Source organism: Alnus glutinosa, chromosome 8 (genome assembly GCF_958979055.1).
Source record: "Alnus glutinosa chromosome 8, dhAlnGlut1.1, whole genome shotgun sequence".
In the NCBI taxonomy this organism is placed as follows: domain Eukaryota; kingdom Viridiplantae; phylum Streptophyta; class Magnoliopsida; order Fagales; family Betulaceae; genus Alnus; species Alnus glutinosa.
The window spans coordinates 8754350-8898528 of NC_084893.1; the positions used below are offsets into that span (position 1 = coordinate 8754350).

At 35.9% G+C, this 144179-nt stretch overlaps 9 protein-coding genes and 8 pseudogenes across 10 annotated transcripts; 7 read left to right on the forward strand and 10 right to left on the reverse strand.

Annotated features, from left to right (window-relative positions):
- Nucleotides 1-19324: 19324 nt before the first annotated feature.
- On the reverse strand, nucleotides 19325-20893 carry LOC133876392 (presenilin-like protein At2g29900). Its single transcript, XM_062314661.1, has one exon. The coding sequence runs from the start codon at nucleotides 20739-20741 to the stop codon at nucleotides 19398-19400; it is 1344 nt and encodes a 447-aa protein (XP_062170645.1). The 5' UTR covers nucleotides 20742-20893; the 3' UTR covers nucleotides 19325-19397.
- A 5613-nt stretch (nucleotides 20894-26506) lies between these two features.
- Nucleotides 26507-29812, forward strand: LOC133875764 (glycine-rich RNA-binding protein 2, mitochondrial-like). Its single transcript, XM_062314000.1, has 5 exons — nucleotides 26507-26647; nucleotides 27871-28024; nucleotides 28111-28179; nucleotides 28606-28712; nucleotides 29128-29812. Exons 2-5 carry the CDS (start codon nucleotides 27880-27882, stop codon nucleotides 29689-29691), a joined length of 885 nt encoding a protein of 294 aa, XP_062169984.1. The 5' UTR covers nucleotides 26507-26647; nucleotides 27871-27879; the 3' UTR covers nucleotides 29692-29812.
- Nucleotides 29813-31178: 1366 nt separating this feature from the next.
- On the reverse strand, nucleotides 31179-39086 carry LOC133875605 (uncharacterized). The gene is made up of 4 exons (XM_062313785.1): nucleotides 38991-39086; nucleotides 37201-38911; nucleotides 33063-33490; nucleotides 31179-31999 (listed from the first exon to the last, which is right to left on the reverse strand). The coding sequence occupies exons 2-4, from the start codon at nucleotides 38099-38101 to the stop codon at nucleotides 31241-31243; spliced, it is 2088 nt and encodes a 695-aa protein (XP_062169769.1). The 5' UTR covers nucleotides 38102-38911; nucleotides 38991-39086; the 3' UTR covers nucleotides 31179-31240.
- A 12276-nt stretch (nucleotides 39087-51362) lies between these two features.
- On the reverse strand, nucleotides 51363-54182 carry LOC133876084 (uncharacterized). Its single transcript, XM_062314377.1, has 4 exons — nucleotides 54126-54182; nucleotides 53871-53935; nucleotides 52487-53574; nucleotides 51363-52297 (listed from the first exon to the last, which is right to left on the reverse strand). Exons 1-4 carry the CDS (start codon nucleotides 54180-54182, stop codon nucleotides 51363-51365), a joined length of 2145 nt encoding a protein of 714 aa, XP_062170361.1.
- Nucleotides 54183-66779: 12597 nt separating this feature from the next.
- On the forward strand, nucleotides 66780-68347 carry LOC133876085 (uncharacterized serine-rich protein C215.13-like). Its single transcript, XM_062314378.1, has 2 exons — nucleotides 66780-67272; nucleotides 67575-68347. Exons 1-2 carry the CDS (start codon nucleotides 66780-66782, stop codon nucleotides 68345-68347), a joined length of 1266 nt encoding a protein of 421 aa, XP_062170362.1.
- A 3849-nt stretch (nucleotides 68348-72196) lies between these two features.
- LOC133875465 (replication protein A 70 kDa DNA-binding subunit B) lies at nucleotides 72197-75828 on the forward strand. The gene is made up of 12 exons (XM_062313611.1): nucleotides 72197-72437; nucleotides 72734-72880; nucleotides 72964-73182; nucleotides 73293-73470; nucleotides 73567-73837; nucleotides 73919-74021; nucleotides 74099-74223; nucleotides 74312-74390; nucleotides 74480-74624; nucleotides 74899-75059; nucleotides 75140-75260; nucleotides 75366-75828. Exons 1-12 carry the CDS (start codon nucleotides 72301-72303, stop codon nucleotides 75564-75566), a joined length of 1887 nt encoding a protein of 628 aa, XP_062169595.1. The 5' UTR covers nucleotides 72197-72300; the 3' UTR covers nucleotides 75567-75828.
- Nucleotides 75829-77661: 1833 nt separating this feature from the next.
- LOC133874485 (glycerophosphodiester phosphodiesterase GDPD6) lies at nucleotides 77662-85280 on the reverse strand. 2 transcript variants are annotated; one of them, XM_062312311.1, is made up of 8 exons: nucleotides 85088-85280; nucleotides 83979-84157; nucleotides 83336-83519; nucleotides 83013-83087; nucleotides 81773-81882; nucleotides 81013-81231; nucleotides 79776-79931; nucleotides 77662-78067 (listed from the first exon to the last, which is right to left on the reverse strand). In XM_062312311.1, the coding sequence occupies exons 1-8, from the start codon at nucleotides 85101-85103 to the stop codon at nucleotides 77822-77824; spliced, it is 1185 nt and encodes a 394-aa protein (XP_062168295.1). In that variant the 5' UTR covers nucleotides 85104-85280; the 3' UTR covers nucleotides 77662-77821. The 2 variants fall into 2 exon arrangements, with proteins under 2 accessions (XP_062168295.1, XP_062168294.1); XM_062312310.1 differs by lacking the exon at nucleotides 85088-85280 and adding an exon at nucleotides 84681-84773.
- Nucleotides 85281-93974: 8694 nt separating this feature from the next.
- Nucleotides 93975-99795, reverse strand: LOC133874565 (ninja-family protein 6-like). Its single transcript, XM_062312414.1, has 3 exons — nucleotides 99240-99795; nucleotides 98402-99009; nucleotides 93975-94530 (listed from the first exon to the last, which is right to left on the reverse strand). The coding sequence occupies exons 2-3, from the start codon at nucleotides 98967-98969 to the stop codon at nucleotides 94118-94120; spliced, it is 981 nt and encodes a 326-aa protein (XP_062168398.1). The 5' UTR covers nucleotides 98970-99009; nucleotides 99240-99795; the 3' UTR covers nucleotides 93975-94117.
- An 11317-nt stretch (nucleotides 99796-111112) lies between these two features.
- LOC133876086 (glucan endo-1,3-beta-glucosidase 11-like) lies at nucleotides 111113-112192 on the reverse strand (annotated as a pseudogene).
- A 13-nt stretch (nucleotides 112193-112205) lies between these two features.
- On the forward strand, nucleotides 112206-113525 carry LOC133876088 (glucan endo-1,3-beta-glucosidase 14-like; annotated as a pseudogene).
- A 239-nt stretch (nucleotides 113526-113764) lies between these two features.
- Nucleotides 113765-114710, reverse strand: LOC133876089 (glucan endo-1,3-beta-glucosidase 11-like; annotated as a pseudogene).
- Nucleotides 114711-114723: 13 nt separating this feature from the next.
- On the forward strand, nucleotides 114724-115709 carry LOC133876090 (glucan endo-1,3-beta-glucosidase 11-like; annotated as a pseudogene).
- Nucleotides 115710-115852: 143 nt separating this feature from the next.
- On the reverse strand, nucleotides 115853-116800 carry LOC133876091 (glucan endo-1,3-beta-glucosidase 11-like; annotated as a pseudogene).
- A 13-nt stretch (nucleotides 116801-116813) lies between these two features.
- On the forward strand, nucleotides 116814-117655 carry LOC133876092 (glucan endo-1,3-beta-glucosidase 11-like; annotated as a pseudogene).
- A 236-nt stretch (nucleotides 117656-117891) lies between these two features.
- Nucleotides 117892-118722, reverse strand: LOC133876093 (glucan endo-1,3-beta-glucosidase 14-like; annotated as a pseudogene).
- Nucleotides 118723-118735: 13 nt separating this feature from the next.
- LOC133876094 (glucan endo-1,3-beta-glucosidase 11-like) lies at nucleotides 118736-120604 on the forward strand (annotated as a pseudogene).
- Nucleotides 120605-128741: 8137 nt separating this feature from the next.
- LOC133875545 (mitochondrial import receptor subunit TOM5 homolog) lies at nucleotides 128742-131539 on the reverse strand. The gene is made up of 2 exons (XM_062313713.1): nucleotides 131349-131539; nucleotides 128742-129053 (listed from the first exon to the last, which is right to left on the reverse strand). Exons 1-2 carry the CDS (start codon nucleotides 131433-131435, stop codon nucleotides 128976-128978), a joined length of 165 nt encoding a protein of 54 aa, XP_062169697.1. The 5' UTR covers nucleotides 131436-131539; the 3' UTR covers nucleotides 128742-128975.
- Between the last annotated feature and the right edge of the window lie 12640 nt (nucleotides 131540-144179).

The following is a 144179-nucleotide window of genomic DNA, read 5'->3' on the forward strand; positions in this document are numbered from 1 at the left end:
GTATTCTCAGATCACGTAACGTGTTCGCATCCACTGTTCCAAAAAACAATTTTCCGTGACCAACAAATCAGCCGCCAAACTACTATCCACACCCTCCAATTGACCGCCAGTCCGACTGCATCGTCGTCGACAACGAGGATAGTGTGGCAAACTATTGGCCAAGTCGGGAACTTCTCCCTCCGAAATCGATGTACTCGTCGTCAACGTCTCCATGTCTCCATGCTCTCATCGGTTCCTTCTTGTGAGAGAGAGACAGACAGACAAAGAGAAGAGAGAGTGACTCAGCTCCAACAGGCCCAACTCGCAGCATTACACGGAACCGACTCGGCTCCCTTCGAGCCCCTAATATCGCACCTGATGTCCTCGTCCAACGAGCTTCACTCCCAAGGCTAATCCATCTTCAACCTCTGCAAGCAGGCCGAACCCAACTCGCTGTCCCTGAAGCTCGTCCACCTTCTCTAGTCCTCTCCCCACGCATCCCTTACGTCGGCCAAAACACAGTGAAGATGAACATCAAAGAAGGAAAGGAAAAAAAGCTATTCACCAACCATGTTCATGAACTAAGTGGGTTATATTCTGTTATACTCTGTTTATGGAAGTTAAAACATAGGAATTGAAAGTATCAGATCGAAGGCACATGCCACGTTCATTGCAGAGGAAATTGGTAGACCATTTAGTTATAATAATTTGTACATGGTCAGTTTATCAACATATACATAAAACAAGTTCCAAAACCATGACCTTAAAGAGCTTTGGAACGATATGGAGTCCCTTAACTTTTTCTTTTTCGGCTGCGTTCATTGTGAAAGGTTTGTTGTTGCACTTTTTCTAACATGTACGTCCAATGCCAATGGCATTAAAATATCACTATCCGGAAAAAAGATGAGCCACAACTTGCTGATGAGCTACTATTGAAATGTGAGAAACATTTGGTTGATAAGAATGTTGTGATGGTGAAACCGGAAACCAGTTTTTGAGGACATGTCGCAGTTGGGCTTTAATCTCCACAGCAGCCACAGAAGATGAAGAAAAAGAGAAACCTGTGGGACTAGAGAATATAGATGTGACTGTGGTTTTGTTTTTTGTTTCTCAGTAGGTTTTGTTTTGTGGTACGTTGTTCTTAGACCTGAGTGGCATGCCCTACATGGAATATATATATATATATATATTTATAGACGACGCAGTGGTAGCTTGCATGAAAGTGGAGACTATTTATACAAAGTTCCATCGAAACAGAGAGAGCACAAGCTCTGAAAAACACCAAAACAACAAACCAACAACTAAACACGAATTTGTCATTCTGTAAAGCTGCCTTTAGCCCGGATGTCAAATGATCATAACTTAAATCCTTATCACAAGTACTGAACCGTGAGCAGGCCATTGTCAAAGTAGTGAATCCCTTCGAAATCCCATTCCACTTTTGGGATAGGGCCAATACTGTCAACGACTTTCTCAATCCCAGCGGAGTCGACGAGCACGTTGGAGGAGTGGCTAGAGACCCACACCAAACTCTCCCTGACATCGTCCATGGCGTCTCGGAGGTGCACCGGCCACCACACTGCGTGGATTCTTCGAGCACTTCGTTCGTTTTTCAATCTTAAATCGTTTTCCTTGTTTTTTGGTTGTTGTTTGAAATTGAAAATGGCGTTTGTGGCCTTGGAGAGAAGTGAATATATATATATATATATATATATATATATATATATATATATATATATATATATATATATATATATATATATATATATATATATATATATATATATATATATATATATATATATATATATATAGCGTTCTTGACATGAAGACACTGCATTAATTTGTCGGAACTGATGCTCTGTTTTTTCAGCAAAAGCTGTTCTCCATAAATTTGTCAAAATCGTTGAAATCTATCCTTCCAGGAACCAAGTCCCGTGGTGCTCTGGCGACAGGAGGGTCCCGACCTAGACTGTGAGATCATGGAGATGACGAGTGGCTCGGTCCCGTATTGGAAGAAGGTGTTGAGAAAGGAGAGGAGCGCGCCCGCACGAGAGTAGGCCCAGGAACCAAGTCCGGAAGGTCCGCATGGGGAGGCTTGGGTCGTCGTAGCTGGACACCGTTGGACGGACCTCCTTACTTGGTGACTCGTCGTCGCTACTTTTGGCGGTGGGCTCGGTTTCTAGGGCGGCCATGGCTAGTGTTCGCTTGAGAGAAGTTTTTCTGTTTGAGTTGATAAAGTGAAGAGACAATGAGAGAATGACGTCGTTTTTATTTAGCAGATGAGCAAAACGGTAGTGTGGCTTAAGTAAGTCACGTGTATATCACTTGATTGCGATTCCGTCTGGTTTTAACGCTTAAACCAGACATAATACCCTAAAGCAAGGGTTTAGGATAATTGAATACCCGGGTTCGATAGTTTTTAAAGTTTAGTATCCTTCCGTAAAAACGCGTGGTAATTCAGTACCCTTTTGTGAAGTTTTCCCTTTTATTAATTCAGCCCTCCCAAGCATTTTTGAAGAGTTGAGGTTATATGCAACTAAGGAACTATGCGTTGTATGAAATAAACATATGTAAAAGATGTTTGGAAGATCATCCTAGATGCCTTTTCTAGATGAATTTGATTACACAAATTAAGTGGTAACATGCTTATACAAAGCCAAATGTCATATCAAATTCAGCATCTACAATTAACATCAAAGCTTGTTTCCCTCAACGGATAGAGAAAAAGTATTGATTGCAGTAATTAAGGCATGCATTAACAAGTCCTGAATTTTCCTTTCATCTCTCACAAAATTGATTGCCAAAATAAAAATGATTTCATTTCCTCCTCTCTTTCTACCATCCTTCCACTTTTGAAAATCATCATTGGATACGTGGGATTCTTGTGGGTCTCATAGATCTAATGTTAATTTAAAAAGAAACCACTTTTTAGCACTCTAAGAACACAAGTAGCAGATACTCTATAGGTTGTTCACTTCCCCAAATATAGGAAAAATTTGAAAAAAGTCACAAAAAATCACCCACATCAATTTTCCTATATTTCACCTAAACCCTTGGGTAACTACGTTCATTGGGTAGCACTGTAGCTACCCAGTGAATTATATAATGATAAAAATGACAAAAAGTAGGAAAGTAAGAAAAAGAATAAAGTAAGAATAAAGAAAGAGTATTTAAATGATATAGGGAAATATAAGGGAATCTATTGTGAAATTTTTTTTATAAGAAAGCAAAAAGTAATGTTGTTTCCTAAATTTAGGAAAAATGGTTGGGTATCTATTTGTAAAAAAAAAAAAAAAAAAAAAAAAAAAAAAAAAAAAAAAAAAACACCAGTAGTAGTCACCCTAAAGCTTCTCTAAACCATTGGGTAGCACTGTAGCTACCCAATCATTTATTATAAGAGCATCTCTAGTGAGCTCTCCATTTCAAAATTTTCACCAAAATTTGGTAAAAAACTCAAAAAAGTTCACTTCAACAAACTCTCTATAATTTTTCTATTTTGGCTCTTGTCAGAATTTCACTCCAAATTTGGCTCACAAATTTTATGAGCTATTGAATATTTAATCATTTCTCTCTCCTTTCACTTTTCTTCTCTCCTCATTTGTTAGGAGTGGTTGCTTAAAACCAATAAAAAAATTACTATCTAGTTAAAATAGAGAAATATTTGAAGAGTACGTTTGATATATGAAGTTTGTTAAAAAGAAAATCAATAAAAAAAAAAAAAAAAAAAAAAAAAAAAAAAAAAAAACCAATAACATCAACACACATATTCGAGAACTGATCGAGAATTGAAGGAGAGTTGAGAGCATGAGGTCTGTTTGGTTCGAATATAATTCAATATTTGAACCGGGTTTTTATTCGAAAACCCGACACCCGCAACCATGCTGAATAAAACCCGAATGCTTTTTTGAAAATAGTTTGAATTTCAAGGTGAAATGATGATCAGCGGCGTGAATTTTGTGTTTGGTGGCATTTATTGCTACTCTCAAACCGGCTGCATTTGTTTAAACATGGTGGGACCCGCGGTTTCAGACACACTATCATGTAACACTTGGGTGTATTTCGTTATAACGTTCAGTGTTAGTATGAGCTTGTAAGGACCGTTGACTAAATAAAGATGTAAATAGAATAAATCTTGTCCATCAGATGCATTTGTACATATCCGCGTGCACCAAATAACTCCAGCATTGTAACGTAATTCGACCTTCTTTTCTGTTTATTTTTTTAAAAAAAATTCAAGCTTTTGTCTTGTTCAATAAATATGCTCAGACTCGTCAGACGAAATGAGTGCATTGGAATTCAGCTGGGTGTAAAACATTTACACCGTTTTTCCAAATTTTTGTGATTAACAGCCGCTGGATTATTAGATCAGTAGAGTTCCAATCATTTCGACCGTCCATTCAGTTTTATAAGGTGCGAGTGACCACACCCAATAATTGCCCGTTATCAGAGGCGTCTCTTTGCCTTTTTATCTGACCGATGCATCCTAATGGGGGCAGTTGGGGTTATTTTCTCAAGGTGTATAATTGCTTACAGGGTAGTTATGGTTTTAATTATATCAACCGTTAGATTTGTATATTGTAGCTTAGTAATCATCTGAACCGTTCAACCGTTGTCTTCTTCGTCCGAGTGCCACAGCATATAATTCTCCATTTGCTCAGTAAATTCAATTTGAATAAGAAAAGTGGAATTGTGTGGTGTGCGTATCAAGTTTAATTTGAGTGTCCAAGTATCAACCACCCGATGAAAGGGGCTTCTCATCCAACAGTTAAAAAAAGGAAAATAACAATTTTAAGACCGAGCCTATCATTAATTGCTTGCACCGGATTATATGACCTGTATCTTGCATGGTCGACGCGTGTCTCTTAATATTAACTCCAATTTTAATCTTGAATTTGTGTTCAATAGCCATGTGGCTTCACTGTTCCCCTCACGAATCATAGCATGGCACGTGTACTATAATAAGAGGAATATGTAATCATGTGTAATCGGTCTCAGTGTATGTTGATTTATCAGAACAATCTTATATCATTGGATTTGTGTTTAATATCCATAGCCGCACATCGCGTTCCACGTGCCCATTCATACAGTGTATTCGGCATCACACCGAATGAACTCCCACCTATGTGTTCCCCAAAACCGCACCCTTCTCTCATTTTCTTGCTCCTGCCGAACAAAAAACCTGAGAGACCATCGTGTTACTATTGCCTGAAAAGCAGCGTGTCAGGAAGCTTTTTAGGCTTCCATCACCTCCTTCCACCCGTTGCAGCAACATTCACCGACGTTTGTATCAGAATGGGGTCTTTCACCCATCAGAGAGGTAGGTGATTTTTTGTGTTATTTGCTTTTAATCTATTTATTAGACTTGAACCTAACAATTTTTGGGCTTTGTGTTGTAAGTGACAACCTTGTACAGTGGACGAAAACTGGCTATAAGTTCGTGCATCAGAAGGTAGAACCTCAATGTCTTCAGAGAAGCCTTCTTCTTCGGATGAGTATTCTTCCTCAACTGGTTCCAACACCCAACGATACTCAGCTCCTCCAATGAAGATAGTCCACGTGGTCGGTCCAAGAACACGGTCTTGGAGGGTTAGTTTCAATTTCATACTTTGTTGTTGTTGATTATTGTTTCATTTTTTATTTGTAATTTGCACAAGAACTTTGTATTTCGGGGACTGTTAAGGGGATTTATTATGGTGTTATTATTTTTTGTATATTCTGTTATTATTGTTACAATGTTGTTCCTGTTTGTTGGTTTGGATTTTTTAGATCATTTCTCATACAAGTCGAGTTCCTGCATAATTTGTAGATCTGTTATTATTCTTTGAATTGATGTTCTAATTTTGGTAGATCTGTGTGTTTTTTTGGTTTTTTTTCTTTTAAGTAAAATTATTTTTTTCAATCACCTAATGGATTGGCATGAAAACTGATCTGTTATAACTAATTTTTTTAATGGTCATCCTTTTTTTTTAACCAAAAAATATCTCATACTAGTAGAATTCTAGCTTGATTTTTTGTTCACCAAATCATTTCCGTGGAGGTGATTTTTGTTTAAGTGTGTTCTTCTCAGTCACATCCATCCGTGTGTGTTTACGTAATAATTGTCAAAGTTTTTTTTTTATTTTTTTCGCGACTTCATAATATCAAATAGTTTTTCTGAATGAATTTTTTAAAAAAGTGCATGTTTTTATGTTAGGGCTTAGGACAACAACAATATGCCAAATTACAATAGACTTGGTGCCAATTTCACAATCCGTCGCCTTTTTTTAACTTAAAACAAAGGTTCATGAAAAGCATGTGTAGACTAGTACAAAATAGATTAACCCAAAAAATTAAAGCAAATTAATTAGAACTTTGTCAAAAACACATTTTTAGTACACAACACTCCAATCTTTGAAAATAAAATCACAAAACACTCTGATATATTTTTTTATTTTTACTTAATCAAATCGCATGCAATACATCTAACAACTTAAAACAAGTTCAACTCGGTTTTATTTACTTAAAACAAATTTTATCAAACCATTACTAGAAACTAATTTAATTACTTACAAAACACTACAAAAAAAAAAAAAAAAAAAAAAAAAAAAAAAGAAAGAAAGCATAAGATGATCTATTGATCAATATAGAAAAGTAACTTTTGTTTTACTGTCCACAACAATAGATGTTGTTCATATGCTTCCTCTTTTTTTTTCTTTTTTTTCTTTTTTTTTTTTGGCAATACACAAAAAAAAAAAAAAAAAAAAAAAAAAAAAAAAAAACTTAAAAACGGGCACAATAATACCTAACCACAAACTAATCAAAACATTATCAAAAACAAATTTCTAAACAAGACACTCATATTTGTAACAAATTTTTGAAAACAAAATTTCTCTTTGAAACACTCTTAACTTTATAACAAAACTGGCACAAATTAAAAAAAACTAACCATAAACTAATCAAAACATTATGAAAAACAATTTTATGTAAAAGACACTCATATTTTTAAAAAATTTATACTAAAAAAAATTTGTCTTTGAAACACTCTTAACTATGAAACAAAACCGGCACAAATTATTTCAACTAACTACAAACTAATCAAAACATTATTAAAAACAAATTTATTTACAAGGGGTGATAAAATGATTTTTATTTTTTATTTTTTATTTTTTATTTTTAACTTTGTGGTAGATTTAACATGCTCATAGCACAAATTGAATGTTGTCTTAAATTCATGCTACATTTTGTACAGCCATATTCGACGAGAAGCAAGAAGCAGTGTCTTCTTGACGCGTTAAAAACCTCTCATACTCCAAAGGTATTCCTTACAACCTGTTTCTCAATATATGCTGTAAAAATAATGCATGTTTATAACTTTTTCACCATATGCATATTGGAATCTTAGCTATAATTAATTTAATTTTAAATTAGGCAGCATTACAAATTACTTGCTACTTCTAGAGTTAAGTGTAATCCTATAGTCGAATTTTGTTAAAACATTTGACTAGCAGTCGTAATAAACAAAAATATGCATAAGTACAAAATGTATTAAGGAAAAGTACAATGTAGCCCTCCATACTTTAGATTTTCTCAATATTGGCACCAAAACGGAAAAGTACACTAATCCCCCTCAAATTTCAATTCTATAGTCAATGTCTCTCGTAAATACTAATTGTGTCTATAAAAAAAACTTACTTTCATACAATGCAACGTTGTCATTTGGGGGGATATAGAAAATGAGGTGGTAATGTGAGGGGCTATGTAAAAATATGTCAACTTCATGTTCTTTTGGTTGGGTATTTTTCCTTACGTCATTCCTATACGAAATTAATGGCCCTACTTTTCCACTCCATACTAGAGAAAACGAGGCGCCATGCCAAAAGGAAAGGGAATTGAATGGAATCCTGAGGAAGATGACTTGTGGCTCGAACTTCTTTTAGAACGTGTGCATAACGGGACCATTGTCAAAGGGACTATGAACCAAAAAACATGGGTGGAGCTGACCAATAAAATGAATGTGAGGGCCACTAGGGTTTTTAATCCTAGCCAGCTATCATCGAAGTACACAAGGTTTTGAAAAGACCACAAAGACTTCTCAGGTCTGTTAAATCATGAAACCGGCTTCGGGTGGGATCCTATATTAAACATCGTCAATGGGACCCCGACGCAATGGGAGCGTGCCAAGATGGTATGCTTTATCCCAAATGACCTCAGTGTGATCAATCTTTTATATAAATCATGGAAAACAACAAATGTAAACTGAGTACCTTTTTCGGGTTCTCGTAGGTGGATGAGAGAATCACACGCTTCAAGTTAAGGGGGTGCCGTAACTATGAGCAACTAGGGATCCTTTTCGATCGGTCCACTACAACTGGCATTCTCCACCAATCCTCTGCACAATCCCTGCCTGACACCTATGAGGAAGAACATCTCATGCATCGTCTGCAGACGGAAGGCATACACGTGCACAATGGTGGGGCGGGTCGTACAGGTCGAGCAGAAGGTTATCCGTCACTGGATTTGTTGACCTCGGATGTCCTCATGACAATGAGGCCGGTGGACCTTCATCTGGTGGACGTAGGCGCAGGGGGAAAGAGCTAATGGTGGAGGATACATGGGGTGACCTGGCGCGGGATATTGGACTGGGCGTCACATTGGGATCTACACGAAAAGGATCCTCAGGTAAAAAATCGTCCAAGCAAACAAAAAGCGCGATGGTGGCTTTGAAGCAAGCTTTGTACGACGAGTTAAAGGAGATGGAGAAGGCAAGGAAAGACGTCTTGCTTCGGTGGAGTCAATCGGATATGAGTTCCACACAACAGCACAGCACCGCCAAATCCGCACTCCCGATAGATCGGGCTCTCTGCTGGACGAGTTGCAGCAGGGGCGGAGGGAGGGAGGGTCGAGAGGGGTCAAATGCCCCCCCTCACCTTCCAAAAATTTCCCCTACTCTTGAATTTTTATTTTCGAAAGTCCTAGTTGCCCACCCTCAAAAACTCATCAAGGGGAAAATATTTTTCAAGAGGATCGAGTTTCATGAGTCACACCACATTTTGCCATTTTTTCACTAGTTTCTTAACCTAAAACCAGTCCCCACTCACCAGCCATAGGTTGAAGATGACGAGGTTGAAGACGAGTAGGCATTTTTTTTTTCTTTTGATAAAAACACACCGTTTTGTTTTTAACAAAACGTTCGTTTCGTTTAAACCTTCACGGCTTCACTCAAAAGAGAAAAAAGAAAAAAGAAGAGGAGTGGGGGAGGACACGTCTAAAGTAAGAGTACTTTTAATAGATAAGAAGATGAGAGTTGTCTAAGTTGTCTTTTAAGTCTGACAACATCAACACAACACGGTAAATCAATTCTGCCTTGGGAGTAACATGAGTGGAACGATATGGATATTTTAGAGACAAAGAATGGAGGAGATGATAAGCTCACCAAGCTAGCCATTACTGAAATTGTAGCCCAATTTAGCATCCCCACAAACTTTCCAAACTTTAACCAAATTTTATTTAAAAAATTTATTTTTGTTATTTTAACTATTACTTTTAATAAACTTTCTACACTAAACTCTCCAAATATTTCTATATTTTAACTAAAATATTAATTTTTTATTGGTTTTAATCAACCACTCATAAGGAAAAGTGAAGTGAAATTCTAAAAAATGATGATTAAAAAAAAAAATTGAATAACTCATGGAATTTGTAAGCCAAATTTGGGTTGGAATTCTTACAAGAGACAAAAAAGAGACAAAATAGAGAAATGATAGAGAGTTTGCTAAAATGAGTTTTTTTTTTTTTTTTTTTTTTGAGATATTTACCAAAATTTAATGAAAACTTTAAAATAAAGAGCTTGTTGGGGATGCTCCTTGAACAAACTAAATTGCACATATTTGATTGAGGGTGAGTGACAACTTGGGCGGATCAGATCGTGTTGACTGCAAGCCCAATGTTAAGTGATAATTAAATTTTGTTGAATTATTTATTTATTGCTTGAGTTATATTTTTTTTTATTGACTTTAGTTTTTTTTTTTTTTATCAAAACGAAAAAAAAAATTCTCGACCCCCCTCAACTAAAATCCTAGCTCCGCCACTGAGTTGCAGCATGAGGTTAGTGATGAAGTTTACATAGCTGCAACAGTTGCCCTGATGGATGAACAACTTCAAGCCGCGTGGATCTGCATGACAAGAGAACGCAGATTGATCTGGCTAAAGAAGCAGAAGCCCCTGGACTGACATGCAGGATAAGATTGCAATATGTTATTATATTTTTACTTAACTTTGAGGGTAATTTATGTTTGTTTTGTATTTTAGGTATTAGGTATGAGACAATTATATTGGGATGCAATGTGTTATCCTATTTTCACTTAACTATGAGGACCAGTTATGTTAGTTTAATGTACTTTCAGTATTAGCTATTGCAATGTGGTATGATTGGTGATATGTGTTTTACTATGTGTATATGTGATAATAATTGAATTGAATGTGTGTTTGCTGGTATTATTCATCAAATTATTTGAAGCTATATTAAACTCAAATGTGTCCGTTGGTAGGATGGATGGATCTAACATCCCTTTCGACTCCATGGATGAGGATAGCGAACAGGAGTTTGATGACGAAATAAAGTTGATATTGGCTGTGCTAGACATATCAGATGACGATGAAAACACCAAAATGATGGCACACAACTTGCCATTATGAGGGGCCATGTATATAACGTGCATGCTAAACGGTAACCCAACGCCGTGTAAGGAAATGTTCCGTATGGAGCCACCTCAGTTTATAACGTTGTGTACTAAGTTGATGGAGCGCCAACTCATGAGGAGTACAAGGTACCTTGATGTTAAGGAAAGTGTGGCTATATTTCTTATGATTATTGGCCACAGCCATAGGCAGCGAGTTGCGTCAGATCGCTTTCAACATTCCACTGAGACAATAAACCGTCATTTCAAGACGGTGCTTGGTGCAATGGGCCGTCTAGCGAAGATTTACATTAGAGTTCGACACAGGACTAGGGTGCACTCACATGTAAGTGGTGATCCTATATATCATCCTTGGTTCAAGGTGAGTTCATGTTCTTCTGTAACACAACAGTGTTATATTAATGCCACATTTCGAATACTATACACAATGCCCCGGTTTTAGGATTTATTAATTTTGTTATTTCTATATTTTTATAGGATTGTATTGGTGCGATCGATGGGACACACATAAAGGCGGAAGTCTCGGTCGAGCACCAACGCCTCTTTCGTGGTCGGAAAAATGAGTGCACACAACGTTATGGCAATATGTAATTTCGATATGTTATTCATGTTCGTGTACGTTGGCTGGGAGGGAACAACCAATGATGGTCGCATATTTAAGGATGCTATTACAGGTGACAACGGTCTTGAGTGGCCCACAGATGGTTTGTACCTTGTAGTCAAAATGCCTTTAATTTATATCGGACATTTTCTTGTGTCCTTTTCTATACTGATATTTTCACTGTTTTATTTATGAAGGGCACTATTACGTGGCTGATTGCGCGTACCCATGAACGTGGGGTTTTTTGCCTCCATATAAAAGGGAGAGGTACCATCTCAACGCTTATCGCAACAGGCCTTTGCCACATGGGTACAGGGAACTGTTTAACTTCAGGCACTCATCGCTGCGAATGATCATCGAGAACTGCTTCGCCAGATTGAAGAGGAGATGGCGTATATTAAATGGTATCCCTAGGTACTTATTGGTGCGTCAACCTAGTATTATAATGGCCTGCTGCACGCTACACAACTTCATCGGGGTACACAATCCGAATGATGAAATCTTCAACGGCATTGATGCAGCAGAACCAGAAATGGACGTCAATCAGACAGAGATAAGTGAGTAGCCAGATGAATATGACAACAACGATGAGGCAGGCCCATCAAATTCAGGACATTATGACTTCTCCCAAGCAGCTTCCGTTGAAATTGTCAAATTTAGAGAAGGCATTGCACAAGCAATGTGGGAAACCCGTCATGGACACTACAATGCGAAAAATTAAAAAAATTGCAATTATATTGTACAAGTAGTGTATTTTGTTTTGGATATGCATTACATATGGTTGTGGTTTTACGCATGTGTTTGGTTAATTTCGAATTAAATATACTCTTATGTCAGATTTTGTACCCGTATTAATTTTGTTTTACAAGTTTGTTTTTATTTTTTTTAACGCATTACCAAGTAGACATGGACGTCGAGGTGAACTGTACATGTGGTGCTGGACCCATGAGACTCCTTGTTTCAAGATTAGAAAGGACCTACATGAGGCGTTTTTACAAGTGTCCCCTAGGCAAGGTATGAACTCGTAAAAAAACGCAGGCCTCAAATTGAACCAGCATTTATATGTTAATGATTTTATGTTTAAGTGTATGTAGCAGTGGCAGTCTCATCCCATTTTCATGTATTATTGTAGAATCATCCCGGAGGTTTCTACTAGGAAGATGAGTTGATGCAAAATTTTGCAAAACCGGTACACAAGGACCCCGCTGTGCACATACATGCGCAAGGCAACACATCGGGCATGCCGTGGATTCTCGGGGGCATTATGCGATGCTGTAGTATTACATGGATTTGCGTCCTGTGTTTGTTAGGGTTACTGTTTTTGTTGGTTCTCATCTTTGCCTAAAGTGGTTTCGTTTGTAATGCGGGTGGTTTATCATATCATATATTTTGTTGTCACTGGTATCAGTTTATTGTATAATATATGTCAGATATTCCTAGTGATCGCTACTTGAACCATTTTTATTTTCAGTACTGCTCATAAACGGTAATGGAGCTATGCATTTGACTGGATGCCAACTTTCCTTCATAATTTACCTATCTGTTTCTTTTTCATTTCCATAGATTTTTTGTTTGCTTTTAGTTTTTTTATTTTATGTTAGATATATCTTGCTCAAATTAATTTGTGGTAAATGAATATGTCGATAATTACGGTTTATAATTTTGAATTAAAGCAAATAATGAATTTAATTATAACGAGAATGAAATGGGCATTTTTCACAAGAAATGAGAAAAAAATAATTTTTATTAAACTCGGAAAAATATTCGTTACTAAATAAAATTAACTGAAATTAATCATAAAATTAAAAAAAAAAAAAAAAAAAAACGTGTTTATCTTAGATTTAATAAAGCAAAATAAATTAAAATCATTAGTCCAGAAAATTTAATACTCAATTTTTAATTAGTATACAATGAATATTTCAATCATTTTCAAGATTAAAGGAAAATTACAATTTAGTCCCTCAAATTACTACCCGTATTGTGTCTAGCCCCACAAACTGATAACACTCCGACTCCAGTCCCTCAAAGGCTCAAACTACTAAAACCTTTGAAAAAATGCCACAATTGGCGAGATATGTCCATATTACTCATGCCACGTGTCATTATAAAATTTTAATTTTTTTTTTTAAAAAAACTAAAAACCAAAAGCAAATAAATAAAATTATATATATATAAAAAGGCCAATGGGGTGGCCTGCAAGCCACCCCTAGAGGTGGCCCGCGCCACCTCTGGTGGTGGCTCACATTCACCCCAAGGGTTGGGGGGTGGCTCGCAGGCTACCCCTCGACCCCCTGGGGGTGGCTTTCGAGCCACCCCGTGTGGATTTAAGGGTAGCCCGAAAGCCTTAGGGGTGGCTTTCGGGCAACCCCTGGGGCCGAGGGTGGCCGCGCAGCTACCGCTAGTGGCCTGGGGGTGGCTTTCGGACCACCCCAAATGGATTTCGGAGTGGCCGAAAGCCACCCCTACTGGGTCAAGGGGTGGCTCGCAGGCCACCCCTCTCCCCAACGGGTGGCTGCCCAAAACACTTTATTTTCTCTTTTTTAAATAAATAAATAAAAATAAAATTTTAGTTTTTTTTATTTTTTTATTTTTTATTTTTGTTATTTTTTTATTATTAGTTTTATTATTTTTTTATCATACCAATCATTATGTACAACTTTTCATACAATCCAATCATTTCCTACTATTAAAAAACCTTTTTTTTTTCAATTTCTAAAAATTAACACTTATTTTCATAATACCAATTATTATACACAACTTTTCATACAATCCAATCATTTCCTATCACATTTTACCATTATAAAATATTTTTTTCAATCTCAAAAATTCAACACTCAAACACATATTCGAAAAGAATCTGAATTATATTCAACATCCAAACACATTTTTATTGTCTTGAAATTCGCAATCAAATTCAAAATATTATTCATATTCGAAATATTCAATACTCAAACGGACCAAAAAATAGAAAAAGAAAAATGATGAACCAAATAACACCAACCAACACCCGCAAACAGATTCCAATCCAGACATGGAGAAAACAAAAACACAGAGATAATTAGATCCCTAAATTTAGAGTTTTTGATTCCTGGAGGCGGAAAAGAAACCTCGTCAAACTGAATGTGGAAAAGCAGGTAGCAAATTCAACAAGACCCCAAAACCATGACCAAAAGGCTTCAAAAATCTCAAGAAGTAAAGAACACCGTACGTTTTCTTTGTTCCCTAAAGCTTGAATTCCCATTTCTAAAGCCTGGACCATTTCTTTAAAGACAGAAATTAATGGTGGTTGGTGGAAATGAAGGAGACGATAGTTAATAACAACTTTTATTTATTATAAACTTGAATGTCAATGCTTATTTTAATAAAATAGAGAGAAATTTACATAATCGGATAGAAAATACCTTTTAAAACCCATATTTAAACTAGCAAAAATGAATTTTAGTTATCTAGAATAGATTAAAATTTACATAAACCATTGGGAGTGTTCTTACGTCCAAGAAGGATGGATAGTTGAGAATGAAGAGCCAGTGGCCCATTATCTTGTATTAAAGGCCCAATTGTTGTAACAAAATTTTCATTCATAAAATTTTAAGGGATAAATATTGCACTGTTAGTCCCTGTGGTTGGCCATAATTATTTTTCACTCCCTGTGGTTCAAAAAGTTCATGAGAAGTCATCGTGATAAACAATAATTACGAATCACTCCCTGGACCAATTTTCCATCCACTAGGTTAACAAATTCCTTTAGTCAGTCACATCACACCCAAAAAGAAACTGACACGTGTCCATTACAATAAAAAAATTTAAAAAAAAAAAAATCTAATAAAAATATAAATATTTGTTTTTTTAAAAAAAATAATAATAAAAAAAAATACAAAGGGATGGCGCGCGGCCACCCCTAGTGGCTGGGGGTGGCCGAAAGGATTTTAGGGGTGGTTGGGGGTGGCCACGCACCACCCCCAAGTGCTGGGGCAGCCGCCCCTTTATATTTTTTTATTTTTTTTTAAACTGATATTTTTATTTTTTTTATTTTTATTTTTATAAAATTTTATATTTTATATTTTTTTTATTGTAATGAATACGTGTCAGCTTCCTATTAGATGTGACGTGTTTGACTAGTGAAATTTGTTAACTTTTGGATGGAAAATGTGTTTAAGGACTGATTTGTAATTATTGTTTACCACAAGAACCTTCCATGAATTTTTTGAACCACAGGAAGTGAAAAATAATTATGACCAACTCCAAAGACCAACGGTGCAATTATCCCAAATTTTAATGCAATTTATCATACTTTGCCTCAACATAGAATTATGTTAGTTTCTTAAGCAATTTACGTGGGCTTTCTAAGTCCTATAAACTAAGCAATTTTTTAGAGTGGGCTTAAGGAAGAAATAGGGTTATCAATGAGGCTGTTTAATCCCAATTCCTTGATATCAGGCTATGGACTTGTTAAAATTCGTGAGGAACATGTTCTAAATAGTAGGAAATATTATAGAGGCCCAAATCCTTGTGCACCATCTGTTGGAGTCTTTGAAGGTTCAAGGGGAGTTTCTAATGGATCTAACACACATCCATTGAAGGCCACATTACCAGTCTACAGAGTGCAATGAGAGATAGTGGGCTATGTTATTTGTGACTCTAAATGGAACCCAAGCCATAGGTGTAAGAGTTCAAAATTGTTTCTGGTGGAAGGAGTATAGCTCATTTTAGAAGAAGAGAATGATAAGAATTTAGAAGAAATAAGCGAGGAAGAATTACAAAGGGTAAGAAATAGATCAAACAAATTACCCGGACCTCTCAAGGGGCCGCACAAAACGGTTACAGAAGCTAAAGAGGTACAAATTAAGACAAGACTATCTGTACGACTGTACCCCCACTTGAGAACAAAAACAACTACCAGAAAGAAGCTGAAGCGATAAAAACACTATTAGAGTTTGAATTTGAGACTGCAGAAAAGAGAAGCACAAACACAAATTTAAATACAAGTCTCCCTTAAAAGGAAACAATAAACCAAGTAACATAAAATAACATAAACAAATAAACAGCAAAAACACCCAAAACACAGCAACAACCGGGACTGGCAAAGCGGAGGAGAGCACCTGCGCGTGATGTCCACGTGCCGGCACAAGAGCTTAGTTACTCTTACAAAACGAAGAAAAGGTGAGGGTTAAACTATCTAATGGAGAGCAAGTGGTGAGTGTAGAAAAAATGTTAAAGGGGTGAGGGTGAGTGTGCAAAGGTTTCATTCAATACTGATGTGTATGCGTTAGTTTTGGCGAGGTGTGATACGGTGTACGTTGGGAATTCAATGGCCGGTGACACTTGGTTCCATATAACGGAATTTCAGTGAACTGGCCATGGAATTTATCCATTCAAAATTTCAAATAGAGCTGTCATTTTACAGGGCTTAACATCCCTTAAAATGAAGAAGAGGACTTTTCCTATAGTCACCCGAGAGGATATAAAAATGTAGTTTTGCAATTGTTAGAAACTTCTTCTGTCAATACAGAAGTTGAAGAAATGGCTAACCTTCTGAAAGACTTTTTTGAGGAGCCAAAGGGATTACCCCGAAGTAGGACTCATGATCATGCAATTGTGCTTAAATCAGGTGCTCAGCCAGTATGTTTGAAGCCTTATAGATATCCATATTTTCAAGAAGAGATTGAAAAGATTGTCCGAAAGTTGCTGGATTCAAGGGTCATTAAACCTAGCCAAAAACCCACTTTTCTCTCCCGTTTTACTTCTCAGGAATGCTGATGAGAGTTGGAGAATGTGTTGATTACAAGGCTTTGAACAATGGAACTCTAAAAGACAAATTCCTTACTCTAGTGATAGATGAACTATTGGATGAGTTGCACGAGTCTAAGATTTTCTCTAAGCTGGATTAGAGGTTGGGGTACGATCAAATCGGAGTGAAGCTTGAAAATGTGCCTAAGACTGCTTTTAGAACTCATGTAGGGCACTACGAGTTTTTGATAATGCCATTTGAGCTTACCAATCCTCCATCAACTTTTCAGAGTCTGATGAATATATTTAGACCCTACCTGAGGAAGTTAATCATAGCTTTCTTCAATGATATTTTGGTGTATAGTGGAAGCTTAAAGGACTATCTATTTCTTAGCCTTAGCAGAATATCATCGAAGTGTCAATTTGAATGTGCAGAAATTGATTGTTTGGGGCATATAATTTCAGTTGTGGGTGTAAAGGTAGATCCTGCAAAAGAAATAATAGAGTGGCCTTTCCCAAAGTCCCTTAAATCCCTAAGAGGGTTTCTAGGTCTTACAGGGTAATACATTAAATTTGTAAGAGGATATGGCACTATAGCAGCACCATTGTAATAGGATATGGTACTATAGCAGCACCATCAGATTTATCTAATCTTTACCTCGGGATGAATTAGTGTCCAGAAGATAGTCTGTGACGCTGTGACACAAATAAACAGGTAAAAAAAGAGATCTATAAGACTAGAAATGCATTAAAACATGTGTTTTGTCAGTTCATTATGCATTTGACCATTAACATGGATGATTAAAATTGGATGCGCCCATTTACCAAAACAAATAGTTCAATCTAGCACAGAAATATGCAAGAGAAGGAATGCCTCACTTGGTGCTGGCAAAATTAGACTTTTATTCCCCAGTTTATCAGAGGAATATCAAAACACATGGTGAATTAACTTCTCTACATTTTATGTGATGATGATACAAGCTGTAACTGCTTCCTCTCAGTTCTATCATTATCAAGTCAAATGTTTTTTTTTATCTGGCTTTAATTGTTTACAATGTCTTTAAACTACACACACATACTTGTTTTCCCTTAAAACTGTTCCAATTCTAGCCAAAGTATATTTAGGGGTGTATTCCTTCAGAAAGTCATGCATAATTAAGGATGTAAGCTTATCGTCTCATTAGATGGGAAGCTAGTTCAAGCCAGACAATATTATGTCCTTCACAAATATTATATCCATACCATACAGGCCAGTCATTAAAAATTTCAAGAAGTTTCTCAGATATCAAGTTTTCGTGGGTAATGAATAAATCAATGCCACTGGTACCGCATGGTTATAGCTTAAGATTTGGAGATAAAATATTAAACATACAAAGAGAAAGCTCAAAATGGGAAGCCAAATAGTCTTCATAGCCATTTACTGCAGGTACTGAGCATCTATATTTTCACCAAGTACAATGAAACAATGTGTAGATTGTGCTCAAAAGTGGTAAGACAAAGAGGAGAACAATACCTTTAATTCAATAAAGCCAGATTGGAGAACCAATATTGAATGTAGAAATATAACAAAATCATTGTGGCAGCACATCTGATTTATACAATCACTGAGAAAAAGGACGCCCTAAAGTAAATCCTTAACACCAGTCGTATCAGGCCCAATTACCAGCAAATAAGGAAGACAGAGAAAAGCTTCCAAGTAACTGAAACCTCATACAAAAACAGATTTTGTGTCCCTCAAATAAACAGTCTTCTGCTAAAAAATTTATATCTGCTTTAGTGTCTAGGTTGCTCCATCTCCCAATTTTTCCATAATAAAAACTCTCCATCCTTGGATCAAGCCGACTTCCTTCTATCCTTTTTTCTGAAACTCATGAAATTTCATAAAAATTAAAAAAAAAAATGCTTACAAGAAAACATCATGACAGTGAAGGCAGAAGTTGAGATTATCATATGTTTCAAACACTTTCCCTTTGGTCAACATAGTGACCAAATCAACCTCCAAATTCATGTTTCGCACCAACCAGGGATTCTTTTCCCCCCGTCCTTCTGTCTCCCAAATCTGTGTCCCATATTCTCTTATTTAACCAGAAACCATTTCATCCATTTTCCCCCATATTTGTAGTCAATCTTATTTTCAGTTCTTTGCTAATGGAACCCATGATCTTAAAAGTTCCAAATCAGAGCGTCAAATTGTCGAATCCCAGGCTCAAGAAAATAAATTTTGTGAGGAAATCACATACCATCAATTTCAAAAACCAACTTTACCAAATTAATAGATAAATAGATATTGAGGAATCAATTGGGGAGACCACAGTCAAGTTGAAACAATGAACACAACTTTCATACAACAGACTTTCTCATGCTATTTATTGTATGACCAAGTATCAAACTTGGACAACATGATTTATATTTCAGAACATCAAGAGGTTCAAAGAACATTGTACAACAAAAACTTCGAGTAGGAACCGTGTCAAGAGATAAAACAACACACCTAACGCTATTGACACAGGAAGAGCTGGCAAAGCTTTCCGATATAGTGCCAAGAGCACCAAAGTGACACCGAGACCCGCTATTATAGCAAGATAACATGCATACACTGTCATAAAATCATACATGGCAGCCCTACCAACCAACACACTGTAGAAGATGAAATCCCCAAGCCCCAGCTTGATTGCACCAGAAGACCCTAACCCAATTCCCTCTAGCATCAAACTTTCACTTGACACAGCATCTTCTTGTTGCTGCGGCTGAATAATCATCCTACGATCAATTAATGGCACAGATAGCTCCGCGTCCCTTTCTGGAACCCGCCCCTCTTCAGCTCCAACCAAAGAAGCATCATTGTAGCCACTAACTAAGGTATTAGAATCTGAATTTGAATCCAGAACAGCATTGGAGTTTGAAAGGGTGTTAGACCCTGAATCCACATTGTCAACAAAAACATAATTCGTGTTTGAATTGCTGTTAGACCCATCATTTAAATCCTCACCCCTCCTATCTCTCCATACCTTCCTCTGAGCTACACCATCCATTGGACCTGAATCATTATAAGTCACCGGCCGAGCCTCATAAACCAGTGCCGGGATATCTTCATCCCTTGATATCGCAAGCTCTACCAAGAGCCTTAACGGGCCAACTGGCAACAACACCGCGGCAAGATCATACAATGCCAATGCAACCAATAGCACCCAAGTAGTCCATTCAGGCAATAGAGTAAACCAGTAAGCAACCAACATCCCAATAACAATCAAGTAGCCTTGTGTCACAATAATTGCCATTTTTGACATGAAAACAGCCAAAACACCCACAGCAGCAAAATTAAACAAAACCACCATAAATGTAATACAATCAATAGGAATACTAAAATCTTCAATCAGAAACAAAGCAATTTCACCACCCATGAATCCCAAAACAACAAAAGCAGAAAAACCCATGTAGAGTTTCAAGAACTTGGTGCATCTGAGGTAGAATAGGAGCACCAAAACAAAGGTTACAACCGTGACAACAGCCACAAACACAAGGGAGTTCAAAAGGGCACCTAAGAATTTGTCCCAGGAGGAGTCTGTACTGGTCTCAGCATATGCTATGGTGGCTATGGAACTGACTGATGCTGAAGAAGAAGACGAAGAACTTGAATTGAGGACAGAGACCAAAAGGACCACCATAAACATGCAGATTGAGACTGGAGTTATGATTCTGACAATCTCTTCTCCCAGAGACTCAAGAATGCTTCTGGGTCTTTGGTTTTGGGCCATTGGGTGATCGAAACTGAATCAATTTTAGTTCTTGGGGATGTTTTGGCTCGTGGGTGTTTCAGATTTGTTAGGGATATGAAGGGGTAGGGTTTGAAAAAAATTTGCAGGGCCTGGTTCTTTTGACCGATATGTGGTACGGTCGTGACTCATGAGTCGTGATGATGGGGAAGGCTTTTTACGTAATAAACCCCTTTTAATTTTATTTTTTTAAAAATAAAAACCCCTTTTATCACTTTTTCCTTTTTTTTTTTATTTTATATTTTCTATCGCACGTTCTTGAGTAAGAGTAATGCTTAAAGCCACACATTTGTCCCACCTCCATCCACTCCACTAATAAGGCAATGTCTATATGGAGTAATGCTATAAGTCCTTTTTGTGTTCCTCCAAAAATGAGACTTTTAAAATTATCATCGAACTTGTAATTAATCACTATTAAATTTTAATCAAATTGTAATTTTAAAAGTCATATCATTTTTTGAAGAATACAAGAGGAACTTCTGAAATTACTCATCAATCTGCCCTTTTTTTAAAAAAATTGCGGTTAATCAATGATTAGTTAGCATTGTCAGGTCAACAGAATGAGATGTAAGGCTAGAAAGCACATTTATCCCACTACTATCATACTCTGATGATGTGTCAATGACAATCAACTCTTAAATTAGCCATTGTTTTTTTAAAAAAAAAATTAAAGACTGACTGGCACTGCTACGTCTGGAGAATGAAATTATTGTGGAATAAAAGTATGGTATATAGCATTACTCTATTTTGAGTAATCATATATACTACAACATCATCTCACCCCATCCCATTAGGCTGAAATGCAACACCCCACTTAAATATATGGTAATTATTTTAAATAATCATCGATTTAGAACTACGAAACGTTTTAATAAATTTAAAATATTAATATATATATGTTCTGCGACCAACGATCTATCAATCCCAGAATAATCAATCGATGCAAGTGGCAAATAATGATCGATCGATGCCCACCTACATGCTTTTGAACAATTTTTCTAGCTCATGATATGAATGGTGGTCCTATTTAAGGACCTAGGATAAAACTTAGGTCCCATTTCACCTATTTTTCAAAAACCCAACCTTATAGAGAAAGAGAAAGGGGCCCACATTAGAGGTCTTTCTCCTAAGGGCTTGGAGAAGCTCCCGCCTTTAAGTAAAAAGGTTTAACCCAACTCTTACTACTTAGTTTTTATGCATGTTTATACTATGATTTTTGTACTTCTGATGATTAGTTATTTTCACTTCACATAAGTTAAAGTTGATATTTTTGTAAAAGAAATGTTTGATTCTTGCATAAAAAGTATGGACTTTAAAGATAGATTTCATTTTTTTGTCAAAACATTATCAAAGTGCCCCATCTTTCAACACTTTTAAACAAATTTTCATTGTTGATTGACAGTGGATTATGATTATGAGAATAAAGCTATGACCTTTAATGTTTTTTAAGTAACGTATGAGGACGTGCTTGATTTAAAATGTATATGCATAATGTATGATCTTTATTAGGATCTTTGAGGCCATTAGGAGTTGTGGTTAAACTTGAGTTTAAAGTTTGGTATGTGTTAGGGAGAGAATACACCAAGGGAGTCTAAAAATAGCAAGTAATATACATATTAGGACACTACTTCCTTTCTTCTTTTTTCTTTTTGTTTTGAAACAAATAGCATGTGCTATCATATATTACTCAAAGAAAGCCCTAAGGCAAGGACAAAACAAGAGGTATAAGACCCCTACACCTTAAGCCAGATAAATCTGACTTGAACAACAACCAAAGCAATACATAACCATTACAGAGACAACGCTGAGCCACTATTTACATTTAAGCACAATCAACAAATAAAAGAGGTCAGATCTACCACCTAAGCCAACAAATAGTCCAGTAACATTTAAGCGTCACAGAGGTAGACTATGAAAAAACAAAAAAAAACAACCCAAAATAGAAGCCAAAAAAGGGACTGGCATCAGGAAGCGCCGTCGCCGTTGACAGAGCGTGTAGTGTAGAAGACATGCCACCACTGGTGACCTCCTTTGCAGCAGAAATCCGCTGAAAGACCCCAGAACCATCGAAGAACTACCAGACGCGTCTTGGAAGATAAGCCGTGACCCACAAGCGCCGGTCTAGGGAGTGACCTCCTTGTCCACGCGTCGAGCATGAAGAACCAGCAAGGCCAAGGCTGGAGGCTGCTAGACTGGAAGAAATCGATGACCTCCGTGGAGAGGTGCGTGTCTTGGAAAAATCAACCTAAGTGAGCAGATCTGACTACAAAGAAAAAAACCAAAACAAAGAAAAACCAGGTCAGAAACTCCATCGGAGACACACTGGAAAATTGCTCCCCAACCCAAATCCCGTGAAGTCTCCTGCCTAGGAACATCAACCACCACCGAATCTAACCCGGGGGAACAAAAAACCTCCCCTACCCTAGAAGAGCGAGGAGGGAAACACCACCGAGGGAGGGAGGCGTGAAACCTCCTCCCCCGCCCCCTCTCCCCCTAACACCCAACCGCTAGTTTCTACTTTTTCTCTCTATGGTTCTTTCTAAATTTGTCTTTTATGATAAGCTTAAAGAAACTGTATTAAGACACTACTTCTAACCCAAAAGCTAAAACTAATGGGTTTAGGTCCACCAAGGTATATTAACTACTATATTTCTTTATACTTTACTGATGTGGGACACAAATCTCACAAGTACACTCATAACAAATCTCTTTCACTTGTGAGTCTCTTCCACATTGACCCAACTCCCCCTCGTGTATGAGTTATTTACACAAGAGTGTTATGTGCACACAAAAGTGACCCCATCCCACTATTAAGTTTTTAAATTAAATAAAAAATAATATTTTATGATGATGTTGTGAAAATGCTGACGTGACACTAACGAAGGTTGCAAAAATAGACGGAAAAATCACGGAAGGACCTGTTTCAAACTTGCAAAAAAGTTAAGCACCGAATACTAATTTTCAAAAAGTGAGGAATCGAATTTAAATGGCGCTCCAACTTAGAGATTTATTAGGCATTTACCCTTAACAAAAAATGTCAATATACCCCTTAAGGCCATAAAAAGATAAAAATGACTAGGGTTGGCAATTTTTGACACAACCCGCAAACCCAACACAAACACGACACGAAAAAATAGGTTTTGGGTTTATCATAATCGGGTCAACCCGATTATAACCCGGTTAAAATCGTGTCTGGTGTGTTGACCCGCCAGACACGATTAGACCCGATTATATTTAAAAAAAAAAAAAAAAAGAAAAAAAAAAAAGGAGAGAAGAAAGTAGAACTAGAATGAAGAATCTAGACACAGAGAAAGTAAGAATTGAGAATTGAGAAACCCCAATTGCCAATTCAGTGAATTCACTCGAAAGAATCAAAGAAACGAATCCTAGCCCGCTAGCCGCACCGGCCCACCGCCCGCACTCCACAATCTGCACGCCCACACTTCTCGAGTTCTCGTCTTCTCTTCCAGACTTTCAGTGTTTCACCATTCGGTCCCTTGACGCCCTTCCAGTCCAATCTTTCTCAGTGACTCAGTCTCTTTCACACTTCGTCTTCACGCAGTCTCTCTCTCTCTCTCCTCCGGCCAGTGGTCGCGGACCCGTGAACATGAATTCCCTCTAAGACTCTTGTAAGTTTTATATATTATTTTGCTTTTGTTCTTGGATGTGTTTCTTTCCAGATTTGGGCCTGACATTGTGTTTACTGAGTTGGGATTTGATGGAACAATGTATATCTGTTGATTGGTTTGATTTGAAATGGTGGGATTTGCTTATTTTGTTGGATTTCTTTGGTTTTCTCCTCTGGGTTTCGCAACTTTCGCCCGTTTTGTTTATCTCGCCAACAAGATCAAAACCTCAAGGCTCAAACAGTCAAACAACATTGATAATTTGATATGCAGTTCAAAGCAACAAAGCCTCAAACTGTCAAACAGCATTCAAAAAATCATTTCAAAAAAGTCGGGTCGTGTCAGATTAACGAGTTACCCGATTACTAACTGTGTTTAACGAGTTGTGTTCGGGTCACGGGTGCTGACCCGATTAATAATCGGGTTGGGTTCGTGTCAGACCCGTTTAGACAATCGGGTCAGTTGGGTTGACACGAACCCGACCCGTAAACCCAAATTGCCAAGCCTAAAAATGACTAAAAATGTTTTTTAATAAGACTAAAATATCCTTATAAATTTGGGGAAACAAAAAAAACTAAAAGTTGCAAAAATAAAACAAAATAAAATAAAAAACCAAGGCCATGAAATTTTTTTATGAAGGATATTTTTGTCCAATGAAGACTTTGACATTTTTTGGTAGTTTGGAAGGACATTGACAATGTGGTGGTAGTTGAAGGGAGTATGTGTATGAGTAATGATAAGGACTATCTTTTTATCCTCATAAAGTTGATGTGTCTTTTAAAATTATAATTGCATAAAAAAAAAATAAGGGATAATTACATTTTCCCCCATGAACTACCAACTTTTGCGCAAAGCCCCCACAAACTACCAATTCGACCAAAATAGAGCATTCAACTACCAAAGACAACCATTTTTTCCCATTCCGTCAGTTAGAGGGGTTAAAAGAAACGGTCAACGAGTCATGTGACCATCATGTGCCGTTTTACATGGGGGCATGTTGGAAGATGGTGGTAGTTCATAGGGGAAAAGATGAAGAAAATGAGGGTAAAATAGCATGTGACGGTCACGTAACCCGTTGACCATTAACCCCTCTGACTGACGGAAGGGGGGAAAAGGGTTGTCTTTGGCAGTTGAATGCTCTATTTTGGTTGAGTTGATAGTTTGTAGGGGCTTTGTGCAAAAGTTGGTAGTTCATGGGGTGAAAAGGTAATTACCCCAAAAAATAATGATCCATCCCAAAGTCAATGATAATTTTGAAAGCCACATCAACTTTGAGAGGATAAAAAGAGAACAAAAAAAATGATTTATAGCATTACTCATATGTGTATTTCTGTTTTTTTTTTTTTTTTTAAACAATAGTAATGAAGCCTATGTAACACGTGGTATTTGCTGATTGGCTTGACATGACACGTTATTAAAATATTGAACCAACTTCGTTTATCAGATGTCTACAAATATCTATGGTAGTTTTTTAAACTAAGGTGCCTGATTGATTTTGGTTAAACCATAAGTACTAAAAGAAAGTAAGAGAAAATTTCACTGAACTCCATGAATTTTTATCACTTCTGCAATATCCCCCTCAAAGTTTTTTTTTAAAAAAATAAAAAATAAATAAAAGAATTTCAATTTAGTGTATCCAACTTTCAATTTTTTGGAATCTCACCCATCTGTTAAGATTTTCTGTTAAAGCATGCATAACGGGAGACGTAGAAATTACCAAAATATAATTGTATTTTTTTTAAAAAAAAATATTAATTGTAATTTAAGGATAATTTTGTAATTTTACAAAGTTTATAGGAGTATAAGAGTCATTTCACTATTTGACCGTCTAATTTAACCCCAAACTCTAATGGAATGTGTTAGATTGCAAAAAAATTAAAAATTTAATATATTAAATTAAGAGTTTTTAAACTTTAAAAAGATTATAAAAGAGATAAAAATTCAAAGGGGTTAAATGAAATTTCCTCAAAAAGTAATCAAACATTTTAAAAAAGCAACAATTCCAGAAGGTCATCACAGTCATTCCGCTTTTTCTTCAACTGTCACAAACACAAAAAATACTACCCAATGAACACCTCACACGTTCATGCCGCACCGCATAACAAAAAATCCCCATCGACGGCTCCCACCCTCCCACTCCAAATCGCACGGCCCAGATTTCTCCCGCCTGTCATTATAAGTTTATAACCGTCCCTCATTTCCATTTCGTAAAACCCCCATTGAATCTGCTTAGGGTTTAAGTCTCTCACCGAAGCAGAGAAGGTACGCTTCAAATCACCTGAGCTCCCCCTCGATTCTGCTTCCGATGTTTACGTTTTCTTTGTTTCCACTTGTTTTTGCTTTCGTTCCCTGTTTCTATCGCTACTGATTTCCTGTACTTTTGTGTTGTACGCTTGTCTAGGGTTTGATTTTGGGCACTACTAGTCGATAAAGAATGTTTACCTCTTATTTGTGTGTATTTCTATTGAAGGTTTCTTGGTTATTCGTATATATGCATGTATAGTTTGTATGTATTTTCTATTCGGCTGTGTTGGTTGGTCGGAAAGCAGAGGAGAGAAAGTCTCCAAAATTTTGAATCTGGTGGGTTTTTTAGTGTTTTGGGTCATCAGAAGTGGAAGTATTTAATCCCCGACTGAGCTAAATGGCTGTGTAAGGAACAGATATGTTGGTTTTTTGTTTTTGTTTTTTATTTATATAAATTTAGATAAAGCATATTTCCTTAATGGAAATGAATTTCTTTTTTGGAGGTTAATGTGTCTATTGTTTAACTCTTTTGAGGGTCCAACGTATGGGATTTTAGTTGCTCGGAGATTATGGCGTGTGTACTAGTTGTTTAGTTTGATTAAGGCTACTGTATCAAATTCAAAATTATTGTCTATATCATCTGGGTATGCATGCAAGTACGAACAAGCATCTGGTTGTTGTTGTTGATGTTATATTTCTGCTTTTTGTTCTTTTATGTTTGCATTTCGAAAGTTTGTGTATATTGATGCTGGTGCGTACTTCAATTCTGATTGCCACTCTAACAAGAGCCTATTTCTTGTTTTTATTGACTCTTTCATCAAGTGCATTTTCTAGATGGTTAAAAATCACTTGGGAGCTAGCACAGTCTATTTTTGTTTGTCGGAACCACTCAATTGTCTTCATCATCTTGATGCTTATTTGTGTAAGGCTTAAATTGAAGTCAAAATCTTTTTACCATCGCTTAATGCAGTCATTGATTTATTCTGTGTTTTTAAGCTGAATTTTTTAGTTTTTGTTGGCTTTTTTTAATAATTTTTTTCTTCTTACAATTGGAAGTAGTGTCTTTGTTATATGGTTAATGCTATCATCTTGATAACATGTGTAATCTGACCGTCTATTTTGTGAATCTCATGTTTTGTGATGAGGTATAGATTGAGAATGGCATTTTGTGATTTCTGTCTTAATTCTTGGTTTTCACAATATAATTTTATTCAGCTTCATTTTCCTGCCTTCTTTTGTAGGTTATTGCAATGGCTTTTTTTAGTAAAGTTGGGAATATTCTTAGACAGACTGCGTGCAAGCAGATCAGCTCCGAATTTGGTCCTTCAAAACTGTCTCTCTTTCAAGCTATACGATGCATGACGTCCGGGCAAAGTTCTAAAGTCTTTGTAGGAGGTGCAACCCAATTTCATTTATGAATTGCAATTATGATGTCTTTTCTTGATTCTTTGTTCTAAGATTTTTCATGTTGTAAATTCCAGGTCTTTCATTTGGCACGGATGAGCAAGGTCTGAGGGAAGCTTTTTCCAAGTATGGTGACGTCATTGAAGGTATATAGTTAGATTTATTACATATTTTAAGTTCCTGCCAAAGTAAGTTTTGAGGCATTTCTGGTTTTCATCTCTGTAAATAGTGTGTTAAAGCAATTGCTCAAGTTCCACTTCCTTTTGCTGTAGTGACATGGGTTGTGTGCATGACTTAAATGCATGTTTTGAACTCTACAAAGAATGACTATAGTAACTGAAGTATCTTTTGGGTGGTTGTTTTAATGATATGTGCTTCATATTGGCTTTGGCAAGTGTTTTTCCTTTTTTCTTGTACTCCTGCATTTGTTTGGTTTGGGCAAGTGGTGGCAGTGTCTTCTCCATTTCCCCTCTTGAAATTCCTCATTATTTTATAAATTCAGTCCGTTGTTATATTGGTATAAAAGCCTCAGAACGGGCAATACATGCTGATGAACCGGGTGTTTTTTGTAGCAAGAGTCATTATGGATCGTGAAACTGGCAGATCCAGAGGATTTGGCTTTATTACATACACTTCTAGTGAGGAAGCTTCCAGTGCTATCCAGGCCTTGGATGGACAGGTAATGTTACTGATTTGGCGCTCTTCATTTATGAGTCTCTTTTCAATGACATGTGCAGGACAAAGTTGGGTTATTTGGTATGGGCATGATCTTTTCCATTCTACATTTTTCAAAATTACACCATGACAACCCTTGTCGTTGCCAATACCAAACAGCTATTTTTGGTATAAATGTACCAGTGACGTATCAAAAAAAAAAAATTGGTATAAATTTTCAAGTGACTTTGTTGTCTGGAGTATGATATTAATGTACATGGTATATAATAATGATGATGCCGTTGACAGACTCACCTTTTCTCATTCCAAGTATTTACAAATGGGTTTTCTGAATTGGTTTAACCTCTTTAAATCTATGGATCATTCCTTGTAATTTTTAGTTGACTTTTTCCCTTTCCTTGTAATATCTTTCCTCCTAGGATCTCCATGGTCGTCGAGTACGGGTGAATTATGCTACTGAAAGGGCTCGGCCTAGCTTTGGTGGTGGTGGCTATGGCGCTTATGGCGGTGGAGGAGGCTATGGTAACAATGCTTATGGTGGTGGCGGCGGCGGCGGTGGATATGGCTCGGGTGGTTATGGGTCTGGTGGGAATTATCAAGGTGGTGGCGGTGGTGGTGGTGATAGCTATACCAGTAACTATGGTGCTGACAGCTATGGAAGTACTGGCACTGGTGGTGGTGGTGGCTATAACAAGGGTGGTAATTATGCAGGTGGAAACACTTATGATGTTGGGAACAGTGGAGACTTTGGCAGTAGTGGTGGAAATTACGGTGTTGCTGGTGGTGACGGTGGTAGTGATAACCATTTTGGCTCTGGTAACTTTGCCAGTGGAGGATATGGTGCAAGTGCTGGACAGGGGTTTGGTAGCAATGAGAGCAGCAGCATAGGTGGTGCAGCTGGAGATTTAAGCCAGGATGAACCATTAGAGGGAAACCTAAGGGATGACGATGATGATACTGGTGATTTTGCCAAAAGGGCCTGAGAAAAGCCTACGAACTTGCTTTTTGTCCAGTGTTCTTTGTTATAGTCTTTTAGACCCCTGAACGACTTATTTTATTCTTGTTGGATTTGGCTATGAGAACTTGGATTTGATGCACTCTCAACTCTGTGTTTTCCTAACGATAAACAAAAGAAGATTCAAACATGGGAACTGCAAAAAAGGTTATGCACCGTAAAAGAGAGTTATGCATAATTATAATAATATTAACATTATTATTACCATTATTGATAATCCTTGTTGTTTATTTATTTTTTACTTCCTTTAGAAAACGATGCTACTGTTTTTGTGATAGCTAGCTATTATGATGAAAGACGTTCATTATCAAGTGACTATCGTAGACCTTTTGGTTTATCATTATTATTATTTTTCTGTTTTAGGTATTTGCCAATTTAAATTAAACGGTTAGGGGGGGGGCAGAAAACAGTTAAATCATTGTTGAGAATGGAGAATCTTTTGAGACAAAGAGCAAGTTGCTGCTGGCGGGTCTAGTGAAGGTCCAAATCCTTTTTCCTATTGGGACTATGTTACCCTTTTCTTTTCTCTGCTTTTCTTTCTTTCTTTCTTTTTTCCCCGAGCAAGATAATGATAGTACTAAGAGAAAATAAAACTATAAAAAGAGTGGGAAGGGGACCTAACAAACACTCCAATACAGTCATAACAGTGTAAGAAATAAAAACAAATAAAAAAAAACTAAATGGGAAATGGATCCAAAATGATTTGACCTTAATAGTTTCTTGACCAAAAGGCCAAGGAGAGGGTCGTTTTGATGGTGGTATGTGAAGCAGTTCGATGGTTGGACCGTTGAGAATTGTCTGCTGCATGAGATTTACAGTAGGAAAGTGTGCACTAATGAAGTCGTTGAAATCACCTTTACCTCGACCTTGAATAAAAGAGCATGCTTTGTGTCTGCTCCAGACAAAAGAGAAAACCACTCCAGATTTTATTGAGGAAGGAGGTGAGAATGGGCTTTCGGAAAATTTGGACATCGCAGGATAGGGTGGCGCCTGGGCCTTAAGTGGTGGAATGACTGGTTGGCGGGCGGCTCCTGGTAGATTGGAGGCAGGGCGACCAGAGGAGGGGTGCATACGTGTCAGAGATGGATTAGCAGCGTTAGATCTAGCTTCTAACTTTAAAAAAAACTATTGGAAAAGAGGAAAGGGAGAGAAGAAATGGCAGGAAAGGAGAGGGGAGGGGGAGAAAGGCTCCCTGCCTTCCCCCTCCCGAAGGGTTCACCGTGGAGGTTATTTGAGAAAGAGAGAAGTTGGGACTGTGATACCTACAATGGTACAGTCAGCACTTCCTAAATCATAACCAGAGCTTGCCCAACAGGAAATGCCACAAGAATTAAATGAGAAGCCATCGTAACCGTTAATACATTCATCACGGGATGATGATAAGAGGAGGCAAAAATAAAATATGGAACAAAACATCTAAAAAGAATCACAGGGATACTTTGCTCTAGTAATGAATGAATAAATATTCTTTTGTATTGCTCTATATACTGCAAAACTATTTTGTTTCATTTCAATGCTCATTTTTCATCCATAGACAAGAACATCCTTTGCGCATTTAGAACTACATGTGAACCTTTCTTGGTTTTTTCCACAATCTGCTTGATCAATTGGTTCTCAATTTCATCATCCCAATCGCTGCTTTCATCTTCACTTACACCATCATTCAATCCCTGAAACTCTGATGTGTACCCTCCACATCTTCTCGTCCTCGTTTTACTTGAAAATAATTCCATATCCATTGTAAGATTTGACATGGAACCACCATTTTCACCCATGAAAACAGGTCCATCTGATAGATTGAAGCCCTCTTGATGCTTACTTTCATGGACCCTTGATGCTAAATCCTGCTCTTCTGAATCATCTATCTTAGTTAACTCTTTGTCAGCGTCTAGAGTTTCCCCCGACAGATTAAACGGGAATTGGGCCGTAGGATTGCATTCTTTAGCAGTTGAACTTTCTGGGGTGCAAGAATATGCCCGTTCACTGCTTGAGAACTCCTTCCAAGAATTCTTGTGCCCCGACTCCATGTGGTTTAACTTTCTCTGGCTGTTTTGAAGGGCTGTCTCAAGATCCTGCACGCGTTCTTCTAGTCTAGATCGAATAACCTCGTGCAGACGCAAGCTCAGCTCTCGTGGTGAAACAGCATAGTTGGCAGAATGAGTGGTGGAGGTGTCCCTAGAATCTGGATCTGAATTAGGTTTTCCAACAGCTCGGTCATGGGTCATGTCTGCTCTCAACTCACCCTGAGCAAAATCTGCTACAAAGTCTGGGTCAAGCTGCAAACATTTGAGCTCCATCAACACTTGTAGACAACCAATTCCACAAGATTGCCTAAAAAAATATGCAATATATAGAGAAATAAGGGGAGAATAATATATCTGGGGCTCTAATATCAAATACTTTCTGGATTTGTTTCCATTCTTTGAAGTAAATGATATATAAGTGGGACCACATGCTAAACCTAGTTGCTTCTTCCACGAGGAAAATATATTGTTGAAAGGCTGGAACAAGAGTAACCAACACTAATCTGGCCACAAGCACTAATTCTGTGTTACCATGTCAATGGACTGCATTGTGAATACCAGAATAAGCCAATAACAGATTACCTGACTGAATGATGACTATAATGACTAAACAAGAGAGCAGATTTTAGAACATTGTGAGATTACTTATCTCCTCTTTATTAAAGGGGAGCTCTATGGTTGAACCCATGCAAAAGAAGGGATTTTAGGAGAGGGACCCTACCCTACCCTCTAAAACTATAAAATGGAAGATGAATCTTCAACAGATTTTGTGGTGTCAAATTAGGGACGATGTAGTGACTTTATATTGTAGGTCACTAACACTTCAAAGTATAAAAATATTTAAATAAATAAAATTTAAAGTAATTGCTTGAATTCCAAAATAGGAAACCATCTAAGTACAATGGACAAGTTGTAACCCATATTTTAGCATTCCAGAAATCTGACCCCTCAACAAATCTGCTAGACATTTTCCAGAAAACTAGAAATTCCTAGATGCCCTAACAATTAGTGTATCGATCAAAAGATTTAAATTGAATATGGTAATTTAAACTCGAAAGATGGAAAGTAGAATATTTCATCAACATGATCGCACATTTACTTCATACGCAGTGTCTTTGGCATTTGTCTTTACTGAATTAGTTAAATTCTGTTCACATCGTATAAATACAGTGAAAGGAATTCTTTTAAACAAAGAAAAACGAGCAAATGATACAGCTAAACACCCAGTCCAACACAAATGTTACAGAACCATTGAACTGTGAAGCTAAATTATCAACCTGTCACAAAGAATTCAAAGATAAAGAGACAGGCTTACCTCAACAAGACCAGACAATCTTCTGTCCAAACTAGATGCATTTATGTTTAGCTCCAACCTCTCAAGTTCCGCTTCAAGCTCTGCTTCAATTTTACTCATAGGTTCTGGACTCTCCTCTGCCTTCAGATCATATAATACTTTACCATCATTTTTTGTTGAACCATCCATATGCAGTTCAGGGGAAAATACAGTTGGAGCCCTGTCATAGGAGTTATTACATGTAACCTGTGATTCATAGTTTTCATTAGCTAGCTCCTTCACTGTCATTGAATCTTTCATATCTAGTTCCTCTTGAAGATCTTGAACCAAGTTCTCAGTCTGCTTCACTAACTCCTTCAGCTTGTCTACTTCTCTTTTATTTGTTATGAAAGAAGATATTATGCCAATAGAAATCCCAAGACAGAATAGAATCATACCATCTGGTGACCCTGATGAGTGGAGAAGTGTTAGGGCAATGACATGAATTCTGTATTTTTTGAATTCTGTTACCATCACAGAAACACTAAAACGGTCATAAATAAAAGGAGCATTGGGCAATCAAGAATTGCCACAGCCAGCAACCCAATTCACTGGAAGGTCAATATAATTATTGTCTAGCATAGAGAGTTCCATCAGATATTTTATTGGGACCTTTGTACGTAAAGGCTATATGTTTTTAAAAGGAAGTATTACCACGAGCTTGATCCCATCAGAGCATGGGATTTGTGCAACCACATGCAGATGAAATCTATCACTCTCTATTATTAGTCAAAAGTCCGTAAAACCCAGTTGCAAATAGAGCAAGGACATCATATCTGCGCACACAGAAGATTCTCTAAATTCTACAACTGAGCATTTTTAATGGAAGGTTGATGCAGGACAGATTGCTGTCACCACATCTGTTGGCCAATCTAAGATTTGAACACTGATTGGGATTGTTTGGTGGTGGCTTGTGGTGGAAAGGGTTAGGAATGATTGGGGTTTTAGTTAAATAGGAATTTGGGAAAAGAGTTAAAAGGAGTTCAGAAATTTAAATCCAAGATTCTAAAAGAGGGATCAAACTAAAACAATCAGAGAGAAGAAGAAGAAAAGAACAAATTCCTTTTTTTGGATAAGCAAGAAGAAAAGAACAAATTCCTAGGCGATCACATCTTCAAGAAGCTTTTAAAAGCTGCAAGAAAATCCCTCTATCAGTCTGTGAATGAAGTGACAGATTACAAGGTTTTATACAGGCTGCTGAACAGGAACTAAGCTGCAAGAAAATCTCTCTATCAATCTGTGAATAGGTAGGTGGGCACTATTCTACTGCAGAACCTAAGAGAGAGTGCCTACATCTGGATTTTTTACTTAAAAAAACCAAATAAACTTATTCACTTTCTTGCTTACAGTCTTCTCTTCACAGCTATATATATACACCCCAAGAAATCACAGAATTAAAACATGGGGGGGGGGGGTTTCAATTTAAAAGTTGTGAATGCATTGATTGGATGGTTCCAATATCAGTTTTTAGCATGATTTGTGGTGTGGGGACATGGCTCTTAAAGTAGCTTTTCCAGCTTTATTTGGTATTATCGGTGTAAAGGACACCGCTGTTGTAGATAATTTAGAGTTTTTGGGCGATTCTAACCAGTGGACTTGAGCTTCACTAGGGAGGCTCACAATTGGGAGGTGGATGATTTGTTTCTTTCTTCCAAGTGTTGCACTCAGTCAAAGTGAGCAAATGCAACGAAGATAAGTTGTGATGGGTCTCCTCCAAAAAAGGTTTGTTCAAGGTCAAGTCCTTCTTTGAATCCTTAGCTTGCTCTGGCAGTAGTCGATTTCTCTGGAAAAGTGTTTGGCACACTCAAGCACCCTCAAGGGCTGCCTTCTTGTGTGGTCCGCGGCTCTTGGCAATATCCTTACCCTGGACAACCTTAGGAAGCAGTATGTTATCGTGATAAACAGATGCTATATGTGTAAGAAGACTGGGAAGTCTGTGGATTATCTCCTTCTTCACTGCGATGTGGCTTCTGCTTTGTGGAGTTCTCTCTTCAATCGTTTTGGGATGTCTTGGATTATGCCCAGACGGGTTATCGATTTGCTTGCTTGTTGGTAGTCCTCTAGAAGGCCAAGGAATGCTGTGGTTTGGAAAATTGCGCGTATTTGCCCCTTTTGGTGCTTATGGAGAGAAAGAAACAAGAGGAGCTTTGAGGATTTGAAAAGTACCTTGGAAGAAATTCTATCATCGTTCTACCTTACTTTGTACTTTTGGACTACAGCTTATGTCCACCCTTTGTCTTTTACTTTTGTTGACTTTCTCGCTCGCTTTTCTCTTTCTAATTAAGTGTTTCTTTGTATACTCCCAGTGTATCAAGGGGCGCCTTATGCTTTTTTAATAAGATTGGTTTCTTACATATCAAAATAAAAAAAATTATGCGTTCATTTTCAGAAGTTATGATAAAATAACCTCAAATACCTAGATAAAGAGACAAAGAATCCTAAGGGCTAAAGTCCTAATCTACTGATCTTGATAAATTTTAATTACTGGGGCTTCTTCAGGACTCTCAACCTTGGCTTTGCCAGAGCCAATAAGAGCTCCAGCAAAGCAGAGAGTTGAGGTCAAAGTCAAGGTGTCTGCGGTTGTTTGTGGGGGTGGTTGCTTCATCCTCTGTGAAGGTTGCTTCAAGTTCTATGCACCTTAATAGTGAACAATGCTTATGTTCCAGCCATTTGAGGAAAACTTGTGGCAACTTCTGCACCTGTGTGTTAGCCTTTAGGGAAAAATCATAGAGAGAGAGAGAGAGAGAGAGAGAGAGAGAGAGAGAGAGAGTCTGATATGGAACAAGATTCAGGCAATTGCATAACCTAAAGAACAATACCTGTGAACAGTGCCTGAGTTCTGCCAATTAGGAAACCAGTGAACAAGGAAACTACTAAACCAAAGTGAAAGAGACCCATAGCTAAAAATAAAACTCATGGGCTACCGCTACAGCCCATACCATTAAAAGAATACAACCAGTAAAATACTTAAAAAAAAAAAAAAAAAAAAAGAAGAATAAAACTGAACAGATGTCATACAAACTTTAGGACTTAAATTGAGATTCCAAGACTAGGGGTGAGCACTGACCCTAGTGGTCAGCTTTTGGCGGTTTCCAACAACTAAACCGACAGCATTGGCCCCTAGAAACCACCACAAAGCGAACCGACCAGTGTACGACAACTCAACTGATGTCAATCGGGTTGGGTTTTGGTTTTGGCTCGGTCTGTTCTATCCCATCATGTTTCTGTTGGTTTCCTAGTTAGGACTTTGGTGTGAGCAGCGCTGATTTGGAGGTTGGGGCTGTGAAGGGCCATGAATGCGAGTTAAGCAGTGGAGAGAGGCAGAGGTAAGGGTGAACACCGATATTGCTGGTCAGTTTTCGGCAGTGAGAGATTACGAGATAGGCAAGACAGTTGTGAAGCTCTAACCCTAAAATCTAAGAGACTATTGTACGACTGTCATTTGGGTCGGTATTGTTGAGTCACCAACACCCAAAAATGACGACTGACCTGACGGTCATCGGTAGCTCATCTACATAACTGAACGGCCTAACAGAACCATCACATACAAGCTGACCGAGTAGGCCTCGCACACACTTTGGGCTAAATTTCATGGTCACTTGAATGTCCAAATATATCCTTTCTTGATCATTTTGTTGTTGCCCCAAAGGGAAAAGGACAAAGTGCTATTGGTCTATTAAGCTTGAACAGTCCTCCTCCTGGAAATAGAGAGACTAGTACATAATGAGAAAATTCACATCTTTCAAAACGTATTTGACATTTTAGGGAATGATGAAAAAGTTACATTTCTTTTTTTTTTTTTTTCCCTCATTTTCAAAGGCTTGCCATCTGATGAAGAACATGTGAAGACCGTGGTTTTGTGATAGTGAATTTGTTCCCTTTTTTCATATGATAAGATAAAGTACCTCCACTTTTTCCTTTGTTCTCAAGGCAAATGAAAAGTGGGGGAGGGGGGAGTTCTGACTGGGGACCTGAATGCTACACAAATCTAGATATTTTTTTAGGCCAGAGAAAAAACTTTGCATTAAAAGAAGCAACGGAAGTGAAGATTTCTTTACTCTGTCAATGAAATAGCATCTAGTGCATAAGCTATAAAGAAAAATTAAAATGAGAACCATACCATCTTGTGAATGGACGTGTTTTCCACCGACCATTTTAATGGAGCTGCTCAATCTTCCACTCGGCACCTTTCCCGTCTTTTTCATCTTCATTGGGAAGTCTAAAGACCTAATTTTTGGTAGTGGAGTTACGCCATGCACATTTTCATTCCTTTCCAAATAGGCTTCTTTATGCACCTTATCTTCCTCAAATCCAATTTGTGCACTGAAAGAATGACCATTTGCTCTGCTGAGTATTTGGCTTCGATCAGTGACAAATAACTGCCTCATAGCTGGTGTGGATGGTGATGGAGGTGGACTAAATACATATCTTTTCATTTCAGCATGTTCTTTGTATAGTTGAGTCATAAGACAACTTTCAAGGGAACTTAGGGGTTCAAGAGAATGCCTATGTGAACGTTTAGTTCTAAGAGAGCTTCTATTCCTTGAAGAACCACGAAAAGAACCCATTCCAGGAGAAAGGCCAGGCAATGAATTACCACAATTATCACTAACATCACCACTTAGCCTATTTCCAGCCTCGTGCTCTACATCATCATTTGTTGAGCATCCTGGTGGTAAGCTGGATACAGAAAGTACATTGCAATCTTCATATTTCTCAAAGCATGCTGACTTTTCAACATCAAACCCACTAGTGGAAGTCACTTCTGCTGAAGCACCATCTATTTGGTACAAATCCGAAAGTCTCCCATCAGAAACCCATTTCCTATCTGCAGAAACCTCATCGTCTAGTTTCTTTCTCCGTGCCAATCTGTGGAAGGGACGACCTGGGGATTCAGGTTTCCCGCAATTAGAGTCCCCAGAGGAAAACGCAGGTAAGCTATTCCTATCCCTAGAAATATTTTGCCAATACTTAGCTAAACATCCAGCACCGGCAGCAACTGCAACCATCCACAAATCCATTTCCTCTTTCCCTTCCACAGAGACTACACTAACCAAATTCCACAATAGAAATTTTCCTCTCTGTTTTAATTCTCAGCAATGAAAGCCCAAAGTCAACAATTTCCATGAATACAAATCCAGAATCCTAAATCTAAGTATCAAAAACCCTCTTAACTCTGCAGGTGCAAAAGTTGGTTACAGATTGAAAACATAAAACCCCTTCCGCAGCAATAAAAGCCACCAACTCGATTCAAGGAAAAGTACTGTCTCAGTTTTCAGCTCCAAATTCTAAAGATGCCATTAACTAGAATTCTCGAAACAGGAAACCACGCCTAGAGCTGAGAATGAACCCAAAAAAAGAAATCCAGCGTTTTCTAGTAATAATCAACTGCAGGAAAAAATATCTTAAATAAACCCAGAACGTAGAAGTAATCAAGAACAATGACCACGTTAAAAACAACAACAAACGGAAGGACCCTTCTGTGAACAGATATCAGAATTCCAAGCAAGACCTTCTTCAATTTCAGAAACCATCAAAAACCTTGTCAGAAAAACAACTCCCTAATAGGCCCATTTGTGAGCGTAAGCCAAGAATCTAAACAGGAGCAACCTACGTAGTACTTGCAAACCCATCAAATAACAAACCCCATTTCCTGAGAGAACTCCTTCATATACATAAAACAGCAACAATCCCCCCAAAAAAGTAAGAGGCATTAAAAATCCAAGCTATACCCATTTGAACAGCCTCTATGCTGCGAAACCCATCAATGAAATGAACCCATTTCGCCAAAATACCAGAACACCAGAGTCCCACAGAACGAAGCCGATGAGCTGTGTAAAAAGGAACAACTAACAAGGATGTGAAAATGGCTCAGTACTTTGATTCTGACGTTCGAATTAAAAAGCTTACTTTTTAAGAATCTGAGTTGTGTGAAGCAAAATCTAATACCACCAACTTTCGAGGACGACGTTGTTGAATCCTGCTGGCTGGATTCTCGGAAGAATAAGGCCCGTTGCCCCGTTATCTCCACACAGACACCACCTACACGTTTATAAAAATTGGAAAACGAGGGTTTTTGACTTATTGTAATTAGAGCGAGAAATAATAATAATAATAATAATAATAATAATTTTTTTTTAACTTTATTTAAGAGGACCGAATTATTGCCTTATTTGACTTAAGGGTATTAAACTTAAAAAATGACTCAAATTATGACGTCTCAATAACAGGTATTCCGTTAGGATTTGTTGTTAAATCTTACAAAAATTCTTAAAATACCCCTTTGTTTATTTTTTTTTTAAAAAAAATATAAAAATTTTCAAAGATTCAGGCATGGATATTTTTGTAAATTCCGTTAAATTCTTACTAATACCTAAATCCTAACAAATTTTTTTCTTTTTTTTTTTCTAAAAAAATGAGGGTATTTTGAGAATATTCGCAAGATTTAATAGCAAATCCTAACAGAGTATCTATTATTGGGACGTTTTGAAAATTGAATATTCTAACTTGAGACGTTTTGAAGTTCAGTACCCTTAAGTCAAAAAAGGCAATAGTTTGGTAACCTTAAGTAAAGTTATCTCTTTTTTTTAAAAAAAAATAAAATAAAATTATTTGACTTTAATTTTCTATGTCAATTTTATAAGGTACGTTCTTTCTCAAAATAAATAAAATCTTTAAAAATACTTGACTTTAATTTGAACAAAATAGAAAAATAACCCAATAAATTTCAAATTGAATAGGAATAATAGATTATGAAGAAATAAGTTGGAGACGGATCTCTTAAACAAATGAAGTCCAATGATTAATAAATATAAAGTCAGTGGTCATTACTCTTTTAAAGACGTAAATATATTTTTTCTCATTTTAACTAAATTCTAATTAAATAAAGTGAGAAATATAGTTATTTTCATAAAACCTCTGGAATGGTGAGTGTTTTTTTTTTTTCTCGTTGAAATTTTACTTGTAATTGTTTGTTTATTAATAAGAAAATTTTGGGATAATTACATAATATACTTTAGAGTTTGGCCTTAATTTCAAATTCATCTCTGAAATTTCATTTCTTCCAAATTTTTTCGAAATATTTGTCTTTAATATTTTTACAGGTTAATCATAGTCGTTAGGGTTAAATACATTTTTGTTTCACGTGATTTAACAATTTTATTTTTTCTAACCTAGGTTTTATTTTGTATCATATATAGTACTTGGCTTATGATTAAAAATAGATATGGTACTTCCGTCTAAATTTCGTCTATAACTGATAGAAATTCACGCCAATACCCTTCAAAAATAAGTGTCACTATAGCTCTTTAAAAATAAAGTAAAAATTAGAAAATTAGAAAAATAAAAATATTTTTTTTTCTTAAAAAAAAAGAAAAAAAAAAAAAGAGCTTTTCGAAACCATCCTAGGCCAAACGTGATTGGGTTTGGCCATCCCATTTTTCTATTAGGGGGTGGCCCCATTAGGGGTGGTTCGGCCACCCCAGACCGGCTATGAACGTGGCCCTTTTTTCAATTTTTTTTTTTTAAATATTTTTAATGTTTTAGTCTTCTAATTATTTTTTTAATTAGCCATAGTGACTCGTATAATTTTTAAAAGATATTGACGGGAACTTCCGTCAATTTAAGGATAGAGGTACCATATTCGCTTTTAGTTATAAGCAAGGTATTATCTAAGTCATGGAATAACCATCCAACAATTTAATATCCACCTAATTAAAAGGTGAATCAACGCATTTAAATCTAGAACTGCAAGACTAAGTTTTAGGGATTGAACATGCGTGGAGTTGTTTTCTGGATTAGGATTTTTCAAATTTGAGAGAATTTGGATAAGTGATTATTAGATATCACTTATGGGTGCGTTTGGGATTGCGATTTCGTATAGAAAAAGTGCGATTTTAAACCAAATCGCAGAAAATGAACCGTTTGGAAACTGCGTTTTTAAAAAATTGCGATTTGAAAACGCAGAAAATTGCTTATTCAAATCGCAGACAATATGGTGCTTTTTTGAAAACGCAATATTTTAAAAGGCTAAGCTGGAATTTTAAAGGCTTAACTGTAATTTTGCCAAACGCTTAACTGCGTTTTTAAAAATCACTTTTTTAAATCACACATTTTAAAATCGCTATTTTTAAATCGCACTTTTTAAAATTGCAAACTTAAACGGACCCTGAAACTCACTTTATCAAACAAAAATTAAGATGTCCAACTAATTATCTGATCAGATGAATCTTATAAATTTTCTCTCTTAAATTCGAACGAATAACTTAAAAAGATTTTGATCCGACTTGAACCGGGTCTTTTACCATGGCCTTTTGGGTTGCTTTTCGGACAGTATACCTCCTAGAGAAAATCGCCCCTCAACAAAAACAAAAAAACAACAATGTCTCTGTTTCCTGAGATTATGAGATAATCTGTTTTACCAACCAACCTACCTACTCTCACCCAACTCTCCATAACACGTGGCATTTTCGTTAGACAGTTATATTTGAAATGTTTTTTCTTTTTTTTTTTTTACATTTATTATGAGATTTTTTTTTTTTTTTTTTTATTTAATTTTTCTAAGAATTCGAACCGAGGTCTCCTACTTAAAGGTAGTATTTTTGAACAATTTATTTGCGCTTCTAGCAAACTTTAGGGTCGGCTCAATAGGTAGGTGAGTGAGGCATCTGTCTAAGGCCCCAATTTTAAAACGCTATTTTTCTTGCCTACGATTTGAAAACATATATTTTTCTATCTTTTTAAATCACTATTTTTTATTAAATGTATTCCAAAACTAAACATTTTCTGTGATTTTATTTAAAAACATACTTTTGGGATGCAAATTTGTAAAGTCAAACGGATTCTTATTTTTATATATGATAACATATTTGTTAACGGGTCTTAAAATATATTTTAATTTAGGAAAAATGTGTAAAAGAAAATAAAAATAAAATATATATTGTAGTGCATGGTTCTTCTTCTATCTCCATACTGTTGTAATGTTCATAAAAGCATGTGATACAATAATTCGCTTTGAGAGAATGAGATGTGATGTTAATTGTAAAGCAGAGTTGGGTGGGAGAGGAGTTGTTAGGAATTTAAGGTGATAAAGAAGAAGAAATTAGGAAATTATTATGTGTGAATGAACAAATATCTGAAACAAAAAATAACTTTGAGGCACGATGAATTAGGACAGCGATAAATTTTCTACACTATTAACGTCGATGACCAAAAGGACACAGACGGGTCGCACAACTGAAGCCCTAGGGTGGAAACGGGATAAAATATTTTTTTATAGAGAAGCGGGGAAAGTGACACAAATGATCTAGATGATGAGAAATTCTCTCTTTCAAGCTAATTGAGACGTAGTCTGACCCAACTCTACTAAGAACACCAGTAACATCCAAGTTGGTAGTATGAAAATAATTTCAAACGCTTTCCCGAGAACACTAGCAACACCAAACTGGTGGTATGAAAATTTTTAACCCCAAAAGATTGTGAGATGAAGGGTTTTGTGGGTACTTTTGAGCCCTACCTTATTCATAAAATAAAAAGAAACAAAACCTAAGCTCATATATTTTGGGAAATTTGGTGGAAGAAGGACAAATGAAAGAGACTTGGACCCAACTGCACTCTTCAATGTAGACCAAATGATGCATGTGAATGGTGGAGCAACTACGCAATGTAGTGAAAGCACTGAAAGGGCCATTAAAAACTAAAAAGTGTAGTCAATTAATAAGAATAATAATAAATGAAAACAACAGTTTCGTAATAAAGAAACTAATATCATCAGCCTTCTCTAATTTATAAGCCACTGATTCTCTCAATGTCTTATTTTTTATTTTTTTTCTCGCTGCTATGAATCTATGGGTCATACCTAGAAGCTACAATACTTAGGGTTTGTTTGAGTTTACGATTTTAAAAAGTGCGATTTGAAATATTAATTTTTAAAAAACGTAGTTAAGCGTTTGGCAAAATCGCAGATTAGCTTTTAAACTTATGCATTTAAAAAAAAACACAATTTTGCTTGCGATTTTTGCTTATTCAAATCGCAAATTTTTAAAACGCATATTCTAAAAGATTCGTTTTCTGTAATTTGGTTTGAAATTACATTTTTTATTTACGAAATCGCAATCTCAAACACACCCTGAAACTCTCAACGGGGTAATTTTTTTTTGGATCATATGCACAGGTATTTGTGTTTAATAGGATAAGACTTTCTAATAAAATGGTATTAATAAAACAACATGTGCTTCTCATATGCTTAAAGAACACATGTCAGTCTTATAGTTAAGATTTCTTTTTATTTTTATTTTTTTTCCTTTTCCTATTCCTATTCCGGGATTTTGATTAGTTAATAAAAAAACTTAGTGAAACAAACAATTTAACAATCTAAACACAAAATGTTGAAATTTTTTGTTTTTCTTCACAAAACAAAAAATCAATAGACAATTCTGAAAAAATATAGACTCCTAATTTAACGTGTGTGTGAGCAATTGTGCAACAAAATATTAAATGCAGAATTTAAAAAAAAAAAAAATTGTTAATGAAGTGAAAACTCTTATCAAGAGAAAAACCACTATGGGATAGCCAAACTCAGGATATCCACTATTCAGAAGACAAAGCTAATTACAAACCACTCGTACTCACATACCTTTTATGTAGTAGTCATACTTTTAACTTTGACACATACCTATACGTGAACGCTTCCCAATCAGGTCTCCTACTTGAATGGGTATTCAATGGACTCCTTTAGCTTAGAGCTCCTCTCTAAGTTAAACTTCAATGATTGATCAAATCACACAAAAACAACCCTAAGAGAGCTAGCAAATCTAATAATCTCTACTTAAACACCCTCTCTTAGTACAATGAAATTCACTACCAAATTTTGTAAATAATACAAGTCTAAAGACCTCTATTTATAGGCTTTAGAAGACCTAATACAATACTGATTCAGAGTTCTGTAGGCAGTGTCTGGACTTAGACAAAGAGCGTCCAGACGGCAAGCAGCAATTGACTTCCATAACGCGTTTCTTCATTAAACTTCAGTCTCCGAATCCTGACGATGTTGCCACAACGTCCAGACGGTTGCAAACTGTCTTCACCAACTGTGTCTACTGAGCTGTTCAGAATCTTCTCAAACACTGATGGGCGTCCGGACGTTTCTCTGGGCCGTCTGGACAACAACTAGGGAACCGACTTTTGTTGAGTTGTAAACTGCGCAAAATCTTTCTAGAATCCAGAAATTACCTTCTTGATGCTCGTGATACTAATACTTGTCATATTAAGGCCATTTCCATATTGAATAAATAATCTCTGAATATTCTGAAGACTCTGAATAATTATGGCGTCCCTGTTTCAGTAGTACACTAATATGGAAGTGATTTTGTCAACGAAATGTAGCCAATAAAACTAATAAACTCCCCCTTTGGCCATTTGGGGACAAAAATCACTTGACCGGTTTAAAAATACAATCCCCGTCTAAAAAATAAAAATACTCCACATTTTTGTCTAAAAAAGACAAAGGGTAAACATAGTATTAAAAACTACAGTTATACAGTACTAAAATCCAAAACAACAAGGATAATAGTAAAGTGTCTCAACTGAAGCTCAAATAACCATAGGAGGAAAGAAAATCCTCAAGGCATCAAGTCAAGTTAAACTGGTCCTTTACCATAAAGATACAGAGAATGTTCCGCATATTGATCTGAATTTGAGCCACTTTAGCTTCTAGCTCCTGAAGCTGAGTATGCAAAGACTAAACACCTTCAGTCACTTGATTCTACAACGCCTGAAACTGATCATCCACATATTGAAATCCTCTAATCAATTGGTCTGCAAGAGGAGTGAGAAGATTCACCACTGAACCTCTAACTGGTGCAGATTTGAAGAATGATGTTACAGAAGGCTTTGCATGAGCTGGGGGAATAAGCTCATCTAAATCCTGAGACATTTGGAATTTGAGCATATGACTTCAACAACAGTTTGTTTTCCAAAGGATCCATCTGTCAGATATTGTGCTGGAAACCGCTGAATGACATATTCCTGAAAAAATTTTAAACAGAAATATTTCCAAACATACCACCACAAAGAAAGATTAGATCATGTTAGTTCCAAAACAATTGTAGTATCATGACAGCTGTCAATTGGATGCCAAAAAAATACAAAAACAAATATAGCAATCCAAATGGCACAGATATATCAATATCAACCCAACACATAGATAGAATAAGATTTTCATGCACAATATCTCAACAAAATATTTCAGTCAATAAATATTCCATTATTCTAAAAAGTATAACAACTTAAAAGAACAAAGGAAATCAAAGAGAATACAATGGAATGAGAAGAGATGTGCAGAGCATGTCAAAATCTCGGGAGAAATCCGCGAGAAAACGCACACAACATGATATGATAAATCAAGAAAAAAAAATGTAGTAGTGTGCGGCTGGCCGAGAAAGTAATGGGCTTGCATCTGGACGTGTTACTCACTTGGCCAGACGGCACACTGCCAGATCAACAATCGACAGAGCCGCGCACGTCCGGACCAAAGAACAGGTTCGTCAAGACGTTTCACACTAGAAGCTAAAAACAGAGAAAAATTTGCAAAAAAATGATTTTCCCTAAAGTTAGCTTTCAGAACACGCATATATATATATATAACTAATAAGACAGTCAAATAGCAATTAAAAAATATGAAAATATATAATTAAAAGTTAAGTATTCAATAAGCACAAATTTTCCTGTAGATAGAAATTTTAAATACATGACTTAAGTTATACTATGCATGTGTGTGTGAAAGCTTTCTCAATAAAGTATGATGCTTGCTAATATGATTTAAAACAACTGAATTTTCTAAACAAGAGATAAATATTCAATGTTAGATTAGTCAAAAGTCAAATCTTATCTTACTAAGGCGCAGTCACCCTCATCTTATACACTCCCCCTAAGAAGCAGCATTTTTTTTTCTTTCACTTAATCCAGTAGTGACCGTCTGTTTCCGCAATGAATTGGTCACTGACTATTTCTATAATGACAAGTTCAATAATATATTTTAAGCACATTCAGCAATGGATCTTTTGAATCCAGATTTTCTGATTTTTTAATGCAGATAAATGATTTTCCCTAAAGTTAGCTTTCAGAACACGCATATATATATATATATATATATATATATATATATATATATATATATATAACTAATAAGACAGTCAAATAACAATTAAAAAATATGAAAATATATAATTAGAAGTTAAGTATTCAATAAGCACAAATTTTTCTGCAGATAGAAATTTTAAATATATGACTTAACTTATACTATGCATGTGTGTGTGAAAGCTTTCTCAATAAAGTATGATGTTTGCTAATATGATTTAAAACAACTGAATTTTCTAAACAAGAGAGAAATATTCAATGTTAGATTAGTCAAAAGTCAAATCTTATCTTACTAAGGCGCAGTCACCCTCATTTGATATACTCCCCCTAAGAAGCAGCATTTTTATTTTTTTTTCACTTAATCCAGTAGTGACCATCTGTTTCCGCAATGAATTGGTCACTGACTGTTTCTATAATAACAAGTTCAATAATATATTTTAAGCACATTCAGCAGTGGATCTTTTGAATCCAGATTTTCTAATTTTTTAATGCTTTACCTATTGCTTGTGCTGCAATCTAGAGAGAATGCCAAAATTTATAGGTTCTAGGTTCAACTAGCGAGTTGGTCAATTTGACCAGCTTACCAAAAAAAAAAAAAAAAAAAATCTCTCACATCATAATTTTTAGAAGCTAAAAATCAGATGGTAAAAAAATGTACCTTAGGGAGCTTTAGATAGTGAACAATTTTTTTATCACATGAGAAAAACAATTATCTAGCATTAAGATGCAACAGGAAAACTTAGCAGATATTAGACATAAACTCTCAATTATATATAAGCATATTCAATCAATGTACAATGAACTGAGATATCAAACAAAAATACATACAATTTCTGAAAAGCTATCAAAATGAAAAATAATAATAATAATAATAAAATTGGGGAGAAGATGCAGAATTTTATTTTATTTACTTATTTATGTTGAAAAAAAAAAGGACAGAAAAACAACAAAGACATGCTATGAGAAAAATAAACAATATCTAGTCCTAGCATGTGAGGTACGAGCAAACCTGGCCTCAGGGAGAGAGGTTCGGGATTACCAAGATAGAAAAGCAATGATGTGCTTTCTCTGTCATCCTTATAAAATATTTGCAGAAATTTTCTCATGACAACAAGAGAAAATCTGGGGATAGAAAATATGATTCCTCAAACGGAATGCAAGGCATGAATAAGATATGACATGATAAATAATGCAATGCAAATATACCTCACATGCATTAGGATTTAGGAACCAAAATCCTAGGCATGGTGTAACTTCACATTTACTAGGTGAATCCACTCCCCTTCAAGAGGTGAATTGGTCTCATTATTCCAGACCCATACCTGCTCGACCCGTTGAGGTGGTTTGCGGGTCTTGTCCATGTTGTCAATTCTTCATAGCATACCTTACATCAGGCTCAGCAACCCCTCATAGCCATGGTTGCTATTAGGTTTCTGCCGCTTTTTCTTGAAATGCCTTGATTTGCTCTTCTTTGGTTTGCCACTTTGATTGGCAGGAACAAACTTCTGTTATCTCCGTTGATGCCGTGGAGCTTGACGTGCCATCGGAGGTAGAGTACTTGATGTAGCTTTTGTTGGCAGCTCCCTTTGAACCTTCGACTTCTGAGCCTGAGGCTATGGACATTTGGGTCGGATATGATCGGCGATGCCGTAGTGATGACAGGTGGACAGGCTTCTTTTGTTTGAATGCTTATTGGCAGTCTCTGCAAAATTAAGGTTAGCATTCTTACAAATAACATTGTCATTACCTTGTATATGTCTCCTATGTGGAGGGACATATTTAAATGAGGAAGGTTTTTCAATTTTACCTTTCCTCGGAGCATCCTACTTAGTCTAAGATCTGTGGGTTTTTAACAGAAAATAATTTGGTCTAATGTGACCAGCCTTCCCACAATTATGACAAGTAGGAACAAACTTACCATGAGCTTGTGTTCCTGAATCTTTGAACTTAGGCTTCACACAATTATTTAAGCAAGAATTTTCAGAGCTATCTAAACAAGCTATATCTACTATCACAAACTTAATAACAAGAGAATTTATTTCAGAATCAAAAGCACCAAAATCATCAACAATTATGCATGGCTTGTTATAATTATCTATATGAATACAAAGCATGCTTTTTAAATTATCACTAGAGAATTTGTTCAAGAGATCTTCAGATTCTTTTAATTTATTCTCAAATGTATCAATAGTGTTAAACAACGTGGTATTCTCAGATTTCAAATAGTCAATCAAAACATGTGATTCAGACAATTGAATGATTAAATACTCTTTTTCTTGCTTAACCTTTTTGAGCTCTTTATTGAAATTTTTAGAATTTTTACTCAATTTAAGAAAATCTCAGAAAGCTCATTATCAGAATTCTCTTCATATAGCTGAGAAGAATTCATAATAAAAGGAGTTAACAAAAATATGGATCATACTCAGGAAATTAATCCAAACACAAGTGTACCTGCTCTGATGCCAATTGAAAAAATGTAGACTCCTAATTTAACGTGTGTTTGTGTGATCAATTGTGCAACAAAATATTAAATGTGGAATTTAAAAGAGACAAATATTTTGTTGACGAAGTAGAAACTCTTATAAAGAGAAAAACCACTCTGGGGCAGCAAACTCAGGAAATCTACTATTTAGAAAACAAAACTAGTTACAAAGAACTCGTACTCACATACCTGTTATACAGTAGTCATACATTTAACTCTAACACGTACCTATACGTGAACGCTTCCCAACCAGGTCTCCTACTTGAAGGGGTCTTCAATGGACTCCTTTAGCTTATGGCTTCTCCTTAAGCTAGACTTCAATGGTTGATCAAATCACAAGAACCACCATAAGAGAGCTAGCAAATCTAACAATCTCTGCTTAAATACCATCTCTTAGTACACTGGAATTCACTGCCGAATTATGCAAATAATATAAGCCTAGAGACCTCTATTTATAAGCTTTAGAAGACCTAATACAATATTGATTAGGAGTTCTTTGGGCGACGTCCGGACTTAGAAAGAGAGCGTCCGGACGGCAAGCAGCAACCGACTTTCATAATGTGTTTCTTCATTAAACTACAGTCTCCGCATCTGGACGATGTTGCCCTAGTGTCCGGATGGTTGCAAGTTGTCTTCACCAACCATGTCTGCTGAGCTGTTCAAAATCTTCTCGAACACTAATAGGCGTTCGGACGTTTCTCTGGGCCATCCGGACGGCAACTAGGGAACCGACTTTTGTTGAGTTGTAAACTATGCAGAATCTTCATGGAATTCAGAAATTACCTTATTGATGCTTGTGACACTGACTTGTCATATTAAGGCCATTTCCATATTGAAAAAATAATCTCTGAATATTCTGAAGACTCTAAATAATTACGGTGTCTTTGTTTCAGTAGTACACTAATATGACAATGATTTTGTCAACATAATGTAGCTAATAAAACTAACAAATTCAATCACAAAACACTAAAAAAAAAAAGAACTTTTATCTCATATTAGAACACTTTTTTAAATAAAAAAACCAAAAAATACTCTCCAAAACATATTAACAAAGGTTTAAAATTGGTATTTTACCCAATAAACATCCAAAAAGACTTTCAAGAGATAATGAGTCTACTTTGGCTATGACAAAGGTGATAATTAAGAGAGTTATGTTCATAACTTAATTCAATTAGAGTCAGTGAGAAGTAGGGGTATTGGCGTACTGCTAGGGGCGGAGCCACCTTAAAGGGTGGGGGAATCTTCGTCAACCCAAATTTCTTAAAAAGCCTCTAAAATATATGTTTTTACGAGTATTTTCATTGCAATATTTTTTTTTTCACACGCCAATTTTTTTTAAAAAAAAAAAGTTTTTTCTTCCCATTCCCTCAAGCTCTAGTTCTGCTCCTGTTGGTAATTTGTGCTCGTGTGTTAGGTTTGGGTCATATCAAGACATGTGTATAAGACAATATATGTCAACTCTAAACCAACTCATTTAATTAAATTGGTCAGACCCTTCGACCCTAACCTGCTAATTTCATGTTGGGTTCGCAGGTCGTGTAAAAAATTTTCAGCCCTAAACATCGTGTCAGGTTTGGGTTGTGTCGAGTTAAGTGTACTATATGATAAAATGTCTCACATCATCAAGAGATAAATGACTTGAGGACTTTATAAGCCATTGTGTCTCCTCCTCTCTCAATGCATCTTTTGAGAATGAGTAAGGCCCATGAACTTTTACATGGTATCAGAGCAGGTTTTTTGGACGATGATGAGCCTTTCCCTCTCGATGTTGAACACGTGTTTGGCTAAAAGTTGCCATACGTGAGGGGGCGTGTTAAAGTGTCTCACATCGCCCCTCAATTTTTCTTTTTCCCTCCTAATTTTTTTTTTTTTTTTTTTAAAAAAAAAAATGGTTAAATACCTTATTGGTATATGAATTTTCAGTGTTTTTAAATTTAGTACCTCAGTTTTGTTTTGTATCATAGGTGGTACCTGAATTAGGGGTAAAAACTCCTTTGGTACCTCTGTTAGATTTTTCGTCCAAATTTTAATGGCTCGCCACGTATCAACCGCTGAAGTTGACTAGTGGCACTATATAAAAATAAAAAATAAAAAATAAAAAAATCCTTAAAAAATAATTAAAATTTTAAAAATTTTAAAAAAAAATTTTTAAAAAAAAGAAAGAAAGAGAGAAAGAAGAGCCACCGGCCATCCCCATTTTGGCCAAAGGGGTGGTTCGGCCATCCCCATGGGCAAACCCTCAATTTTTTTTTTTAGGGCTTTGGCCATTGGGGGTAGGGGTGGTTCGGGCACCCCTTAACCAGGCCGGCCGAACCATCCCCGTAGCCCATGGGGGTGGTTCGGCCAACCCCAAGGGCCGAAACCAAGGACGGAGCCAGAAAGTATTTTGAGCAGGGGCCAAGGCATTTTTGAACCAAAAAAAAAAAATTGTTAAACAAAAGTAATTATAGGAAATAAGGGTTTCATAATACATCAAATTTCATCCAAAACACCAATTAAAATGGAACCCGCCGTTTTTTTGAATTCCGAAAATCATCTATGATTGAATCTATGCTAATTGTAGCAGCAACTTCTCTTTCGATATACACCATTAAAGAATCCGTTAGAAACTCATCTTCAATTTTGTTGCGAAGCCTAGTTTTGACAATGTTCATAGCTGAAAATGCTCATTCTGTAGTTGCGGTAGAAACAGGAAGAGTAAGCACAAGTACAATAACTCGAAAAACAAGTTGGTAGATAGCTGATTTTCCGGTACTAACCAACCATTGGCACAATTCAGAAATATTTGACAGTGCTTGGAAACTCGAATGTTGAACTACATTATGCTTATAATGGTTAAGTTCTATTTCCAACTGTTCCTTTTCAAGATCAGTAAAATCTTGCGGATAAAACTTGTTTACTAACTGACAAATATCATCAATTCTAAAAGATTCACGTGCGGCTCGAGGATCAAGAGCTGAGCCGAGAATAAGCAACTCCACTGCATGCTCACTAAATCGGCGATTTAATTCTTGCAATTGAGAATCTATAGAGGCACAAAAAATATCCACTCGATAATGTTGCTCAATTGTAAAGTCGGCTTGTTGATGGCGAGCTCGACCTCGCCTCTCAACATAACGGGCATTCATATCTGGGACATCTATATTGCGTTTCTCGCAAAATGACTTTACATTGGTAAGTAAATCATCCCATTTATCATCTCTATATTGTTGGATATATGCTTTAGTTGATGAAACAAGATTCATAGCACTTAAAATGTCTTGAGATTTTGATTGCAATTCTTGACATAGATGATTAGTAATCTGCATCGTTTCTTTCATGAGATGCAATATGAAGACAAATTCAAATGAAGTCATTACCTGATAAACTGAATCTGCTTCTGCTCGTTGGGAAGAAGTAGTTCCCACATCAATGATTTTAAGAATAACTTCACAAGCTGGACTAAAAATTTTGATCAAGCTAGAAACTGATCTCAAGTGAGAACTCCAACGAGTATCTCCAGCCCGTTGTAAAGTACTAATTTGATTAAGTCCCCTTCCACTCTCAATCTCATTAATTTCCATCAGGTAAGCAATTTCAGCAGTTTGAGAAATCTGCAATTCTTCAAATTGATTGCATGAGGCACAAACAATATTGACAATAGAATTCAAATTAGTGAAAAATTGATGAACAAGAATAACTTCTTTTGATGCCGCCACTAATGCCAATTGCAAACGATGTGCGAAACAATGAATATAGTAGGCATATGGACAATCATTTGAAATCAAAGCTTGCAACCCATTCCACTCACCTCGCATGTTACTTGCACCGTCATATCCTTGCCCTCGAATATTTTCAATGGCTAACTTATGTTGAGACAATACAAAATATATACCCTTTTGTAGGGTTGGTGCCGCGGTATTAGCGACATGAACAAGCCCAAAAAAAGGTTCCCGCACAAAACCATCTTTGTCGACAAATCTTAAAACTATAGTCATTTGCTCTTTCATTGACTCATCACGAGCTTCATCAACCATTATGCAAAACTTTGCATTACCAATTTCTTTGCGAATTGTCTCTTTCACTTTGGTTGAAAAAATATGTAAAATTTCTTTCTGTATCATTGGTGATGTATAAGAGGCATTTTTTGGAGCTTTAGCTATTACTTCAGCAATCTGTTCATTATATGAAACCATTAAATTCAATATTTCAAGAAAATTTCCACGATTCGTTGAATCCACACTTTCATCCCGACCTCTAAAAGCAACACCTTGAAATGCAAGCATTCGAACAACATCAATTGAGGCTTTTAACTGCAATCGATTGTTTGCAATTTGTTCAGAAGTGAAATTTTCAAACACATTTTGGATGTGTTGAGACTGGTTCTTCAAGTCTTCGTATGACCTCTCAGCAATTCTGTGAAATGAATTAGGATCTTTTCCTATATGATTGAGAAAAGCACAATTTTTTCCATCTCTAACTTTCTTCCAACTCTTGAATCCATCTATAGTGAATACACGTTGCGTAGGATGCCCAGATGGCTTATTAAAGAGAAAGCATGGTAGACAAAATGCTGCATCTTTTTCGCGCGAATATTCAAGCCATGAAGGAAATAGATTGTACCACGAAGGTTGAAAGCTACGAAGATGATTTTTATCTCCAGATTTTGGGTAATGTGGGAGGATTATTTGGTACGGACTAGCTTTAATGTAAGCTCGTCGAATTTCATCCCGTTGATTAACATTATACTCCCATATCTGACGACGCAATCCAGGATCAAACTCTAATGAACTAATATCAAATTCATTTACATCAACTCTTCGAGATTTTTTAGAAGAATTTTCAGAAACTATGATATCAGAAGTTGGCGATGATGCATCACTAACATTGGCATTTGAACTTTGTGCATTTTTTCTTTTGAAAAAGTCAAGTATTGTATTTGGCTTTCCCATCATCTACAAATAAATTTACATGGTTATATTGGAGTCTTTAGAAAAGCAAGAAAAAATATTTGTAAGTTAGCAATTAACAAATTCACATAAAAAACAATAGAATATAATAGCTTCCACATGTCAAATTATCCGATTAATTGTTTAGACTTATAAACTATAATAACTACTATTCTCAATATTTAATAACCATAATATCCAAATTACAATACCACTTATATTAAGAATTGAGCTTTGAAAACTAACCTCAAAAAGCGTGACTTGCGTCGAGTGATTTTGCACCGCTTCTGTGTTGCGATATAAATGATGTACTGTGTCATAAAAATCAAATTAAATCAACAATTTCCAAAATTAAAATTTTATAATATTGTAAAGTAAAAACTGAAAAAAATAATAAAAAAAATCGTCAACAAGAGATTCAATAATCACTGAACAAACCATTTAAGCTATTTAATAATTCTCACCCTTACCCAATTTTTCTTTTTTAATTAACCCATTAACTCTACTTAAACTACTCTTCCGATCCACAACTTCTAAGCTATCATTCACAAATATCATGATTCAATAAGACAAAGCTCACTTTTTTTAAAGGGTTAAAATTTTCTCAAATTTTAAATACCACTTTAAACATTATAATAATTTATCAATAATACAAATAATCATTCTCAATTTTTTCAACTTCTCCCGTTTCCGGAGGAAAAGTTGGTGGTTTTGAACTTTAAGTTTTTCTCAATTTTAAACTAAGTCTTTTATTTAGAAGAGGCTAGAGAAGAAGACAAATTTCTTCTTAAACAGTGCAAAACCGAGAAAAGAAAAGAAGAATTTGTCTTCCTTTTTGTTTTTGACTTCTTGTCTTTTATTTGGACTTTTCTTGGTTTCTACATTCTACGAGTTGGCCAGGCGAGTTAAAAACTTATTTAATTTTTTCTTCAATTTGTCTGACTTCTTGTCTTCTTCTCTAGCCCCTTCTAAGTTCTTCCCTTCTTGGCTTCTCTTTTCTCTAGACTTTCAAATTCTTCCAAACAGTGAGTCTTCCGACTCTTCCTCTTCCCGTTTTCAGTTCTCCCCAATTCATGTTTCAGTTTTCTTCTTCTTTCTTAAGTTCTTCACCATATGACCGGAAAAATTGAAGAAAAAATTAGGGATTTGAGAACTTACAGTGATATTGCGCTGGCTACGTTACAGAAGAAGCACAAATCGGTTGTTTTCCCAGACTCTACCCATTGATGGGCAATAGATCTATTCTCCCACCTGGTGCTGTGCTTGGCCGTGGAGTTTGATTTAGCGTGCAGTGAGTTTAGGATTTGGAGGAGAGTACTGAGTAGTGGAGAAGGTATTCTTGTTTTAGTGTTTTTTTTTTTATTATTAAATATTAAAAATTCTTGATTCAGTTGTTTGGCTAGAAAATTGCTTGACGGTGGCATTTGATGTTTATAGCAAATCTGTAGATTGAAGAGGGCCTTTTTTTTTTTTTCTTTTTTTTTTTAGGGTTATTTGGTTAGGCAAAATATTTAATTGGGTAAGGGCCAACATCATTTGAGAAGGGGCCAATGGGCTAGAATTGTTTTTTTTTTTTTTTTTTTTCATCCTTATAAATTTTTTTTTTCAAGAAATTGGGGGGGGGGGGGCATGGCCCCTGCCGGCCCCCCCCTCCTCCGTCTCTGGCCGAAACCCATATATATAGTTTGCCAACCACCCCATGGCCCCCCTTGGCCACCATGGGGGTGGCTTTTTTTTAAAAAAAAATTATTGTTTTATTATTTTTAATTATTTTTTAAACATTTTTTTTTTATGTAGTGCCACATGTGAACCTCAGCGGTTGATACGTATCGAGCCATTAAAATTTGGACGGAAAATCTAACAAATGAATTTTTACCCCTAATTTAGGTATCACCTATGATACAAAATAAAACTGAGGTACTAAATTTAAAAACACTTAAAACTCAAGTACCAATGGGGTATTTAATAATAATAATAATAAAAGGTTTTATCTTCCCATTCCCTCAAGCTCTAGCTCTACTCCCGTTGGCAATTTATACTCGTGTGTTGGGTTTGGGTCATATCAAGACATGTGTATAAGACTATATATGTCAAATCTAAACCAACTCATTTAATTAAGACCCCTCAACACTAACCTGCTAATTTCATGTTGGGTTCGCAAGTCGTGTAAAAAATTTTCAGCCCTAGATATCGTGTTAGGTTCGGGTTTTGTCGAGTTAAGTGTACTATATGATAAAGTGTCTCACATCGCCAAGAGATACATGACCTCGGGACTTTATAAGACATGGTGTTCCATCCTCTTTCAAGGTGTCTTTTGAGAATGAGTAAGATCCATAAACTTTTACACTATATATGTCAACCCTAACCCTAACCCGAACCATCAACCGTAACCCACTAATTTATTGTTGGTTTCGTGAGTCATATAAAAAATTGTCAATACTAGTGAGAAGTTGGTTGATAACAGCTAGAGTGTTACCCAATTTTTAATATAAGGGTATAATTGAAATTTTACAGTCCAATAAGGGGTATAATCGACTGTTTAAGTCATGCGTATTACACCAAACTCATTTTTCGTCTAATAGAAAATCCTAAACGAGAGAGAACAAAGTGAAATGAATAGCATGTATTGTTTTTTTAGATGAATGATTAATTCTATTGAAGAAAACCATTGAACCAAAAAGATAAGATCAATCTTATGCAATAGGATTACAACACATTTTTAAGTTGATTATTTCCTTGGTATACACGGCTTTTCTCTAACTAGCTCTATCAGTTGTTATCAATGGCTCTAGCTTCTTTATCTTTATCAGATGGATGCATGATAACTTGATCAGATGGAATTCTTTTCCTCATCACTTTGCTCTTCTAACCGAGTCCTATCAAGATAATGTGAGCCAACAGAAATGAAGTTATTGCAAGTGACTACAAGTTTAGGCCAAAGTAGCTAGATATGACCGCATGCATGTATCCCATTACACAACAAAACTTGTAGTCAGGGGCGAAACCACCCTCTTAGCTTTGGGCCAAGTTCTGAGGGAAGAAATTTATAATAAAATTGATGGAGGGAATAAGAGACATAAAGATTTATGGTTTGGTCTATGATGTATGTCTACAGGACACTACCAAAAAAAAGGGAATTATCGACGGTTTTTTTATAGACGGTTTCAAAAACTGTCTATAAAAAAAAAATTGTGGACGTTTTTTGGTTAAACCGTCGGGAAAAAAAAAACGGACGGTTTAGTAAAACCGTCCTTAGAAACAGGGACGGTTTTATTAAAACCGTTCGTAATTATAAAATTACAGACGGTTTCAAAAAACCGTCTGTAAAAATATATTGACGGTTTTGATAAAACCGTCCGGAATTAGGAATTCCGAACGGTTTTTTTAAAACCGTCTATACTATTTATAGACGGTTTTATCAAAACCGTCGAAACCCTAGATCTAAAATTAGAAAAAACCAAATTAACCCGCGTGATATCATCTTGCTAGGACAGTACGCGCGTCTCTCTCTCTCTCAGAGTCTCTCCAGAAAATTCAGCAAATCCGGCACTCTCTCTCTCTCAGAGTCTCTCACACCCGGCCGCCGGCCCTCTTCCTCCCCCCTTCTCCGGTGCTATCTGTCACTCAGTCCGGCGCTCTCTCCCTACGCCGGCTCTCTTTCGAGCTCGCTCACTAGCTCGGCTAGCTTGTAGTCGATCCATCCGGCCCCTCTCTCTGGAAGTCGATCCCGGCCAGCCTAGCTTCCTCTTCTTCTTCGGCGACGCCCCCAAACGTCTCAGCTAGCCCGGGAGCCAAACCTAGCCGCCGGCCCTCTTCCGCCCGGTTTAAAGGTATTTTTTCAATTTTTTGCTCAGTTTTTGCAATTTTTATTTTTAACCTTTTAAATTTGTAATTCGGTTCACCATTAGTCTTTAATGTTGTTGTTAGTGCGAATATATGTAATAAAATTTTATAAAACTGGATGAAAGCCAAAACAAAGGCAAATAGGGGGAAAATCTGATGAAAATTCTAAGAGGCTAAGAAAATTTGTTAAGCATGAACCGTACACTGAGAAGGCATAGGAATTTGGAGGGATTTCGATGCCCAAAACACAACCATGCATGTGTTGATCAATACAAGAATATATATACATATAGTGCAAAAGCTGGCTGAAAATTAGGTATTGTTTCAGGTGGGATGGACCAGCTAAACCTAGTTCTTCTGGTGTTTAAAAAAATAAAAAGAAGAAAAAAGGATACAATTAAATTAGCATTTCCCACACCTTGCATGTGAGCTAAATAATGGGACTTATTTCATTTATGGTGTTCAAACTTTGAAGTCCAAAACACCTGCCACAACCCAAAAGTTCATTTATCATTAAAGAGGTAAAAGTCATGAAAAAATGTTCATTAAAAAGTGGCATTTATCCGTTTATGTTTTTTTTAATAAATCACTTACCATTAAAAAAAAAAGAAAAAGAAAGAAAAACCCACAGAATTATGTAGTGCAATGCTTCATGTCCAAAAACATCTGATCTGCTAATGATTGTCACTTGAAACAATGACCTCATCACAAACTAGTCCATTTTTCACATGGCTAAAAAGCAGAGACAGACAAGAACTTCAGCTGGTCTTATTTCCACCATGCAATCTTCAAGCCTGAATGAACTCAATTGGGCCATGTAGATGAGGAAACTCCACCAAACAATATTGTGCAAATCCAACATAAAACCCAAGAGATTCTCCCTAACGTGAGAGTTGCAGAAACAGAATAAACATGCAGACGTGACAAGTGCCCACATTAAAGAAGTAAAAGATTTGAATGTATCTAACAAAAAATAAACACATCTGGATATAGCATGTAGAAAAACAGAGACACTCATATACTCATACACATGTAACACATCCACTAAACCCAGCAACTTGATGAGGTTCCAATTGACTGAATACTAACATACAAATGTATATATACATACAGAAGAATTGTAGAAGTATAACATGAGAGTGGATTAGACCCATTTCAAAAAACAAAAAAGAAAAAAAAAAGTAAAAGATTAGACCTTAAATTTGTGTTTAATTTTAAAATTGAAGTCTCTAATATATAGACACATGAAAGCAAACATGTATTAACTTTCCATAAAATACCTAGATTGTTTACATCATTAAACAACCTTAGTCCCACTGGACAACTTTTTGGCTACCAAGTTGACTGTTATGAGTATGATATATGTGTTTGGAGTTACCCGGCTTTCCCAAACGTACATATTTAATAATCACACCTTAATACGTTTATTCTAATTAACTATATGGGTTAGACTGGAATCAATTAAACGTTTACTCATATATAATTTCTCATTCCACAACGAATATGAAGGCTATTAAATGGTTTGTCCCTTTCCCTTCCTATTATTAAATTCACAACTCCAATCCCTTTGAAACGTCACCCTCCCCACTTCAATTTTTTGCTTTATTGCATTCAATTTAAAGATGTACAAATGATGTTATATTATTTAAATTTGTGTACATTATATCACCTTTTTTTAAAAAAAAAAAAAAAATTAAATCATGTATAGACCGGACATGATCATATTTATATTAAATTTGTAAAATTTAATCTGAATTATGAAATACAACTTCTCAATTTAATATCTTTACTTTAAGATATACACAACATTGAGGTGTTAATTTTCTTTTTTGTTATTTATTATAAAAGAGTAATTTTTCTTTTGAGGTGTTAAAATTGCATTGGTCGAGAACAGAGAACCCCACACACATTGTTTCACCCAATACCTGCATTACACGGAAATATCTTTTTATTTTTTTATTATTTTATTGCCTTTTGAACCTCCTCATGTTTTGCCTTTGGCTTGTTTATTAAATTCTAGAACAGAGTGACTGGAAAGGTGAGTGGTGTGTAGAAGTAAAAGATGGAGCAATTGAATGAATAGCTTCTTGTTTGGAGCTCGTTTGGGGTTTGAATTTTGAACTAGGGTTTTTACATATTCATCACATATTTTTAAGGCATGGACAAATAATATATTAGAGCATAGCCAATTCTCTAGGAAAGTTTTACTATAGAGTTAACAAAAATAATCTTTAATTACTATATAAGCCGAATAAGAATGCTTGCGAAATGAGTAATTTTTATTAACTTGTTATCTCCCAACAAAAAAAGTTAATATATGCATGTACGTATTATTAAAACAATAGAGTTCTTTGCATGTAGGACAAGTTAAGAGGTAAGAACATTGAGAAGCACATCCCCTATAAGGCCAAATACTTAGGTACTCTTGAGTTATCTTAACCTGAAATATTTGGATTATTTTGTGATGTAGTTAGAAAGATGGACAAGAGTTGGATGAAGTTGCCGCGAAGTTCGCGAGAGTATATTCCCGGGGTTATAACGTTTGTGAAATTTGCACGTGAACATTCGAATAGAAAATGGGTCATTGTGTGTCCCTGTAAGAAGTGTTTGTTGGGCAAATCATGGTCCAGTGAAGTTGTATTTGCCCATTTAACGTCAGGCGCCGGGATTATTGAGGGTTACACTGAGTGGATAATGCATGGGGAATCACTTGTCCCTTCCATTGATAACGAGACAACATATGAAGCTCCCAGGACGGTTCAAGTGGATAGCATTCCACTACATGGGGGGTCCAGTAGGATGCAAGACATGCTTAATGACGTTTTTGCGATGCACGATGTTTGTGTAGAAGTCGGTGGGTCTCAAGTGGAAGCCGAAGTCGAAACCGAATCTGTGGATGCTGAAATTGAAGACTCTAACATGGGAGCAAATAAGTTTGAAGAATTGCTAAAGGATGCCGATACACCACTCCATGAAAATACCAAACATAGCAAATTGGCAGCTATTGTGCGTTTATATAGCATTAAGTGTATGGGCGGTTGGAGCAATACATCATTCTCCATGTTGCTCGAATTCATCAATGAGCTGATGCATCCAAATGCAAGTTTGCCTAAAGACACATACAAGGCGAAAAAGTACTTGAAGGATTTGGGCCTTGAGTATGAGAAGATATCGGCTTGTCGCAAAGGTTGTATGTTGTTTTGGAGGAAAAATGAAAAGTTGGACAAATGTACATTCTGCAATGAGTCCAGGTGGAGGATGACTTTACTAATGAAGATGGGTCGACAAAAAGTTTGAAAAAAAAAGCCGGTCAAAGTGTTGCGTTGGTTTCCTCTAATACCAAGGCTGCAGAGGCTGTTTATGTCACATCATACATCGCCACATATGAAGTGGCACGCTCAAGGCCGTACAAAAGACGGTGTGTTGAGGCATCCGGCCGATGAAGAAGCATGGAAGGCATTCGATTCACGTTACCAAGTATTCACATCAGACCCGCGAAATGTGAGGCTAGGTTTAGTGTCAGATGGCTTCAATCCTTTTGGGAACATGTCCTCTAGTCACAGTACTTGGCCGGTAATGTTAGTACCCTACAATTTGCCTCCTTGGATGTGCATGAAGCAACCGTATTTTATGTTAAGCTTGATTATCCCTGGTCCGAGTGCACTAGGACAGAATATAGATGTGTATCTAGCGCCCCTTATAAGTGAGTTGAAAAAACTATGGGAAGTAGGGGTAAAAACTTTTGATGTAATATCGAAAAAATATTTCACAATGCGTTCGGCCTTGATGTGGACGATAAATGATTTTCCGGCATATGGTGATTTGTCAGGTTGGAGTACACATGGCCGGAAACCATGTCCTTGTTGTAGGCATGAAACACAGTCAACGTGGCTAACTTATGGTAAAAAATTCTGCTTTATGGGACATAGGCGATGGTTGCCTCCGGATCATCCATGGAGAAGAAACAAGAGACGATTCAACGGTGCGCAGGAACTGGGTGGTCCCCCCGAAGTGCCAGATGGCGATGAGATCATGAGACAATTAGACAGTGTTGTGAATCGGGCAAATACATGAGCCACCGGTTGTAGGGTCAGACGATACAACACAAGACCTTAACGAGACACAAGATGGTGTAGATCCTCAGCAATGTGTAGGCCCTGATATGGATTTTGGATCATTAGCACAATCAAGGCCTGAGACTTCATATCATAGCAGTACTTCTCAGGTGCCGCGTATGTTACGGGGTGGAAAAGTTCACACAATAGGTATGGATTATTTTATGTTTGATGATAGTCAATTACTTTGCTAATCTTCTACTAATTTAGTAACAATCAAGTGTAACGTAATCCATTCTATGAGATGCAGATGAGCAGGGTAGAAGGAATGTTAGGACTGTTGGTAGTCCTAAGGAAATATGGCACATACCTAATGGGGAAAGGATAGTGATCCAATTCAATGCCTCATACCAACCAACCGGCCCGAGTAGCGATAAATTTAGAAGAATCTGTGGGAAGATCGTAAGAAATGGTCATTTTATTCAGTTGCATGGTAACTGGAGGAAGTTACCACCAGAAGGGAAGGAAGAGATGTGGCTCGCCCTAACGGTATGAAAAAAATTATATATGGAACTCTAACCTATGCATACCAAAACAATATTTATGTCATCATCAACCATATTTATTACAATTCAAAATTAGAAAATGTATTTTTATAGTTTTGTAGTCTTACATTTCCAATTAAGTTATACCCTCTCATTTGTGTTTAGAAAAAATTCTATATGGAGCCTGTTCACGTCATTGCGAACATAAAAAGGCTAACGTTGATGGACCTTGCAACAAAAAGAAGGCAGTTCAGGCACGAGGTCAAGAAAAGTATGAATTTGCAAGAAACAGATACCGTAGAATCTGTGGTCAGTAGGGCGGTGACAGCGCAAATTTTTGATTTAGAAGACTTGGAAATGCAAGTTGATAGGTGGTTGTCTTCGGCTGATAAGGTATTTTTATATATTGCCTTATTTATTTTGTTAAGAATTCACATATTAACATTACAATTTTTATAGGCGAATTCATTGAAGGCCAAGATGAGTCGTAGCTGCAATGCATTTCTTCACACTCTGGGATCGAAGAGCGTTGCACAGGTTGCACGAGAAATGGTAAAAACAAATTTAAAACGCTCACGGCTTGTAAACACTATAGTAAGATAATAAGGTTATAATTGAGTATGTTAATGATATTGCAGGAGGAAGACACAGGTGAAACCCCGAACCGAGACGATATGTTCATTGCCTCGCATACCAAGAAAGATGGGAACCCTGTGAATGCAACGGCTGGGGAAGCTATGGTAAGTACGTGATAAATACGTATACATTATTCTCCGGTTGAATGTTTTTTTCTTTATATATATATATATTTTAACCTTTTGTCCACTTGAGAAAAGATTGAAAATGTTTTTATCTATATGTTTTGTGCAGGCGAAGATAAGGGCAATTATCGAACATCAGTCGCCTTCAGAACGCTCAAGTTCACAGGGGTCGGTATATTGGTTGCACAACGATGCGTGCGCACAAGTGCTAGGACGGGAACATGCCGGACGTGTACGCAGGTTGGGGCTAGGGCCGACTCCCAGTAAATCCACCTCTTATTCCTTCGAACAAGGATCAATATCTAGTGCGCCTACTCCCAGGGAAATAGAGATGGCTGCTGAGGGGAACGCTTGAAGAATTTGTGCGAAGAGCAAAACACCAAATATGCAGCGCAACAGGAAGAGTTGGAAAGTGTCAAACGTATGGTAGCCATGATTATGGTGGGAAAAGTACCGTCAACGGAAAACAATCAAGAAGGTGATGTCTAATTGTCATTGCCAGATTTAGGTATCAAATTTTTTTGGGTTTTAATTAGGTATTTGGACTTGAATTTTGTTGTCGTTGTAATTGAATTTAATGTATGATATGTAAGTAGACTATTGTGAAAATTTGAATTTGGATTTGGATGTTGGATTGGATATGGATATGGATATGGATGATGTTGGATTTTGGTTTTGGATGATGTTGGATGTTGGATTTAGATTTGGAAATGAATTTGGATTTAGATGTTACAGGATTTTGTATTAAGAAATTTTCTATTAAATAAAATTTTATTTTATTTTTTCAGATAATTTCCAGACGGTTTGGGCCCAAACCGTCTACAATAAATTACAGACGGTTTGGGCTCAAACCATCTAGAACCATTTGCGGACGGTTTTGGTCCAAACCGTCTAGAAATGGTTCTCGACGATTTGGACAAAACTGCCTGCAATTCCGGACGGTTTTGCCCAAACCGTCGCTAACCATAATTAGCAACGCATTTTCGTGGACGGTTTTAAACCGTCCAAAAAAAACCATCTGGAATTGATTGCAGACGGTTTTTCTGCATTTCTGGACGGTTTTAAACCGTCTAGAATTTGCGTTTTTTTTGTAGTGGGATAAAGCCGTAAGGCTATATTTTACTTTTATTCATTTGATGATGTTACAAAACAAAAGACTTCTATTTATATAAGAATTAATTGGGGTGGGAGTAATGCTATAAGGAGGACATGAGTCCTCCCAAAATTGATGTGGTAGGCTTTTGAAATCACATTAGATGTGTGATGGATTATTACTGGATTTTGATCCAATTGTGATTTTAAAAGTTATATTAATTTTAGAAGAACTCAAAGAAAACATAGGTCATCCTTATAACACTACTCTCGAAGTACTAGATACGTATGGTAATCAAATCAATCATATTTGATTACCACTAAATCTAATTACAATCAATAATCAAATCTTTGAAATTAAATTCCATAATATAATTCAACACCGGCCCTCCAATTTTTTTTAAAAAAAAATCACCAAAAAATTTTAAAAAAATCTTAAATTTTAGGTATTTAATTTTATGAAATAGACCCTCCAAATATTTATCCCCCAATTTAATTTTTTTTAGTTGGGAAAATTACATTTTAGCCCCCCAAATTACCATTTGTTTTACAACTAGTCCCACAAACCGTCAATACTTCGACTTCGGCCCCCCAAACTACTAAAACCTTTAAAAAATGCATCATTTGACAAAATATCCCTATATTACCCCTGCCATGTATCATTTTTCAATTAAAAAATAAAATAAAAATTAAAAACTAAAAAAACCAAATTTTTTATTTTTATTTTTATAAAAAGAAAAGAGGGTGTTTGGGGGTGGTTGCCACCGAGGAGGAGGGTGGCTCGCAGGCTACCTTGGCCCCTAGGGGTGGTCGCGCACCTCCCCCCGACTCCCTAGAGGTGGCTTTCGGTCCACCCCGAAATCCATTTGGGGTGGCCATAAAGCCACCCTTGGCCATTTGGGGTAGCTGCGCTGCCACACCTGGCCCCTGGGGGTGGTTGCACGCCACCCCTGACCCCCTTAAGAGTGGCTTTTGGGCTACCCTGAAATTCATTTGGGTGGAGTGGCCCAAAAGCCAGCCCCGGGCCACTGGGGGTAGCAACATGGCCACACCCCGCCCCTGGGAGGTGCAAGGGTGGCCTGGAAGCCACCCTTGACTCCTGTGGCGACTTGCAGGCCACCCCATTTTTCTTATTTTTTTATTAAAAATAAAAAATAAAATTGATGTTTTAGTTTACTTTTTCTTTTTACGTTATTTTTTAATTGAAAAATGACACGTGGCAGAAGTCATATGAGGATATTTCACCAAATGGGGTCTTTTTCAAAGGTTTTGGTAGTTTGGGAGCTAGAGTTGGAGTGTTGGCAGTTTATAGGGCTAGTTGCAAAACGAGTAATAATTTAGAGAGCTAAATTATAATTTTTCCTTTTTAGTTTATCTCCCCAATTTTTTAAAATTTTAGTTCCGCCCCCGCATGGGGCCCAATACTATTATTATTAGGCTTCAGCTTCTTGACTAAACTCTTGTGTATGCCAGGAGAAAAGCCTACACATAAAAAACTAGAAATGGTAGATATAATGAATTTAATTCAAACTAAACGCAAAATATAAATGGGTCATGCATGGTTGGGATATGAAGTAACTAAATTTGACATCTTTGCACCTCCATCGCCTGAGATTGAAAAGTTAGTTGGGTGCATGAATGCGCGCGCCGCTGAAAAAGAGAGAATCATACGCCTAAAACCATGCAAGGCCTTCCATTCCTCTCTCTCTCTCTCTCTCTCTCTCTCTCGTCTTTCGTCTCCCTCCATTTTCCCAATATCTCTCTCTCTCTCTCTCTCTATCTCTCTCTGTTATCTGCCAATTTCACTTTCTTAATTTTCATCGCTGACCCTTCATAGATTGACGTAAAGGTACTGCTGGTTGTGGGGCCATTTGGGCTATTTGGTTTCGTTGGCTGGAACCATTAGTCTCTTTGGAACTTTGAGGATGCCTGGTGTTTAATTCCAGTAACTTTTCCGACATTAAAACCCATGTATGGCACTCTTTGATTCCCAAAATCTTTTGTTTCTATGATATGTTAATTGGCTATTAATCTTTCATTAACATATCTATTTTGATGCCTGATATGCATGCCTAGTTTTTGTTAATTTTATTGGTTTACTCATCAATTAATTAGAATATATATTTCTTAATGGCTATAGGACTGATTTTGTTGCTGATTTACATATATTAATGAAGCATCATTTTTTTAATGCTTTGTTTTCATTCAATCTGTACATATATAGCTCATAGTTTGTTTATAGCAATGCAAACAAAACTGAAATTTTCCGTGAACACGAATTACCACCCCCGGCTCAAAAGCAAAGGTATATATAGCACATGAAAATGTCCACATATTGCATAACATGAACCAATTTGTGAGGAAAGTGAGGAGAATTCCACCATGATCGATGAATGCAAATGAGCTCTCCGTTTGTTTATCATGCACTTATGTTTGTTATCTGTATTTGTCCATGTGGGTTATAATCATATCTATTATCTAACCACCTCTTGTTGATCCATTTTCTTCTTTAATTGACTGGGGAGAATTTCTCTCTGACTTCAAACTCTATTTATTGACTGGTACTCAAGTTTGCTTATTGAAAGTTTTATTTCTTATTTCCCACTATTTTTCAGTTGCTATATATACTAATCTGCACGAATTGTAATTGTGAACTTGTGTGTTTCATCCCCCGTTTTTCCTCTTATTCTGACAGCATATATAAGGTCCGATAATGTTAGATGGTTGAGTACCTTTGGAGCCGGAATGAAATCAGACACTTTCTACCATGCATGGAATCTGGACACCAAGGTGAACTAGTAGAGTTTTGAGGTTGAGGACACATCATCAGCATCATCATCCTCTGCTTCTGAACCTTCAATGGTGGAACCCTTCCAATTGGATGCAAATGCAGCATCTGCTGGAACTTCTAGCACTCAAAAACCCAACCAGAACAATGAGATAGGACGTTTGGAGCAAGAATCAAAAGGAACATTATTGGCCATGGAACCTACACATGGAAGCAAAATCAATAGTAATACAATGGCAGATTCTGTTACCATCCTTGGTGAGGCTGATCTTTCCATTCCAACAAAAAGCTTAAGTCGCTCATCATCATCCTCTTCATCTGAATCTTCGTCTCAAGATTCCTTCTATTTGGGTGTCAATGCACATCAGGCAACATTAGCTACAGAACCTGGACATGGCCGCAAAACTGATCATACTGATTTAATGGCATATTCTGCTACTAATCTTGGTGAACCAGATCTTTCTCACCCAAGAAAAAAGCTAGGCCACTCATCCTTATCATCATCATCGTTTGCATCTGAATCTTCGCCCCAAGATACCTTCGAGTTGGGTATAGATTTTTCCAGTAAGTTCTCAGCAAGTACCGTTAAATCACCACTTATTCCAAAAAAAGGATATGAAATATTTAATCATTTAATTTATTTTTTAACACTCTCCAATATGTGTGAGTTCAAATTCTTTCTTAATTAGTGAAGTCCAACACGAACGTGAAATATTTAATTGAAATGAGAGGTAAATTGACTAAGATAAGGTTCGAACTCAGGACTTTTACTCTGAAATCATGTTAAATCACCACTTATCGAAAAAACTTAAGCTAATCATAAGAAAGAGTTCATTTAATAATTTGATTTCTATTCTAATTAACAGGTGGTACTAGCATCTTCAAACTTGACAAGAATAGTGAGATAGCTCCTTTGGAGCCTGATCTCTCTATGAACAAAAAGTTAGAGCCCTTGTTACCCTCGACATCATCTGCAGAGCCCTTAGAAACGAGTGCAAGTGCAACCAACAAGTCTCCTACAGGCAGTACAGGCCCTCAGTTAGCTTCAGATTACAGCAAGGAGGATATTCCAGTCAGCTCCATGCCCAAGAATAAACAATCTGGCTATAGCAATGAATTCATGAGCTTAACAGAGAAGTCAGCAACACAATTTCCTCCAGTACAGGTGATGGATAGAAGTGGTGATTCTGCTTCCGCTCCGTATAGGATTCCATCTTATGTCTTTGCTAGAACTAAATCTACAGCTCCAATGGAATGGAGTCTCAATTCAAATGAATCGTTGTTCAGCATTCACATGGGGAACATGAGCTTCACCAGAGAACAACTCTACTGGATGAGTAAATCTGGTGAGCTGGATAAGTCTGTTGGTGATGTAACCATATCTGCTGCTCCTCCGTTGATAGACTTGTCAAGTAACCAGCCACCTCCAACCAACAAATCAACTGACGCCGGCCAAAAAATGGCTACTTTGGATGACGGGTCTGAAGTAACTGAAGGAACAGCTGCAGCAACAATGAGGGAGGTTATAAAGGAGAATGAAGAAGATCGTGGTAAAGAAAGTCCATCTATTCATGAGGGACCATCTCATTCAGCTAGCATTTCAAATGGGAGTACAAAGTCTTTTGCTTTTCCAATGTAAGCTTCCTCCCTCTCAATTCTCGAGACTTATTTCAGATTGCGCTGAACAATACAGTTTCTGTATATATAAAAAAAAACCCGGAAGAGTTTTTTTCTCCAAAACGCAATTTTGAGTCTTTTTAGAGTAACTAAACGGACTATTTTGCTTGATACAAAGCAGTTTTTAAGTTCTTTAACGCAATCTCAAATAGATAATCAATCTAAACTAGCATAAGAGAAAAAGTGTACGTGTGCATCTAACAGTACTTAATTTACATGGATGCTTAATTTGCTTAACTACTTGACATGCATGTAACTCTTAATCATTTCTAAGCCTTTTTGGGTCTTTAAGATTGTGAAATCATCTGGCATATATATTGAGAAAATTTTTCTTGTTGCATGAAGACTGACAGGGGATGTGGATCGTAAAAGTGGCTCTCTGAAGGTGGGATCGGGGAGGCAAAAGAAACAGTCAAAATCCCAACTTTCGCGGCCTCTGTCTCATCTACAGACCCCTAAAGAATCACCAAATGAAGCTCGAACGCCTACTAGAGCAGCCTCATATTTGGCCCACAGCAGATGGCTATCTTGCTTCTCTTGTTGCCCATTCTGTTCTTTAGGACATTGATCAGCCATTTAAACCTTTTGCCTTATACAAAATCTCGTCAGCAATGATCATTCTGACAAAAGACTTGTATATTTGTAGCTTTCCAATTTCTTTGTTCCCAGTTGATTAGTTTACATTGCATGAACGATCTCCATCTTTAACGGGGTTTCAGATTCTTAAAGTGTCATTAAATGATTAAATTTACCTCTTGTTTCTCTTACTATAGTTAAGCAAAAATATCACATATATAGGATTAATTAGATTAGACTATATATATATATATATATATATATAGGGAAAAATATACATAACTCTCTCGAACTATTACCTCATTGTCAATGCCCTCCCCAAACTACCAATTGTGTCAATGTCCCTCAAATGACAAAAATATCCTTCATAAAATTATTAAAATAAAATAAACTAAAAAAATTATTAAAAAAATATAAAATAACAAAAATTTATACCAAAAAAATAAAAAAAAAATTAAAAACTGTTTTTTCTTTTTCTTTTTTGGTTTGTTTATTATTGTTATTTTTTTAAAAGTAATTTTCATTTATTTTTTCGTTTTTTTTAAAAATGTTCTTTTTCTTTTAAAAATTGTTTTTATAATTTTAAGTTATTTTTGCATTTGCTTTTTTAAAAAAAAGAAAAAAAAACATTCTTTTTCGTTCTTTTATTTTATTTTTTTGTTTTTTATTTAATTATTTAATTTGTTTTTTAAAAAAATATATTTTTTTATTTTTAATTTTTTAGTTTTAGTTTTTAATTTTTTTTTAATTTATAAGGACATTTTTGTCTTATTCAAAAAAATTTAGGGTCATTTTTGTCTTTTGTTGGTCTTAGGGGGGCATTAACATTTTTTGGTAGTTTGAGAGGGAACATTGACACAATTGGTAGTTTGTGAGATACATTGACAATAAGATGGTAGTTTGAGGGGGTTATGTGGCCGGGATGATTGGAAGCTTCTTGCGTACTAAGATTTGTTGAAGAATGAGATCTTTCATTCATGGACCAACATGCATGCATGTATCATAATGTCATTAATTGGTTGATTAAAATTGTATTTAGAATATATATTTCAATCATCTTAGAGGCTTTTCTTCTTAATTTTCTTTCATATATGTGTGAGCGTCTCTAAACCTGAATTTAATAGCCTTGTGCACGTATCAACAATACTGTTTGTGTGGCAGCGATTTTGAAAATGATAGAAATTTTTCACAAATTGGTTTGTAAGAAATTTCTTACAATCCACGTATAAGAGTGATATGTCTCATTTAAACATGTGAGAAACACATGATTTTTTTATTAATGTTATTAAAAAAGTATGTGAGAAGCATATACTATTAAAACAACACGTGTTTCTTACATGCGAAGGGATACATGTCAATCTTATATGTGGGTTGTATAAAATTTCCTACAAACCGATTTTTAAGAAATTTCTGTCCTTTTGAAACTACTTCTTCCATCATTTTTTTTTTTAAAACAAAAAAGGGGAAACTTCAACTTTTGCGATTGTACTATTAGTTTTTTAAAAATTTAAAATTTAATGTTAAATCAGACCGTATGAGAGTGAAATGTTCCTTATATTTAATTTTGTAAAACTAATAAAAATACAAAATTGCCATTAATTTAAAATTAAAAATAAAAAACAAAAAAAAAAGTACAAAAAAAAAACATTTTTTAAAAAATTTATATTAAAATATGAGTATTTTGAGGATTTTCAAATCCTAACATAGGACTACGTTGCAAACTTTTAAAACATGTGACCAGATACTGTAACTTTTAAAGATTGAATGTACGATTGTAAAAATGATAAAACTTTAAGGAGTAAGTAAAATTTAGAAAGAAAAAAAGAACTTTGCTCATAATCATTATCAAACAATTCAAAATAATAAACATTTTTTAAAATAAATGTAACCTCGTCAAAAAACACTTTTCACATACATTGAAACACTTTTTCAAATCAAAACTAAAAAATACTTCTGAAAATCATTATTACACACATATTAATAGCCTTGGCCCTTGTGTGTCACCAATATATGGTCTCGTTCGGTAATGGTTTTGAAAACACTTTCTTTTAAAAAAATAAATAAAATAAATAAATAAATTCAAAACAAAATAAACGATTGAGATATAAGTAGTAAAGTTTGATAGCCATTTATAGTGAAGAAAATGTAGAAAGGGCTGGTGAAAGTCTGGTGCTGGAGGTGATTCTTCATCCACACACAAATCAAATATGACAAAGACATCAATTAGCGGAACAAAAGGCCATTTGTTTTCAAATCTATAATCACGAAAGTAATAAGGCAAACAGTAATATCCGCTCCATCCCTAGCACTCCTACTCATGATGATGACAAATTGCCAATGGTAATCAAGAACAAAGCCGATCACGGTCTAAGTTCCATTTGTTTCGGCATAAAATTTAAGTAATTATTTTTTATTATTTGCTTGTAATCCTGAAAATGGTTTGAAAAACATTTTATGGCCTTTTGTCTTGTACCGAAAATTACCAAATAATATTTTTTATATTTTCGTATAATATGAGGAGTTGCAAAAAAGAGATAACAAAGAGAAGATGTGAAGAAAGAGCATACGAGAATAAAAGGCATTCGGGGGTAGGATTTAGATTCAATCCGTTCATATTACTGGCAATTTGGGTGGACAATTATGAGGGGCCTAGTTACTCGAGCGGGTGTTGGGACAGACTAAGACCTACTCAGGCAGGTAGGCCTCATAAGAGACATTCTTACAATTGCTTGTTCGGGGAGTGAGAGAGCGGCATAAATTGATTTTTACGCAGATGAGAAACATAAATTATTTTACGCTGGACAGAGTTTTCCTTCATACTGGGTTGAAGAAAACTACTTAACTTTTTTCAACCCAATTTAGATGAAATGTTTTACGCTTAGTAAAAGTTATTTTCCACCGTACCAAACACTAAAAAATAAAAATAAAATCTTTTTCAAATTATTGCATCCCTAAAAAGAGGCATACATACATGTTCCCACTTCCCACCATGACCTTCAATTCTTGTTTCTAAAATTACGCAACCTGACCCTGAGAATAAGTAGCCAACTGGGCCGGGAGCTGACGTGGAGGGCCCGTGAAGAAAAAAGGATAAAAGTGGAAATTTGACACCATTTTCCATCGACAAAAACAATAGGCGGGCAGCCCACAAAATCCAAAATCCCAAAACTTGCCGCGTAAATCAAAATCGCGGGACTAAAAAAAACAAGGAAAAGGAATTCAAAGTCATTTCGCGCCGAAAATCACATCTACAAAACTCTCTCCGCCTGCAGTCTCCCTCTATTGTTCTTCATTTCCCCAAATCAGCCAGAGAGTCTTTTGGAGAGAGAGAGAGAGAGAATGGCGAAGTCGGTGAGCGCAGATGCGATATCGACCATACTAGCGAACCCGTCGCCGGAATCTTCCGCGGACGTCCCGGAGATCGTCGTCCAAGTCGTCGATCTCAAGGCCACAGGCACCGGCGGTAGCCGTATTATGTGCGATTCTTTCCCTTCACCCTAATTACCATGTACATAGATGCGCATTATTTGACTTTGGGCTTCCTATTGAAGCTTTGTTTTTATTTTTATTTTCTTTTTATTATTTGCGATACGGCGATCTGGATCCGTTGGCTGCGAGATTTGGCTGCTCAGAAAGTGTTATTTCAATATTAGATTTTAGATCTGGCTATTTACTTGTATCATCGTCGTCGTCATCGTCATCATCATTTACATTCAGGCATATCTACATGCATCTGAGTGCTGTTTTTATTTTTGCCATAATCTGCTCCCAGGTTTTCAGCTAGTGATGGAAAGAGGAAGCTAAGAGCGATTCTCCCAGCAAGTATGAGTTCTGAGGTGATGTCAGGAAAGATTCAGAACCTGGGTCTCATTCGCATTCTTGATTATACTCTCAATGACATTCCTAACAAGCCTGACAAGTAAGCATCCGTTCCAACACTGCTACAACAATAACAATATTCATTGTCTTTTGGGTCTCAAAATTTGTGTTTTGCTGTTTCAGATATCTAATCGTCACAAATTGTGAGGTGGTTTCTCCCCCGCTTGAATCTGAGATCGTTTCCGAGGTAAAGAGTGAGGAAACTGGCATTTTTTTGAAACCAAAGCAAGAAAGTGAGATCAAGAGCGAGGTAAAAAGTGAAGCACCTGGCATTGTTTTGAGGCCAAAGCAGGAGATGGTTGCAAAATCGGCTGCTCAGATCGTACATGAACAGCGTGAAAAGTGAGTTCTTACCCATTGTCACACTGTGAATGTAATTTTGCAATGAAGAATCTAAGATAGGACTTCATGGGTTATGTGATTTCATGTTCTTTCTTATTTTTGAAATTCAGTATGGCCCCAGCTGCACGGATGTCCATGACGCGAAGGGTTTTTCCTCTGGTTTCCTTGAACCCTTATCAAGGCAGTTGGACCATAAAGGTTCGTGTCACAAGCAAAGGAAACATGCGTACCTATAAGAACGCTAGAGGAGAAGGCTGTGTCTTCAATATAGAGTTGACAGATGAAGATGTAAGCCATCTCTATTTAAAATGTTATATTGGATGTAAATTGTTCTCAGAATCTCAGTTGTCAGGTAAATATAGTAGTTTGGTTCCTTTTTTTCAGGGCACACAAATACAAGCGACGATGTTCAATGAAGCTGCAAAGAAATTCTATGACAGATTTCAACTGGGGAAGGTTTATTACATTTCAAAGGGAAGTCTGAAACTTGCTAACAAGCAGTTTAAGACAGTGAAAAATGACTATGAAATGACCTTGAACGAGAATTCTGAGGTAGAAGAGGCCCGCAACGAAGAGACCTTTGTTCCTGAAACAAAATTTGATTTTGTCCAGATTGATGAGTTGGGTCCTTATGTCAACGCGAAGGAGCTTGTGGGTAAGAGAACTCACTTTTAGAATGTTTGTCAATAATCTTTTTCTTCCTCGTATGCTGAATTTTTGTGCCTATGAATTTCAGACGTCATTGGAGTAGTTCAAAATGTGTCTCCTACAATGAGCATACGGAGGAAGAGCGATAATGAGAATATCCCAAAGCGTGATATTACCATTGCTGATGAGACGTGAGTTTCTACTTTACGCTGGATACTATATTCATACGCTTATACTTTATTTTGAAAATATTGTATCCGAATTGCAGGAAAAAGACAGTTGTGGTCTCCTTGTGGAATGAGCTGGCAACCAACATAGGGCAGGAGCTTTTGGATACTGCAAACCAATCTCCTATAGTTGCAATTAAATCTCTTAGAGTTGGGGACTTTCAAGGTAACAGAAAGGAACATAGGTTCCCATTTGAAATGTGCTCTTTTTATGCTGTTCCCATGTGTAATGTACTCCTTGTATGCTGTTTTAGGTGTATCTTTGTCAACAATAGGCAGAAGCACAGTAATTGTAAATCCTGATATACCTGAGGCAAAGAAGTTGAGATCCTGGTATATAACTGCCAGAAGGCTATTGCCCCCCCTCTTCTGGCCTTGTGAGTTGTGACCATGTTTTCTCACTCTGATGTTTTTGTAAACAGGTATGATTCCGAGGGTAAAGAAAGTTCAATGGCTTCTGTCAGTGCTGGTATGAGCCCATCAACGAAGAGTGGTTCAAGATCAATGTACTCTGACCGAATTTCTCTTTCTCACGTAACCAGTAACCCATCCTTGGGCGAGGACAAGGTATTCTGTCATGAACTCTTCATTATAAAATGGGTTTCCTTTTTGTTAAGTCTTTTTTTTTTTTTTCATATGCATTGGAGTGATTATAATGGATTTCTGAAAGGCATTCTCTTCAGCTATGGAACTTATGCAGTTGGTTTTAAAGTTCCCATATAGTTCCAGTTGTAAAACTAACAATTTGAATATGTTTAGTACAGGATTTGAAAGATTGATTTCAACAAATTGGCACTAGACATTCAATTTTAACATGGACCTTGTGTTTTTTTTTGGGCAGCCTGTATTTTTCAGCATTAGAGGATATATCAGCTTCATCAAGCCTGATCAGACAATGTGGTACCGTGCTTGCAAAACTTGCAACAAAAAAGTGACAGAGGCTTTGGGGGCTGGGTATTGGTGTGAAGGGTGCCAGAAAAATGAAGAAGAGTGCAATTTAAGGTGAGAATTGGGAATTTGATGCAAGCTAGAATCAACATGCAAGTGGAGGCGTCCTAATTTTTATTTCTTTTTTCTTTTAGGTATATAATGGTAGTCAAAGTTTCTGATGCAAGCGGTGAAGCGTATTTATCTGCCTTTAATGAGGATGCAGAGAAAATTGTTGGGTGCTCTGCTGATGAGCTCGAGAAGCTGAAATCACAGGTAAACTACCGATAAAATTGATATGACATGTTAAACCTAACATGAAAACAAAGTAAAATATTTGGAAACTAGTTTCTAATTCTTTCACCATTTTGAAATTTCCAGGTTGGAGAAGAGAATTCCTTCCAAACAAAACTGAAAGAAGCTACTTGGAATTCTCATCTTTTCCGGATTAGCGTTGCTCAGAATGAGTACAATCATGAGAAAAGGCAAAGGATCACAGTCAGGGCTGTTGCTCCGGTTGATTTTGCTGCCGAGTCAAGATTTTTGCTGGAAGAGATATCAAAGATGAGAGTTTCTAAATAGGGTGGTTTGGTCTAGTTACTATTTCTATGATGTTTGTCTAGGCAACATTCCTTAACATCAGTTTCCTTGCTTGGATGCTGATAAGACAAACCTTTTTGCTGGCAACTGTTGGATGCCACACCATTGCTTGTAATATATGTCTTTTCAGGTGATTAATAGAGATTGTTTAGTTGTATTCTGAGGGTGCGCTTGCAGTATTTCTTTTAGACTATTACTAAGTTCCTATATAATGCAGTCTTCATTTATACAGGAGTTTTGACAACTAATATAGTATAGTCAACCTATGCATTGAAGCTTGGTGATGGTAGTAATCCACTTCAGACTTTCAGTAGTCTTTTACCAAGGAACAGTTTTGCTTTGAATGGACATAAATGACTTGAGATCAAGGTCTTACAAAGCATTTTTTATTTGCGCTTTCAGACTATCAAGTGGGATAGTTACATATGTCAAATGAGATCTGTTTGGTGTCATTTTTTTGCTCGAACCATACAATTGGTTTTATAGATTCAATGGTAGATTTTTACATCTCTTGTAATGAATTGCATATGGTAGATTCAATAGTGTATTTTCCCCAATTCATATGGTCCCAGTTTGTGAAATGATTATTAATTATGAGAAATACAAAATGAAAGCAAGTCTTGTAGTTGCATATCATTTAGCAATACCACTTTTATGGTTAGCCTTGATGGTTTTATAAATTGCTGATTTGCAATTAGCGATGGTAAATACTGAATTCCAAGAAGTGGGCGATGCATCATTAATGGGCAGTAAGATTAGAACCTAGGCATTGCCCCCCGTTCAAATGGTTGCCTTACAAATATGCTATCATGACTTTGATAACTATGTAGTCTATGTATGTGCTTTTGGTGAGAAATGCTAGGGGCTTGTTTGACAACCTAAATAGAGGCAAAAGGTAATGGGAAAAACCCGCCAACGGCCACCGCACCGCCTTCGACCACCTACCACCCATAGAATAATTTTAAATTTGAAAATCAGAATAAATATTTTTTTGAAATTTAAGCCGGTTGGCAATTGGTAAAATTGGGCTTTTCGTCAGTTACTGACTCGACTCGACTCGATAAAGGCAAAATGACGTTTTGATTAGGAGCCAAACGACACCGTTTAAGGAAAGACACACACACACACACACACACATATATATATACACTTTTTTCTCAAAACACCACTTCAGACACTTTCAATCTTCAGTCTTTACACTTCACCACCTCATGGCGCTGTCTTTCGAACTCTAGCCTAGGATCACTTCCTCCCCGCCCCACACTGTGACGCCTAATTGCGGAGCTGCTCACAACCCACGCCCATCCACCTATCTTTCTCTCTCATTCTCGTGTTTCGAAGTCCTGATGTTCACTGTGTTCAACTCGTCCAAACTCTCGAGGTAAGATGTGGAAATCGGCATTTTGTTTGCTTTGTTTTCATAGGATTGTTGTTCGGTTGTATTTGTTCGGTTGGTTTTCATAATTGTTCGGTTGTTTTTCGCAGTTCGATTTGTTGTTCAGTTGTTCCGATCTGGTGGAGTACTGCAAGTGAAGTTGCTTGACTCTGAGTTTTCCTATTTACCCGACCAATAATTATCGATTTATCCGAGTTTTCCAATTTATCCAAGAATTTCAAAAAAAAGTTTTCATGGAATAAAGTTGGGTAATTAACTGACTTTATCGACAATTCCGGTCGGTAGTCGGAAATGGTGTTTTTGCACCGACTTACCCGACGCCCACCCCTAAATAGGCAAATGGTTCAAAATAGTCAAATTTGACTATAATGAGCCATTTTTTTGTCTCCAATAGAATAGGCAAAATTGAATTTTTTTTTTTTTTTTTTTTTTTTTTTTTTTTTTTTTTTTTTTTTTCTTTTTCTTTTAGTGTGAATAGTAAATGGGCTATTCTGTCTATTCACTATTTACACTACAAAGAGTTTTTTTTTTTTTTTCTCACTTTCCTTCTTTCTTTTTCTCTCACTCCCTATTTCTTTCACACTTTTTTCCACACAAAATAATATTTAAATACAAGTATAGAGTAGAATAAAGAATGTGTTGAAGAGAATATGAAAAAAAAACAGTAGCTAAAATATAAAGTTATACTTTTTCGATAGTTACTTTGGCTATTATTGCTGAATATGCTAAGAAAAACAATTGAAAAATTACCTCCAGTGGGCAAGTTTCAATGATGTTATTGTACATAGAACGTGCATAGAAACAGGATGATAATATATAATGGTGCATACAACTTGCTCTCTCATACCTTTTCATAGGATTTTATCATTGCTGCAATTTTGTGCAATAGTTTAGATGCCCGGCTATCACTATCATTTGAAGAAAGAGAAGAGGTAAATTCCTGGTAATTATGGAGGCTGCCTGTGAAGTCTGTAAAGAGTGCATCAACTCCTATCTTGTTAATCCAGTAATCATATTCCTCATAAGGGTCTTGATTAAAGTTCAAGTGTAAGAACTGGTTCTCATTTCGGTAAGTGTATGGGTGCACCTGCATGATCACCATGACAAATTTGCAGTTCAACTCAAGCATTGGTGAAAAATTATGTAACTTTAGTCAACATTTCCCGGCCAAACGAACTGAAAGAAGAAAATGAAATAAAAGAATACATTTGCAAACAATTATAGGATGCATACCAATGCTGCAATACAGAATGAGAAACTATAATGTCATGTCTCTTAAGGAAATAATTAGAGAGATTTTCTATGAAATGCTTCCAGTTTTTACCACATTTTCTTAGAGAAGAACATTGACGCGTTAATTTAGACTGCAGAGTAACAAGAACTCACTGGCCATACAAACAAAACCATAAGTAAGATACCCAATCAATTACACAACCCAAACAGTGAATTATAGTGACCAACAACTTAAGTTACCTTTCAAACTAATCATTTGAGAAGTCAATTTAACTCAGAAAATTTTGTGTCCATTCCTAAAATAGCGTCAGAACTTCTCTGTCAACAGTCTGATGCAACATAGTTGTTGCAAAAACTTTGCTAATGATATAGTTATAATTGTAATCGAGCCGAGTATTGAACTTTCAAAGTCAATTCGTTTAATTTTGTTTCGAACACGGGTCGAATTTGAGCTTATCACCGAGCTAGACAATTTGTTCAATGTTCAAGCTCGGTTCATTTTATTTTCGAACGAACTCGAGCTTATTCACGAGCTACTCAATTAACGTATTCATTCCTTATACAAAATAAATATTGTGATTTTTTTTTTCCAAATTCATAATAATCATTAGTTAATTAATTATTGTTAAAATTTTATCATTTGAGTTAATTAGAATTAACTCAAATCTTAAACAATCCAATCTCGAGTCTATAAACATATTTCACACGCGCACACACACACACACAAGCTATATTTATTACATTAGGAAGATAATTCCTTTTGTCTTTTTAAATACTTAAGATGTTCACATTACAAAGTTAAATAATACTATAAAAATAATAAAAATGTAGTTCTATGAGTTTATACAAGTTTATACAAGTCGAGCTGAATTTATACGAGTTTGACTTGTTTAATAAATGAGCCTAAATTTCTGTTCACCTTTGATTTGTTTAATAAACAAACCGAACTCAATTCAATTTTATATGAGTCGAGCTCAAGTTGTTTATGAATAGCTCGGTTCATTTACAGCTCTAAATATAGTGTTCCATTAATCCTATATTTTTCTCTTTAATGAAAAGGATCCATATGTACAGCCCCTATAGCTACACCTTTTTCATTTTTGCTATTCCCTTTGATTGGGCCAGTGATGTGAATGGCATCTGTGACCCCATTCTTCGCTCTGAATCAAATGCTTGCACTGCTGTGCAACAACAGCTTTGGCCCTAAGTTCAGTGATCAGAGTGAAAACTATTTAGGTATATTACTTATTTTGTCCTTTTATTTGTAATTACACTGTTGAGTGCCACGGACTAGTCCAAAGAGAAGACATCTTCCTTTTTATATTGTTTGAGCGTTACTCAACATCCTGACAGTGATTTGAGACTTTTAGCTTTGTTTCTTGGCTATACCGTTCACTTTGATCAAAGTGGGGAGATTTTCAGAGGGAAAAGAAAGCTGGAAAGAGTGGTAAACAAATCAATGCAACATTAAAGAAAAATGACTCTTAATTGTGATGGCCTTGGATCATATATGACTATATTACCACAATCAAAGAGACAAGCATTTGATAGAAGAAGTGTACCTGTAGGTTATGGGAGTGTGCTCGGGCAACAAGATCAGTAGGTGTTTGCAAATAATTATCCTTAACAGGAACAACCGTATCCTTCCAAGGTCCAATGCCCACCACATACTTCTTAATGTAGTCAAAGTAACTATCTGAAGTAATTTCCCAATATGACTGCACATCATCAATTTCATTTTATTGCCTTAGGAATCTAAATATTGGAAGGTTCAGAAAGGAAAAAAGAATCATCTTACGTAAACCAGGCACTGTAGAGGGTAAACAAGTTTGATAGATATTTAATAACCATTTATCCCAAAAGCTTAAATTGATTGGAAATAGTGAATTTAATTATTTCGTGAATATCCAAATATTCTCCTTCACGTGTGGGTTCGAATTCTTTTTCAATAAGTGAAGCCCAACACGTAAAACATTTAACTTAAATCGAAGACAAATTATTGTGTCAGACTTCGAAATTAGGATTCTTGCTCTAATATCATGTTAAATAACCAGTTGTCTCAAAATGTTAAAGCTGATAGAAAATGATAAATTTAATTATTTAATTAATATTCAAATAATAGGAACAATTTAGAAAACAGGATATGAAATGCCAGGTAAATTCTAGAACTGGAAGGCCATGGTTCTTGACCACCCAAAGAGTTATGAAAATGTCAAATATCTTCTAACTATGGACTCATTACAACACTTTCAGTTTTAGGAGGGCAAAGGAGAATTTACGAGCATATAACAAAAGGTAAATAAATTCTTCTATAGAAGATACGGTTGTTTTAGATATTCTTTTTTTTTTGACAAAGGATAAAATTTTTACTAAACGAACTTGTTTTTCAGCTACAGTTTAACAGGAACAGGAGTTTCAGCAATGATTTTAAGTCAAACAGAAAGGTAAAGGGGGTAGGTGGATTCTGCTAAAAACTTTTGAAACTCATTTTGAGCAGAAAGTTCCTTTCAAGCTGGGGAATTCATTTACTGGTTGTTGTTTTTACATGTGATAAAAGCCTGATATCAATTACTGCACTGAGATTACTTTCGTTGGCTCTTCGTAAGTCTTATGATCTAGACATGTAGACAGTCTACGACATTTTATTATTTGCTCACTCTTGGAGAGGACCTAAATAAAAATGCAATGTTTCAAGATCATTAACTCACCTAGTCCACTTTAAGAGCACACATGCATAGAAGTCAACAAAGAAGCTTAGTAGGCCATGCATAGAGAGGTTATACCAGGGAGAACACAAACCTGATTAGTGTCTTGAGTTAGAGCAGTAACTTCATCAATTAATAAGATCTTAGGCAAATCTGTCAGATTTGATGCATATATAAGTGAAGTTGGAGCAAATGACTGGATAAATACAGGTTGTGCCAACCACTCTTTTGACAAATATGAACCCTTGTATCCATACTTCTTAAGTGTCTCCACAAACTTATCCTCAAATCTCTGACCACCTGGCCATTTCACCTGTTCATGGTATCAATTGATATGTTAGGGGAAGTAGAATTGTTGTCTAAAAGAATGCATTAGCAATAATAACCAGCTTCTTAACCATGCCGGTCATCTTTTAGCCACAACAGACTAATTTCTCAACATGAACTGGTAAACCACACCCCTTGCCATCAAGTTTTCTTATGGAAAACATGAAAACAAGAAGTAATGTATTTTTTCATGGTTTTCTTTTTTCAAATAATACAAGCCTCGTCCTTTAAGCTTCCAACAATGTTACTGCTCTCCCAAATCAGAGTTGTTTGCCTTCTTTAGTTCAGATTTATCATAAGTTATTCTAACACTACAACCCCAATGGAGATCAGCATACAGTTGGAAACATAAAGAATGGTCTCTAATTTTGACCCAATATTTCATTAAACAGAAAATAATAGCCATTCTATCCAAGCTGAATCATTTCCTTTTTTGGTGAGATTGGGGAGGAGGGAGGACTCTAATCTCAATAAGTTCAAACGCAACCAACTTTTCTTGTGCCAGACTTTTAGGGAGAAATACTCACATACTGATTGATAAATACTGGATTCTTAATCTCTGGATATATTCCAACAACTCTGGTAGCATCCAGTGCAATTGAAATGTACTCTTCAAAAGTAATAATAGTAAACTTTCCTAAGGAGAAGACCAGATAGAGAATATAGTTAATTACTTTTATACATAGCACAAGTGAAAGGCAAAAAAATTCCTTTACAATGAAAAGAAAAGAACTGAATTACAATACCTTAAAATTCCTAACATGTATCGCATATCATACACACAGGTTCTATACAATGATCTAGGCAACTATGACTAAGGTGCTAGCTATTCATGTTTATCTAAAATAATGGATTGTGTCTCCACGTAGGGCAGCACAAATATTAGAGTTTCAGAAGGGCGGGCAGATATAAACAAAAGGTTTTAAAATAGAATACAAGACAATTGTTCAACTGTGACTGCAACGAATCAAGTTCAACTCCACCAAATGTTTCAGAGAATGAGCCAGTGGACTCAATTCAACACTGATGGAGTAAAAACTATGTTTTGATGGGGAATTCTTCTGCTTCAATAAATTGTGACAGTTAACGTGCCAAAACTTCCAGGTTACTGAATTATTTACAACTGGAAATTATTTTTTATTACTAAAACGGCAACAATTAGGAAACTTGTGATGAATAGATACATTGAACACAAAAACCTAATGACAGCTGATTGGGTAGCCCCTCTTGCTCTACATCTTTCTGTAGAGACAAGATCCTGATCAACATGCCTTTCCCACAACCTTGAGCTACATACTATTGGCCTCCTTGTCCTTGTAATACCACGTACTTGAACCAAATAATAGTATACATTTAGTTTGGTGGTAAAAAGATATATTTGGAAATTAAGACAAATAAAAACAGCACTCTGAATATAATTAATTTTGAAAATTTTAAATGTAAAATAGATATTTAATAGTACTTTGTGCAAACCAAAGGTTGTGAATCAACAAATAGTAGTTAAAACAAAAGAAAAAAGAGAACCCCAAAGACCAACGTTCAAATCTAATCAATTGGAAAAGATGATAATAATGGAAACGTAATCTACTTTTTCACTGAGATTAGCAAAGGTGTTCTCGACTGAGTGAATTGAGCAAACTATGAACAAAAATGACATGGAGCAGTAAATAATTTGTACATGGTCTACTGAATTAGAGGGGGGGGGGGGGGGGGGGGGGGTGATTTTAATCAGCTCAAGAACACTTGTCCCCGCAAAGAGAAACTAACCATTATATTGTTGATCTCGAAATGGGTACCTCTGCCTCACCCTCAACAACTGTAGTTCTTTTAGTGTGAAATCAACTGCACATAATTAAAATTATTTCAATGTTTTTGGACTTAAACTAATCCTTGTAACAGAAAAAACTGACAAAGGTGAAAACAGCATTAAAGACAATAATGGTACTTGTACAGACACACATGCATAGAGTGCAAGTTTAATTTTTTTGGGTACTAATGCACTAAGCTTAACCTTGTAGCTAGCCAGACAATATGATCAATCTTCAGAATACTACAAAAAACGGAAGGTGAAAGCTAAATGGCTTCCATACCAGTAAAAAAGCCAGTGGTGTTGACCCCTTGGACTTCATAGGTCCTTTTACGATTGGCAAATTCCTTGTGTTTATTAATATCAGTGGTAGCATCGAGTGTTACATCATGGAAGCATATAAGAACACCATCTTTTGAAGATAGGATATCTGTTTCAATGAAGTCTGCACCCTCTTCAATAGCTCTCTGCAAGATAAAGTCATTTTATGGTACATATTATCTGAGGACAGAGAAGAGGCTCATCATATTAATTGAAAAATAGATTGCAATGCCCATAATTTTATATCCAATCGTGGCAGCTCATAATTATGCATGTTATACCAATACACTGTAAGAAAAGTAAACATGGTATGTACATATTACACGCGTGCACGCACGCACACATATAGAGCTAAAGAATCTATATCGCCTACACCCCACAATACATTTTATGTATATGTTCAGGTCTAATTGGTGGATTGATTTACTAGCTTGAGTAACCAACCAATATGAATAAGATATATTAAAAAAAAAATGAAATTGGCATTCTTCAGCTCAGTGATTTTATTGTGCCATTCAGTATGAACTGAGCAATCTCAGATAAAGACATATGAGTAGGATAGTTGAAAGACTAAAAATTTGCCAGGCGGGCATGCCCATGATTACCATGTATGCAGGAGCAGTTTCCTCAGGAATTTCTCCATTTGAACCTCGATGAGCTAAGTTATATGGACGAGAAGTTTGTAAAGGCTTTCTACTGCCCTCAGCTACTTTACTAGGGAGTGGATAGAAGGGCCTTGCAGCACACCCAACGCTGAGGAACAGAATTACCAAAGGGGCAATGCCTGCCAAGTGGAGAATACCAAAACTAAACTGTAAAATATGTCTATCCAAGAATCAGATGGCAGTGAATCAGTAATGATACAATCTGCATAAAAAGTTGCATATTTCAACATGCATTAAAAACATTATATTCCTTTGTCACAATTATCAGAGTTTAAAAATTTACGCCATATATGTTATATAGAAACTTGATCTGATAATATTAACCATCAAATAGCAACACATTAATTGCAAATAGTAAAGGAACCAAATATAGTATGCATAGGGTCAGTTTTCTATAGTCAGACAAGATTTGATATGGGCTATGCCTCAAATGTTCATCAATAGAGTAAATGAGACAGCTATCCAAGACTGCAAAGATAGTATTAAACTCTTGGGGTATTCTTTTACCATATATGAATTATTTGAACATCATTGCACATCTTGGAATAATTTTCTTGATAGAAAATTGAAAATAGAAAGAGCGAGAAAAGTCATGCAGAGCAACTATATATATGTTGACAACTGAACATTAAGTCAGCGTACCTTTTCCATGGTAGTCATGACAAGGATTCATCAGAATTCAGTCATGAAAAGATATCCTAGAATGAAAAAAAAAATGGGGGTGGGGCTTGATGATCAGAGGGTGGAGGTCTGAGAATTAATCCAGGACAAAAATCTACCAAGCACAGTGACATGGCTCACTTCCATTGGCCCCATTAAAAAAAAGAAGCAAATTCTAAATCATATGCAACAACCTTTGTCCAAAAATAGTTCAACTGAGTGTCAAATATCTGTAACCAAAATGGCATCAAAACCAACAGAAGAAGAAAATCCAATTGCTAAACAAGAACAAAAACATCAAATCATGGAAAAACCGAAAAACCCAGTAACCATTCATAGAGTTGTCATCATCGGCAAGAACATGGAAGAAAAAAGAAAGACACACTTACACGGTGAGAAAGCCATGGCATTTACACCGCCTCTCTCTCTCTCTCTCTCTCTCTCTCTCTCTTCTGCTTTGTTCTTGGACAACCTCTGTTCTTTCTCGGTTGTTTTGAAAAAATGTAAAAGGCGTAAGTATCACGTGTAGCCGGGAGCTTCTACATTTTGGTGGCTCGGAGGAATCCGTGCCGTGGATCTACCCGTACTCCAAGAATATCCTTTATAACTTTTAAGGATGCGCTCCAATAAGTATATGCCCCGTTTGAAAATCCTCATCTTTTGCTTAGATTTTTTTTTTTAATAATTAAAATATATGATTAATGTGATATAAAATTGAAATAATTTATATAAAAAAGTAAAAAAAAAATTTGTATTGTAATGAATTTTTTATTTAAAAAGTAATAAAAAATGTTGATGTGATATAAATAATAAAAAAAGTTAAAAATATTTTGAAGTTCATTATTTTTTTTTATTTTTTTTTAGAGAAATAAAAATAAGGAAATGAGAATTTAAACGGACAGAGGAGGTGGGTTTGAAAATTAAGGCCTTGTTTGATAAATACATGTACAGAACAGAACAGAACAAAGTAGTGGATTGTTAATTTTGAAATTAGTAAAAAGTGATGATGTGATATAAAATAAAAAGAATTTGTATAAAAAAGTGAAAAAATTTTGTATTGTAGTGAATTTTTTTATTTGAATAATAATAAAAAATTATTGATGTGATATAAAAAGTGAAAAAAGTGAGAATGTTTTGATGTTAATTGGTGATGAAAAATATAAAAAAAAAAATTAAAAAAAAAATGCATGAACAGTACTGTCCTGTTCTGTATTCAATCAAATAAGGCCTAAGAGGCCGCACGCACTGCTGACCGAGGATTTCTGGTGATTGGAGGCATGGAGGGTCACGATTGGTTTGTGAGAAATGACGATTGGTTGGCGTTGGTTGGATATTTAGAGCTGGGACCTTTTTGATTGGTGATAGGGTGAGGTCAAGGTCATGTGAGCTGGTGGGGGTGACAACGGGACTAGGTCCAATTCGTTGACTAGGAAGTCTTTCATTTTGTCACGTCATATACGATAGTGACGTGGATAGATCTTGCTGGCTTAATCCCCACCAAACGATATTAGTCAACTACCACAATATATACATAGGAGAATGCTAAAAATATTATTAATGTACTACTTCAATATACATTAGGGTGAGACGTACTGTGCACTAATAGTATTTTTAACATTTTCTATATACACATATGGGGATTAGGCTTAGGTGATGTAGTTTTTTCAATGGTGAAGATCTAACTCTTCTTTTTTTTTTTTTCTTTTTTTTTTTTTAATCTTTTATCTTTTATATAAAACACTTAAAACTATATATTGATCATTAAAAAAATTACAGCACCTATGCTGTAATTTTTCTTACAGCACCTAAGCCAAATCCCATATATGGGAGGTAGGGGTGGGCAAATTATCCGTCTACCGAATCGAACTGAACCGCCATCGACCGCCTACCGATTTTACCGACTAATTTCAGTTTGGTAGTCGGTATAAAATTTTATTCAGAAAGCCGGATCGGCAAACGAACCGAACCGAACCGCCTTTTAAGCGGTAACCGAACCGCCTTCTATTCCGACCGATTAACCGAACCGACATAAAACGAAACAACGTCGTTTTAGTAAGAACGAAACGTTTGATCGTTTTTTTTTTTTTTTTTTTTTTTTTTCTTAAAAAAAATCAAAATGACGTCGTTTAATTACCCATTTTAACCGAATGTTAACCGACCGCCTATTAACTGCTTTACCAACTTAACCGATCGCCTATTAACCGCTTAATCGACCGCCTATTAACCGCTTAACCGACTTAATTGAAATAAATTCACCGACTGCATTCAGATAAAAGTCAGTTAACCGACCGAATTAACCGACTTAACCGCCTACCGAACCGACGTCCACCCCTACTATTAACCAATTAACCGACCGCCTATTAACCGCTTAACTGACTTAACTGAAATAAATTCACCAACTACATTCCGACAAAAATTGGTTAACCGACCGAATTAACCGACTTAACAACCTACCGAACCGACGCCCACCCCTAATGGGAGGTGATTATTGTACAACCCCTTTTATACAACTTCCACACAACAAAGACACATTGGTGAGACTCATGCATGTGGGTCACACTGATGTGTCTTGATTGTGTGGAAGTTGTGCAAAAAGGGTTGTGAAAGAATTATTTTTCATACATATATAGAAAAATGATATTTGTACAACTTTAACAACTTTTTTCAAACTAACAATTAGATCTGTTTTCCTACATATAAGTCATATATATCCAATTGATGTGTTTGTTGCACAACTCAAATGCATAACTCTTATAAAACCCAAGACACATTGGTGGGACCCATGCATATGGATCCCACCATGCATGGGTCACATCAATGTGTTTTGGGTTGTGTAAGAGTTGTGCATTTGGGTTATATAAAAATCATTTTCCTATATCCAATGGTTGATTTTAAAAAAAATTGTTGGAGTTGTATAGAAGTCTCACATGTATGGATTTCAAATATTCAAATATCATTTTATATATATATATTCAAATTCTTGTATTAAAAGTGTGTAGAAATGATTCTTGTATTAAAAGTGTGTACAAATATCATTTTACCTCGTTTGACAATCTTTCCCCATATTTGAGGTGATTTTTTTTTTTTTAAATGGTAGTAAGAAGTGATGATGTGATATAAAATAGAAATAATTTGTATAGAAAAGTGAAAAAACTTTTGTATTGTAGTGAGTTTTTTTTTATTTGAATAATAATAAAAAATTATTTATGTGATAAATTAACGCATATCCAGTCACTAATGATAAGCCTTAGGTTCTAGACTTATAATAGGATTAAACTCTTGTTTGTAAACGCATGCTAAGATGATAATATCCCGCATGCGATATTGGTTAGTTTATCTTAGTTTATACTTATCTTAGTTTGGTTTATCTTAGTTTATACCTAGAGATAGAGTTGTATCTAAACTATACGTTTGTTTCTTCTTCTTCTATATAAATAAACGCATGCTCACATTGATGAGCACCTCAAAATTTACAGCAATCTCTATATTCTTTCATTGTTCTATTATGATATAAAAAGTGAAAAAAAATAAAATAAAATTAGAATGTTTTGAAGTTGATGTTTTTTTTTTGGAAAAGTGAAAATAAAGGAAAGGGAAGGGGATTGTCAAACGGGGCTGTCAAGGACATAAATTTTTGTTCAGAATGAACTGGAGGAATTTGTCTAATTTAATATATAAAACTGTTATATATCCCTTAACATATAAGAAATACATAATTTTTTAATTAGTAGAGAAGAATTACATAATTTTTTCTCTTTAAGTTTAATTACACTCTTAAATTAAGGGGATCATCATTTGAATTGGATGGGCCACAAGAAAGACCCATGTTGGTGCACGGCCATGTTATAATGCCCTCACCAAATACAATGCGATAATTCTCGTGATCTATGTGGCGCTACTGTTATTACTTTAAATTAACGCAACAAAAATTACCTTGTATTTAAAAATAAAATAAAAAAAATCACAAACTTATTTCATAAATTATAAAATAGGACACTAAAGCTCTAACATAACATAACTTCATTTATATATGATTTTCATGTACGTTACATTGAATACTTAAACTATTGTTATTCTATACATGTACAAAAGGTGCCACAAAATGGCTAAGCCTTAAACCTAGTTGAATTTTCACAAAAGTTCAGCTTGCTTCAAAAGCTAGAACCCTTCTTAAATCTCAAGGGTAGTAGTTTAGATGACCGTAAAGCTCCTCCTTACCTGCATAAGCTATATTTGTAAAATTAAGCAATTTTATGGGTGAAAATGGCAAGTCAATGACTCACTAAGCAAATACCTTCAACCAATATTGTGTATGTGACATGAGGCCTATTTACTTTAAAATTTCTCTCCCTTTTTGTTTATCAAATCATATATATATATATATAAGCTGAGTTATTATTTAGAATGACAAAGAATGGCGACACGTGGCATAAACCCATACTTTTTCGGGACTAAACCGGTCTTCTAAATAAAATTGAATTGGTCTATTTAATATATGTTAATACGTTTACTTAAAAATCCACATATAAAATCAAGAGTTATATATATTAATACGGTATTTAAAAACCCATATATAGAATCAAGAGTTATATGTGTTATATAAAATCTCATATATAGGAAAACAAAAACCCTCATATATATATATATATATAAACCCATATATACGTGACAATAAACGCACGTCTCTCTCTCTCTCTCTCTCTCTCTCTCCATTAACGACTTAAAATATAGAAGCGTTTCATATTTTGTGTGTATATATATATAAAGGAAAATGATGGATTTACAACATTTTTTGAGGGTCCCTGACCTAACCTACAAATTAACAGCCAGTGTACACAATCAGTACGGCAATTTAGCCATAGGCACAGGTTAGAAGATCCCTCAAATAGTATTTTTGTTTTTCCAAATCTTCGTGGAAACGCTTTAGCAAAGATGGCTAGAGGTAAGCTTAAATCTTATCTTTTATTTTCCGTTGCGCATGTCAATTTAGCATAATATAATTATTTGTGCTAACATGTGTTAGAACACATAACATATTATGCCAAATTAACATGCGCAATGGAAAACAAAAGACAAGGATCTAGGCTTACCTCTAACTATCTTTGCTCAAACGATTCCACGAAGATTTGAAGAACAAAAAATATTATTTGAGGGATCTATTAACCTATGCCTATGGCTGAATTGCCGTACTAATGGTATACATAGACTGTTAATTTATAGGCTAGGTTAGGGACCCTCAAATATGGTAAACACTGTATTGTTCCTCCCAACAAGGAAACAACAATTAATTTGATTTCAAAATCAATTTAATGATTCCATTACGGTAATTTAATTAATTCAAATTACTATAATCGTAATACCGTATATTATATTTATTTATTAAATATAATAAATACTCTATATGTAGCATATAGGCCATATACAGAGATAGTATCTTACATTATATATAAAAGCAGAATTCTAACTTAGAATTAGCATAGAATTGTGACACATGGCATGAACCATTATTTTTAAACATTGAATTGGTCTCTTAAGTAAAAAAACAGTGAATTTTAAACGTTGAACCGATTTTGTCATGATTTTAATAAATTTATTGTGCTTAAATGAAAAATCATGGATGTGAATCTTCATAAGACCAAAATAAAGACTTTTTTGCATTATAACATTAAGTGGTGATAATTTTTTTTAAAAAAATCTAAAATTAAAATGTTTTCTTATCATCGCGTGCGCGGGCGCACACACACACACACGCACATATATATATATAAGCCGAGTTCCAACTTAGAGTTGGCCTAAAATTATGACACGTAGTGTGAACCCATCAGGTTTTTTTTTTGTTTCTTCAAATGTTCAAAATTATATAAGATTGAAATATAATAGGTATCATATCGACGATATAACAAATGGAAAATGCTATTTGCACTTCAGGTGCACAATAGGGGCACAACACCCCCATGTGAGGGGGTGTTGTGCCCCTGTTGTGCACTTGAAGTGCAAATAACATGCCCCATAACAAATTCATGCTAATTTTCTATTTTATGTTTTGGTAATTAAAATCATGGTTTTCTTCTTGTTATTTTTCTTCATACTCATTTTCATTCTAAACTACACCTATGGGAACAAGGATTTTAACATGTTTTAATTTAGAGAAATGTTTCTTACACACACTTTGTACACAAAATCCTACGTGGTACACACTAAAAAACAATTAAAATTAAAAATAAGGGTCTTATTTTTTTATTTAATTTGAATGTTTTATGGTTTTTTTTTTTCTTTTTCTTTTCTTTTCTTTTATATGATATACACGATTTTCACTTATTTTTTGGAAGTATTATTTTGCTTTTGAAAGCAAAAAAATGCAAAATTTTATTTGATTATTGTGCACAAAAGGAATAGAAATCCTTTATAAACACCAAAGAGTTAATTAAGCATTAAACTTGATGTGAGATGATTTAATTGATTGCATTAAATGTTGAGTGAAAGATTTTGTTTTATTTTGTATTCATTAAAAAAATGTTTATTTTGCTCTATTTTCTTTTTAATGTTCAGAATTATATGGATGTTATTTTTATTGGAGCATAATAGGTATCACACTAATAATATCAGAGATTCCTAGTATTAATCCTACTATTAATGTTTTGATAATCAGAATCCAGGTTTTTCTCTTGCTACTTTTTGCTCTTTACACTTCTTTCCATTTTAAACTACACATCTGGGAATATTTTAAATGTTTTAATTTATATGGATTAAAACTAAAATTATAGTTATTTTGATAGTAAAATTTTATGTGATTTATATATGAGTAATGTTTCTTGCACAACTCTAACTACTCTTTTTTTTTTCTTTTTTTATAATTATAATTTTTATTTTTTATAATTTTTTTTTGATCAACCATTAGATTTATTTTCCTACATGTGGGTTATAAATATTCAATGATTAATCTTAAAAAAAAAAAGTTGTTAGAGTTGTGCAAGAAACATTACTCTTTATATATTCATGCAACGTTCTATGTGCAATGAAGATTTTTTTTAAGTTTTAAAATTAAATTATAATTAATAATCTCGTGCATTGTACGGGTTATGAGCTAGTATATATAAAAACTGAGTTCTTTCTTAGAATCACGCACATTGCGCGGGTTATGAACTAGTTCATTTAAAATACAAGTTGGTTTTCGAAATCAAAATAAACTTTTCTTTCATAATGGGTGTAAGGCTTTTAGCAAACTATCGCGACAATGCTCATTTACCAAATGTTAGTGTAAAACTTATTTTTGAATGTCAAAATGAGAGAGATTTTTCTTTCATGGTAGATATTAAAATTGGAAATTCTTAGCATTTTATTTTCCAAAATCATATCATAGCATATATATTTGATTCATTTGATTAACATATAATAATGAGAAAAATTATCGAAATCAAATATGCTCATGATTCGTAATCATTATCTAAAACATATTATTTGCTTTACTAGTTTAATTATAGTTTTGTTAAGCGTACTCCCTACTTAATATTGGGTCGTTTGGTGTTCTCTCTCACCTAACACCAGGTCGTCAAGCGTACTCCTCCACTTAACACTAGGTCATTAAGCGTACTAGCTCTCCCACTTAACACTAATTCGTTAGGCGTATTCCCTCACTTAATATTGTGCTGTCAACCGTACTCCCCCCACTTGACTCCGAGTCATTAAAATTTTCATTTCTCATAAAACTTTTATTCTTTAAAAACTAGTCTTTTCATTTCATTTCTATTACTTATTTTTATTTGAAAACCTTTTCTTTTAAATTCATTTTGTTGTAAACCATGTAAATCACGGTGAAATATACATGTGTACACATATAAAACACTTGAATTGGAGGGCTTATAATCACAAGTAAAACTATGCATATACATGGTAAAAACAAGCAGTTCATGATAAATACTTTGCATGTAGAATATATTTCAACAATGTCAGTAAGGAGTTTCACTTACTACTTGTGCTTAGTCCTTCACTCACGTCCAATTTGTATTGCATGTTTGTCTAGATTATGTTACGTTCATTAGTTATATTCTTTCTCTTATGGGAACCCTAAAACTTCTCCTGGTTTCTGTGATGAACTTAGTCCAAGTTGACCGAGGTGCCTTGAAAATGTTTTCTAACCTTCAAAAGCACTACAAAAATCTTAATTTTCAATGGTTTCACACATCAGCCCATCAAACCCAACGTCCTTAGCATTCTATAACAACCAAAACAACACAACAGTACATCTCAACGAAACCATAATATCACTCAAACAAATCCCAAACAGTACCTCTCAAATGATAAATCGGATACCCTTTAAGCTATATTTTCAAAGCAACATACAAGAGAAAGTTGAGTTTTACATTCGGATTAAGGCACTATTCAAATCCTTCTTCTTCTTCTTCTTCTTCTTCTTCTCTCTCTCTATTCACACAAACAGTTTCTAAGCCTTTCTGGACAAGCAAGAGAAAAAACGTAAGCTTTTCTCTCAACATTTTGGATTTAAATAGGCTCAGGAATTCGGTGTAACCCGATCGAGCTCGGTCGATTGAGCCTAATACTCGGTTGACCAAGAATGACTCAAAAGAATTTAATGCATGTTCCGTTTCCACTCAATTGATTGAGTTAAGGTATTTCTGAATTTGTTTTTGTACGCTTTGTTATTGATTTACAATCCAATTTTATAGGCAATGGAATTGAGGTTAGGGGGATTTTACGGTTCATGTAAATATGGAGAAATGGTAAGATTGCTGCAAATGCTATGCTATTTCCTCGTGAGAAATTTTGTGAGCCGTTAGCGATGAGTGAGTTTCCATTCAGCAAAATCCATATCTCCATTCAGCAAGCCAAAACCTTCAAATCATGGTGCTTGGCTGGACACATCTTCCCCCAAGTATTGGAAATGGTTTTGCCTTTGGCTAATGTCAAGCAGGAAGTAAGAAGTGTACAGCCTCGAGTAAAGTGTACCCCGGTTTGGTTTCATTCTCCTGAGGGGTTTGATTTCCATAAGCCATAAGCTTTCATAATTTAGGAAATGAGTCTAAACATGTCCTTAGGCTCGTTGGAAAGTGCTCTCATCATTACTTCATGGACATCATCATTTCCCCATTTGGTTAAGATGGTCTACTTCAGCATTATTAGAATTGTTCATCTATGAATATACATGTTGACTACATCAGCAAAACATAAAAATCAGCTGTGATGCCTTTTTAACCTATAACCTTAATGAAGGGTTATCAAAAGGAAGGAATTTAGGTGGAGCAGGCTCATTTTCATATGGAACTCAAAAAGTTTCCTTTTAACCCAAACTAAGAAGACAAAGGAGAAGTAAAAGAGTAAAAGTTTCTTACTCAGATTCAGGTTGCTCATTTGCTAACATTTCAGAAGGGGTGACACAAGCCACCGCCATCTACCTAAAAGGACTAATAGATGGGGCAGACGTTTATGTGCTTCATCGGGTTTTCGACGTCCTTGCCACCGGCATGCTTGACAAATTCTGCTGGAGAGAGAAAGCTGCCATGGCAAACACATACTATACTCACTTGACCTTTCATGTACTTGTACAAAACCCCTTCAATTCTCTTCCCATTGGGGCCGTCTCCAGTGGTAGTCACACTAGGCATCTGTTTCATCACATCCATCCCATTGTGTTGAAAGCAGCTGTTAGAAACTTTAATCTTCTTGGGAGGTTTCTCTAGCTTAGTCTCAGAAAGTATGTCTGATTTTGCATTTGCTGTTGCTCCACGGATGACCACAGGCTTAATGTCCTTTGGATTTGGATTAGGAAATGACTGGGAACTGGTAGCACCCTTCTCTGCAGCCACACCTCCCAGTCCTTCACAGAATTCATGCAATTCGAATTAAAAAATTTGAGGAATAAAACAGAAAAGAGAATATGAAATTTGAAGATACAGTTCAAACAAGTCAGAATTTCATCAAGTCTTCGACAGCTTCTTAGAAATTATTGTATGCTGGAACTTCTTGCTTGGAGGGTTTACAGCATACTAAAGCAACCATTTTCAGCAACAGAATTTTCCACAATATGTTATTCTAATAGAACTTTTTTCATAATGAAGTTGAATGGCTGTAGTTTACTGGGTATGCTCATTCTGAAGTAAGCTAGTTTTTTCATTAAGTCATAAATTTGCTGCTACAACCTTACCATAGTCATAATCTGACATGCGTGTTAGGTACATTAAACAGAGACAAAGGTAGTTATTTATTCAATCATTAAAAGTTAGACATAGAGATATATCATGGAATGCTTATGCCTTATGGTTCAACTTAATCGTAACGTTTGACATGGGAACAAGGGTAGTCTGAAGTACCTGGTCTTTGGGGGGAAAAAACACCAACTAATCTAGATGGATACTTCTATGAAGAAGAAATATGGAAATTCTATCAGAAGAGCCTACAGATTAAATAAGCTAATATTTATAATTCAGTTAATGCAGTTTTAGATGAGAACTCTGTTGGGCTATTATAGACAATATTTTCAAACTAGGAAAGTACTTGAAAATTTCATAAGATATAGCAATATATAAAGCTAAGGAATGCTCTGTAACACCTCCCTACAATTTTGTTATAACTGAAAAATCAACTAGGGAAAAATGGAAAACGTGACCTATGTGCCTGCGGGGCTGGGGGAAGACCATTGCAGAAATATCTTCAACAAAAGCTGTCCTATACTAAAAGCCTACACTTGGTTGCCATCCATCTCTAATGATTTATTTTAACAAATTTGCACCAAGTATTTACCACAATCATAATTACTTGTAATTTGTCTTAACATAGTGGTTAGGAGTACCTGAACTGATCCTGCAGTTCCATTAACAAGAATAAATGATTATGATAAGTCTACGCTATCACAATCTTTTCCACAGTAAGGCAGGTCATAAGACATTAACAAATGTTGGTAGATAGGACTCTCTTGAGTCATTAGATATATATAGTTTCAAAGATTATATTCCTCGTTCTTTCACACATAAATTCTGTCCACCAGGAATGGAAAGCATCCTCTAAACAGGAAAAAACATGAATGAGGTATACAATGAGTACATTGTAGTTAAAAAGTTGTATCCTTTAAATGATAATTTTCATTTCAATTCAGTAGACAGTATAACTGAATGTTTACGTAAACAAATTTGAAAGGAGAGAGAAACATCATCTAAATATATTCAATTAATTTGGACGTCAGCAATAAAAAAATAACACTGAAAGGATAATAATAATATAATTAAAATTGACTTAGAGCATGCGTACTGTAACGATTTAGGAAAAAACACTAGTCAAATCTGCGTTATCACCCCAAAAGGACTAGTCAATTTGGAGCTTCCCTAGAATCTCTTATAAAGCTTAGTTTTACCTAGTAACTAGGCAATATGAGACTTAGTACTCATAATCATCTTTATAAACCACCCACTCTATGTGTGTTACTCCTTATTATTTTCCTCATATGAGACCGGGGTGTTACAAACTCCTGGCGTCCTCGTCAGGACCACATTATGCAGTGCTCCAATACCACATGGCTTGGCGTTACTAGATAGCTCTGATGCCATTTGTAACCACTCATAGAAAAACGCTAGTCACATCTATGCTATCACCTCAAAATGACTGGTCAATTTGGAGCTTCCTTAAAATCCTTTATAAAGCCAAGTTTCACTTAGTAACTAAGTAATATGGGATTTAGAACTCATGACTATCTTTATAAACCACCCACTCTATGTGTGCTACTCCTTATCTTTCCCATATGAGACTGGGGTGTTATACTTACTGCACTAAAAATGGCACTCAAACCCTGTTCTCACATAAGTATATACATCTTGAAGTATACCCTCACTCTACTACCAACAACAATTAGTACCTAAAGGGATGTTATACACACGGCACAAGCACTTGTACATGTCAGTGCACAGGACAGAACAAATATCATAATTATTTTCCTCATCTCTCCGTCTTCTTTTGGTAACAATTCTCAAAATGATGGTAGTACTACCACCACAAAAAGGGATAGACTGCAACTTAAATAAAAAGGAAAGGCAAACTTTCTCTGTGGATGATCATTTCACTTTAAATGACTTACTGATTTTGTTACAAAATAGCCTAGTGATTTCAAGCTCCTAGAAATCTAAGATAGGATCTGACAAGTGAAAAATGAAAACAATGTGTGCAAGTGAACGATTATGAGAAGAGGCAAGCTTCTAAAGATTAATGAACATCTAAAATCAAATCCACAGGGGTTTCACTTGCAGATTACATGTTAAGAAGTAGGTGTGAAGATGGCAACGAAGATGAAGAATACATGCTTGATTTAACAAAGGAAGTGTGATAAGCAACCAAGCTTCTCAACTTATTAGAACAACTTCTTATGTTAGCTTAAATCAATCATAATGGCAAAGGATTGATCATTTGTATGAGTGGAAGGAAAACTACAAACAATGCAGAGTACCATGGAATGAAGTTGATCATGCATAACAAAGATGGAAATAATTATACTTTCCATCATGCTCTCAAATATTGTTATGTTTGAAGAGTTCCATGAAATCCAATTTCAAGCACATACACTTGCACCAAAATGAATTTACTCCGGTACATCTTTATGTCTCAATTTCTGTTAAGCCATTACTGGAATCAAAATTGGACACTATCTTATATATGCAGACAACATATACAAACTCTGCAATTTATTTGGGTGAAGTTCAGTATTGGGGGCTTTTGATTGGACTATGAAGATAAACTACTCATTTCTGTTGATACGTGGTCAGGTTCAAATTCTATAATTGGGCATTTCCTTTGTTTTTCGACACATTGTCGGATATGGTATTGTTGATTTCTATGAGGATAAGATACTTATTTTTGTTGATACATGGCCACGTTAAATTCTAATCTTGCATTATTGATTTGTGTTTGTCGATACGTTGTCGGATACAGATCCTTTTCGATGTTCTATTTATATGTGCATTGATTCTGGATTTAGTATGGCTTAGCTATTACCAATTAGTATCATTTTGGACTCTTTGCTGACGACAAAGCGAAAAGCCCTAGATCATCTTCGTACGAGGATGCCACGTTATTCTTGTTTCAAATATTCAATTCTCCTCTACTTGTTTCCTACTTATTTCATGACAAACAAACGTACTGAACCAACAGCTGGTACTAAAACCCATACTAGTTACGTCTTCCTCATTTCCCTTCCATTTCAAAGTCGAACGACCTATTATATAATAAGTTTCAATTACCCTTCCAACATATATTGTGGATTCTTATCTCATATGTTTAGTAACATAAAATGTTCACTGTTCTCATTTTCTCCAGATGTGATTATCTATGACCCTATATATTTAACTCCCAATCCAAAAAGAGAAGAAAATTTAAATAAAAAATTATATAAATAAGTTGAATTAAATATCCAGAGCATTTTCCTATAAATAAAGAGAAGGATCCAAACAGTGTAAACATGTCCAATCTAATGCATAGTATTTTTCTTTAGAATAAGAACTTCATATGGATTTCTTTAACAGAAGCATATGCTGCTGTCATCCTAGTATGATCTTAGTTACACAAGTACCCAAAATCAAGGAATTTTTAACTCATTCTGCAAACAGAGAAACTAAATATAAAGCATATAATTAAAGCAATATCACAATTCACTTGTACTGAAAAATTAGTATTAGTAAAAGAAGAAAGAACAATAAAAAGGCATATACCTTCATGTTTTCGCTTTCCAGATACATATCCTTCCGTTTTGATCTTTAGAAGGGCACGACAAAGCGAGGCACTCTGCGCCGCAGAAGACACCGCCCAATCCGGCAAAGCAGACAGCGGCGACCGTGGCTCAGCCGAAGACTTCTCTTCCTCAGGGGTTGCCCTGCATCTCCTCTTCTTCTCCAACAGCCTCTTCTGGGCCTCCATTCTCTTCACCTGCAAGTCCTTGAGCCTAAAATGCCCTTGCTCGCTCCCCACTGGCAGCGAGCAAGATCTCGTCAAAGAAAGAAAGATTCCCGGCAAGGCCGAGTTGGATTCACCGGCATTTACCTTCGTGGTCATTACTCCAGCGACCGAGGATGACCGGGTTATAGGATTATCTTTGAAGTGTTCACTGTAAACTCCACCCAGAGAGAGCCTGAGATTGAGGTCTAGATGTGGTTCAGAATTGGATAGTTGGATTTGCTTGGGCTTCTCTGGTGAGAACCTCAGTAAAAGATTTGTTGGGTTTCCATTGTTTTGCTTGGGAAGCTTGGTTTGGAAACTCTTTCCGCGGTTTACGTCACCCATTTGGAAACCCAGAGTGAATAAATTCTTCTTCTTTGTCCTTCTGTATCCAAAAAAAAAAAAAAAAACGAGTGAAATGCATGAATTTGACATGGAAATCTCAAAATCAATACAACACCACGATGCCCAGATGAGATTTTTTGCAGAAGAACTGAACAAGTGTGAGAATACAAGAGAATGCAAACCCAGATAAGTTCAACAAAATAATCAGCATGGCCACCCCCATTAAAGGAAAATTTGATGAAAGAGTGGGAAACCCAGATGAGAGCTTACATGGTTTTGTGGTTGATACAGCAAGAACTAACAAGTACTGGCCAGAGCTAACACAACAGAGAACTCCTTTTGCGAAACAGAGAGAAAGAGAAGCGAATTAATTTGAACTAAATATGGAATTGAGAGAAACAGAGACAGCTATTCTGCTTGCTTGTAGTTCCAGAGATGACAACTTCAACTTGACAGCGCACTTGCAAATAGGCCACGTGGTAGGCCGTGGAAAGGCAGAGGGAGCTTCACATACCAAGCCTACCGGTGGATAGGCAAAGAACAACCACTCCCAACACCTGTAACAAGCACTGCATCTCTGCCTCTCACAGTTTCCGAAATTATTTATTATTCGTTGTAATTCGGTAAAAGAAACAAATTAGATAAGGAAACGCTATTGCCAGAGCTTTAATTGCTGCTGTTCCGGGAGAAATGGGCGCGGAATGAGTGAAGCGTGGGGTGTGGTGATATACATATCAGTTTTGTTGGCTCTTATCGCAACTTGGAAAGGAGCAAAAGTGCTTTTGGAGAGTGACAGAGCTGCGTCGCCGAAAACAGCGCGGTTTGTTGCCGAGTTTCGGAGAATCGCGAGTGTGCGTTGGGTAATGTTGGGTTTGTGGGGACACGTGTCAAATGCAATAAAGAGTGGTCAGACCAAGACGTGGTTGTACTTTGCCTTCCCACGTGGCTCAGTTTGCAACATAACTCAAACCTGACATATAAATTTGAAGTCTAACACGTAACATAAAAGTTTATAATTTTTGACACGATCTGTAAATTTAACATAAACTTTTACTTGAACCCGATATACAAATACGAATTGCTAGTTTTACTAAAAACGATCGGTGATAATTATGAATTCGTTGCAATTATAAAGAGGCAGTTACATGCACACAAATATCCTAGGCAAATAATTAAAAGCGGATTTCGATGAGAATTAAAAGAGGGCTCCAATGTGACATCTTTCTCAATTATTAGAAAGGCAAAGTTAAAGGTCATTTGTTGTAGCTATTTGGACCAAGTATTAAAGGGATTTTAAAATTCATAAATATCACATTTGGATAGAATATTATTGCTTTTTTTCTTAAGAAAAGAGAAGTGTTGTCGAGTTATAAGATTCATTGATGACATACATGGATACATGTGAACTTCTTCCCCCCTTGTCATTGAGGTCTTTATCAATTCGACTGAAACATAGGATATTAGGAATATAGGATAAGGATAGTCGGTGAAATATCTCCCATTATTTAAACCCTAAAATGGTGGGTGTAGAGTCGACTCAGAAGATGGGCACTGAAGAGCTTGCCAAACAGGAGATCCAATCCAAACAAGCCCGTCGTGATTATCATAGTATCGCCGACCGTAACGTGGCCAGTGGGCCAAGTGGCCAACATGCACCTTGGAGTTGCAAAAGCGCGGCGAGGATTTGAAAGAAGTCGTGGCGTGGTTGTTTTGATGCGAGCGCGCACAGTGAGGCGGGGGCCCACACAGAGTACCCCAAGTCCCCAACTTGTACTTTTTCAACGTCAGACAAACAAAAGTGTAACTGCCACGTGTTCCAAGGCGGTTAGAGAGGAGAACGTGTCCGGATTGATTGGTGGGCCCCGAGGCTCAGCCAATTTGGCAACTAGGCAGAGCTACGTGTCGGAGAAGCCTCGTACTTGCTGACATCACCAAAGTTGTCCACCCCACCTCGTGCTTTTTGTGCTGACACACTGGGGGTTATGTACGGTAAGCCCCCACGCGCTTATAGGAGAGTGTGAACCACGAGTTCTTTACATTAATCCTTCACCTTCGGTGTCATCATGCCGCCACTAAATGCATTGAATCCCATAAATAGTGATCTCTTGGAAAAACAATTGGTGAAAAGAAAAATAAATAAAGAGATTAAGTACACGTGATTTAAAAATTTTATTTTTTGGTATTTCAATTTTATTTTGCTTTACATATAATATTTAGGTTTTGAAAAAAGACTGACTTTATACCTCCCCTAATTTTTGTCCAAATTTTTCCGTCCTATCTTGTGGTACAATTAAAAAAAACTAAAAATAATAAAACTTAAAAAATTATATTAAAAACAATAAAAAAATCAAAAAGAAAGAAAGAGGGGTGTGGCCACCATGGGGTGGCCGGGAAGGGCCAAAGAAAAGAAAAATTTGAATAATGGGTTTTGGCCCTTGGGGATAGCCGAACTACTATCGTTTAATTATTTTTAATTTTTTAATTAATTTTTAAAGATTTTTATTTTTTATACTGTGACATTAAAATTTAGATGAAAAAATAGATGGAGGCACCAAATCAGTATTTTCCCAAAACCCAAGTACCACCTGTGAAGCGAAATGAAACTAATGTATCAAAAAATAAAGCTTTTAAATCATAAGTACCAAATATGTCTTTAACCCAAGATTAAAAGATAAAGAGAACAACATACACAAAATTTAGGTAAAATTACATTTAAGCCCCCCAAACTACTAGCCGTTTTGAAAGTAGTCCATCAAATTATCAATCATTGGACTCTGGCCCCAAAACTAGGGATGTAATCGAGTCGAATCGAGTCGAGTTTAAAGATTTCAAGACAGTCTCGTTTATGAGTCGAGCTTGAATTCGAGCCGAGCTATAAATTGCATGTTCAAGCTCGACTCGTTTAAAACTCGGGCGAGCTCGAGCTCAAGCTCGAGTTCGTTGAAAATGACATTCGAGCCGAGCCGGGTTACTCGACGAGCTTGGCTCAACTAGAGCTCGAAGTAGATTATTAAATTTTTCAATGAGTGATCAAAGTAGAATTCAAACTCAAGTTTATGAACAACCTCTATGCATTTATTAATAACATAAATATTTAATATGTTATTATATATAACTAGAGAGTATAAATTATGGTATATATATAATGTGAACAAATAGTAAGTCTAATATATATTTTATATAACTAAGTAACTATAATATAAATATAATATATAACTATTGTTAACCATGTATGATGTGATATATGTGTTTATATATATATGCTAACTATTTAATATTGTTATATACTAGCTATTAATAACTTAATATGTTAATTTAACATACTAATTAAATATTGTTATCAAAGTATTATAATTAATATGTAATACTATATATATTATACTATATTTATTATTTTTACTAATATATATGTAAGATATGAACGAGCTAACGAGTCGGACTAACGAGCCGGGCGAGCGATTCGGTAGAGTTTTAAACGAGCTGAACTCGTGAGCTTTTATCGAGTTTTATCGAGCGAGTCGGGTATACATCACTTACTAATCGAACGGGTTTTTACAGTAACAATCGAGTTTTTACAGTATCGAGTTCGAGTTCGGATCGAGCTAAACCGAACGGGTATCGAGCGGGTTGTCGAATGGACTGGTTTATTTACATCCCTACCCAAAACTATCAAAAAGTGCTAAAAAGACCTAATTTGTCGAAATATTTCTATAATACCTTTACCACGTGTCATTTTTTAATTAAAAAATAATAAAATTTAAAACAATTTAAAAAACAAAGAGAAAAAAAAAACTGAAATATATATATATATATATATATATATGGTGGTGGTTGGCATTTTGGCCAAAGAGGTGGCTCCAGTTTGGGGGTACTGAACCCACCCTCAAGCCAAATAGGATGGTCGAGCCACCCCCAAGCCTATTGGGAGTGGTTTTGGCCACCTCCATTTTGCTCCTTGGGGGTGACTCTTTGCCAAAATCAGTTGGCCGACCACACCCCTTTTTTTTTCAATATTATAAATTTTTCTCTGTTTTTTGAATTGTTTTAAATTTATTATTTTTTATTGAAAAAAATGACACGTGTCAAGGGTATTACGTGAATATTTCGACAAATGGGTCTTTTTGGCATTTTTTGGTAGTTTGGAGTGCCAGAATCCAATGGTTGGAAGTTTGGGGGTTACTTCCGAAACGGCTGGTAATTTTAGGGGCTTAAATATAATTTTTTCCAAAATTTATGTGTCTACGTTTTGAATTTAGAGAACGACCCTAGGTTTTTATTCGACTTGAATACAGTCATTGGGTTTCTAATTTCAAGAATATAGTTTTTAGGTTTTGTCAAGATTTTAAATAGGTCATTCTATCACTTTTTTGCCAAAATAAATGGTTTGTCATATGTGACGTGTGTCTCAATTGACATACTAGCTTTCCTATCAACACATCATATTAATGTCATCATTAAGTGCCAAATCATCCATAAAAAAAATAAAAGACCCAACTCTAAAATTTAAAACATCTTCTTTGTCATCTTAATCTTTTAGATTTGTAGCGTTAGAGGAAAAACTATTGACTTTAATGTTGAGATAGACCCTAGCGTGTTAAATAAGACACACATGATAAAGAGAAAATCGTTAACTTTGGCGGTAAAGTGATAAATGGATCAATTTAAAACTTCAGAAAAATTTAAGGACTTTATTCTTAAAATTGAAAACTCAAAGATTAAATTCATATCGGATGAAAACTTTGAGGTTAAATACGATTTTCCCCCCCTTTTTTTTTTTACTATATTTAACAAAGAACATAGTTACAACATATATTTTTGCCTACATACGCTCTATGTATGAGGCTTTTGAACTAGAAATTAATATAAATTTAGAGAAAGTACACATACATTTTTCAAATTATTATTTTATTGTCAATGTTTTTTTAAACTATTGATTGCGTTAATGTCTCTTCTAAATTATCAAAAATTGTTAATGCCTTGCCTAAGGCCAGTAAAAGGACAAAATTAACTTAAGAAAATTTCAAAAAGATAAAAGTACTCTTATAAATTAAAAAAAAACTGAAAAAGGGGGGGGGGGGGGGGGGGTGTTCAAGGAGGCAATGTTGGCCTGGTAGACACACATAACGGTTTTGTTTGCTGCAGGCTCTTCAAGAGTTATTCTCTCTGCTAATGGAACGACTAAAAGACATTTTTGTACGTTTGTCTTCTTGTGAATATATTCTTGACCTTAGGAAAGCCAAAAGGCCGAGAAAGGGTATTCCTGGGAGGAAGTTTGAACATCCGGCAAGACAACCTATTTGGGATCCATTTCTTGTTGCGCCAACATCAATCGTAACCTCGTTAATTCATCATGACATGAAAGTAAAGATTTGCATGCTCAAAAAGATAAAAAAAAATAAAAAAAATTGATTTTTTCAAAAATATTTTTCCGACGTTTGGCTCGTAAGAAAAAATTACGGAATGCGAAAATTAGAATTTGGCAAATGTTGCTAGAATCCGGCGAGCAAGTTTGGTCGGATCCGGCCAAAATGGTCAGATTCCAGCCGGACTCTTCCGGATCAATGGTCGGATTCAGGCCATTTTGGCCAGATCCGGCCGGCTTCTGACCATGGTCGGAATCCGGCAATATTCCAGCTAGTTTTGGCCGAAATTTGGTCCGCCGACATTCGGTGACAGTCGCCGAATGTTGCCGGCAGGATTTCGGCGATCGAATGTTGTCAGACTACGGCGCTGGTTAGATTCCGACGACCGACAATTGCTGGATTCTGACAATCGAATATCAAACGTGCATGCAAGGACGAAGAGTTTAATTTCGGAAAACGATTTACGATTTTAAAAACTGTAAATCGTTTTTCAAAAATTAAAGAAGATTTTACGGTCAAACTAAAAATGATTTTCGTTGACCATTATTTTAGCCCCTACCAAACACCGTAAAATGCCAAAATCATTTTCCAGAAATCATTTTACACCGAAACAAACGAAGCATAAGAAGAAATGCCAACTTTTCTCTAAATTCTTTAATTTCAAACCGTAGTGGAGCCAGGATTTTGCTTTAGATGGGGTCAAGATTTTTTTTTTTATTAAAAAAATAACTATAATTGAACAAAAATTAATTAAAAATATTGAAGAATATAACTAATGAAATAAATAAACAATTTAACAAAATTTAATTATTGTTTGAAACATATAAATATAACATACAATTTATTTCGTCACACCTAGTGCGTTACTTTATTCAATTGTCCTCAATGAGTTCATACTTTGAAATCGCTACATGATTTCTTCATTACTTATAGTCTTGAATATATCATTTTCAATGTACGTAAATCAGACAATCATTTATCCACTGATCTTCCATTCAGTTACGTAAACGATTTTTAATAGTATTCATTGTTGAAAAAGGCTATTTTAACGGTAGCTGTTGCAATTAGTAGAATCAATGACATTGTCACAAATGAATAAACCAATAGATACAAGATATAGGGGTGGGAAAAACCGTGCAAAACCGCACCGACCCGCATGAACCGCACCGCCCCTAACGGTATTTAGGTTGATATTTGCGGGCACAGTTTAGATTTTTGCCTAATCGTGCGGGGCGTGGGTTTAGGATTTTTTCATCATCGAATCCCCGCCCCGCCCCGCACTGCACCTTATAAACCTAAAACACCTAAAAATAAAAAACCCTAACCCCCTTGTTCGGAGAGGCGGCGACTCCGATTGTCCCTCACAAATCACCCTTTCTTCATGAGAAATGCTAAACATCCTCCACTCATCCCCCCTTCATCACCCTCTTTTCCTTAAAAAAATTGATTTTTATTATAAAAGGATGATAAAGGGGGGATGAGTGGAGGATGTGTAGAAGGGCTCTTTCTTCATCTTCATTAGTAATACTAGCTTTGGATTCTTTGGCTCTGAGGACTGGAGGAGGATGGGCCTGGACGGCGGCTGAGATTTGCAAAAAGATCAAAAGAAGATGAAAGGAAAAGAAGGGACGAAACTTGAAAGTTTGAAACGGTGAAACACACTGAAACTTGAAGGCTGAAACTTTGAAAGGAAAAGAAAGAGACGAAGCCACATGGGTAATCTAAAGGCTGAGATACATTTTCTGAAAAAAAAAAAAAAAAAAAAAAAAAAAAAAAAAAAAAAAAAAAAAAAAAAAAAAAAAAAAAGAAGAAGAAGAAAAAGAGGAGGAAGGATGAGATACATTATTGAAGGCTTGATTTTGAAGGGTAAAATAATAAATGGGGTGGGTTGGAATAATCTAGAAGACTAGAAGTAGAAGCCACTTGGCGTATGGAGATGAATTATTTTTTAAAGTGTTTGACAGCAGGCTACAGTTGTTAACTCACCCACTCCAAACGGTGCGTTTGGCCATTTGATAATAAAAGGTTCATTTGATAAATGATAAATCATTAAAATTTAAAGGGTGAAAATAAGTAAAGGTTGGAAATAAGTAAAGGATGCAAGCCTGCAACCAGAGAATAGAAGCCACGTGGGTAATCATTAAAGGCTAGCAGGTGGCAAAAACGCAACACCCCAAAAAAAGTCAAAAACCCTTCTCCTTGTTCTTCATCTTCTTCTTTTCTTCTCCTACGCCGCATAGCGCCACAACCTCCCTTTTTCTCCTCTCTTCATACTGCGCCGACGCCTAAACTTCACCTCTTGATCTTCTTTCTTTAACACCGACGACGATTACCCCTTGTTCCAGAACTTCTCAAGCCGGTACGTTTTGGCTCTGAGTCACGTGCTAATAAAATTTTCGTTGTTGGCTTTGGACTCCAGCAAAAAAGGGCGAAAGACTACCCTGCCCCACCCTGTGCCCACCCCTAACAAGATATCCATTTTCATCACTACCATCTTCTCAGCAAGCTATTTGGAGCTCAACATACAGAATCATTGTTGTTTTCCATAATCTCAGATAACTACAATTATATTTTCATACATACAATTAAAATATATAACAAAAATTATATATATTCATAAACAATCAATTTGAAAGAGAAATCTAAATATAAAAGCCTAATCAATGTAAAAATTTGATTACAAATCTACATACCTAAACCATTTTAAGAAAAAAAAATAAGAAGAAATTGATTTGAATTGTTGAAGGTTAAAGTAGGAAGAAATCGCAAATTGCAAATTGTTGACTTTATTTTTTTAACGAAAGATCTGAGTATTTCATTGATCAAAGATCACGAGCATAAAGTTCTTACATCATAAAGCATAAAGTTCTGCAAAATCATAGCCACATGCTATGAGGTTACAAAGTCATAGATACAAATAAAATTCTTACAATAAAGTGATATCTATGACTTTCATTTTTCGCTAACTCATGTACAAAAATAGTTAAATAGCATATCTGCTTCGAGTAGACTAGATCTAAAACAATGGTAGCCAAATATCATAGAAAAATTTATTAAAGCCGGCTGTGAGAGATAACCCCTCACACCAAACTATCCAGGCCGTGAGAGATAATCCCTCACACGTAACTAACATTTATCCTATATATCGTCCATGAGGGTAGATTTATGGAGAAGAAAACTCTTATTCAAAGCAAAAACATAACCAGGAAACAGCAGCAGCGGCCATGGAGGAGATGAACGGCACAATACGGAGGTAGATAGACGGATACATAGCGGAGATGCCAAAATTGCTAATTTGGTTGTTCACTGATTTGTCAAATAGGCAAATAGTAGTATACCATTGCCATGTTTGTCCATTTTTTGAAAAACAACAGCCAAAACCTTGTATAAAAATGAACTGACAAATGTATTTTCAAAAACTATTAATAGTTATTATTAAAAACATGTTTTCATAGGATAAGTTTAGATGAATAGATATTTTTTTTCTTTTATAATTTTAGATAATAAAAAACCATTGAAAATGGCGCAGATTTCAAAAAGAAAAAATTTAAGTAAAGTTTCAGAGGGGGTGTTTGGTAACCAACACTCTATTCCCTTTCTTTATTTTCAATTTTTCAAAAAAAATCAACTTCAAAACATTTTAACTTTTTTCACCTTTTATATCACATAAATAATTTTTTATTACTATTCAAATAAAAAAATCCACTAAAATACAAAACTTTTTCACTTTTCCATAAAAATTATTTCTACTTTATATCACATCAATCACTTCTTACAATTACTCAAAAAAAAAAAAAAAAATAACTCAACAATCTTTACCAAACACACCCAGAGTTTTTGCCAAACAAAGCGTCAAAACCCAAAGCCTGGTCCTCGTGTTTAATTTCTCAATGTTAGTAAACCAACGCATTTTACATTACTTAAACAAAAACTAAAAAGACATCGTCTTCAACCTTGGTCCTTCGTCTTCTTCCACACTCATCTAGACTTTAACTTAATTTTCAAACCGTCTGAACAAAAAGAAAATGCCGTCAATGAGTCATGAATTTCGGTTCTCTTAGAAAATATTTGCCCCTTATAAATGGCTGAGGTTGGGCAACTTGGGCATCCGAAAAAATTCTATTGGGAGAGTAAGGAGAATTTTTAGGAGGTGAGAAGGGGGGCATTTGATGCCTTTCGACCCCCCTCCCTCGGTCCCTGACTCCGTACGCAAACAAGGTCTTCCCTTGCCTCACTACCTCCTTAGCAGCTCAAACTCCTCACTGGCCAATCTTCTTTATATGATTTCCTTTACCGACAGACCGGTAGATTTCAAGCAGCTGAAGGTTTAGTATGGTGTACGATTTGAACAACAAATTTCGAGAGGGAAAACAATGGAAGCCTCTCAACAATGGCTCTATTGGCACACAAAGGTGAAGTTAGGCAACTTCTCAAAAGGTTCTAAAGCTTTTTTTTTTTTTTTTTTCACACTTATTCATTGAACAAACTTATCTATTTATGAGGTAGAGAAACCCCCTTTGCAATGTGTAAAAAAACTTCACCTTTATTGTAGGTTTTCATGCAGTGTCAGGATGTGTAGAATACCATCAAGACGCTGTCTAGGGTTTCATTGCTAACTTCAGCATGACCGCTCATCATTGTTAGGACATCTAATTGATGGTCTTCCTATCGGCGCTCTCTGGAAGTCATCTTCCATGAGTAGCATGAAGACAATTTCCTAACAGTCCATCTGACGACGCTTTCAGGAGTCCCTGGGAAGCCATTTCCTACAAGCAGCGTCAGGACGTTCTTCTGACGGTGCACTTTAGAGTCTCCATTATCAAGCAACGTCAATATGTCTATCTGATGGTCCTCCTGAGTAGGCTATTGAAGTCATGCATTACGAATCACGTCAAGACGATTATGTAATGGTCTTGCTGATGGTAGTACAAAAACTCCAAATCTAAGCCTAACTTTTTACACCAAAACACTTAGATGATAAAAAGTCTACAACCCTAGTTTTGATCATCGAAATAAACAAATATCTAAAACTTAACAATCTCGTCCTTTGGCCACTTGGTGATAAAACCAAAATACATAAAAAAAAAAAAATTAAAAAAAAAATTAAAAAATTAAAAAAAAAAAAAAAAAAAAATTATAGGTAGATACAATTTATAACCCCAACCCCAGACTCTTAAAACATAACCAGACTTTGATTGATGGAAGAATGTTCTATCTGTTCCCTAAAATCACAAAGACAATTGATTACATGCATTGAGATTTGGAATCAATTCAACATTATCAACAACATCCAACACATTCTCAAAGCAAAATTTCAATGTTTATCAAAGACACAATTTACAAAATTTCATTCACATCTAATGAAGAATGAAGTATCATATACAACCAACAAAAAATGTGTCAATACATCCCATAGTAAAATAGTTAATGAATACAAGAGATATAAAGAAAAACAAAAGATACATCAAACTAAATAGTATCAACAAAAATAATTAATCTCCCCCTCAATATAAGCACCTCTCCCTAGTAGGTGTTCCAACTCGATATCCGCATTCTACCCCTTTTTGTCACAATGGACAACATGAAGAACTCAAGCGGCCTCGTTTGCATCTATGGGAGGTATAACCACATCAACTCCAACATTAGGAATTGCATAGACATATCCTAATCCTCATGCACATAATCATCATGCTCCTTCTCAAGTGCATGCTCACCCTCATCCTCTGGAAGGTCAATCTTAAGAATTGTCTTCACATCTACCTCTGCCTAGACAATCTTATTGGTGGCTGTAAGCACATCAATTTGAACCTATCTAAGGATAGATTCATATTTGGCCCCCACAGATTTCAAAATAACCAGTCACTCAAGAAAAAGATCAACAGTTTCACCGTCTTTGAGCCAACCCGGTCTACCACCACCTTAAGCTTCTTATCCACTGTGTCTATGCCCTCATCAAAATGTTTGCGATGTGCCTCAATAAGCTGCTGACTAAGCTGATCAAAGCGCTAGAGCAACTGCACCAGCAAAGATGCATCTGGTGTAGCTGGAGTAGAAGAAGAAGGTCCAGCTGTGTCAGCAACAACAGTAGGAAGAGAAGAAAGAGAAGGGTACTTATCAGAAGATCTGGAGGATTTACCAGAAAGCTGAGCCATGGACTTTGAAATTGTGCTTTTATCAATTGCAACTTGGTGAGTGATATGGATTAGTTGGACAAGGATAAACCAGTTTGGTGATAAGACCACCAAACAAAAGAGCGTTAGAGGCAATACATATGAGGAGGTGGATTGTAGTGCCCCATATTTTAATATCTGAATATAGTAGTCTTAATTTGGAATTTAAGACTAAACAATAATGCTTTAAATAGACAATAATGATTCTAGAGGAATTAAAAGGATTATAAGGATATTTACAGAGATCAATATTCATTGATATTTGAGGTCTTGATTTTATTCATGGAATATTTAGAGTGATAAGGAATTATTAGTTTGATGAATAAACATTATTGGGAAATTGAAATAAAGTAGTTTAGACAGTGATTAATTGACGAACGACTGTAAATAAATTTAGCTTCCTAGAATAGTAGGGAAACACCAATGAAATGATAAAAAAAAAATTGTCATTATAAATTCATACATGTTATACACACATGGTAAAAATATTGGATCAATTTGATTATGTTTATAACAGTGGTTTGTAGTCAAAAGGGGACCCAGTGAAATTGGTTTACCCTTAGAGAGTGTTGCCACTTAAAATAGGAATTTATGAGGATGTGATACTTTCTTAAGTTAAAGTAAACTTATGCCTAAAAAATTTGGGAGGAAGGATTACTAATTTTGCAATTGAAACTTTTTCCGAAAAAAGAAGTAAAAATGTGCTTGTTCCGTGGCTGGACCAAAAGTGTATGAGAAAAAAAAACCACGGAACAAGCACATTCCTATTGTAAGTGCGGCACACTCTGACGTTGCTCTAATTTGACCAGGGTCCCCTTTTGACGGCCAACCTGTCTTAGAAACACGAACCTCTATTCCAAGAAAGCCCATCCAACCAATAGGAGATACAATTGCATCTACTTGAGCATACAACATATTATCATATTGTAGGTTGGTCTATGGGTATATAATTCATGAGTTGGAATTAAACAGAACATAATCCAAAGAAATCCTATTTGGATTGTCCTTACAATCAAAAGATTGATACGCATTGATCCAAAAGGAAGCTTCAGTGTTCGACATGAATTGTACAAGTTCTAACATGGTACTATATATGTCTCTTTTAAAACTCTTGGCCGAAGGCAGATATGACTCTTCAAGAACCTCTAAAGAATTACGCATAAAGAATTAAATGTGTAAGTCTAGGCCAAACTCGACTAGAGCACCACGAATGCCAACCATGGAAGGGACAAGATACGTCAAAGTGAATTATCATCATGGGTGAAGATTTCATTTCTTACTACCATGCAAGTGATTCTAGTGGCAGGAAAATATGGCTTGATATGAGTGGTTACCCATTGAAGGGCTTGTAATGGGTCAATTAACTGAGCGAGCAATTCGTTTTCGACCATGACTACGATTTCAATGTTGGAATTGGCAAATGTGTCAAAACTTGAAGATTGGTGTCATAAATTCTTGTTTTAGTGAGTCAAATAGAGGTTAACAGATTGAGTAACTTCTCGGGCAGTGGAAAATTATTGCCCACTCGACCACAGTTGATTCCTAGTGATTTGACTCCTACAAAGCCAAAGTCTGTAGAAACAGAATAGGACTTCTCCTTTTAACTCGAAATGGAGATGAATCATTTCATGGTTTAGATTAAATTTCAAACCATCTAACAGTGTATATATTGCTTATTTTCCCACGTCATTTAAAAATTTTAAATGACGCGCCACAAAGTGTACCGTTAGATGTTACAAAATCTAACCTATACCAAGAAATAGTTTCTTTCCATTTCATTTGAAATGGATAAGATCCTACTTCATTTCTAAACACTTTAGCTTTCAAGGAGTAAAATTCCTGGGAATAAACTATGGTCAAGTGGGCAATAATTTTTCGTCGTTCTAGAAGGTACTTGATCCGCTAACCTCTATTAAACTCAATAAAAAAGGAATTTACGACACCAATCTTCATGTTTTGATCGCATTTTCCAATTCCAACGTTGAACTCGTAGTCACGGTCGAAAACAAATTGTTCGCTCAGTTAATTGACCAATTACAAGCCCTTCAATGGGTAACCACTCATATCAAGCCGTATTTTCCTGCCACTAGAATCATTGGCATAGTAGTAGGAAATGAAATCTTCACCCATGATGATAATACCCTTCGACATATCTTGTCCCTTCCATGGTCAGCATTCATGGTGCTCTAGTCGAATTTGGCCTAGACTTACACATTCAACTCTCTATGCCTAATTTTCTATAGGTTCTTATAGAGTCATATCTACCTTCGGCCGAGAGTTTTAAAAGAGACGTATATAGTACCATGTTAGAACTTGTACAATTCATGTCGAACATTGAAGCTTCCTTTTGGATCAATGCCTATCAATCTTTTGATTGTAAGGACAATCCAAATATGATTTCTTTGGATTATGTTCTGTTTAATTCCAACTCATGAATTATATACCCATAGACCAACCTACAATATGATAATATGTTGTATGCTCAAGTAGATGCAGTCGTATCTCCTATTGCTTGGATGGGCTTTCGTGGAATAGAGGTTCATGTTTCTGAGACAGCTTGGTCGTCAAAAGGGGACCTCGGTCAAATTGCAGCAACGTCAGAGTATGCCGCAACTTACAATAGGAATGTGCTTGTTCCGTGGTTTTTTTTTTCATTCACTTCTGGCCCAGCCACAAAACAAACACATTTTAACCTCTTTTTTCAGAAAAAGTTTCCATTGCAAAATTAGCAATCCTTCCAAAGTTAACGTCTTCTTCTTCTTTTTTTTTTTTAATTATTATTATTATTATTATTGTTATTATTATTATTTTATTGTAAGCACAATCCAAATAGGATTTCTTTGGATTAGGTTATGTTTAATTACAACTCAGGAATCATAGACCCATACATCAACCTACAAAATGATAATATGTTGTATGCTCAAGTAGATGCAGTTTTACTACCTATTGCTAGGATGGACTTTGGTGGAACAAAGGTTCATGTTTCTAAGAGTGGTTGGCCGTCAAAAGGGGAACCCGGTTAAATTGGTTCAACCTTAAAGAATTCCGGCACTTAAAGTAGGAATTTGGGAGGATATGATTCTTTCTTTATGAAGCTACTCACCCATAAGCTAAATTCATTGGAAAAAAAAAAAACACTCAAGGCCTTAAACTTTGAGAGGAGGGATTGCCAATTTTTGAAATGGAAACTTTTCAAACAAAAAAGGGAGGTTAAAACGTGCTTGTTCCATGGCTGGACTAGAAGTATAGGAGAAAAAAAAAATCATAGAACAAGCACATTCCTTTTGTAAGTGGCAGCATACTCTGAGGTTAATCTAAATGGACTGGGGTCCCCTTTTGACGGCCAACCACTACTAGAAACAAGAATCTCTGTTCCGCCAAAGCTTATCCTAGTAATAGGAGATACACTGCATCTACATGAGAATACAACATTTTATTGTATTGTATGTTGGTCTATGGGTCTATGATTCACGATTTGGAATTAAACAGAACAAAATCCAAAGAAATCTTATTTGAATCTACCTTATAAAAAATTAATGGATAGGCATTGATCCAACAGGAAGCTTTCGCGTTCGACATGAATTTTAGAAGTGCTAACATTGTACTATATATGTTGATTTTGAAATTCCTGGCCGAAGGCAGATATGACTCTTCAAGAACCTCTAGAGAATTAGGCATAAAGACTTGAGTGTGTAAGTCTAGGCCAAATTTGACGATCACCATGAATGCTGACCATGACCAAGACAAGATACATCAAAAGTGTATTATCATCCTGGGTGGAGAGTTCATTTCCTACTACTATGCCATTGATTCCAGTGGCAGGAAAATATGGCTTGATATGGGTTGTTTTCCATTGAAGGGCTTGTCTTGGGTCCATTAACTGAGCGAACAATTCGTTTTCGACTGTGACTACAATTTCAACGTGGGAATTGGCGAATGCGGTCAAAACATGAAGATTGGTGTCATAAATTCTTTATTTATTGAGTCTAAGAGAGGTTACCAGATTGAGTACCTGATCGAGCAGTAGCAAATTATTGCCCACTCGACCACAGTTGATTCCTAGTTATTCGACTCCTAAAAAGCCAAAGTCCGTAGAAACGGAATAGGATCCTCTCCATTTAACTTGAACTGGAGATGAACTATTTTATGGTTTAGATTCAAATTCACATCATCTAACAGTGTATCTATTACTTATTTTCCCAAGTCATTTAACAATTTTAAATGACAAGCTACAATGTTTACCGTTAGAGGCTACAAAATCTAATCTGTACCAAGAAATAGGTTTTCTCCATTTCATTTGAAATAGATAGGATCCAACCCCATTTCTAAACACTTTAGCTTTGTAGGAGTCAAATTACTAGGAATAAACTATGGTCGAGTAGGCAATATTTTTCATCGTTCTAGAAGGTACTTGATCTGCTAACCTCTCTTAAACTCAATAAAACAAGAATTTACGACACCAATCTTCATGTTTTGATCCTATTTTCCAATTCCAACGTTGAACTCATATTCACAGTTGAAAAAAAATTGCTCGCTCAGTTAATGGACCCAATACAAGCCTTTCAATGTGTTAAAACACATAGTAAACCGAATTTTCGTACTACTAGAATCATTGGCATAGTAGTAGGAAATGAAATCTTCACCCATGATGATAATACCCTTTTGACGTATCTTGTCCTAGCCATGGTCAACATTCATGGTGCTCTAGTCCAGTTTGGCCTCTAGACTTACACATTCAAGTCTCTATGACTAATTTTCTATAGCTTCTTCAAGAGTTATATCCACCTTCTACTGAGAATTTCGAAAGCAACGTATATAGTACCATTTTAGAACTTATATAATTCTTGTAGAACACCAAAGCTTCCTTTTGGATTAATGCCTATCAATTTCTTTCTTATTGTAAGCACAATCCAAATAGGATTTCTTTGGATTAGGTTCTGTTTAATTACAACTCAGGAATCATAGACCCATTCACCAACCTACAAAATGATAATATGTTGTATGCTCAAGTAGACGTATTTATACTACCTATTGCTAGGATGGGCTTTGGTGGAATAGAGGTTCGTGTTTCTAAGAGTGGTTGGCCGTCAAAAGGGTAACCTGGTTTAATTGGTTCAACCTTAAAGAATGCCAGCACTTACAGTAGAAATTTGGAAGGATATGATTCTTTCTCAATGAAGCTACTCACCCTTAAGCTAAATTCATGAAGAAGAAAAAAAACCTCAAGGCCTGAAAACTTTGAGAGGAAGAATTTTGATAATTTTTGCAATGGAAAATTTTTCAAACAAAAAAGAGAGGTTAAAACGTGCTTCGTCCATGGTTGGACTGGGAGTGTAAGAGAAAAAAAAAATCATGGAACAAGCACATTTTCTTTGTAAGTGGCAGCATACTCTGAGGTCGAACCAAGTTGATCGGGGTCTCTTTTTGACGGCTAACCACTGTTAGAAACAAGAATCTCTGTTCCACCAAAGCCTATCCTAGCTATAGGAGATACACTGCATCTACTTGAGCATAAAACATCTTATCGTATTATACGTTGGCAGATGGGTCTATGATTCATGAGTTGGAATTAAACAGATCATAATCCAAAGAAATCCTATTTGAATTGTACTTATAAAAAAAATAATGGATAGGCATTGATCCAAAAGGAAGCTTTTGTGTTCGACATGAATTGTAGAACTACTAACATGGTTCTATATACGTTGCTTTTGAAATTCCGGGCTGAAGGCAGGTATAACTCTTCAAGAACCTCTAGAGAATTAGGCATAAAGACTTAAGTGTGTAAGTTTAGGCCAAATTGGACTAGAGCACCATGAATGTTGACCATGACCAAGACAAGATATGTCAAGAGCGTATTATCATCCTGGGTGGAGATTTCATTTCCTACTACTATGGCATTGATTCTAGTGACAGGAAAATATGGCTTGATATGGGTGGTCACCTATTTAAGGGCTTGTATTAGGTCCATTAACTGAGCGAACAGTTTGTTTTCGACTGTGACTACAAGTTCAACGTTGGAATTGGTGAATGCAGTCAAAGCAAATGATTGGTGTCATAAATTCTTGTTTTATTGAGTCTAAGAGAGTTTACCAGATTGAGTACCTGATCCGGCAGTGGCAAATTATTGTCCACTCGACCACCATTGATTCCCAGTGATTTGACTCCTACAAAGCCAAAGTCTATAGAAACGGAATAGGATCCTCTCCATTTAACTTGAAATGGAGATGAACTATTTTATGGTTCAAATTAAATTTTACACCATCTAATAGTGTATCTATTACTTATTTTCCCACGTCATTTAACAATTTTAAATGACGTGTCACAATGTTTACCGTTAGAGGCTACAAAATCTAATCTATACCAAGAAAAAGTTTCTCTCCATTTCATTTGAAACGGATAGGACCCTACTCTATTTCTAAGCACTTTGGCTTTCTAGGAGTCAAATTACTAGGAATAAACTATGGTCGAGTAGGCAATAATTTTTCGTCGTTCTAGAAGGTACTTGATCTGCTAACCTCTTTTAAACTCAATAAAACAAGAATTTACGACACCAATCTTCATGTTTTGATCCTATTTGCCAATTCCAACATTTAGCTTGTATTCACGGTAGAAAACATGCTCACTCCATTAATGGACCCAATACAAGCATTTAAATGTGTAAAAACACATTAAGTTGTATTTTCTTGCTACTAGAATCATTGGCATAGTAGTAGGAAATGAAACCTTCACCCATGATGATAATACCCTTCTGACGTATCTTGTCCCAGCCATGGTCAGCATTCATGGTGCTCTACTCCAGTTTGGCCTATAGACTTACACATTTAAGTCTCTATGACTAATTCTCATTAGCTTCTTGAAGAGTTATATCCGCCTTCGACCGAGAATTTCAAAAGCAACGTATATAGTATCATGTTGGATCAATGCCTACCAATTTCTTTTTTATTGTAAGCACAATCCAAAAAGGATTTATTTGGATTAGGTTTTGTTTAATTACAACTCAAGAATCATAGACCCATACACTAACCTACAAAATGATAATATGTTGTATGCTCAAGTAGATGCAGTTATACCTCTTATTGCAAGGATGGGCTTTGGTGGAACAAAGGTTCGTGTTTCTAAGAGTGGTTGGCCATCAAAAGGGGACTCCGGTTAAATTTGTTCAATCTTAGAGAATACTAGCACTTAAAATAGGAATTTGGGAGGATATGATTCTTTCTCAATGAAGCTACTCACCCTTAAGCTAAATTCATTAAAAAAAAAAAATCAAGTCCTAAAAACTTTGAGAGGAGGGATTGCTAATTTTTGCAATGGAAACTTTTTCAAACAAAAAAGAGAGGTTAAAACGTGCTTGTTCCAAGGCTAGACTAGAAGTGTATGAGAAAAAAAAAATCACGGAACAAGCACATTCCATTTGTAAGTGTCGGCATACTCTGAGATCGATTCAAGTTGACCGGGGTCCCTTTTTGACGGCCAACAACTGTTAGAAACAAGAATCTCTTTTCCACCAAAGCCTATCCTAGCAATAGGAGATACGCTGCTTCTACTTGAGCATACAACATTTTATCGTATTGTACGTTGGTAGATGGGTCTATGATTCTCGAGTTGGAATTAAACAGAACATAATCCAAAGAAATCCTATTTGAATCGTCCTTATAAAAAAAATAATGGATACACATTGATCCAAAAGGAAGCTTTCATGTTCGACATGAATTGTTGAAGTACTTACATGGTACTGTATATGTTGCTTTTTAAATTCTTGACCGAAGGCAGATATGACTCTTCAAGCACCTCTAGAAAATTAGGCATAAAGACTTGAATCTGTAAGTTTAAGCCAAATTGGACTAGAGCACCATGAATGCTAACCATGACTGAGACAAGATACATCAAAAGCATATTATCATCTTGGGTGGAAATTTCATTTCCTACTACTATCCCGGTGATTCTAGTGGCAGGAAAATATGGCTCGATATGGGTTGTTTTCAATTCAAGGGATTGTATTGGATCCATTAACTAAGCGAACAATTTGTTTTTCAATCGTGACTATGAGTTCAACGTTGGAATTGACGAATGCGGGCAAAACATGAAGATTGGTGTCATAAATTCTTGTTTTATTGAGTTTAAGAGAGGTTTGTAGATCGAGTACCTTCTAGAACGACAAAAACTTATTTCAATTTAAGAGAGGTTAGTAGACCAATATCTAACGGCGTATATATTGATCATTTAAAGATTTTAAATGATTCACCACAATGTTTACCGTTAGATGCTACAAAATCTAATCTATACTAAGAAATAGTTTCTCTCCGTTTCATTTGAAATGGATAGGATCTTATTCCGTTTCTGACCTTAGCTTTCTAGGAGTCAAATTACTGGGAATAAACTATGGTCAAGTTGGCAACAATTTTTCACCGTTCGAGAAGGTACTTGATCTTCTATCCTCTCTTAAACTCAATAAAACAAGAATGTATGACATCAATCTTCATGTTTTGACCGCATTCGCCAATTCCAACGTTGAGCTCGTATTCACGATCGGAAACGAATTGCTCTCTTAGTTAGTGGACCCAATACAAGCCCTTCAATGGGTAACAACCTATATCAGGCGTATTTTCTAGCCACTGGAATCACCGGGATAGCAGTAGGAAATGAAATCTTCACCCACGATGTTAATACCCGCTTGACGTATCTTGTCCCAGGCATGGTCAGCATTCATGGTGCTCTAGTCCAGTATGGCCTAGATTTACACATTCAAGTCTCTATGCCTAATTCTCTAGTGGTTCTTGAAGAGTCATATCCGCCTTCAGCCGAGAGTTTCAAAAGCAACGTATATAGTACCATGTTAGAACTTCTACAATATAATTCATGTTGAACACCAAAGCTTCATTTTGGATCAATGCCTATCAATCTTTTGATTGTAAGGACAATCCAAATAGGATTTCATTGGATTATGTTCTGTTTAATTACAACTCATGAATCATAAACCCATACATCAACCTACAATATGATAATATGTTGTATGCTCAAGTAGATGCAGTTGTATTTCCTATTGCTAGGATGAGCTTTGGTGGAATAGAGGTTCGTGTTTGTTGAGACTGGTTGGCTCACAAGAGGACCCCGGTGAAATTGATTCAACCTTAGAGAATGCTGCTACTTACAGTAGGAATTTGGGAGGATGTGATTATTTCTATACGAACTTACCCACCCTTAAGACAAAGTCATTAAAAAAAAAAAAAAAAAAGGAAGAAAAAGAAGAAGAAGTTAAATGTGCCTTTTCCGTGGCAAGTTTAAGAACAGATAAATCTAACACTTGGTGGGAAACAGTGCTCTTAAAAAGGTGGATCCGGATTTTCAGACAATAAATTTTGAACTCTTTAACCACCTACTCAAACAGGTAAGTTTCATACGAGAACTCTCACATGTATGATTCAATTAATTGGATAACAAATTGTTGGAGGTACGTAACTAAACATTTATTAACTAACAAGCAAAGCATAATTAGCAGTTCAAGCTAAAAGTTTGCAGTACTTACTTCGCCGATGAATCACCTCCTGCAGATCTGCTACCTTATCCTGCAATAAACAAAGACATAAGTAATCACAATTGCTTCTTTGAAACAAATATAGAAAAATTATGACGGGAATAATAATTAAACCCAATTAAATAAATAAAAAAAAGGGATTTTTTTTGTTAGTTAATTATTATCATTTTTCAAAAATCCAACGTTGCCCTAAAATTAGACCTATATAGAACCATTTTTCTGACCGATCTGAATTGAGTGTCATCGATTTCTTTGAACCCCAGAACAGAACAAACTTCATATTAAACCTAAGTAACCCAAATCCAAAAGAAAAAGGCCTGAATCCCCAAAGTTTTAGACATAATCTTGCTTCTACGAATTTCCTAGAGAGTCGTAGAGAATTATGGCTTTCATTACCCTTTTTGTTAATAGAATTAAAAACCCAAAATTAATTATACGATAAAGTGGATGAAATCATATAACAAATAATATAATTCCTGCCTCATAATTATTTGTAGAATGGTGTCTGTTGCAGAATATAATCATACATGGACTCTTGCTGTTGACACTGTTAAGCATAATCAATTTTAACAATGTTTTCCCTATTTCTTTCACACACACACATATATATAATAAAAAAATAGGCAAGTTTAAGTCAAGTTGAAAATCATAAACTAACAAGAAGAGTCTGACAGAGATTAGACAGGATGCTGATTGTTGCCTTAAGCCGGCACTTTTCAAGAGCCTAAAGAGATGAAAATGTTAAAACATATTGTAAAGCAAACATCACAAAAATGATCCGGGAGACATTGTTATGCCGACACAGAGAGAGAGAGAGAGAGAGAGAGTTATTTGGAAGAGGAAAGAGCATATAGATATAATGATCGATATAGGAATGGAGGAAAATGAGGTAGGGATGGAAGGCAGTCGGTTTTCATGATTATATATATATAATAATAAAAAATTAATTTTAAAAAAAAAAAAAAAAAAAAAAAAAAAGGTTAAGTGAAGTCCACGTGATCCCAAGGGCCAAGACCCCTTGAGTTTGCTTTTGCTTTAACTGAGTCTAGCATGGAATAGGATGAAAAGGAGGTGGTTAGGTAAAAAAGTAGGACAAAATTGTTTCAACCTAAATGATGTTACTTAAATGCAGATGTGACTTACACAAATAATGTTCGTAAAACTAAAGGGAGTAATTGCAAAATCAGTTTAATTATGTGGTTGTTCATAATTACATTTAGCTTCATGTATTATAAAAAGTGGCTAAGAGCTCTTTGTGATAAGCAAAAAAAAAAAAAAAAAAAACACTTTAGGGTGGCCGAAAACCACCCCGATACCCTAGCCATTCCCGTTCCATTTAACTTCATGTATTATAAAAAGAGGCTAAGAGTTTCTTGTGGTAAGCTAAAAAAATAAATAAGTCCTTACACCAAACTTTTGTCTAAATTTTATAGTCTACTCTAGTTGAGTCAAACCAACTGGGTATGACCGTACGGGCCACCCGAAATTTTTTTATAGCGAGAAGAATAGAGCTATAGGGAGTTGAGAAGCAAGGTCGTAAGTAAATAAGATAGAAGAAGAGGTGAGAGGAGAAAAGAAAAGAAGATTTATAAGCCCAATTGTCTAATTTACAATGGTGGCCTGCAATAATTCACAGGCCAGAGATTCAAAACAAAATGAGAGAGAAGAGAGAACCAACACTTGTTCTTACTTTCCTTTTTGGCACAACCATTAATTCAATTAAAATTTGTGTCCTTTCACATATACTTCTGACAAAGCAACTTATCACTAGGCTTGGCAATTTTAACACGACCCACGAATCCGGCACGAACACGACACGAATATATAGGGTTTGGGTTTATGCTATAACCCGTTTATGACCCGTCAACCCGTTTATGACACTTTTATGACCCGTTAATGACACATTTATGACCCACCAACCTGTTTATGACACGTTTATGACTCATCGACCCGTTTATAATACATTTATGACGCGATAATTACATATTTTTTTACCAAATTAGCTAAATGAGTTGACACGCTAACCCGATGAGTTGACACGCCAACCAAATGGGTTAATACGGCAACCCGAATTGCCAAGCCTACTTATCACCACTCTTATAAATGAAGGAAAAAAAAAGAAAAGAAAATAAAAGAAAGGCAAACTTATCCATATATTGAAAGATTCCTAAATAAGCTAAAGGGTCAGTCAAAAGTTTGAATGCACATTATGCAAAGGAAAAGAACATGTGCAACGGCCACTTTTTCAGTACACCCTACACCCGCTTTAATAATGAATGATTCGCCGGTGACTCATTTAGTCATGTACATATTTTTATAGGGATAATTGTATCACTGATCTTTGAGATTGTCCTAAATTATAAATCACTCTCTGTGGTACAAAAAGTTCATGGACGGTCCATGTGATAAACTATAATTATGAATCACTTTCTGAACCCGTTTTTCGTCCACCAAGTTAATAGACTTTGTTCGTTTGTCACGTCATACCTAATAAGAAATCGACACGTGGCTTCCCCATGCCTAGGGCCACACCCAGACGTAACCGGGCCACCCTCGGTAGCCACTCCTTTGCTATTTTCAATTTTTTAAAAAAAGAATAAAATATTTTTTAAGTTTTATTTATTCATATTTTTTTATTGTAATGGACACGTGTCGATTTCTTATTGAGTATGACGTAACAAACTAATGGAATCTGTTAATTTGGTGGACGGAAAACTGGTTCAGAGAGTGATTCGTAATTGTAGTTTACCACAGGGACCCTTCATAAACTTTTTGTACCACAGGGAGTGATTTGTAATTTAGGCCAACCCCAAAGACCAATGGTGCAATTATCACATTTTCATATAATTAAGTTTCAAATTTACCATTAAATTTGTATAACCCATAAATTTAATGGTAAATTTGAAAAATGATATATGTAAGATATGTATTTATATCATTTCTAAAAAAAAATGAGATTAACCTTCGACAACATAAAAAGCTATTGAGTACAATAGCATGCCTAGTTAACACTTATCTTGGCTTAGTCTTCACAAGATCATAGTCAAATTTATATTCTAGTAACTTTGTTAAGTAGTAAAAAATGAGTATTATTATATAGTACACTTTCTTCTCATCATCTTATTTTATTAGGTTGATGTTGCAGTATTCAACCGTTCTCAAGATCAGTCATTGTTAAAAAAAAGGTAAGAAGCGATGAATACTATTAACCCCGTAAAATGAGAGTAATGTTTTATTTAAGTATTACTCGATAAAATAAATGAATGGACCAAGAGATAAGAATCCAAATAAAGAGAGAGTGAGATTATTGGACTTATTGATTGGGAAAGGTTGGTGCACTCCAGTCTTCTTTCCCCATGAAATGATAAAAACAAGCTTTTGCACATGGTCTCTCACTATGGACTTAATTGAACCGTGGAAATTAAACCTTTACAAGCACCAATTCACATGGCAAACATTCAAAATACACCAACCGACCTTAATTTGCCAGAATACATGCATGCTTGTTACACATACATGTACATGCATGTATGTGTTACTATGAATTGTGAGCATGCAGGAAAAGTTGTCTTCTAGTAAATAGTTCCAACATCATGCAGCGCCTGTGGTATGTGGTGGTAAACGTGCCCGTCCGCGGTCCGCCAATTAACCAATGTGCACTCAGGGTAACATAGCGATGGATCACCGCTTTCAAGTAAGCTTCCTTATGTGGTTGCGCCTTCTGTTAGCATAATATAAAATTAAATGCTAATTAATAATGTAAGCAGCGGAAAAATTGATCATAAATAGCTCCAGTCATTTTTCTCTCAAACGTATGAAGAAATCTATAGCAATAATTAGAAATTCTACAAAATAAATTTAGAGAGAATTTTCTGATCTATGCCTATCTAAAGTGCCGTACTGATGGAGTACGTACACAGACGGTATATTTATAGGCTAGATCAGGGACCTCTTCAACAATATTCACTATAAAAAAAAAAAAAAAAAAAAAAAACAGGTGTTTTGAGCTATTTTTTTTAGAGCCGTTTTAAAGCCTTAAAACGGCTCTAAATGTTTTGAGCCTTTTTTTTTTTTAGCCGTTTTCAAAATGACTCAACATATCGCGTATTAAAGTCTCGGTTTAAGCTGTTTTGGACTAAAACAACTCTAATTTGAGCCGTTTTAATAAAAACGGCTCAAACCGGTTTGAACCGCTTTTTAAAACGGTTTCAATTATTTAGAATCTTTTTGGTAAAAACGGCTCAAATAGGTTTGAGCCACTTTGGTAAAAATGGTTCAAACCGGTTTGAGCCGTTTTGGACCAAAATGATTCTAAATAATTGAAGTTGTTTTAAGGACCCTAAAACGGCTCTAATTTTATTTTATTTTTTTAAAAAAAAAAACCATTAATTTTTTTAGAGCCGTTTTAGGGTCCCTAAAACGACTTTAAATAAAAAATTTTACAAAAAAAAATAAATAATAATTTGGAGTCATTTTAAGGACTTTAAAACGACTCTAAATAAAATGAAATGAAAAAAAAATATATCAAAACCCCTTTTCAATACACTATATACATCCGATCAAGAATCCCTTTAGCCAAGAACAACACCAATGAGCTGGACTAAATGGCTACAACCACAAGCAGTCTAGCAACAAAGTTACAAAACACCACATAAACAAAACTCTGCTATGGCCAAACACAACAACAAACAAATTCAGTCTCTCCTTCTCCGTCTCACCCTCTCTCAGACTCTCTTCTCTCTATCTCTCAGTCTCACCCTCTCTCAAACTCTCTATTTTCATCTCTCTGGGTTTGGGTAAGAAAAGGAGAAACAAGAAGAAAAAGAAAAAGAAAGAAGAGAGAAAGGAGTTGCGTGGGGCAGTGGCTAGTGGGTACATTTTATAAGAGAAAAATAAAAATAAAAAAATGTTTGAAAAATTTTGAACAAAAAGATGAGGGGGCGCGCGGGACATGAAAAGAAATAAAAAATGTTTGAAAAATTTTGAACAAGAAGATGAGGGGGGCGTGCGGGACACGAAATTTTTGTGTCCCGCGCGCCTCCTCAAAACGACTTGGAGTCGTTTTGGGTGAAAACGACTCCTAATTGGAGTCGTTTTCGCCTAAAAGAGCTCCAACGAAAATAATCTTAAAAAAAAAAAAAAAAAAAAACTAAAAAAATATATTGTTTAAAAAACAAATTAAAGAAAAAAAGGAAAACAAATTTAAAACAAATTTTTGTTTAAAAAAAACTGAAAATTATGAAAAAAAAAAATTAAATAAACAAACGAAAAAAAAAAAAATTAAAACCAGTTTTTATTTATTTATTTTTTCTATAATTTTTTGTTATCTTATTTTTTTTTTAATTTTAATAATTTTATGAAGGGTATCTTTTGTTATTAGGGGAAACATTGACATTTTTTAATAATTTGAGGAGGGACATTGACACAATTGATAGTACCATGATCGATCACATAAATCGTACCACGATCCATCACATGATCGTACCACGATCGATCCAATAGATCGTACCACAATCGTGGTACGATTTATGTGATCGATCGTGGTACGATCTATGTGACCGATACTAGTACAATCATGTGATCGATCGTGGTACAATCATGTGATCGATCGTGGTACAATCTATGTGATGGAACATGGTATGATCTATGTGATCGATCGTGGTACGATCTATGTGATGGAACGTGGTACGATCATTATTATCGATTGTGGTAAGATTTAGGTGATCAATCGTAGAACGATCCATGTGATCGATCGTGGTACCATCAATGTGATCGATCATGGTACGATCTATGTGATGGAACGTGGTACGATCAATGTGATCGATTGTGGTATGATCTATGTGATCGATCATGGTACCATCATGTGATCGATCGTGGTGCCATCTATGTGATCGATCGTGATACAATCAATGTGATTGATCGTGGTACGATCTATGTGAGACTCTTTTTCTTTTCTTTTTTTGGTTTAAACGGTTGCAATTAGAGCTGTTTTGATCAAAATGGCTTTATTTCGAACCGTTTTTGTAAAAACGGCTTAAATTAGAGTCGCTTTAAAAACGGCTCTAATTGCAACCGTTTTAACGAAGAGCCGTTTTCACTAAAATGGCTCAAAATTATTTAGAGCTGTTTTTAAAAAAGCGACTCTAATTAGAGCTGTTTTTATTAAAACGGCTCAAATTAGAGCCGTTTTAACTAAAATGGCTTTAATTAGAGTCGCTTTTTTAAAACGGCTATAATTGGAGCAGTTTTAATTAAAAACGGCTATAACAAAAATGGCTCAAAAAGCCTTTTTTTTTTTTTTTTTTGTAGTGATTTGATGAGTGATGGCTGATTTTTCTCCTCCCATCAAGAAGAAAAATCAGCACATTATCAAGATAGATGATTCCCATGGTCTGCCTGATCTGTCATGATCAAATGCAGTTGAAATAAGTCATATTTACTAATGTAGGCCCGTAGTTGTCGGAAAACAACAAGGCAAAGCTGGATATTACGGTACTTAAAAGAATTGACAACATCCCAAGATCCTTTTTAGCCTAGCTCGATCTAACCAACACAAGCCTATATTGGCCTCATCCAAAGCTTAGACAAGTAGTCACAAGTGTTTCCCATGGATGTCGTAGTTAGTGGCGCCGGCCGTAACGGAGTCAGGTTTTATAACTTCTTGGGGTGAAACTTTGCTGATGCAGTTGATCGCGTCTCGGCAACCAACCCAGGAAATCTGTAAAGAAAAATGAAAGTATGCACTAAGGACCTTGCCTCACTATGATACTTAAGTGTGTGTATATATATATATAGAGAGAGAGAGTGAATGTTTCCCTGCCTATGCACCTTGGGAGTTATGTTGACGAGTATCTCAAATAAATCCCCAATGAGTCCCAAACTCCCATTCTATTATGAACGCTTGCCCTTTGTCCAGAATAACAGGGCAACGAGTAGGGGTGTGTGCAAGCGGTGTGGTTACTAACCGTTAATAACCACATAATCGTTTTAGGTCGATTGTGGTTAGTGATTTTAGAGATAGGCAAAATCGGTTAATAACCATTGACTGGTTTATAAATTATTATTATTGTTACTGTTCTTAATATATACATGAGTATGCATTAACCGTATCTACTTACATTAAAACTGATATCCGGATATGCGGTTAATGTGTTTTGATAACCGCATCCGCATGCGGTTATGCGAATAGTGGTTAGTTAAGATTAATAACTGTCCGCTTGTACAGGAGCCTAAATTTAGTTATAAGAGACTAAAATGGGTGTCAGCATGTGCAATGCACATGCACCACAGTGGTGCATTGGGTGCATGAGCGGAAGCGGGGAACCGACAAGGGTGGTAAAGAGGCGCGTTGATGGACGAGGTGGTGGGAGTCCGATAAATCTAACATCCAATACCAAAACAAAAAAGCATAAAAACTAAAGAACAAAGAAAAAACAGGAACACCGTGAACAAGAAGAACTTATTAGGAAGCGGAGAAGTGGGGGGCAAGGCGGGAGAGAGAGGTGCAATTATAAGTTTTACTATTCCTCTTACAATTAAGTAGTTAATCATTGCCCAAAAGTTATAAGTTTGTAAGTCCAACTTATACTGTACTCTCTCTTCACTCTTGCATATGTGGTTCTCGAGTAATGTTACAACGAGGACTAGAGTTTTTCTCATGTCCCTCCAAATGTAATGTGATTTTTAAAATCACTATTAAATTTGAGATAATCATTATTAAATTTTGATATAATAGTAATTTTAAAAACCACATGATATTTCAAATGACACAAAGAATTTTAGTCCTCCTTCTAGAATTACTAAGCGGTTCTCTATTGCTATGATATAATACTTTTTATTTTTCTTTTTCTTTTTTTTTTTTTCCTTTTTTTGTGTAATAGCTGCTATGATATAATACTTGCTTAGGGGCAAAAAAAAAAAAAAAAAAAGGATTGTAAAATAGATTTTGCACAAAGAAGGTAAGCAAAGAACTTTGAAAGCAATATGAATATTATTAACAACTACTTATCACCCTGCAAAAGAGGAAGAAACGACCCCAAGTCTTTTAAGCATATATTGCCATCCGATTGATTGACTATAGTTAAAAAAAAAAAAAACAAACAAACAAACAAAAAAATAGTTTTAAAAGAATCATTTCGTTTAGAACAACAAAATAAAATTGGGTTTGAGGAAAACAAAATGTGTAAGCCACACTAAAATTTCGAATCCTACAAAAAGCAATTGATGACAGACTTAAAACTGGATAAAGACTATGGAAGGCAAATGAAGATTAATATCCAGAACAAATTTATTTACTCTAATTGGTCTCCAGAACTAATGGCTCTCAACTTCCACTTACAAGCTGAATGGTAATAGAAAATGCAAAGTGCAATATATCATTTTCTTAACGTTTCTTTCACAATTCATACTACCTCTATGATGTTCGCCTCTTATGCCACATCACAGTTGATACATCCACATTAGATTTTCGAAATCGATGGCAAAGGTGAGGCACTATAATGGATCATCAAAAAACAAAGTAATAAAAAGATTCAACGAAATGGATTGGAAATAATTCGACTCGATGGAGTTGATCATTTTCTTTACCTGGACCAACATAGTTTATATGTGGGTTCAACATTTCTCTAGCTTTATTCCACAAAGATTATCGAGAATATGGTTAGTTCAGAGCGTATATAAAACTATCAAAACTTCAGCAGCACACGAATGAGCAGAACAATCTGAAATAAATCATTATGCTACATGTTTGGTCATCCCTGAAAGTGTAACCAGATTCATTCATCTGATCATCTCCAAGGCAGTAGAAGGAACATAGTTGCAAAATAGGAAAGTCATTGAAGATAGAGATACACTCCATTCCAAAAATAACTACCAATAAAGAACCTACAGCATCTTAGTTCAGTAGAAAATATGAGACCAGTATACAGCCCTACATCCAGCCTCATATTGCCATAAGATCACCATAATTCCGCATCAGGACAATTGATCCTGCAAAGAGCCCAACAGCACGCAGCAATTTCTGCAAAGAAAGAAAAAACAGATTCCATTTATAAACAATGTATTACCAAATAAATAGATTATGCATTGAACATACCACTTGACAATATACAAAATAATGTATGATCATGAAATGATACTAAACTGCAAATAAAACAAAAACCATGGCAGTTTTTGTTTGCAGGGATATGGGAGTGGGATTCATGCCATCTATTCCCACATTTGGGAAATGACAATGGTGAATTCATTCCCTTTCACTCGGTAAACTGAATCCTTCAAAAAAGGCAAAACCATTCTCGTAAAGGGTTAAGGAAATGCAATTCCTATTCCCACTAGAAACAAAAAATAATAATCTCTCCTGCTCTGAACTTTCTCTATATTTTAATCTCTCTCATACCACCATGACCACCCTCTGTTGGCCTTTAACCCCCTGCCACCATTCCTCCACTACCACCAAAAGCTCCCACTAGCACTAACCTTTGCTTCACCATCTCTCCATCACCACAACCTCTATTCCCTTTGTCTCTCTCATTTCCCTAAATCAATTGCATCGCCCTTCCAGTTCCATCACCAGTGGCCAGTGGGATACCAAATCATCAGATTTCCATTCATAAACCACTCATCCCCCATTCCTTAGAACCACCAATCCAGTCTAGGTCTAACCAAATGGAGGATTGGCAATCAATCTTTTTGAACAAGGATGGCACCTCCTCGTTCCAAATTCTTGTTCCCATCAACCAAACAGAGTAACAGTTAAACTATATTCTAATGGGGTAAACATGTCATCTAAAGCATTATTACGCAATAGGCACTATGGACCAAGTTTTCGGTTTCAACTGGTTCTCTGAAAACCAATGGCTGAAGAATGAGAATTATAGAAGTATTAGCGTCTGTGAAATTTCTATTACACTATACCAACATAGAAGCAAATTACTAACTCCATTCTCACTGCCATTTATCAATCATCCCTGCCTCTCAGGCGTCTTCTCAATTTTAACAAGCAAGGATATTACTTATCAGTTGCATTACTTATGATCCCTACTACTATAAAAAGCCATGATGAAACCAAACCCTTTATGCTTCATTTCCAACACCTGAAATAACGCACAGATTCTTAAGTAGGGAAAAAGCAAATACGACCAGGTTGGCGACAAGGCACCAGTAAACCAAACAAAGTTCTCGACACTTCACAGAATAATGTCCAGGAACCAGCTGAACAAGTGAACTAGTTTAAAATATATAATGAAAAGGATCCAAGGTTTTGCTGCAAGATTCTGTTCTCTTTAAAAATGCACTAAAGAAACAATGATGCCTTTATCTTAGAAAACAATCATTTCTCAGATCAATAAAGGAGAAGCTTCCCACCAACTACACCATACACCATGCAACTACTCTTTGATGGTTGCAATCCCTTAACTGTCATTATCCCAACACACCATGGAGACTTGTCCTGAACATGAACTCAGTGACTAGTGGACAAGTCATAAATTTCTATCTCTTCTTACTTCTTTACTTTTTGACTCTCTGAATATATACCATTGTAACAAAGGATGAAAAACACAGGTGAAAGAATTAGGTCTAAAGAGAAGTAAACAACAGCATCAACCAGAAGTTCATAGTCAGATTGCTCTTGCAAGACAAAACTTCATCGCTGCTTTATATAGCTCTGACACAGAAATGCTATATGAACGTGACCAACCATTCTGTAGACTCCGTTTTGACAGGGAAAAGTTCCAGAACATGTTTCCTAGTTTTCCTACAAAGTTTCTTTGGTCCTGAATAAAAACCAGCTTCATAGAAGTTAATTTTTATATTCAATAAGCTCCCTGACAAAAATAATTTTTTCAAGTCTTAATAGAAATTTATCCAAGAAAACTTTTCCTTCAAAACTAATGGAACCTTAGATCCTAAAGAAAAACTATAGAATGCATGAAAAAATCGAAATAAATCAATTGCTTTGAATTTCTTGAAGCTGGCGCAGTATAACAACTCTTTGCCAACAAATTCTTAGTTAAAAAACCAACGTTACGCTATCAAAGCATAACATTACCTACTTTGATCTAACAAAGTGAGACACTCTTATTTTTGTATAAAAAAAAAAAAAAAAAAATCTGTCTTTCACAGCAACCAATCAAAGAATAAATCCCTCGTCTCAAAAAAATAAACGAAAATACAAGACCATCAATAAACATGAAGAGAGAAGATCCAAAAAACACTTCGATCATCAGCAACAGAACACAGAATCTTATCACATACTAAGTAAATAATTAATCAAAAGAATTCCAAATTCAAAATTAAATTAGAGAGAAGGGGATACCATGTTGAGGGCCCACTTCTCCTCGTCATAATACTGAGATTGCGCGAAAGCTTTCAGCTTCTCAACCGAAACCACAGAGTCAGCCATTGATTTAGGGCTAGGGTTTTTGGGTTTTGCGTCAGAGACGAGAGAAAGGGTTTTGACGCGAGAGAGAGAGAAGTGAGTGGAATTTGTTTGAAGAGTGCTTGTAGAGAGAAATTACCGATGGTAACCTTTCTTTGACATTTATTATCCAAGTTTGGTCGAGGGTTATTATGTCAATCCGATATAACAAAATAGTACCGTACAAAATTCCCCCTTTTTTATTTATTTATTTTTTTATATATTCTCAGGAGGGATCCTCTCATGGTTGCAACAAAGAATAATTGGGAGTTCCAAAAATCCTACCAAAAAGAAGCTGGAATGGTAAATTTATAGATGGAGAGGAGGAAGCTTCACTAGGTACACTCAATTTTCCTCTTACCTACACTATGTCGTTTTACCTTTCCTTCTTTCTTCACTTCCTGACTTAAGCATCAGAGGCAGTTCTACCTGTACCTCTGATGAATCTCTCTGACCCCTTTGTCTTTCTCGCAGGCTAGCTTCTTCCTCCAAGTGCTTGGTGTGCAGTCATTGTAACAATAGGTAAAAATGTATAAATACATCCTCAAGGGCTCCATCATACAAACACGAAAGGCGTAGTTTCAAAATTCAAATTGAACTACCAATGGTACACGGACAAAATTTAAAGCGACACCCAGGGCCAGTTCGATTCCCAAAGGGTGAATCACCTTCTACTCTGTCTGAACGACCAGCCTATAAGACGTTTTGTTTACAAAATAATAAATACCGAGACATGAAATACAGATCTTTAATTTCCTTGCTCGATAGTTAGAATTCTCATAGACCGACTTGTATACCAACCTGCTCATGGAAATTGGGGGTTTGCTAGTGTACCCAGTTATCGAGGGCCCATAAGGCTCCTCCACCGAAGGTTCATCAGGCCCAACAACTGCGCGGCCAACAACAACCAAGCCAAGGTTACCAAGGAGCCCAAGCTCCTTGGATATTCAATGATAAGATCATGGCACAAAAATACTTGAAGGATTGGGATTACCATGCTGGGTGGCAAACACTTCAATGAAATTCTTTGGAGTCTTTCCTGATCTAAGAGAATAAAATAGCACCATTTCTTGCCCTCAGTTTGCGTGTCAAGAGCCTCCATCTCATAAGTCGACACCCTCCTGGCTATTTAACCAGCAACCTTCGCTATGTTGCCTGAAAAAAGCCTTGTCTGCCAAGTAGTCTCCTACAACTCAAGCTGGCCTAGCCATGACAGGCTAGCGAAGGGCCCATCTCCCTAGCTCAAAACATATCCTGCCTTAGGTATGGGGAACATTTGGACCATGGTAAGATATGTTATACCCAATCAACCTCTCTCACCATGTCAAGTAATTGCTGGCGAATTTCTCTAACCCTTTTGTGTTTCAGCTTGGCGTGCAATCATTGTATCAACAATTAGTAAGAAACAGAGAAAGCTAAGGAGTAAGGTTCTTTATATTGTCAAGTCAAACAAATAGTCAGATAGAAAATATGGGAATGCTTTTTCCAATGATTGAAAGGTGGCCTATTTTGGCACATTGCGAGCGTAGAAGATAACACTTTTGTGAACTTTTCTTGCCTTCTAGGTTGAAGAGACATAAATGAAACTCCCTTTAAGCAATGAGCAAAATTAACTATATATTACAAACTCCATTTATGAAAAATTGAAATCCTAAGAAGCCCTAAATACTATTTTAAGGAAGAAGGGATTAACAAAAAAATGAACGAAAAAAAAATGAACACAAAGATAGGTTATGATCACTAATCACTTGTGTGCTTGGTTTTAGTGTACTTTCAATTAAGACTTAGAGGTGTTCAGATGTTAGTTTATGATTGGCTGCATTCTGTTGGACAAAATCACTTATATGTAATGTTGCTTTTTAATCAGAGATGTTGTTTATATTCAAAATCTACATGTTGGTTATGTCCTTCAAGAAGATTCTGTGCGGATTTCAAGACAGTGAAGTCAGATCCCTTGCATTCGTCCGGACGTCCCTGTTAACAGTCTAAACTCTCATCAGTCAAGCAACATACATCTGGACGACGTGGTTTTTCGTCCGAACTCCCATCAGTGTCCAAAAGCTTCGAATTGTTCAAGGTTGCATACGTTCGGACGTCCCAACAACACGTCTGGACGTCATTCAATGTTCGACAAGTAAAAGGATTTCCTTCACAGACACAGATATGGGAAGACAACTACAATCGTCCGAACGCTATCCTTAATAAGGCAAGACGTGGAGCAGATTTGCAACCATCCGAGCGTCAGGTTTACACCGTCTGGAAGCCAGTCCTTATTATGGAAATTGCGTACAGCAAAAGTGCAACTGTCCGGAAGTTAGGGCAACACCATTCGAACGCGACCCTATTCAGGAAAGAATATCAAAGTTTTGGAAAGCCGGTTGCACAGTTGGCCGTCTGAACACTCTCAGCTACCATCCAGACGCCGCCTAGAGAAAATCGATTCAAACTCAATTAGGTCTTCTGTAGCCTATAAATATAGGCCTTTAGGCATGTAATTTGTAAGAATTCGGTATTGAATTCCTTAGAGCTTAGAGAATATAATTTAGGAGTTACTGTGCTGGCCAGTTTGCTCTCAAGCCGTTGCCGAAGTGCTGTTACTATGCCCATGTTGAATTCTATCTTAGGGAAGAGCCATAAGGTAAATAATTCCATTGAAGAATCATTCAAGTAGGTGACTCTTGCTTTGTCTTCTGAATAGTGGATATCCTGGGTTTGGCTGTCCTGGAGTAGTTTTTCTTTTAATTGAGTTTTCACTTTGTTAACAAAATATTTGTGTCATTTAAATTCCACATTTACAATATTTTGTTACACGTTGCACACGCACACGGTTAAATTAGAAGTCACTTTATTTTTCATGTATAATAAAAAATTTTGATAATTAATTGCTTACATTTGTTTTGAATTGATGAAAGTTGCAATTGCTATAAAAATAGAATATAGTAGATAAATATTTCATTATTCAAAAAAGAAAGAAAAGGGGTTCATATATCCACAACATATGTTGTTAAGCTGAAATTTGATTAATTTATTATTTATTGAGTGACTTGTACACAATTTTGATTGCTAGCATCCAACTGGTTGACAAAAAAAAAAAAAAATTTAAGGCAAACTTAACTATAATGGTAAAAATAAAATAAAATAAAATAAAATCACTTTTCAAAGGTAATACATACATTACCAATTTTCCTTCTTTTTTCTCTTTATAGGAAACTATATATATATATATATATATATATATAGTGTTAGAACAGATTCCGGTTTGGTGACATGTCAAGTTGTAATCTGCCTCGGCCTTCACAAATCTGCAAAAAAAAAACTGCGTTCAGGGGAGCCTGACAACCCTACTCCGATGCTTAAATCAGAAAATCGCTTGATAGTGAGAGCAATTAGCAATTAGGTCATACCTGTGCATTAATGGGGAATTTATAGGCAAAGTGGTGAGGGTAGTGCCTCTTTTCATTGGGCCACTTGTAGTTGAATTCAAATACCTCGCATGTGGTAGAGTTCGACTCGGACTTGAAGTCTTGCTCAGGGAGTTTTCTTCCCATATACTTCGCTCTTTCGACGCATGTATATCTTCCGCATATCTCGACATTTTGGTGTTTTGGCATAACTGCCCTACTTCGGATGTGTTGGGCTTGGATTTGGCCCAACTCAGCAGGTTGACATTTTGGACTGCTGGGCCTAGACATTGACTGGCCCAGTTCATTTGATTCATATCTTCCACATTGCTGGGCTTGGGAAATCTTGGTCTCAGCCCATTAGCTGTAGGTCAGGATATTTCCCAACAATGAGGATTATCAATTTGCTAAAGACAAGCAACTAAGTTGGAGTGGTGCTGCTTCCATTCTATTATTGACTATTATTAATATATTAAAGACAAGTAATTATGTTGGTATGTTTGATGTGTGCATTATGGTCCATGTTGCTCTCATGCATGCGTATTTAGTAGACATGCTTGGTTGCTCATTGCTAAAGCAATAATTCAACCTTTTTGAAAAATAATAAGACTCCTAATTTATCGTGTATGTGTAATCAATATGTGATAAAATATCTAAATGCGGAATTTAAAGAAGATAGATATTTTATTAACAAAGTGAAAACTCAATTAAGAGAAAAACCACTCAAAGGCAGCTAAACCTAGGAATTCTACTATTCAGAAGACAGCTAATAACAAAGCAGTAACACTCACATATCCCGATGCAGCGATCGTACCTTGTACTCTGATGTGTACTTATACACGAACGCTTCCCAACCATGTTTCCTACCTGAAGGGGTCTTCAATGGATTCCTTTAGCTTAGGGCTTCTCCCTAAGCTAGACTTCACACGAACAAGAACCACACACCGGGCAACTCTTAGAGAGCTATCAGATTTACACAATTTCTACGTAAACACCTTCTCTAAGCTCTAGAGAATTCAATACCGAATTCTGTAAATAATGCATGCCTAAAGACCTCTATTTATAGGCTAAGAAAACCTAAATCGAGTCTGATTCTGATTTCTCTAGGCGGCGTCCGAATGGAGGCAAATAGCGTCCGGACAGTGAACTATGCAACCTCATTTCCATAACGCGCTTCACACGTTTCCATATTAAAGCCGTGTCAGGACGGTGTTGCCCTAGCATTCGGACGGTTGCAAGCTGTCTTTCCGGATCCGTGTCTGTAAAGGAAATCTGGATTCTTCTCGAAAACTGAAGGGCGTCCAGACGTGTTGCCTTGACGTCTGAACGGATACACGTTGAGCTGTCAGAATCTTCTAGACACATGAGGGCGTCCAAACACTTCACTGGCCCGTCCGAACTGAAACAAAGGATTCGACTTTTGCTGACTTGTCAACTTCGTAGAATCATCCTGCAACTCTGAAATTGCCTTCTTGAAGCTTGTGACACTGAAACTTGTCATAATAAGGCTATTTCCATATTAGAGAAATAAACTCTGAATATTGGAAGACTTCTGAAATAATACGGTATCCCTATTAAGACAGCATCATGACATGATAGTGATTTTGTCAACAAAATGAAGTCAATAAAACTAACAAACTCCCCATTTGGCCATTCTGGGATAAAAATCACTTGACCGGTTTAAAAAATACAATCCTGGTCCAAAAATAAGAATACTCCCCCTTTTTGTCTCAAAAAGACTAGGGGTAAACAGAGTATAGAAAAATCATAGTTATAAAAATACTCCCCCTTGTTGTCTCAAAAGGACAATGGTAAACAGAGTATATAAAATCTACAGTTATAAAATTACAAATATCCAAAAACATGAATAAAAGTAAAATGTCTCAAATAAGAGCCAAGAAAACAACACTCAATCCTTATCATCATTATGAGGATGATGGTGCTTGAGGCACTCCTTGATGCCAATCTAGCACTGCTCAACTCTGACCCTGATAGTGTTGATCTCTCGCTGAAGAGAACACAAAACATCCATCATCTGAGTAAAGCTAGCATTAAGAGATGGAGGAGGTGGAGCTGTCTAAGAGGAGGAGGCAGCTGCATGCTGATCACCCTATACTGGAGGAGGCTGAAGTGCTTCGCCTTAACCCTCAAATCGAAGTTGAGCATTAGACTTTATGAGAGTCTGACTACCAAGAGCATCTTGAACTCTCACCTTGGGCTCAATCTCAACAATATATATCATAGAACAAAAACAGATCTTCGTGACAAGGCACACAAAAGGCAGACCTGTAGAGTGCTCGTCTCTCATCTTGAGCATGATCTGCAGAATGTGCTTGCAGAAACAAAAAGGCATTCTCTGAATCCATCTATCAAAATATTCAGTAATGAGGGATTATGGAAGATAAGGTTTTGGATCTCGCCACGAAGGTCAAGAACATTTTGTTGGACTTTTCTCATTTCCTTAGGACTAATTCTTTGGATCTGGTAGATCTCAGTGGGAGATCAGGCCTGACTAATGATCTTTGTCGCTAGCTGATCATTAGGAGAAGCAATGGATTGTAGCAAAATCTCATTGTAAATTAAATGATACTCGAAGTCTTTCGTGGATTTTTCATAGAGATTTACGTGTTTTTTAATGAAAGATCAAGTTAGATTATATAATAGTATATGAATATGAATAAGGTAACTAGTGGGATAGTGATAGAATTATCTTTTTTGGAGAAGATGTTTCTGCTCTAGGAAGTTGGGAACAACTTCTTCGTCAAAGCAAATATTTTTATCAGAATGAGAAGTGGCGGAGTTAGACAGACATAAATCCCAGGGATGTTATAGATGAGAATATTGCATTAGATTCTGATGGCACGGAACGTTTGGAATATTGTACATACTGTAATGAATGGGGACATGATACATTCACATGCGAATTTACAAAAGACGAATGGAGACCTACATTTACTAACAATGATTATGATCTGTATGATGGTTATTACAATAATGATTAGGTTTAGTAGTACTTGATGAAAGTGGAAAAATATGAAGCAGAAGCATGAAGGAATATGATGAAGTGAAGCAAGCGCATGATGTAGTGGAGCATGAGCTTAGAAGAGCATGTGTATAAAAGGGCATGATGGGAGAAAGTGGAAGACTATGGCAAAATGCACTGGTGAAATATGGCAAGGAATCTGATGATTTATGCATAAAATGCAATGTGGAAAACATACAAAAGACATGGTGACATGAAGGACACAAATGAAGTGGAATATTATGGAAGCACCATCAGATTGAATTATATGCCACCTCTACCGACACAGAAGACAAAATAATAAACTGACAAAATTTATCAGTATTCAAGAACTATTGTTGCAGTCTTAGATCAGTCAGAAAATCATGCCAAAATTAATTATTCAAAGTCTTGCGAAATCTTTACTATTGTTCATGAATCATTGATATTTGTAATTTTCCTCTTCTTTTAGCCTATGTATGGTCAGTATGATGTATGAGGAGGGCAGAGCGATTTTAGAGCAAACTTGAGAGTGAAACACTTCTAGCTTTTTTACTTGCCTTGTAAAATCTCTACAATTTCCTTTTGTTGTAATCTTCAGTTTTCTTGCATCCAATCCTTTGAATCTTGTAATTATTTCCGTTTTGCTTCAAAAAATTCAAGTAAAAATGTTTATCTATTCATCTTGATTTCCACTATATGATTCTCCTTTATTATATGTTGAATTATATGATTTAACTTCAATTTTATTATTTTCTTTTATGCACTACATTCTCGTAAGGATAAGGTCGATTACCGCCTGATTGCCTTATCCCCTCATTACATTTGCATTGCATTATTTTACATTTCTTCATTATTTCTCTGTCATTCTCTTTATTATCACATGAGTTGGTTTATAGGCTAGTGGAACAAGATTAAATATAGAGTATAAAATATTTAATGCCCATATTTATAATGATGGAGTATGTTTTAAAACTATATTTATTTTAGTAAAAAATATTAACTCTAAGATAATATTAGGAAATCCATTTTTAGCACTACTTGATCCTTTTATAAAAACAGAAGAAGGTATTAGCACCAAAATTACGAGACAGAAAATTTTATTCAAATTTATTTTACCATTAATGACTAAAGATATTATCATGTTAAAAAATATTTCAATATTCCAATAAATTAATGTCATTTCCAAACAAATAAGAAATAGAAAAAATCATGTTGTCAAATTACCTCATGAATCAAATTTTAATGAAAAAATAATACCGATAAAAGCCAGGCCTATTCAAATAAATCTAGAATTATTACAAAAAGAATTATTAAGAAATAGTAAATCCCCTTGGAGTTGTTCAGTATTTTATGTCCAGAAAAGTGTTGAATTAGAAAGAGGAACCCCAAGATTAGTCCTAAATTATAAACCTTTGAATAGGCTTGGCAATTCCGGTTTACGGGTGGGGTTTGTGTCAACCCGACCGACCCGATTATACAATCGGGTTCAACATGAACTCGACCCGATTATTAATCGGGTTGAGTTCTTAAACCCGAACACGACCCTATTCTCAAACGAGTTACCCGAACACAACCCGGGTAACTCGTGAAGAACAATAACTGAAGAATGCAAGAAGCGTGGCCCAATGGCCGAGCCCACTGCCAGCCCAGCACTCAGTGATTACAATACTGCACATCGAGTCATCGTCCTCGTTGCGCTTTTCCTCATGGGCTTCCTCTACATCTGCTCGTGTTGATTTTGTGCAAACTCTGCCACCGAGTCACTGCCTCTTTCTCCTCGAACTCCCTGAGAGCATGAGACAAATCGCGCAATCGATCTAGTACTGGCAGAGCTCGAATCATTAGCAAGTCCACTCCTTTGCACAGGTTCGACCTGGTTGGAAGATCCGACAATAGAGAAGAGTCAGAAGACGTTCAATCTGGATGAGGGGTCCGGAAGATCGATGGTCGAAGACCATGACTCATGTATAGAGGTGAATCAGGAGTCAGGAGGCGTGGCTGCGTGAAATGAAACAGTGAAAGAAAGGGAAAGCTGAAAAAGAAAAGGGATACGGGTGCGGGTTGTTATGCTACTGGGCTAGGGTTTTTTTTTGTTTTTTGTTTTAAATAATTAACGGGTTATAATCGGGTTGACCCGATTATGATCCGAACTCAATTACCTCAAATTCAAACCCTGAATTTTCGTGTTGTGTTTGTGCCGGGTTCACGGGTCGTGTCAAAAATTGCTAACCATACCTCTGAATGAGGCATTAAAATGAATTAGATACCCAATCCTTAATAAAAAAGATTTACTTTCAAGAATATATGATACTACAATATTTTCCAAATTTGATATGAAAAGTGGTTTCTGGCAAATCCAAATTTATGAGAAAGATAGGTATAAAATTGCTTCTACAGTTCCTTTTGTACACTATGAATGGAATGTTATGCAATTTGGGTTAAAAAATGCTCATAGTGAATTTCAAAATATTATGAATGAAATTTTTATTCCTTTCACCAGTCTTTCTATTATATACATTGATGATGTTTTAATCTTTTCAATAGCTAAGGCTTTTCTTCCTGGAGATAATTCTTGGACAACATTTATCATAATTTTTTTCTTAAAAGTTCGCCTTAAATTCATAATTCCTAATGGATCATCCAATTTAAGAGAAATCCTTCCCATTCTTAATTCTACAACTTGATCACTATCCGATGAATTAATTAGGTTGTAGTGTTGAGCCGGTTTTACTTCCATATGACTTTCTGGATCAAATTCTAGAACTGTACTCCAAATTCTCAAAACAGTAGACTGAATAACATTCATACCCAAATGCATTTTCTGTAAATTACTTTGTACATTTTAACAGTATTACCGACTGTGAGAGGAAAGTCACGTAATTCTTCAATATGTTTCACAGGATAGTAAGACAAGAATCCTTCTTCAAAAAGTTGTGCTCCTAATTCAGGGCTTCCAATTTCATAATGTTCCCAGTCTCTATTCATTCGTTACTTGGATATGCCATAATCTTTTTTAGGAATATAAATTAATCTAGGAAAGCTACAACGAGGCTCAAAGACTCTAAGCGTCTTTCTGCCATAGACTTTCTTGTATTCTTTATCTTCTCCATTAGCAATTAAAATCATTCTCTGAATCCATCTATCAAAATATTCAGTATATGAGGGATTATGAAAGATAAGGTTTTGGATCTCGCCATGAAGGTCAAGAACCTTTTGTCGGACTTTTTCCATTGCCTTTGGACTAATTCTTTGGATCTGGTAGATGTCTGTGGGAGATCGAGCCCAACTAATGATCTTTGTCGCTGGCTGATCATTAGGAGAAGCAATGGATTGTAGTAAAATCTCATTGCAGATTAAATGATACTAGAGGGATTTCATGGATTTTTCATGGATATTTCTGTATTTTTTAATGATAGCTCGAGTTAGGTTATCTAATAGTATCTGAATATGAATAGGGTAACTAGTGGGATAGTGATAGAATTATCATTTTTGGAGAATGTGTTTCTGCTCTAGGAATTTGGGAACAACTTATTCGTCAAAGCAAATATATTTACCAGAATGAGAAGTGGTGGAGGCAGACATAAATCCCAGGGATGTTATAGATGAGAGAATTGCAGTAGATTTGATGGCACAGAACGTTTGGAATATTGTACATACTGTAATGAATGGAGACATGATACATTCACATATGAATTTACAGAAGATCAGTGGAGACCTACTTTCACTAACAATGATTATGATCTGTATGATGGTTATTACAATGATGATTAAAAGGAAGCAGATTTAGTATAACTTGATGAAAGTGATAAAATATGGAGCAGAAGCATGAAGGAATATGATGAAGTGAAGCAAGAGCATGATGTAGTGGAGCAGGAGCTTAGAAGAGCATGTGTATGAAATGGCATGATGAGAGAAAGTGGAAGACTATGGCAAAATGCCCTAGTGAAACATGGTAAGGAATTTGATGATTTATGCATAAGATGATAATGTGGAAAAAGTATAATAAACATGATGACATGAAGGAAGTGGAAAATTATAAAAGCACCATCAGATGAAATTATGCACCACCTCTATCGACATAGAAGACAAAAAAATAGACTGACAAAATTTATCAGTATTCAAGAATTATTGCTGTAGTCTTAAAATCAGTCAGAAAATCATGCCAAAATTAAATGTTTAAAGTCATGCGGAATCTTTACTACTATTCATGAATTATTGATATTTGTAATTTTTCTCTTCTTTTAGCCTATATAAGGTCAGTATGATGTATGAGGAGGGCAGAGCAATTTCAGTGCAAACTTGAGAGTGAAACACTTCTAACCTTTCTACTAGCCTTGTAAAGTCCCTGCAATTTCCTTTCCTTGTTATCTTCAATTTTCTTGCATCCAGTCCTTTGAATCTTGTAACTATTTCCGCTTTGCTTCAATAAATTCAAATAAGAATGTCTATCTATTCTAGAGAGAAAAAAGTCTTGAGAGCTTGGTTTTCTTCGGGAGGGGGTGGTTTTCTTGCCTCCCCCTCCCGGTGGTGATTTCCCTCTGACTCCTCGTGAGTCAGAGAGTTTTTGTTCCCCCTGAGTTGGTTCAGTGAGGTTAGTTTGTCCCCTAACCTTTAGGGTTGTGGAGTTTTTGTTCCTCCCGGCTAGATCCGGTAGAGGCTAGTCTTCCCCTAGCCTTTCTAGGCTATGGTGGCTTTTATGTGTTGTTATTTGTTTGTTTTCTTTTGTTTGGCAGGATTTCTCATCTCAAGTTGTCTTCTTTGGGGGATTAGCCGAGTGTTCGTGTCGTCGGCGGGATATTTTTTGGCCCGTTCTTTCACCTTGTTTTCTTCAGATTTTGGAAGCCAGATCTGCTCATCCTCACCCAATTCTGACTGACACGCGCCACCCAGCCGCGTTCTCCGTAGCCTTCCTCCCCAGCCGCCGCTAGATCCGGCCCTGTCGGTTGCCGGTGACCGCCAGTGGGCGCTCCGCTGTTTAGTGCGCCTGTGGGTCACGCGTCGCTTTTTTCAGGCCGATCTCGGCGGTTTTCGGTCGTCCGGCGTCGGTCCTCCGTCTGGGTGGCGCCGGTGTCGGCGCGTGTACCACACGCGCCGCAATCTGGCTTCTTGGCCTTTTTCCTCCACTGCCGGTAGCTTGCTTTTGGGAGATCTCTGCTTCAGTGTCGTGTGTTTTTTCTCTTTTCTTAGGTCACAGTCTGCTTGTGTTTGGGTTCAATTTTTAAGGGAATATTTTGTTGGCTAATTGCTAGATCTGGACTCTTTTCTTTAGAAAGCGAGCGTTAACGTAAAGAGGCTCAAATGGCTTTCTTGTAAAAGTTGTATTTCTGCTTGTGCAGCTGTTTATTAAGCCAGATCCTTCTGGTTTAGAGAATGAGGGACTTGTCCCTTATTTTCAAGTTGTAAGCCTTGGGCTGTTTCGCCATATCAATGAAAGATTACCGTTTCTGTTCAAAAAAAAAAGAATGTCTATCTATTCATCTCGATTTCCATTATATGATTCTCCTTTATTATATGTTGAATTATATGATTTAACTTCAGTTTTATTATTTCCATTTCTGCACTACATTCCCGCAAGGCAGATTACCGCCTGATTGCCTTATCCCCTCATTACATTTGCATTGCATTATTTTACATTTCTTCATTATTTCTCTGTCATTCTCTTTATTATCACCTGAGTTGGTTTATGGGCTAGTGGAACAAGATTAAATATAGAGTATAAAATACCTAATGCCCATATTTGTAATGATGGAGTATGTTTTAAAACTACATTTATTTTAGTAAAAAATATTACCTCTAAGATAATATTAGGAAATCCATTTTTAGCACTACTTGATCATTTTATAAAAACAGAAAAATGTATTAGAACTGAAATTATGGGAAAGAAAATTTTATTCAAATTTATTTTACCACCACTGACTAAAGATATTATCATGTTAAAAAATATTTCCATATTCCAAGAAATTAATATCATTTGCAAATAAATAAGAAATAGAAAAAATCGTGTCATCCAATTACCTCATGAATCAAATTTTAATGAAAAAACAATACCGACAAATGCCAGGCCTATTCAAATGAATCAAGAATTATTACAAAAAGGATTATTAAGAAAAAGTAAATCCCCTTGGAGTTGTTCAGCCTTTTATGTTCAGAAAATTGCTGAATTAGAAAGAGGAACCCCAAGATTAGTCATAAATTATAAACCTTTGAATGGGGCATTGAAATGGATTATATATCCAATCCCTAACAAAAAAGATTTACTTTCAAGAATATATAATGCTACAATACTTTCAAAATTTGATATGAAAAGTGGTTTCTCGCAAATCC

Coding starts and splice junctions, on each gene's coding strand:
- LOC133875545 (XM_062313713.1), bottom strand. CDS start 131,435: ATGGCTGACTCTGTGGTTTCGGTTGAGAAGCTGAAAGCTTTCGCGCAA. Junction 129,054..131,348: donor AGAAGTGGGCCCTCAACATG/GTATCCCCTTCT, acceptor CTTTCTTTGCAG/AAATTGCTGCGTGCTGTTGG.
- LOC133876085 (XM_062314378.1), top strand. CDS start 66,780: ATGGTGGAACCCTTCCAATTGGATGCAAATGCAGCATCTGCTGGAACT. Junction 67,273..67,574: donor GTTGGGTATAGATTTTTCCA/GTAAGTTCTCAG, acceptor TCTAATTAACAG/GTGGTACTAGCATCTTCAAA.
- LOC133874565 (XM_062312414.1), bottom strand. CDS start 98,969: ATGGGTGACGTAAACCGCGGAAAGAGTTTCCAAACCAAGCTTCCCAAG. Junction 94,531..98,401: donor TGGAAAGCGAAAACATGAAG/GTATATGCCTTT, acceptor AATTCTGTGAAG/GACTGGGAGGTGTGGCTGCA.
- LOC133875465 (XM_062313611.1), top strand. CDS start 72,301: ATGGCGAAGTCGGTGAGCGCAGATGCGATATCGACCATACTAGCGAAC. Junction 73,471..73,566: donor TAGAGTTGACAGATGAAGAT/GTAAGCCATCTC, acceptor CCTTTTTTTCAG/GGCACACAAATACAAGCGAC. Junction 74,625..74,898: donor CATCCTTGGGCGAGGACAAG/GTATTCTGTCAT, acceptor TTTTTTGGGCAG/CCTGTATTTTTCAGCATTAG.
- LOC133876392 (XM_062314661.1), bottom strand. CDS start 20,741: ATGGCCCAAAACCAAAGACCCAGAAGCATTCTTGAGTCTCTGGGAGAA.
- LOC133875605 (XM_062313785.1), bottom strand. CDS start 38,101: ATGGATTTGTGGATGGTTGCAGTTGCTGCCGGTGCTGGATGTTTAGCT. Junction 33,491..37,200: donor ACACGTCCATTCACAAGATG/GTATGGTTCTCA, acceptor TCCACTCATCAG/GGTCACCAGATGGTATGATT. Junction 32,000..33,062: donor GATTGTCTGGTCTTGTTGAG/GTAAGCCTGTCT, acceptor AAATGTTTGCAG/CTTGACCCAGACTTTGTAGC.
- LOC133875764 (XM_062314000.1), top strand. CDS start 27,880: ATGGCTTTTTTTAGTAAAGTTGGGAATATTCTTAGACAGACTGCGTGC. Junction 28,025..28,110: donor TTCTAAAGTCTTTGTAGGAG/GTGCAACCCAAT, acceptor TGTAAATTCCAG/GTCTTTCATTTGGCACGGAT. Junction 28,180..28,605: donor GTATGGTGACGTCATTGAAG/GTATATAGTTAG, acceptor TGTTTTTTGTAG/CAAGAGTCATTATGGATCGT.
- LOC133876084 (XM_062314377.1), bottom strand. CDS start 54,182: ATGATATTTGTGAATGATAGCTTAGAAGTTGTGGATCGGAAGAGTAGT. Junction 53,936..54,125: donor GGAAGAGTAGTTTAAGTAGA/GTTAATGGGTTA, acceptor TTTATGACACAG/TACATCATTTATATCGCAAC. Junction 52,298..52,486: donor CGGTGCAAGTAACATGCGAG/GTGAGTGGAATG, acceptor ATCAATTTGAAG/AATTGCAGATTTCTCAAACT.
- LOC133874485 (XM_062312310.1), bottom strand. CDS start 84,711: ATGAATCCTTGTCATGACTACCATGGAAAAG. Junction 84,158..84,680: donor TCATGACTACCATGGAAAAG/GTACGCTGACTT, acceptor TCCACTTGGCAG/GCATTGCCCCTTTGGTAATT. Junction 83,520..83,978: donor AAACTGCTCCTGCATACATG/GTAATCATGGGC, acceptor TTTATCTTGCAG/AGAGCTATTGAAGAGGGTGC.